At 47.2% G+C, this 144,179-nt stretch overlaps 1 long non-coding RNA gene across 1 annotated transcript; it reads right to left on the bottom strand.

Moving 5' to 3' along the window:
- Nucleotides 1–27,177: 27,177 nt before the first annotated feature.
- On the bottom strand, nucleotides 27,178–135,953 carry LOC138249163 (uncharacterized). The gene is made up of 3 exons (XR_011194754.1): nucleotides 135,884–135,953; nucleotides 50,869–50,929; nucleotides 27,178–27,750 (listed from the first exon to the last, which is right to left on the bottom strand). It is a non-coding gene; the product is annotated as an uncharacterized lncRNA (long non-coding RNA).
- Nucleotides 135,954–144,179: the final 8,226 nt, after the last annotated feature.

Below are 144,179 nucleotides of genomic sequence, written 5' to 3'. Positions count from 1 at the left end.
AATATTTCCAATGACACACAGGTAAGACAGTGTAACTTCACATTTCATTGTCATTACTTTGAATTTCTTTGGCACTGGCATGCTGTTATTTCCCACTTCTATGCCCACTTACTGTACCCTTTGGCAATTCATTTTACAGATGTTGGTACCTCACAATAGCTCCTGGTGTGATCACTGCATCCAAGCCAACTACAGGTCTTTCATATGTGCTCATTTCTTGTACAGTTGAATTGCAATGTTTGTACCTGGTTAAACGTAGACATACTTAAAAAATGTGACATACTCCATACTTTTATTTTTTCCAAGGGTGTTTTTTGAAGTGCTAATATATTGAGGGGCAAGTGCAATGGGATGAGGTGATGATGGTGGAAAGTCCAGGGCATAGTCCCAGTCTGTAGCACAGGTGCATTGTCCATGGGGACATAAGAAGGGAGCAATAGCAGTTCAAGGTGGACAGGGTGAAAGAGTGGGACACAAGGGTGACAATAAGGAGAGTCTTATTTCCTGGCGGGGGTCTTGGCAATAGTCTCTGGCTTCTCCGGGATCGCAGGGAACGTTTGTGGGTGGTTTTCCTGCTGCAGGGGGAGGGGTGCCAGGGCCTCCTGGCCACTAGCGGCAGCGGAGGTGGAAGGCAGTTCAGATGTCTGGCTAGTGGCAGGGGCCTGCTGTTGTGTGACTGCCTCCCTCATAATATTGGCCATGTCTGCCAGCACCCATGCCATGGAGACCAGGGTGGTGTTGATGGCCTGCAAGTCCTCCCTGGTCCCCTGGTATTGTCCCTCCTACAGCCGCCTGTTCTCCTGCACATTGTCCAGGATCTGGCCCATCGTGTCCTGGGAACATTGGTATGCTCCCAGGAACTCTGCAAGTGCCTCCTGGAGAGTCAGTTCCTTGGCCTGTCCTCACCCTGGCACACAGTAGCCCTCCCAGTTTCCCTGTCGTCCTGTGCCTCTGTCCCCTGAACCGTGTGCCCAATGCCACTGGCCCCAGGTCCCTGGTTGTTTTGGGTATGAGGTGTGCCCTGGGGTCCCTGTAGAGGTAGACACACTGCTGAGTGAGGTGTCTTGGGGACAGAGGTGTGGGTACGCTGGGTGGGTGCTGTGGTGGTGTTTCCAGATGGGGTAGGCTCTGTGGTGGTGTGTGACTGGGCCTGGATAACCGACTGTCCAGAGGTCCCTGATGAGCCAGGTTGATCATGCAGATCCAGGCAATCAGAGTTGCTGTCATCACTGTGGGGCTCTTCAGTTGAGGGACTGGATATTGCTGGCACCTCCACTACTGTGACATTGGCTGGGAGACCTGTGGGGATGCAAATGATGTGTTATTGTTTCTGTGTCTCCGTGGCTTGCCCTCTTTGGTTGTATTTGCCCTGGCAGCTTTCACTTGTGTAAGTTGGTTTTTTTGTGAGCTAGCTGATTCTCTCTAGTGTGCATGCTTTAGTGATAGGTGTCCATGCAGGGCTGTGAGTGGTGTCAATGCATTGCTAGAGCATGCAGGGCTTGGCATTGGGTTGAGTGAGATGTGATGGTGGGGTGTGTGGGAAGTGGTGGAGTCATGGGAGTGAGGGTGGGGCTATGTGATGGCATGTAGGTTGGGGGGTAGTAGTAGTAGATAGTTGACTTACCAGAGTCCAGTCCTCCTCCTACTCCGGCCAGGCCCTCAGGATGCATGATTGCCAAGACTTGCTCCTCCCATGCTGTTAGTTGTGGGGGAGGTGGTAGAGGTCCACCGCCAGTCCTCTGTACAGCGAGTTGGGGGTCTTGCTGCAATGGAACGTACCTTACCCCGTAGGTCATTCCACCTCTTCCGGATGTCATCCCTAGTTCTTGGGTGCTGTACCAACGCATTGACCCTGTCCACGATTCTCCGCCATGGATCCATCTTCCTAGCTATCGATATCTGCTGCGCCTGTGCTCCAAATAGCTGAGGCTCCACCCTGATGATTTCCTCCACCATGACCCTTAATTCCTCCTCTGAGAATCGGGGGTGTCTTTGTGGTGCCATGGGTGTTGTGTGAGGTTTGTAGGTGAGGGTGTGTAGGGTAATGTGTTGGGGTGTGTGATGTGGGGTACATGAGTGGTGTATTGGTGTGAGTAGTGTGTGGCTCTGGTTGTGTCAGTGGTCTTGCTGTCTCTCTCTGGTGGCAATTGTTTGTAGTCGTAAAGGGTTGTGGGTAATGTGGGTGGGTGTTTTATAGTGATGTGAGTGGGTGGGTGGGTGCGGTGTGTATGGGTGTCAGGTATGTGTTGTTTGAATTGTCCAATGTGGTGTTGTTTTGTTTGTGTGTGTGTATTTTGAGCGCGGCGGTATGTACCGCCAATGGTTTACTGCCACTGAATGTCTGCCATAGTGATTCGTGGGTCATAATGTGATGGGCGTTGTTCTGTTGGCGTAACGGTGTGGGTTTTGATACCACCAGTTTATCACTGACCTTGGGTGTGGCGGAATTGTGCATGTGGCTGAATAGTGACGGATTGGTGTGTGTGTCATATTATGGTGAAAGGATATCCGCCGTGGCGGCTGTATGTTGGCAGCAGTCAGTGTGGCGTTAAGTAGGATTTACCGCCAATGTCATAATGAGGGCCTTTGTCTATGCTGTTTAATTTCAGTCACCTGCAGAGAATATATACAGTTTTAAATACGCTGCTCTTTCAGTGTGACAAAGACTTAAACACCTGATTCGAGTCCAGTGCTGATCGTTTCCTGTACCAATAAAACAGGAATCAACTCTTGTTTCCGACTGCGCGATTAGGATAGGAACAATATATATATATATATATATATATATATACATATATGATGCTGAGCCAACGCCTGCAACTTTTACGCCTCACCGCTTTCAAATATCACACCAGCCACTACTGTCCCTATTACTAAGTAAGCAAGTAAACACGTTTAGAAAGTGTACTCGTTGTCTGGAAAGTTATTAACTCCTAACAGTTGGAGTGTGGAACAAAACTACTTGCAATAGCCATTTTCTTTACATGTCAGTTTAAAACTACTTCAAAATTGCTTTTCATTTTTCTTTTCAAAAATCTATCTCGACCATGGATTAAATCAGATTCCTACAAAAGTTGCAGGATATGCAATTATCGCGTGAATTCAACATTGCATATCCTTTGAACTTCTCCATACTTAGGGGCATATTTACACTCTGCTTGCGCTGGATTTGCTTCATTTTTTTTTACGCAAGTTCGGTGAAACCCTAACACTATATTTATACTTTGATGCCCGACTCAGCGAACGTCAAAAGTTCTTAGTGTGCATCATTTTCTGGATGCGTGAACCCGCCTTGCATTAATGACATGCAAGGTAGGCGTTCCAGTCCAAAAAATGACTTAAACACCTGTGCGCCATATTTATCCAACTGTGCAAAAATGGCGCACGGCTCGGAGGCGTAAAATGACGTAAATCCTGCTGTGCATCAAAAATTAACGCTTGGGTCAGGCATTAAGGGACCTGTGGGCTCTTTTCCTAGATGGAAGACCATAGATGCAGTCCACAGGTGCCCTTCTCTGCATCCAGGGACACCCCCTGCCACCCTAGCCCACCCCTGGAGGATACCCATGGATGGGGGACACATCTATGGTGAGTGCAGGTAAGTACTTTTTTTTATTTATTTTAAGTGGCATGGGGGGCCTAACTTGGGCCCCTTTACATGCCACTGTGCCCAATTGCCAAGCCCAGGGGAGAGAGGTCCCCTGGGCATGGCCATTGGGCAGGGGGGCATGACTCCTGTCTTTGCTAAGACAGGAGTCATTCCCATGGGGTTTGTGCGTCAAAAAATTACGCTTGTCTGTTTAGAGTCATTTTTTTTTTTACTCTAACCTGACTTGCACCATTCTTTGACGCACAATCCCCATTCTTCCCTACGCCTCCGCTGCCCGGTTTGAGTCATTTATTTTTACGCAAACCAGGCCGCAGTGCCGGCTAACGTCATTCCATATATAAGGCGCCCGGCTGGCGCGTTGGAATGGCGTTAGCCGGCGGTAATCTTTTTGCCGCAAATCTGCCCCAGTGCTGATTTGCGTCTAAAAGTATAAATATGGGCCTTAGACCAGCAACAAAGGTCTCAGTGAAACAGCTATTTCTTGCTGCAAACATCTGCATAAGTCAACAAGTTTTCATCGTTTCCGGGAAAGAATCTTCTATTGCAATACATATTTCATGACGAAAGCGGAGGAACTTTTTAACTTACATTCGTAACCTAGAGCCTTAAAAGCTTCTTTAACATGTTATATATATGCATAACTTGTCTTTGCGTATTCACCCAATGTCTTGCTTTTTGTAAATATTTTAATTAATCAAACAATATATTTCTTACTTTCGAACTGGGCAGCCTCTAATGGTTCCATCGAGCAGAAAGTAAAAATAAACATGCAATATTTTAACTTTATTCTTATTGAGAGGCCTCTTCCAGTGAAAAGGCACTTCAGTGCCTTTCTCTAGTACTGAGCTAATCTGGAAATTCTGACGAAGTTAGAGAGAGCGAGGCAAAGCAAAAGGCAATGGGAGGGAGATGGTCAGGAGTGAGGAAGAGGACCGCATGAAAGGCAGATTCATGGAGAAGGGGGGGGGGAGAAGAGGTGCGGGAGAGTGGAAAATACAAGAGAGAAACAGATAAGGGACCAAGCAAGGAGAAAGTCAGGAGAGAGAAAGATGATGGTGTGACAGGTAGTCTGAGAGGAGAAAGAGAAACATTTGAACTGAGGGAGATAGAAAGAGAGAAGAGATAGAGAGAGAGGATAGACTGAGGAAAGAGACAAGACAGAGAAGAGGAAGAGAAGATGCCTGAAAGGTGTGATAAAGGAAAGAGAGAGTGGGGAATAGAGAAAGCAGGAGATAGGGAAAGAGGGAGAGAAGCAAAAGATGAAGAGAAAGATATAGAGAGAGCAAGGAACTGAAAGTGAATGACTAAAAGACAAAGATGAAAAGAGAAGGATAAAAAAGGTGATAGCAAAATTGTTATATAGGTCCATGCATCTTCTGCAATGTAGAGGGGCCCCATGCTCCTGGTCAGTGTGGAGGTATCTTCCACGTGCTATCAGTGTGCACTCTGAATATTGACCCCAGAACATCGATGGGACACAATCTTGAGAACAAACTGTTGAAACAAAATATTGACAGGAAAGTAAGTCTAGATTTTCTGTACCTACTTCTATACATATATTCTTATGTGGTACACATATCTTCAAAACACGTATATGTGGAGCTAGGAATAGTAAATCTATACTTCCCTATATGCACTTGCCTTTTGATATTTTGTCACGCTATGTTCTGTCCTCAATATTCTTGTACCATGATATTCTGGGGGTCGATATTCACTACTACAGTCCCTGTCATCTTTATCCTGCACCTGCTGCATTTATTTGAAAATGCTGTCCAGTGCCATCTCTATATTTATGAAAGTATGCCTGTTTGAGGGAAGCCTCCTCCACTTACTTTGCAGAGGGCCCCTGTGGTTTTGTTATGCATTCACATTGGGGGTTTTGTATTTTGGTTCAATTTGGGGGCATGCAATAGTGTATGTTACTGTAATGACTGTGACGAGGAATGCAGAAGATAATGGACCGTTTACCAGTAATCTTTATTACCCTTAGCTCAACTCCATATTCACAGTCCTGGAACTCGTTCACCCATTTCCCTTGGATTTCCTGTTCCATGTGTTGTGTGGGGTGGTACAAAACAGAAAGTAGAAGGGGGCTGGTGTACCTTACTAGTTGATGATGGGCAGACCGTGAAAAACGAAAGATTCTTGATATTCTAATGAAGCAGTTTTATTTTTGGGAAGGGAAAGTATAGTGAGACAAACATTAATATAATAAGATCCGTGACGAGGAATATTTAGGCTCAGAGTAATGAAAAGTATTGATAAGCACAAATTGCACAGTGGAGATGGTACTCTTTAGCTGCATAGGTGCAGTATGTGTTGCATATGGAGTTGCCACAAGACGAGTATTTTATCAATCTGGAAAAGAAAAGTAACATATCAGGAAAATCAGTTATACCTTCATCATGGATTCTCCTTTGAAGTATATACTGAAAACAACAAGGAGGCAAATATGACAAAATAATTATAATGCTGTTTAGACTATTTATAAGTGCTTTCTCAAGCAGGGGCACAAGTGCTGTGTTTAAAATGACCAGTGTGGATTCTGCACAGTTATAGGTCCTTCCAGGAAGGAGCGGCTCCTCCGCTAAGGCGGAGTAGCGTCGCCCCACTCGTTTTTCCAAAAGGAAAAAATAAAAATGCTAATAACGTACATTACATTATTATCATATTTTTTTCCTTGTAGGGCAGGGCTGGGCTGGAGGGAGGGGGCCTGTGGAGGGCTATGTGCACACAAAGTGCGCATGTCTTTTTGACCGGCCGTTCGGTCAGCCAAGAAGACATGCGCACTTTGCATGTTCTCTAAACGGCTGTATAGCACAGCCAGGTAGAGAACATGCACAGGCTCCAATTCCCAGTTGAGCGGCAAAGCAGCAGCGTCGTGATTGGCTGGGAGCCTGTGCAGCCGGGAAGAGAAAGAGGATGAAGGGGAGATGAACGCACCTCCCCTCAAAGGTAAGTTTTTTACATTGATTTTTTTTTTTAAAGCTCCCCCCTGTCTCATTGCACCCTGTCTCACCCCCCACCCCTGTTCAGTGGCTGCCGCAACCGCTTCCAGGACCTTAAAACTCACGAAATCCATGTACCCTTCTAGGCCCTTGAAACTGACACAATTTTCACGCTTTTCTCCTGGAAGGGTAGCATTCCTGGTGATACTGTCAGGCATCACAATTGTATCTCAACCACTATCTATATAAACAAACATTATTTTCTTTAGAGTGAAGAAAGGCCTGCATCAGGGCATCTCATCCATTTTAACTGAAAGGTGTTTCATCTACATATAGGTGTCCATACTAGAGTGTGCTTCATGATTGCAGACATAGCTCCAGGTCACTATCAACATTCAGACAACTGCCACTCCCTAAGACTACTTTGTGCTGTAATATAGAATATTTTTAAATGTATATTGCTGTTTTTATTTGCTTTAATATGTCATATCGTATATTGATACTTGGAAGGTCTGACACTGGAATGTTCGTACGTCTATGAGCTTGAGTGTTGGGGGACATAGATCCATATGAAATGGAACTCTCTTTTATCTTCAGCCTTCCCTAGAGTTTGTCGTCTGTAAAAGGACTTTTATTGTTGCTTTCTCTGATATAAAAACAAACATTACCTGATGCTAAAACAAATTCATGCAGTCTCCCATACCTTGCAAAATACTCCTGCAGCTTATTCACAAGTTCAAAAGTGGCCAAATTTGCAAACATGGGACACTATTTAGGTTCGCAATTCACTAATGGGACCGCTTTTATTTTGGTGCACAGGACTATTGGATGTCCAAATCCGACTCTGATTACAGATTGTATATGAGCTGCAACCAAATAATACTGTACTGTACAATTGAAAATAAATATTCCCTAAATTCAATAACACAACCACGCTCCTCCTGCTAACTATTACCACTCCATCCATAATTCGCGCAGTAGGTGTTTGCGCACATCTGCACTGGTGTGAGAATGACTTTCGGTAATATTTCTACATTAGAGGGTGTTTTTTAATGTATTTTATCTAGCATTAAATTGGAATGAGTAACACAGCACTGAATGTCACTTGCAGCTCAATACCCCCATCTAGAGTTCAAAAGCGTGCACTAGTCACATTTGATTAACGAATTAACATCAGACGTACGGCATTTCTGGTGGTACGCAGTCTGACGTTTAGCGGTTCTGCCTCCACAAACGAGCACAAGAACATTTTTATAAATAAAAGCGGCGTAAAGTACATTTTAACGCAATATATCGCGTTGCTTACAAATGATGAAATGACGAGACTCGTTTGTTGTATGTTGATGCTTCCATGCATAGGAATGTCAAAATACCATTTAAATGTAATTTCCATTTATTGTAAGTCACATCTGTCTTTTTTTGTATAAAAGTAAAATCGAGCTTAAAAGGAACTACGTTAACAACATTTTAAAACGACTAGGGTTGTACTATACACATAAACATCTCTCATCGGTGACAGAGGCTGAATGTTATGTTTTTAAAAGAGCTAATTACTCTGGCACATAACATTATTCCAAGATTGGTCCATCTACCTATGCAGATGGTGACCTGCCTGCCAACTTTCTCTCTTTCACCCTATTTACTACTGCTGTAAAACTAAAACAATAAGATATCCAGAATGGGCTCAGAATTTAGGTTAAAATCTTGAACTGCAATTTTGCTGTGCAAACAGTTCCGGAAAAGTGGGGGGGTCCAGGATCCAGCAGCTATTTCCGGGATCTGTTAATTAAATTGTCCTAGTGTCATTTTCCGACACCAAACACAATTCAGCAGTGCCTGCAAGTTGTCTGCTTTCTGTTCAGAGCAGCAGCCTGCAGGCGGCCACGGAACCTTCTTAGTTACGCCCCCATGATGCCAGCCAAACCAACAAAGCCTCAAGTCAAGCCAGCTGCTATCCTCCTGAACTCAGTACCATCAAGTACTACTGTAAACGACTCCAGAAGAAATGGCGCACCACCAAACGCTGACCGAACTGCCTACAAAGCAGCCCTCAACAAATACCTCCAACGCATCAAAGAAACCAAAAGAGCAGCCTTCATGAACCGCATAGAATCAAATGCCAACCACATGAAGGAACTCTTCAAAATAGCCAGGGAATACTCCGGTCCATCAGCCACTGACAACACCATTCACCCTTCTGCGACACCTTGTCGAACTATTTCCACAACAGGATAGCGACCATATACAACTACTTTGACCCTCAACCCTCTGGCTTCAACATCAACACCCCAGACCCACCCATGCACACCACACACACCATCACCACATGGACACCATGCAGACCACTGCAGAGCAACCCCTGACCCTGGCCCCTAACATGTCTTCAACCTTGGATCCAAGGAAACCAGTGCAGAACGCACCAACATCTTGAACACCTCCATCACCATGGCGGCCTTCCCTGACAGATTGAAACAAGCTGAGGTCAGACCCCCCCTTGAAGAAACCCTCAGCCAGCCCCAGCTAACCCAAAACTTACCATTTCATCTCACTGCTCCCATACCCCGTAAAAGTCCTTGCGAAGGCCATCAATCACCAGCTGACCGAACACCTGGAGAAAAACAACCTGCTCGACGCCTCACAACCCGGCTTCTGCACCAACCACAGCATGGAGATGGCCTTGATCACAGCCATCAATGACATCAGATCCCTCCTCCACCACGGTGAGACCGCAGCCCTGATTTTTCTTGATTTCTCAGTTGCGTTCGACACAGTATCTCACCACACCCTCATCAACAAACTCAACAGCATCTCCATCCAGAGTAACGCCCTCAAGTGGATCGCATCCTTCCTCATGGCATGAAAATACAGGTCTGTGGAGGACCAAGAGTCTAGGCTTAATAAGGTGATTCATTGGTTGCATCATCGACAGGGATGCCTTTCAGTCATACGCTCGGACATACTAAAAACTGAAAGATGGAGCACTTTTGGGTCAAACTTCGATGTAATTGTAATTGTTTTTTTGGCAAAATTATGGCAGACCAACTTATCGACTTTGTTGCACGCATGTGCCAGCTCAATGGGTTAAAAGGAGAAGGCATTATGTTAGTTCCCAAATTGGTGGATTTAAAACAGGCACTTGTGACTGGTCAGAATACCTATACTAATAGGAGAGTCTCCCGGGAGGATGGTGAACTTATGCTTTATGGCTCTGTATGACTGTCTTCTGCCCAGGAAGCCATAAATAGGGACACTTCAGAGGAACTACAAACAATTAGATTGGATAAGTCCATTGATGAATTGAACCACAAGGATGTTTTTCCTACAATCGTCAACACTAAAATAGACACTACTGGTTTATCCATAATGACTTGGAATCTTGCTGGCCTTCCCAGGAAACTGGATGATATCGATTGGGTTACTTATATAAAGTCCCAAGATGTGTGTCTTTTTCAAGAAACATGGGTTGAGGATCGAACTAGTATAGATGGGTTTCTTTCTTTTAATGTCCCTGCACAACCATCAGAGACAGCAACAGGTCGTGCAAAAGGGGAACTCTTAATTCTTTTAAATTTAAAATTGCAATGTGTTTACAAGGTTTTAAAATTTGATTGTTCTGATCTGATGGGCTTACAAATTTCTTTCCAGCAAACTTTTAATATAATTCTTATTAATGTATACGCACAATCAGTCTCACGTAGATCAGAATCACATATTTTAACTCTACTTGCAGATTTTTTAGACACTATACAAACTATTTCTTATTTAATTATTGCTGGGGATGTAAATTGTACCTTTGAACCCTCTGAGGTTTTTAGTGATGTAACCATGGAGGAGGATGAATTATGGGGAATTGCACAATTGAATGGTGATAGCTCTTGCCCACGTTCTCGTGTTGCAACCCAGCTAGCCTCTCTATGTTTAAAATTTGGCCTTAGGGCTTGTAATGGGTGTACTCCTGATTTAAACCTTGCTCCTACATTCCAACGAGGGTCTTTGACCAGCGTTATCGATTATTTTTTAGTGGATGTGCGACTCTGGCCGCTATTACGGGACATGAAGGTGGATTCCAGGTGTGAGAGTGATCATAATCCCCTGTTACTCACCCTCACTGGGAATATTTTCGGTAGAACCTCGAATATGCAACTTACAATGGTCCCCCCTCCTATTTTTAATAATGCTTATTCAAAGGTTGGGTGGCCAAAAGTAATGTCAAACCCTTATTCGTTACGCGAGATCTACCGAATGTTTCTTGATAATTTGGCAGTCTATGAAGATTCTGACCCTGAGGCTATTCCACTTCTTGATATTCATGCAGACATGACGGTCCAACTTCAAAGTATTTTTTACAAAAAGGTTAAGGCAAGCCCGAGAGGCAGGGCTTTGAACAACAGTAGATGGTTCAACGACACATGTATGAGGGCTAAACTTGATCTAAAAAAGGCCATTAAGGTTGGGATTCCGGGGGTGATCAAACAAGCAAGATGTATTTACAAAAAGACAATGCTACACTCAAAGAAATCTTGGGAAGACTTAATTTGGCAGGAGCTGTTGGTCGCTTCAAAAACAAATAACAACCAACTTTTTTGGGAACTGTTAACTAAACATGAGAGAGGGAGTAGATCTAATGTAAGGAATCATATTCAACCCGAATGCTGGGTGGAACATTTCACTAATCTCTATGAGGAAACTACCTCCTCTGTGGTCTCTGATTGTGACAATGTGGGCCTACACCCCCTCACTTTTTAAAATGACCCTGAGACTTATATTTGTTTCTCGCTAGAAGAAACTGCTGATGCTATTAATTCCTTGAAATCGGGCAAAGCTCCAGGACCAGATAAAATTCCAGGCGATCTATATAAATCTGAGCCACGTATATGGACTTGGTATATCAACTTATTGTCTAATACAATCATTAAAGGAGAGCAGGTCCCTGAGACATGGAAGGGTGCCGAAATCATCCCCATTTACAAAAAGGGCAACCCAAATCTCCCATCCAACTATAGACCGGTTAGTTTAATTGACAACTTGCAAAAAATCTTCGCCAAGCAGCTTTTAGGAAGACTATCGAGCTGGGTTACGGAACAACAGATCCTCTCTCCGTTACAGGCGGGGTTCCGGCCTAAACTGAGTACGATAGATCAGGCCTTTAGGCTGGCTGTGCTTCATTGGAAATATGTAGCCCTGGCAAAGCAACCCTTATATGTCGCCTTCGTTGACTTGCGTTCTGCCTTTGATTTGGTCTCAAGGGAAAAGCTTTGGGAAGTGTTATATAAAATAGGGATACTAGTTCAGACTATTTTCCTATTGAAACGTATGCATGAAGATACATATGCTCAAGTGAGGTGGGGCAAACAAGGAGAGTTGACTAACAAATTCCCTATCAAAAGAGGCATCAGACAGGGTTGTGTGTTGGCACCACTCTTGTTCTCCCTATATATCAATGGGGTAGTGCAAGAATTGAGGGCATGTCAGAATGATGCTCCCATTTTAGTCAATCAGAAAATCCCTATTCTTCTTTTTGCGGATGACTCTTTACTTATTTCAAAAACCCCTATGGGTTTACAAATCCTTGTGGACAAATTTAATTCATTTTGTCGGAATTCTGGCCTTGAGCTGAACCTAAAGAAAACTAAATTGATGGTCCTTCGTTCTGGACCTCGGAAGAAATGCACCATAAGGCTAAATGGTGTTATCTTAGACCAGGTTAGTTCCATCGATTACCTGGGTGTGAGGCTCACAGATTCATTTCATTGGGAGGAACAGATTAGCAAGAGTGCCAGGCTCTTGCAACATCGGGCAGCATCCATATTGCGCCTTTATAGGAGCACTATTGCCAAAGCTGTATCCCCAGCATTAAAGATTTACGTGGCTAAGGCGCAGGGTGCTGCTGTCTATGGAGCAGAGATTTGGGGCATGTCAGATAATAGTAGATTGACTAAAATTGAGAATAACTTTGCTCGGGCTCTATGTTCATGTCCCACTAGCACCCCATTAATTCCTTTATTTTTAGACTTAGGGTTAAAACGAATGGCTGATTTAATTATTTTACGACCTTTGCTGTATTGGGTGAGGCTATGGATAGTCCCCGAATTGGTCGTATATAAGTCCTTACTTTTAGAATTGCTAAAATGTACTAATTCTACCTCTATCCCATGGATAAAACATGTATCGAGCTGGCTCTGTTTATTGGGATTGAGAGATTTATGGGAGAACCCTTATCAACTTGAGAAATCCCACGTCATAGTATTGAAGGGAGCCTACTGGTCCTATGTATGGAACAATTATATTGTTTCCAAATCTAGTGGTCGCCTAACTAACCTTTTTATTGACTTCAAATGGTACCTGGAATTCGAATCATATCTAGATATAATACCTGACCTATTAGGCAAAGGACTGTATGCCAGACTCTGTTTCGGAACATTACCATTAATGGCCCTGACGAGCAGATGGGGATCCAACTTAACGTCTGATATATGTCCTGTGTGTGGTAATTCCCCGGAAACAGTACAGCACTTTATGTTTTTCTGTCCTGCTTACTTTACCCCTAGGTCTAAATGGATTTGTGGCATTTGTCGGGAATTGAAGTTAAGAAAATGTGCTTTAGCTTTGAGAATTTTAAAAAGCCATAATTCAAGTGTGTCAATTTATGCTGTAAGTAAGTTTTTAGTGGAGGCATGGAGTATACGTAATTTTTATTTATGATTTTAACTGATTTTAGCTTGGACAGAATGAACTTTAATCTCTTTGTAAACTCGGGATGGTTCACTTGTATTGCTTATTTATGATGCTTTTTATTTATTTGTATTGTATTGCTTTGATGGTCTGCTGGCCGAATAAAGCTTGTGTGTACTACAGGAACGTCTCTCAGCCCCACCCTATTCAACATCTACATGACTCACCTCGCAGACATCGTCAGATCCAGCGGATTCAGCATTATATCCTACGCAGGCGACACACAACTCATCTTCTCGCTCACCAAAGACACCTCCACCACCAGAACAAACTTCCACAACGCCACAACCAATGTCGCCGACTGGGTGCGAACCAACTGCCTCAAGCTGAACTCAGGCAAGACTGAAGTACTGTTCTTCAGGAAGGACACCTCCCCTTAGGGCAACATTACATGGCCCTCAGAGTTTGGACCGACACCTACAGACCATGCCCGTAACCTCAGCATTATCCTCAAGGACAGACTCACTATGATGAGCCAAATCAATGCAGTTTCCTCCTCTTGCTTCCACACCCCCGCATGCTCTGTTGAATCTTCAGATGGATCTGTCTGGCTCACCGCATGATTATCGGTGGGCGGCATCTTTAAGGGTGGAGCTCGTAGCCATTAAGGCATATGCCCTGCACCATGATTGCTCGTCATCAGTTTCCCTCCCTCTTCCATGCTCACCTGTGTTCTTCCTGAGCGCTCTGCATCCTCTTGCAGCAGTTCTCTCTTTCCAGTTGGGTCACCAGTTTCCCTGTTGCAGTTCTCCATATAAGCTGACTGTTAGAAATGGGGTCTTTGGCTTTCAGTCAGGTTACCCCCTGTCCAAGCAAGGACCCTCACTCTAGTCAGGGCAAAGGAGAAACACACCTGGTTAACCCCCACTGACCCCCTTGGTAGCTTGGCACAAGCAGAAAGGCTTAACTCAGAAGCAATGTGTAAAGTATTTGTACCAACACACACAGTAATATAGTGAAAATGCTACAAAATGGACACCACACCAGTTTAGAAAAGTAGTATTTATTTAAATCAGACAAGACCAAAATGACAAAAATCCAACATGCACAAGTCAAGAAATGAATTTTCAGAAGAATAAGAGTCTTACTCCAAAGAAAACAATGGAAACGTTGATGTAACACAAAGTAACTGGTTTGGGTCAAAAATAAAGCGTGCGGGTGAGCGTGTGCTGGAAAAGTCAGCGTTGCGTCGATTCTTTACTCGCAAGTGAGGCTGTGCGTCATTTTTTCTCTGGTCGGATAGATGATGTGTCATTTTTCTCCCATGCAAGAGAGTGATCCGTCGATTTCCGGACAGAGCACCTCGGATCCGCACAGGTTCACGATGAGTTTGATACCTAGTGACGATGCATGTGAAATACGGTTGCACGGTGTTGGAAAACCACGCTGCATGGGGTTTGTGTCTTTATCAGCAGCCGCAAGCAGGTGTTGCGTCATTTCTATAGCTGCGATACGTCGATCTCCCAGCCGTGATGCAGGGGAGAGTGTTGGTTACAGCCGCGAAGCAGGTGACGCGTTGTTTATCAGGCGCATTGCAGATGGTGTGTCGAACATTTCCGCGCACAGTGTTCTGTGCGTGGGTTTCAGCTCTTGTTCTGCCAACTTCACCTTTCAAAGGTGCAGGGACTGGATAGGGCACCACTTGGCAGGGCAGGAATCTCAGCAGAGAGACCTGGTGTTGGCAGAGGAAGTCTTTGAAGCCCCTGAGACTTAAAAACAGGAGGCAAGCTCAGTTCAAGCCATTGGAGATTCTTCTCAAGCAGGAACGCACAACAAAGTCCAGTCTTTTCCCCCTTTCACAGGCAGAAGCAGCAACTGCAGGATAGCCCAACAAAGCACAGTCACAGGCAGGGACAGGACTTCTCCTCAGCTCTTCAGCTCTTCTCCTTGGCAGAGGTTCCTCTTGGTTCCAGAAGTGATCTAAAGTCTGGGGTTTGGGTCCACTACTTGTACCACTCTCTGCCTTTCAAGAAGGCAAACTTAAAAGGAAAGTCTCTGTTGTTCACAAAATCCTGCCTTGGCCAGGCCCCAGACACACACCAGGGAGTTGGAGACTGCATTGTGTGAGGGTAGGCACAGCCTATTCAGGTGTAAGTGACCACTCATCCCTCAGATGTTGCTCAGATGGCTCAACAGGATATGCAGGCTATACCCCAGCTCCCTTTATGTCACTCTCTAGAGAAGATTCACAAACAGCCCAACTGTCATCCTGGCCCAGATAAGGAATCCACAAACAAGCAGAGTCACAGAATGGTTAATGCAAGAAAATGCCTACTTTCTAAAAGTGGCATTTTCAAACTAACAATCTAAAAACCAACTTCACTAAAAGAGGTAATTTAAAATTGTGAGTTCAGAGACCCCAAACTCCATGGGCTAGATGTATCAAGATTTTGTTTAGCGATTTTCAAATTGCGATTATTAAGAAATTGCAATTTAAAAAATGCAAAAACCGATGTATCAAATTTGAAAATAGCAAATAGCGATTTCTTAAAATTCAATCAAACGCAAATTCAAACGCAATTTAGAGATGCAAATACCGAATCGAAAAAAATGTGCTATTCGGTAAATGAAATTTGCAAATAGCAAAAACGGCAAACTGGAACAACCTGATGACATCACAACCAGGAATTGAGTCATCCCAGGCTGTTTCCAGGAGCCACACCCAAAGGAGCAGTGACAGAGACACAGCCCAGCACCAGCGAGTCAGCATTGTGATGAATCCAGGATCAAACTGCAACATGGCCTATGCTGGCAAAGGGAAGGAGAAGGGAGACAGGAAGAGGAAGCTGAAATTCAGTGAGAAAGAATTGGAGGTGCTCATTGAGGAGGTTGTTGGGAACCATGACAGACTCTTTGGCAAGACCTCACTCCAAGTACCTGAGTGTGAGAAGCGGAAACTCTGGTCTGACATACAGACAAAAATATGCACAGTAGGTGTTGCGCAGCGCTCTGTGGAGGAGATACGCAAGCGATGGTACGACTTGCAGTCCCGTGCCAAGGAGAGGGTGGCCAGCAGGCTTAGGGAGGCAAGGAGCACCGGAGGCGAACCATCCACCCACCCACACCCCTATGGAACACCTGGTGGAGTCCACCTTGCTGCCAGAAGCTGTCAGTGGTGTAACTGACATCGACACCTCAGGGACACCCAGCACCAGCAAAGGTAAGGCCAGTGATTATGTGTATCCCCACATCTGCATGTACACATACCCCTTAGGAAATAGAACCTAGCTTGATGCACAATGAAAGGTAGTCCATGTCACATCTTACCTGCAACAAAACAGTGCCTTCTGGGAGTGGTAGTACACAACCCTAAGGTGAATACACAAAATAAATAGCAGGATAGTGGGCAGCCACATAGAGAAACCCCACAAATGACTCAGGGTGACACAATTTATTTGTACATATAAAGCAACACTGTGGAAATCTGTCGCAAATGCTGGAACTGACATGCTGCACATTATCCTTGCAGATGACTCGGCCCCTGCTGCTGCAGGATCAGAAAAAGTGGGGAAGCATAAACACAGCCACATTCCGACTCAAATACAAGTGAGTCCTAAAATATTGTTCCGACTAGACGCAGGGCAAGGGTGTTACCACTGCCAGAGTACAACCTAGACTCAGATGAGATGCCAGAACATGATCCCACACCACCACCAGAGCCGAGTCACACAGGAAGACAGCAGTCCATGCACCAGCGCCAGCGCCAGTCTAATCTCCTCAGGAGGTGTCACGATGCAGGCAGATAGGGCACAGAAGAAGGAGTGGGCCCATCAATCTTTGGCGGCCTGGAAGCTTCCATGCTGAAGGTGCAGCGCCTGCAATGCACAGGCAGTTTGTGTCTCACAATAACAATATGGGGTTTCAAAACAAGCACTTGGAGACCCTGATTGAGGGACAGCAAAGAGTTGCTGAGAACACCAAGGAGTTGACACAGGCCATTGGGGAAATATGCACAGAGATACGGTAGGAGCGTGTCAACCAGCGAAGGCGCCATCACCAATATTTGGCTAAGTTTGACAGCTTCTGTAGATTAGTCAATCGGCTTGCAAGTTCAACAGCCCTGATATCACGGTGTGTCGTTGCCACACAGGTGGAGATGCCACATTGCAGTAGGGACATTGCAAAGGGACTGGTGCAAATTACCAACGTACTGGATGCCATGCAAATAGCACGCAGTGCCACAACCAGCAAACTGGGTGCTGGTGACAGTGAGGAGTCCTCTAGCCTCAACAGTCTGACAGTCCCTGTGATTGATCCGAGGTGTCACAGTGCCAGACACAGTACTGCAGGTGAACCTGCTACTAGAGGTGCCAGCGAGGGCACTGAGCACTCAAGTGGAGTGTGTGGACGAAAGAAGTGATGTTGAGGGCTACAAGGGACCACCTCAACATGTGTAATTAATTCATGCTATGATGCTAATAGTGTGACACTGTTAATAGATCATGTCTGCCCATTGTGAATAGCTATGTCCTACTGACACAATGTTTACCTGAAGTCAAGGTAATAAAGATGCTAACTACTGAAACACATATTATTGAAGTGGATTTGTCATTACTTACGTCAAAAATGGTTGCATGTGATGTCAGCATGTCTTTGCCTGCCATCTGCTGCACTGGTCCTGTCGGATGGTAGAAGGAGTGGTAAGGGATCCTCATCCTCATCTTAGTCTGGCTCCGTGAGTTCCACTGGCATGCCCCTGGTGGTTGCTATGTTGTGCAGGATAGCACATGTGGCCACAATTTTGCATGTCGTCTCAGGGCAGTACTGTAGTGCACCTCCACTCCTATGGATGCACCTGAAACGGCTCTTCAGCAGCCCAAAAGTGCACTCCACCACGTTGCGGGTAGCCCTATGTGCAGCATTGTACCTCCTCTCTGCTGGGGTGGCAGGGCTCAGATAGGGCGTTAGCATATAGGTGCGCACTGCATAGACACTGTCTCCTGAATGCACAGAGTACAAGGAGTACATTTGCTTTCTGATGTTATGCTTACATCAATGCATTATTGTGAACTATCAAATTACCTAGTAGATATCCTTTCCCAAACTCCCCAGCTAGCAGTCTTGTGTGTATCCCGCTGTGGCAAAAGATGTAGGAGTCATGTGTGCTCCCTGGGTATCTGGCCACGAGATCGGTAATGATGAAGGAAGCATTGCATATCATGTGTATGTTCATCGAATGATGGTTTTTACGGTTGCGATACACATACTCGCTGGCCGATGGTGGACAGATTGCTGCATGTGTCCCATCAATGGCACCTAGCACATGTGGGAACCGTGCTATCTTGTAAAAATTAACTTTGGTTTGTTGTACTGCCTGTGGGGTGTTGGGGAATCTGATGTACAGTTGTATTCTGCTCAGCATGGCATTGAGAAATGCATTGAAAAATCTAGAGAGGGCACTCTGTGATACCCCTCCAGCTGCTACTATGACCCCTTGATAGCTCCCTGAGGCTAGTAGGTGCAGGGAGCATAATACCTGCAGATGGGTGGGCATGCTATTAGTCCTGTGTCTTGTGCGCTACAGCATAGGTTGTAGCTCAGCTATCAGGTCAAGTATCATGGCTGAGCTTAACCTGTACTTATCAAAAAATTTCTCCTCAGTCTGGTCAAAAAAGGTTATGCGCACTCTGAAAATGCGCTCCTGTCTCCTCCTCTCTCTCCTCAGACCTGCCAAGATTCTCATTCTCCTCGCCATGACGTAGAGTGCAGCCATTGTGGAAGAGGGGCTGAGGCATTCTGGGCCTTTTTATATAGGTTGCACCTGGTTACCACCTGGTTTCAGTTTGTGGTAATTTGCATGTGCAAACGGCCATTCTGCGAATAATCGCAAATTGCAATTTTTTGCTACATCGCATTGCGAATCCATTTTTGTGTGTTGCAATCTGCATCTCGCAAATAGCGGCACGATTTTGGAAATCGCTATCTGCGATTCGCTAATCTGTATCGCAATGAGCGCTTCACTAACAGTGATTCAGTAAATCATGTTTGTCTCTCATTCACAAAAATTCGCAGTTTTTGCGATTTCTAAAATTCACACTGAGAATGCGTTTCATACATCGTGAAACGCATTTTTGCATTCGCAAACAGACATTCGCACCGTTTGCGAATGCAAAATCCTTTGATACATTTTGCCCCATATTTCTATCTGCTCTCAAAGGTAATTTCATCCTTAAGGATATTTAAAGGCAGCCCCCATGTTAACCTATGAGAGGGATAGGCATTGCACAGTGAAAAACGAATTTGGCAGTATTTCACTGTTAAGACATGGTAAACACATCAGTACATGTCTCAACTTTAACATACACTGAACCTTGCCCAAGGGGCTACCTAGGGCCTACCTTAGGGGTACCTTACATGTAAAAAAAGGCACAGTCTACGCCTGGCAAGTGGGTACACTTGCCACGTCGAATTGGCAGTTTAAAACTGCACACACAGACACTGCAGTGACAGGTCTGAGCCAGGTTTGCAGGGCTACTAAGATAGGTGGCACAACCAGTGCTCCAGGCCAACTAGTAGCATTTGATTTACAGGCCCTGGGCACCTCTAGTGCACTTTACTAGGGACTTACTAGTAAATTGAATAGGCCAATCATGGAAAAGCCATTTACACATACTCTACACAGGAGCACTTGCACTTTAGCACTGGTTAGCAGTGGTAAAGTGCCCAGGGTACCAAAACTAGCATAAACAGAGTCCAGCACACAGTCAAAACAGAGGAAGAAGAGGCAAAAAAGACAGGGGAGACTACTCAAAGGATGCCAGGTCTTACACTGACAACCTGCAAAAAGCAATTGAAAGATATTTTTAAAGTGGCAATCTGTACATTCTAGTACGATTTACCAATTGTACTAAAGACAAGAAAGAAACACTTTTCTGAAGGAATCCTGTTGAAAGGACTGGTGAAGTCAACCATTTTTGTTGTTGTTCTCCTAAGAGGAAAGAAAATACATTTATTTGCTTTTCAGCATCGTTTTTGTTAACATTTGATCAAAGACTCATATTACGGTTGTTATATTAATACATGCATATTGGATTCATTATTGCAGAACAACTCAAAGCTAGAGCAATGATGTGCATTTATGATTTCAGGAGATGAAAGCTGATTAAGCCTAGGAATTATTATTTGAACCTTGATTCACTATTAAAAAGACTGATGTGTAGTTATCCAAATTCAGAAAGCCTATACACTTAGGTAGGTGTTAGAGCAAACTGTCATATTTCTACATGCATGTGTGACTATTATCTGTGGATTAATGGTCTTGAGTTTGTCTTCTAGAATTACTGCATAGCAAATTTCAGTCCACAGGATCCAGCACCTAAAAAAGGGACAATGGACATTAGGTAATCAAATGTGGGTTACATAAATTGGGAAGGAATCAATGTGTGGGGTTTAAATACTAAGGGTTGTTCTTATGTTTTCAGAAACTGAAAAGACAATCAACATCGCAAGGTGGAAATCTGGTTGGGTCTTGGTCAAGGTTTGTCCCTTCATCTTGGTGGGTCAGGTGTGACTTCGCAAGAGTCAGTTTGATTCATAGGGAAGTTGGGAACTACGTTGTGTCCGTTTCACTCCTGCTGGAAGGTACAAGCCTGACAGGATCCCCATCAACACTAGAGAGACTGTCACCCTGGCCCTCGTCACCAGCTGGCTAGACTACAGCAATGCTCTCTATTCCAGCATCTCTACCCAGGTCCTCAAGAGACTCCAGACCATGCAGAATGCTGCAGCCAGCCTCATACTCAATTCCACATCACCACCCACCTCAGGAACCTCCACTGGTTCCCCATCCAGAAGAGATGCCAGATTAAGCTTCTCAACACCTACAAATTCTTACATGACCAAGGACCGCCTTCCTCAACCACTGCTTAAAATTTCATCAACCAGCCAGACACCTGCACTCCTCCACCCTGAGCCTCCCACTCACCCCCAAATGCATCCCAGCCTCAATGGGGATCGGTCCTCGTCCTACATTGCCGTCAAGACCTGGAACAACTTGCTCCTCCACCTGCAAACAACTCCCTCACCTGGTGGACTTCAGATGCAGATTCAAGATCAGGCTCTTCGACTAAGACCTGCAAATTCACCAGCACCCGGATACCCTCAGGGGTAACTGAGCTGTTTTACACAAATACAGCTGATTGATTGACTTTGATTATCAGTCTTCCTTTTGTTCGAGTATCATCCTGACTGAGCAGCAAAAACCTAGACTCAATGCAATGGAAGAAAACAAGGGAGCACAGCTTGTTATCACTTCAAATCAATTTAAGAGAAACTTTGGGTTTGTAGGCAGGTTTCTTATATTGTTCAACCGCATTTTGATGTTGGTGCCCAGTGTCGTAATCTTTGTTTAACCCCCCCGCAGGAACGGGTGACACCCCTCTCCATGGATTCCTTCCATACTACCCTTCAATGGTGCCCTTTATCTCTCCTTAGCCCACTCACATTTATTTAATAGCATGCCTTATACCAATGTATGGTGCCAGAGAGATTTGCATCATACACATATTATACAGGTACAATTAACAAATGTGTAAATCAAAGTATTAAAAATGTTGCATGAGATAATGAGGGCCATAAGGTCTAGGAGTCATGTGTTGCTCAAACTGGTGGGCATTATGTGTTAAGAGTGCTTTATCTGGAGAAACAAAGGAGTAGATTTATTAAGATGTCATGCAATACAGTGCAGTAACCAAAGTGGTTGAACCCTGCAGTGTGAAAAGGAGAGAGCACAACAGTGCCATTTCTACCAGCTGTTGTTCTTTGCCCAAGTGCTGCCTAACCTAAGACTGCTTTGTGCCAATGCACACACGCAAGGGTGTGTACTTCATACCACAAATATGCTTTGTACTGGAAGCGCACCCTTCTAGTACAAGATTCTATGTTCAGACAAGATTTCACACTTTAGCACTTTGTATGTGTGCTGAACAGTTATTTATGATTTAAGTAAATACCTTTCTACCAATGACAATAGATAGGGATTAGCATCAAAACCCATGGGTAGTTTCATGGAACATTCATGTAGCACCCATATTATGTATCCTTGACACAAAGAAGCATATAGTGGAGTATAGTGCTTCTTCACATTACTCTAGGGCTACTTCATGATTTGCACTGGAATTCAAGGCCATATGTTTGAAGAATCCAGTTTGAAATTTCCTATATGCGCATCTTTGCAATTCCTAATTAGTAAATCGCAAACTGCAATGTACTAATGTGTCTCAGACACCTTTAGCTATTCTCCGTGTGTCACAAATGGACCTGCCTCATCAATATCAACAGAGCACCATGTCTTTGATTGTTTTTTCAATAAAGCAGTTTTTTTATGTAATGCAGCCCGTTTTCCTTTAGGAAAAGGGATGCATTACAAAAAGAGAAATGAAAAGGTTTTTTTCAAGTTTTTTAAGACCGCTGCCTGCTCTTAAAAAAATGTTTGCAAATGGCTTTCCACCAAGTTAAAGCTGGTGGTAACTGCAAATGTTTTGCAACTGCTTTCCCAGTCCCAAAGCATTCACTATTATGAATGGGTGCCGGTTGCAAGCCCCTTCCTAATACTGAATCGCTACCCATTTTGCATTTCAGTCATAGATTACCGATTTGCAAAATAAGGTTTTGTACATTCAAAATTGCTTTTGCCTGGTCTCAAATGGCCTGATTTTGAGAATCGGGCCGTTTGCTAACAGAAAAAAGCTTTGTACATCTGGCCCCAAATCCCAAAACAATAATTTGTGCTAGGCTGATGTCACCTTTGTGTTGTAAATGCAGTGCAAGGTGCTAGAAAACCTGTCCAACAACGTTAGGATATAAAATGTAACACAGAGGTTGGGGTTGTCTATACTAATAGAATTGTATTACTACCCAAAGCAATCCTTTTTTGACAACCTAAAAATAAGAAAGATTGAAAAAAATGCAAAAACGTTTTAAATCTATGCCTTGCAGTTTGCATGCAGCACTGTGATGAAAGTTCATAGTTCACTGTGTAATATTAGAAGGATGGTAACCTATGAAGTGCAAACAGCAGAATAACATCAGTGACAAAAGCAATAATTAAAAATAAAAATCTGTGATATGCATGCTACACATTCTGCTTTGCAGTAGGAACATTAGCCCTCCATGCTACTTTAGCATGAGTCAGAACTATCATTAGACAAATAACAGATCTCTCCATCATATGGGCCTGTGTTTTCAAGACCTGAAATTACTGTATCGGTTAAAACAAGACCCAGTGATTTTGTCCTGATTTTGTCCAGAGACACTGAACCCCGACTTATCAAGTCTCATCTGCATCTATTAAAAGCAGGCTAGTGTAACAAAAAAAAAATCTTAATTTCACCTCTTTATTTCCTCATTGTATGTGTACTGCATTCTGCAGCACACATACAAAGATGAATTAGCCTCTAATAATAGTGTGTGTGTGTATCCTTCCTACAAAATGCTTATTCTGACCATAACAGAGGCACCCTTGCGTAGTGACGCAAGGGTGCCTGTGTTGCAGCTAGGCAGCTAGAAATGTGCTAACGCTACAAGAGAGAGCACAACTGCATCATAGCATTCTAGATATGGCACATTTCTGCTCTCTCCCGTTAACGCAATGCAGCACAACAGCTTCCCTTAATTGCAATGCATCAAAGTTTAGCAAATCTGGGCCCAGGTGTAGAAAATCTTGACTCACTCACTATTTGACCCCAATAATATTGAACAGTTGACCCCTTCCCACATTTTCCCACCAAAAGCCTCCTGTCTGCAACTGAAATGGTCGTGGAAAAGGTTTTAAGTAGAATCTACTGACAGTTAAATGGCTCCTGTTTATTTTTTCTTAATGCAGCTGCCATTATAACTTCCAAAGACCAAGAATAGCAAGGGCAATGGAAGGCTAGCAGAGTAAGCCAGAGGTAGCAGCCCCATCCATTGTGAAAAACAATTTACATGCATACAAATGTTTTACTTTATAAAGTTGGATTGCTCACTCTGACCCCAGTCATTGATTAATTAGGTATCCAGTTAACATCCAAACATGCACATTTTGGTGGTGCAGGGACAAATCCTTTGGACAGTTGTTCATTTAGTCCAAAACACCATTACAGTTAGCATTCATTTGGTTGTTTTCCTGAATTTGATATGATCTTATATGTGTTGCTGTTATGTGGAGCAGAATTGTACCCCTTTGCCTTCCATTCGAAAAGCTGTCCACTTCCAAGAATGGTGGTATGGAAACCAATGACTATGACCTGACAGTGAAATGCTGATTTTAAATGGCATCAGGGGAGATGTGAACTAATGAAGCTGACTGAAAGTTGACACCTACTTTCACTGAGAACTGAAGGTAGGAGACATAGAAAGAAGTATATTTTCTTATTTGGGTCATGGTTTAATTCACATGAATATTTTCAGACAAACATGCATGAAAAATAAAGGTGTGTAGTAAATGGGTTGTACCCATTTAATTTCCTTGGATATTTTGGATTTGACTACCCAGTTTGTGGACTTTTATTGTATGCGAGTCTCACCAACTGAGTCATACTTATGGTAAATGCATGGTAAATGGATTGAGAGTGCTAACATTCAGTGTCTGCTTTTTAAGAAAAGGTAATTGCTACGCTGAACAAGCAAGAGGTTCTGGGCTGGTTACTCATGAACACCTGAACCCACATATGTGAGGGCTGTCCGTGTGACGCTACCATTTTGAAAAGCCTGGTAACTGCACACAGGTGGCCTGTCACCGAAGGGACTCTCCCTGGCTTGGTACAGGTGAGGTAGGACCTATAATGTGAGTGGGAATTCATAGTGTAGGTCTTTAGTGCTTCCTGAATGTCTGTGTTGCTTAAACAGTGTTACACAATATTTGCAAAATATGCACTAAAGTACAGTTTTGCCCCACTTAGGCCTACTGGGTCTAGCGAGGTTTCAATATAGGGATAAACATGCAATCTTAGTGTAGATTTACAGTACCTAACATCCCATGCACACCCCTTATAAGACTGTCATATTTCCCTGACTCAGCTCATAATCAGGTTCCAGGCTTTTGTCCCCCTCCACTGGGTCAATAGGATCAAAAGCCTCCTCTCACAATAGAACCATTAACTGTGTTTGACCTGGTTCCTGGGAAAAGACGAGATGGGAAAGGTATCTGTATCTGCTTCTCACACTGCACCTGGGTTAGAACATCTGAGGCCTGCAGAAACAAAGGGGGAAGGTGAGACCTTTGGAGCCAACACAGGAGGGGCTCACCTTTGAAGTTTTGATGGGAAGGGCTCAGGCAGTTGTGTCAGCTAGTGACAGAGGTGAGGCTCTCAGGGAAGCTTTTTCCACTGATAACTTGAAGTCACCCTATTGGAGTGTCCCAGAATGGTGTGAAGAAGGGTTGGAACAGGGCTGGAATGATAATGTGGCACCCTAGGAATGGCAAGGGGACTTGGTTTCTAGGACTTTATCCCCACACTTAAAAATTCCTGCAAAAGGAAGAGAATGATGAGAAGACTGGACTTTGGGACATTGACTCCAGATGGTCCCCAGGACTAAGATGGATCTCTCACTGGCCAGTGGCACTGCTCCCCTCCTGGAGAACAGTTAGGTGAATGGGCTTGTTGGGGAATCCTGGATGGTTCCCCTGAAACGACTGTGGGCTGACCCATGACTCCACTGTTAAACAGATGCCCTGCAAAAAGCCACAAGGCTGTGGAGCCTGCAGAATGTGGCAGTGAGGATGAATTGCTTTGTGGCTGTGGAGCAGCTGTGCAAGAAGCCTCCAGAAGCAGGAGAAAAGCACAAGGAGCCAGACACAGGATAGCTCTGGTGCTGGGAACATGAAAACCCAGATCTCTAAAATAAGCCCTTCAAAGGTCAATAGGTCTGGCAAAAAGGGCCAGATGGCTAGGGCTGACCACCAGGAGCAAAATGAGTCCAAAAACGAGTGCCCTGGATATGGCCTGGTCCTCTGGGGAGTGAAGGCAGAGAATGAAGAGTGTGGCACTTCATGGAAAGTTCTTTATTTTCCCCCGGGGGGGCAAGCCCCTGGGGGTTGGCAGAAACACAAATTGTTAATACTGATGGAGAGGGAGTGTGTGTGTGAGGCCCCCTCCTTAACGAACCTTTGGTCTCTGGGAGACATTCCTCATGGCCTGACATATAGGAAACTGTCCTATTGGACTCCATCCTCTCGGGATCCATGATGAGGTGCTCAGAGGCACTGAGGCAGACTAGAGGCCACAGAGCGTGACTGGTGCCTGTTTCTGGGTAGGGACTGGAGCAACAGTAAGCTGTTCCGAACTGCACTCCATGAAAGCAGGAAAGGAACAAAGCTGGTTCCTGCGCTGGCTCCCTCAGAGCTATGCAGTGCGGGAGCTAATTAGGGAGTGCAAGAGTGGGCTCCCAGGGCTGCCCCATTTAAAAGAAAGAAAAGAAAAGACATATGGGTTTCCCAAGTGGTATTGGGGCACCAGTGAAAAAGTGATAATGCGGTGTGAGGTCATTTTACAAAAGTAAAACGTATCCCTGCCCATGGGGGAAGTGGCTACTTCAATTTTCATCCCTTTGAAATTTAAAGCACCGCATAAGCCCTTACAAAGGGCTCAACATCTCCATATTGTTGGTCTATGGTGCATCACAATGGCAGTGACAACACTAATGTCTGTTTAAATGTACTTGGGGGCTACAGGGATTCTAGCAACTCTCATAAAGTTCCTCAAGAAAAGTGACATTGTTTCTCCTAGGTCATGGGATAAAAGACTTGTAGAGGCTGTTCTCAGTTTCTAAGCTCTCGCTAAGCCTGTAATTTTGTACGTGTGCTTGGGAGTGTAAGGACTCCTATTGGTTGGTCCTACACCTGCAACAGCAGATTAATAAAAGTACAAGAAACCCTCTGGGACACATGCCATTCAATTCAATGCTTTATTCACAGTAGTAATGGTAATAGTAATTCAAGCTTTAAAATAATAATGAATGCTGCTGACTGTTGGTACTACCCCCTTTGACTTCAATGGTGGGTCATAACATGCATTAAATTCTGGTACTGTCTCCATTGATTTCAGTGGTATGACATTGGTGAATTATATTATGTGGATAGTTTTACTGATATGGAGACATCCTGTCAAAGGCAGAAGGCCTGCCTTAGTGATAGTGACTCCTCCTTATTCTGTGGTGTAACATCAAGTATTATTGGGAAGTATAGTGATTATAAGGTTATGGTCCTACTAGCGGTCTAATGTGATATGACGGTATCACTACAGCTATTTCCCTCTACCTGATTGTATAAATTTGTGGTTTAATGTGTTGTATTTAGTCGTGAGTGTAAGAAAAATATGTTCCTTTTTGTAAGAAAAGGCACAGATTGGACAATAATATGTTGAGAGTTGTAGCCAACTGGCTAGCTGGGTTTACTATCCCACCGGCTCCCATGAGTAGGCGTTGGACTGCTCTGCTTTGCTGCCTTGAGTGAGTCAAGTGCTTCAATCAGGTATCTGGTTCCTAGTAAAAAGACAATTGTGGACATATTACTTGTGATGGTCTCACAACCTTCACTGCTAACAACCTAATTTCTTACAATGAGGTTTTCAATACCTAAATCATTACTTTAATCCTTATTTGTATTCTTATCCGATTAATACAAAATGCAGACAAATTTTGCAATATGAAACATATTTACTTTTCCCTTACTAAAGAAACCCTTCAAACACCTGGTAGCCCAACAATTTTTTAAGCACACAGAGTGTGACTGCCAGCCTTGACCCCTTAAAAGTCACAATGAGAATTATAAACACTATTTTGGCAACTACATTCATGTGAATAGGTGACTGGGAAAAGAGAAAAAGAGAAACATAATTAAATTTTTTATTTGCACATTTGTTCATTTTATATGAATATATCCTGAAAGCATGCAAAACAAAGTAAATTGATTCACAGTTGAAAAAAAAGTTTTTTCTTAATTGTACTCATCTCCCATTAACAGAAATGTGTCACATTGTTTGCAATAGTTTGTAATTGCACAGTTTTCCATTATCAAAAGCATTGATACGTTTCCTTTTTCACTCTATGAGCACTACTTTATAATTTAATTGCTAAAGAAATGTTTGACAGAACAGACAGGCAGCTACATACTAAAGGGAAGAGTATAGGGACTAAAGAAATGAGAAAGAGAGAGAGAGAGGGATGGATGAACAGATGGATGGATACTCTTAATTGGGCCATGACATATTTAATATGAATATTTCCTAAAGGTAATGAATAGAAAAAGCTTTCCAAGTTCAGCAAATAAGATTTCTGAACTGAATTGTACTCTTCTACCATTATCAAAAAATATGGATACATTGTTGCACTAAGAAGATAAGAAGACTATTGACTTTAAACTAGATAGGTCTTTGAAACAACCTTGTGATCTTAACACCTTTAACAACACAAGTGCAACTTCAAGACTTGAACTGTTTTCTTTCAAACTGAGTGTCACAGACATTAATGAGAAGGCCACAAAGACTATCCATCTGATCTGAAAAAAGTAATGGCACACAATCTGATCAGTTCCTGTTTGGAGATGGTTTGCGGACAGAAAATGCACAAGATTCTTCTCAGCTTGCTGTGTGGATGGCTGACAGTTTGGTGATGTCGCTTTTTGTCATCCACAATATTTTGGTCCATGGAAGAGTGTGCGCTGAATGCAGCTCTCTGAAAACCTCTGCTTGGTTTTGGACAGCCATGACCTCCACATATTCTTTAGCATCCTTAAGGCATCATTGGCCTTGTTCAGTCTGTTCTTGATGTCACTGCCTGCCCCACAATCATGTCTGATCATACTGATTAGGTAGGTGAACTCCTCAATCATAACTAGGTCCTTTCCATCCAGCTTGATTGGTGAAGGATTTGGGATGTTGATTGGGATGACTTCTGATTTCTTTGTGTTGATCTTCAGGCCTACTTGCTGTGCATAGGTGTTGAGGTGAAATGTATTTTCCTGCAAATTTGGGTGTGTGCGTGTAAGGAAATGCCTCCTTGGCATGGTTACCCCCTGACGTTTTGCCTTTGCTGATGCCAAGTTATGATTTGAAAGTGTGCTGAGGCCTGCTAACCAGGCCTCAGCACCAGTGTTCTTTCCCTAACCTGTACCTTTGTTTCCACAATTGGCACACCCTGGCATCCAGGTAAGTCCCTTGTAACTGGTACCCCTGGGGCTAAGGGCCCTGATGCCAGGGAAGGTCTCTAAGGGCTGCATCATGTCTTATGCCACCCTGGAGACCCCTCACTCAGCACAGACACACTGCTTGCCAGCTTGTGTGTGCTGGTGGGGAGAAAATTACTAAGTCGACATGGCACTCCCCTCAGGGTGCCATGCCAACCTCACACTGCCTATAGGTATAGAGAAGTCACCCCTCCAACAGGCCTTACAGCCCTAAGGCAGGGTGCACTATACCGTAGGTGAGGGCATAAGTGCATGAGCACTATGCCCCTACAGTGTCTAAGCAAAACCTTAGACATTGTAAGTGCAGGGTAGCCATAAGAGTATGTGGTCTGGGAGTCTGTCATGCACGAACTCCACAGCTCCATAATGGCTACACTGGAAACTGGGAAGTTTGGTCTCAAACTTCTCAGCACAATAAATGCACACTGATGCCAGTGTACATTTTATTGTGAAATACACCCCAGAGGGCATCTTAGAGATGCTCCCTGAAACCATACCTGACTTCCAGTGTGGGCTGACTAGTTTTAGCAGCCTGCCACACACCAGACATGTTGCTGGCTACATGGGGAGAGTGCCTTTGTCACTCTGTGGCTAGTAACAAAGCCTGTACTGGGTGGAGGTGCTTCTCGCCTCCCCCTGCAGGCACTGTAACACTTGGTTGTGAGCCTCAAAGGTTGCAGCACCCCAGGGCACTCCAGCTAGTGGAGTAGCCCGCCCCCTCCGGCCACGGCCCCACTTTTGGCGGCAAGGCCGGAGGAGATACTGAGAAAAACAAGGAGGAGTCACTGGCCAGTCAGGACAGCCCCTAAGGTGCCCTGAGCTGAGGTGACTCTGACTTTTAGAAATCCTCCATCTTGCAGATGGAGGATTCCCCCAATAGGATTCGGGATGTGCCCCCCTCCCCTCAGGGAGGAGGCACAAAGAGGGTGTAGCCACCCTCAGGGCTAGTAGCCATTGGCTACTAACCCCCCAGACCAAAACACACCCCTAAATCGAGTATTTAGGGGCTCCCAGAACCTAGGTAACTAGATTCCTGCAACCTAAAACGAAGAAGGACTGCTGACCTGAAAGCCTTGCAGAGAAGACGGAGACCCCAACTGCTTTGGCCCCAGCTCTACTGGCCTGTCTCCCCACTTCAAGAAAAACTGCAACAGTGACGCGTTCCACAGGGTCCAGCGACCTCTGAAGCCTCAGAGGACTACCCTGCATCTAAAAGGACCAAGAACTCCCTAGGACAGCGGCTCTGCTCCAAAGAAGAAGCATCTTTGCAACAAAGAAGCAACTTTTAAAGAACACAGGTTTCCCGTCGGAAGCGTGAGACTTTGCACTCTGCACCCGACGCCCCCGGCTCGACTTGTGGAGAAACAACACTACAGGGAGAACTCCCCGGTGACTGCGAGCCTGTGAGTAGCCAGAGTTGACCCCCCTAAGCCCCCACAGCGACGCCTGCAGAGGGAATCCAGAGGCTCCCCCTGACCGCGACTGCCTGCTTCAAAGAACCCGACGCCTGGTAAAGACTTTGCACCCGCAGCCCCCAGGACCTGAAGGATCCGACCTCCAGTGCAGAAGCGATCCCCAGGTGGCCCTCTCCCTTGCCCAGGTGGTGGCTTCCCCGAGAAGCCCCCCCCCTTGCCTGCCTGCTTCGCTGAAGAGACCCCTGGGTCTCCCATTGAATCCTATTGCAAACCCAACGCCTGTTTGCACTCTGCACCCGGCCCCCCCAGTGCCGCTGAGGGTGTACTTTTTGTGCTTACTTGTGTCACCCCTGTGCCCTACAAAACCCCCCTTGTCTGCCCTCCGAAGACACGGGTACTTACCTGCTGGCAGACTGGAACCGCGGCACCCCCTTCTCTATTGAAGCCTATGTGTTTTGGGCACCCCTTTGACCTCTGCACCTGACCGGCCCTGAGCTGCTGGTGTGGTAACTTTGGGGTTGCTCTGAACCCCCAACGGTGGGCTACCTTGGACCCAACTTTGAACCCTGTAGGTGGTTTACTTACCTGCAAAACTAACAAACACTTACCTCCCCCAGAAACTGTTGAAAATTGCAGTGTCCAGTTTTAAAATAGCTTATTGCCATTTGTGTGAAAACTGTATTTGCTATTTTGCTAATTCAAAGTTCCTAAAGTTCCTAAGTGAAATACCTTTCATTTAAAGTATTGTTTGTAAATCTTGAACCTGTGGGTCTTAAAATACACTAAGAAAAGATATTTTTCTATACAAAAACCCTATTTGCCTGGAATTGTCTTTGAGTGTGTGTTCCCCATTTATTGCCTGTGTGTGTACAACAAATGCTTAACACTACCCTCTGATAAGCCTTATGCTCGACCACACTACCACAAAATAGAGCATTCGAATTATCTCTTTTTGCCACTATCATACCTCTAAGGGGAACCCTTGGACTCTGTGCATGCTATTTCTTACTTTGAAATAGTACATACAGAGCCAACTTCCTACAGTGTGTGAGAGAAAGGCTAGGTCATCCATGTAGTCAAGGTCCTCGAGTGTACAGAAGAAGGTCCATCTGATGCCTCTGCCTTGATCTTATGTTGTGTGTCACCTCACCCAGTGGATGACTAGGTTGAAAAGCAACACTGATATCAAACACCCCTCTCACAGTAGTCTTGACTTCAAAGCTATACTCACTGTTTCCCACCCTGAAAGCAAAATTATCTTGTAAGCTCTTGACTAGGAAAACTATCTGCAGCTGTAATCCATAGGCTCTCAGGATACTCCAGAGGTTGTCATGGTAGATACTGTCAAGACTTTCTCAAAATCAATGTAGTTGGTGTATAGTTGTCTCTGCCACTATGTGCAGTGTGCTAGAATGTTACATAGAGCAAGGATCTGATCAACACATCCTCTGCCCTTGGGGAACCCAGCCTGTTCTTTTCTTAGTTGCTTGCCCATTACATCAGAAATGTGCTGTATTATGATTTTTACTAGGATTTTTCGCAGGATTGACAGAAGGGCGATTCTATACTAGTTGAACATTTGGTTGATGCTGGCTTCTGTGGAATATTGACAATTATGCCTTGGTTCCAGTCATCAGGTACTTTCTTTTCCTCCCAAATCAATTAAAACAGTGCTTGGATGATCCTAGCTGACATTTCAGGGTCTGCCTTGAACTTTTCTGCATTCAGGTTATCTTGGCCTGGAGCTTTTCTGTTTTTGAGAGATCAGTTGACATCGATGATTTTTTCTTTCTGTGGTGTGGTGGTGTTCACATCCAAGTCTGTCTCTGCATCTTTGATGTCCACTTCACTTGTTGGTACTGGTCTGTTCAAGACTTTATGAGGTGCATGGTTCAGAGTGCTTCCTGCTCTTTCTGTGCTGTGCGTAGACTGCCTTGCTTGCCCATGTTAGGGGTGTTGTATGTTGCACAAGATTTACCACTGACTATCCCAATGATCCTGAAGAGCTTCCCTCATTCTTCGCTACTCACTGCCTCCTCTGCTTTGATAGCAAGATTACTCATTTATGCCTATGGGTCTTTTCTTGTCATTGGTTTCCAACACACTTTCTACACTGTCGTTCATTATTCCACAGCCTTTCTTTCCTACAGCTCTGTCATGGTTCATGTTTTAATTTCCCAGTTTAGCATTCAAATTCCCAATCACAATTTTCAGGACACGGTCCGGCATGGCTTCAAGCTCAGCTTGTATCTGTTGTGTTAGACCTAGCAAGCTGAGGTAGTATTTCCCCAAACTTTTTTCCTTTTTCCTTTGGGTTTTTCTGATTCTCTTTTAGTGGCCTCAGGACCCTTGGCACTTTCACACTGTCAGTACAGAGTGAAAGTGGATGCGCCCTTCCTAGATGTGTTAGGAAGTGGAGCTACCAGTGTATGCTGAGCTTGCCATTGCAGGTCTACGTGTGCGCGCTTACACAATGGTGTTTCAACCTGTGTCCAGCCTGCCATTGCAGGCTCATGTGTGCAACCCTGCACAATGGTGTTTTAACATGTGTCCAGTCTGTCATTGTAGGCCAGTGTGTGCACACTTGCACCAAGGGTGTTTCTAAACGTAGTGAAGAATTCCCATGTGTGTTCACACAGATCATGGCCCTACTAAAGATCTGCATTCCAAAGCCCCCTGGCAGACAGGACTGAAATTTAGGGTAGACATCTCTGGTTCAAAGGGAGAACCTTTGATCCATCCCCAACTTCAAAGGCAAACTACAGTATACCTACTGGTGGCATATTGCAGCAGGGTAGAGATACACTTGCAGAGGGTTGGGACCGGAAAAACTGGTCTGCATGGTGCACACTGCCAGAGGACTCTGTTGTGCACAAGGAGGATTACTGCCCTTGAAAGGGACTGTGCACCCTTCCTGGATCATGGCTGGCCTTTGCAAACTGCTTGCTGCTCTGTGGCACCCTGAAGTGTGCTCTCCAAGGGCTTGTTGGCTTTCTTCCTGTTCTCTTGTGGAGGTCTCAGGAACATCAAAGACCTCCTGCAAGGAACCCATGCCATCTGCTCCTGAAACCCAAAAAGCACTCCCCTCATAAGTTCCTACATTGCCTGCTGAGTTCCAACTGACAGTATGGAATGAGCATGAAACTAAGCATTGTGCTTGGAAACTGGATTGCATGGAGCAGAGTCCCAAAAGCATTGTTTGCATCTAAGGAGTGTGGCCCCTGCATCGTGGGGCCTCAGCACACATAAGTGTCTTGTTGGTGGTGAGCAGATTCACCGGTTGCAGGACCCTGTGTGACCTGCTTCATTGATCGTGCGGAATCTCCCTCCTGAGTCACTCCGACTGCATGCTCATTACGTGCTGTGTCCAAATCACATGTTGTGAACCTCGGAGGTGGGGGCGTTACCATAGAAGTGCTTCATTCTACCTTGGGTGGCACTACTGAACATGTGCCGGTGTGTGGGACCAGAACTGTTTGGGCTAACCCGTATTAACAAGCACCAGGCATTTTGCCCCATTTCCAGGGAGGTACTGAATTTGCATCTTTTTGACCTTGTGTGATTGCAACTGTGTGGTGCGACTTGTACCAATGCACACCAGGCATTGTGCTTCATTTCTCGGGAGGCATGGGATTGGTAACTCTTTATTGTAAGTGACCGGAACTGTCTAGTGTGACTTGTATCGAGGCCCACTAGGAATTTGCAAAACATTGTTGTGTGTGAAGCCGGAATTGTCTGGTGTGACTCAGATCATTGTGTTCCCGACAATGTGCCCAGATGGCCTAGTTGCAACTCTGAACAACGTGTACCTGTAGAGGCACCTCTGCCTTCCAGGACGCTCCCCCGCTACATTCCCCTCTTCATCGATCATTCTTCTGGAGCCTCTGAGTGGCAAACTACCTGCCCTCATCTCACCTGGCCCCGACAACAGCGTGTGCCAGGTAGTATTGCCTGCACCGGGCATGGGTGGCAAGAGTAATTGACTGGGCTGGAGAAGCAGGCTCTTTTTTCCGTCTCCTGCGGGTGCTGTGCAGAACTAATGGTGCCAGAAGGTATGTTACGGAATCCTTTAATTGAACAAACTATTGCCCTCAACCACTTCTGTGCCACATCCTGTGGGTGAATTTCCTGAGTGGTGGCCAAACCCCTTTTGTTTTCCAACTGACTCCTAATCAGTCCTGCTACCTAACCCCCCCACCTTCTTCCCTGGGACCTTAACTAAGTGTGACTCTGGTCGAGAGCAGCCTAATCTCGGGGGGGGATGGATTTCTTTCTCATCTGTGTGTGTGGGGTAGTCAAGGTAAGACAAAGGGTGTGGATGGGTTTGGGCCACGGGTCTGCATTGTGCTACCAACTGACCTGCCGGATATCAGTTTCACTGCATTACGATGCTGCGTGTGTGCGTGAGTGAGTGCAAGTGTCCTCCATAGGGACTTGCCCGATATCCATTGTACCGTGCAGCGGTTCTGAGTTAATATGTGCATCTGGGAGTGCCTGCATGGAGACCGTCTCCTAGTGATTACATCCCCCAGCCAGTGCTGCTTTACACAGTGATTTCTTGCCAGCTGGATACTATTGTTTGACATTGGTTCTAATTGCACGGCCTTGACCCATAGGGCTGTTAAAAGTGTTGGAATTATCTGTGTGTACATATTCTTGATATCATTGTGACCTCGGGTGCATCTTATAACTCTGTGTGGTATTGCATTATATCAGTTGTCATGGTGGGCCTAGTTCTGACAACCACATAAAGGTGCTGGTGGTATGATGTAGGATTTCTTCCAAGTGTTCACGCTACTGTTGTAATTTTAACGCATTTGGGCTAAATACTGCAAGTAATATTTCCAAGTGTGATTTATGCCCAGAAGTTCATGATTTTTATATTGTGCTAATTAATGTGTATATTGAAATACAAACTGTGTTTACCTATCACACGTGTGAAGTCTCTTTTGTGACGCTCAGTATATTTATTGCGTGAGAGTGCTGTACCAATGCTTTACACATTGTCTCTGTGATAACCTTGACTGCTCAGTGCCAAGCAACCCAAGTTTGAGCACAAATTACATAGTGAGTGTAACCCCCCCGATGGAAGTGGTAGGTTCTGCCTGGTTGGGGCCCGCTATAGCTAACCAGATTGGGCCACCTCCAACATGTTGGTAGAATATGTAATAGACTGTTTTCTCTGCATCATTTGTTGGAGCATATCACTAGATAATGGTTGTGTTGATGTGTTTGCCTTTTAACCTGGCTGCCATGAGTCTGTTATTAACTGGCTTCCGCTCAGTTAGCCATTTGTCTGTCCCCTTGCACAGGATGATGGCTACTCCTTCATGATGTTATTCATTGTCCCTTTTCGAGTACAGTAAAATCGCCCCTGTGGTGGTATTCCTTCTGCACAATCTGGTCCTCATGCTTTCGTCGTAAGCAGGGAGTTGGAAAGTGTGCTGCCATAGGTCGTTGTTACTGATGGTGTTTGACCAGTTGATTTAAAGGATTATCCACAGACTGGTGTTGCTGAATGTCTGGACTTTGTTGGTTATAGTAACTGTTGTCCTCCAAGTTTGTGCTCCATACAGAAGGATTGATTTTACATTGGGTTTAAAAAGTCTGATCTAGGTTTGCAGCGTTAGGTCTTTGGAGCTCCAGATCTTCTTTAGCTGAATGAAGGCAGCCCTTGCTTTTCTGATTCTTGCCTTGACGTTGAGGTCTGTACCACCCTGCTTGTAAATGATACTGCCCAAGTAGGTGAAAGCCTCAATCTCCTCCAGTGCATTGCCTGCAAGAGTGACTGCTGTTGTGCCGGCCATGTTAGACATAAGGGTCTCGATTTTTCCCCTATGGATTTTGTTGGACTTTTTTGCTTATGCAGGGTCATCCTCAATCTTTTTGCCTCCTGCTTCCTGCCTCCTATTTTTTTTGACCTGTTGCTGTTGGCTTTTGAACTCTGAGCACTTTACCACTGCTAACCAGTGCTAAAGTGCATATGCTCTCTGTGTAAATTGTATGTAATTGGTTTATCCATGATTGGCATATTTGATTTATTAGTAAGTCCCTAGTAAAGTGCACTAGAGGTGCAAGGGCCTGTAAATCAATTGCTACTAGTGGGACTGCAGCACTGATTGTGCCACCCACATAAGTAGCTCTGTAATCATGTCGCAGACTTGTCACTGCAGTGTGTCTGTGTGTGCAGTTTTAACTGTAAATTCGACTTGGCAAGTCTACCCACTTGCCAGGCCTAAACCTTCCCTTTTCTTACATGTAAGGCACCCCCTAAGGTAGACCCCAGGTAGCCCCAGGGCAGGGTGCAGTGTATGGTTAAGGTAGGACATATAGGGGGTTATTCCGACCCTGGCGGTCGGTGTTAAAGCGGCGGCCAACCCACCAACAGGCAGGCGGTCAAAAAAATGGAATTCCGACCCTGGCGGGAACCGCCAACACAGCCCGCCACTTTAACACTCCGACCGCCACGGCGGGGCAAACAAACAGCGCGGTGGTCACCGCCAACAGACAGGCGGCAGACAATGTACCGCCCACCCTATCACGACCCACCAATCCGCCACCTTTTCCGGGGCGGGAGTCCCGCCGATAAAAACACGGCGGAAACAGATCACGAACGGGAAAACGCTCACCTCTATACACTCCACGAGGAATCTGGACAGCATGGAACCCGAATTAAACATCCTACCAGCGATTGTCTACCTGCTCCTCTACCAGGAGCACGAACGCTGCCGCAGGAGACAACGGTGAGTACTGCACCTACGACACAGGGGAGGGGGGAGGAGAAAAGATTACGGGCACACACATACGCGACCCCCCCCCCCCCCCCCAAATCCCCACACACCAATGCAGAGCAACAAGTCAGATTTACACCCCCCAAACCCCCTGGAATAATTCAAAGACAAAGTAAAATGATCATTAAAATAGAAGTATATTAAAGCATATTTGAACTTAAGTGAAATATTAGATTATTTAAACAAATAAATCACAACATGAAGAATATGAACATAGTCCAAAAGTCCGGCACATATTGGCTACATTCCATTGTTCATGGGCCAATGTGCATAAACACATGGGCAAAGCCCACACACAAAACCCGATTCCATTGGAGAGAACACTGCTGGGGCATCAGATAATAAAACCACAGGCACCTCAGGGGGAAGGGAAGGGGGGCCACCTCAGCCACATGAGTCCACTACGCCAGATCCACGAGGGGCCTCCATGCCCACTGTCCCATCCTGGGGAGTGCAAAGCCACAGTCTCACAAGTCTCTACAGTGGGTGGATTGCCCACTGTACCATCCTGGGGAGTGCAAAGCCACAGTCCATCTGGTGGATTACAGACTCCACTGGTTATGGAGGAGGCATGGTGCCAAGAGTGCTTCGTAAAGCCCTGCCCGACACAGATCCGGCCCTGCCAATGGGCCAGCGGTGCTTGAGATGAACGGTGCTTGAGAGGAAGGGCCCAGCAGAGCGGTGCTTGACAGGAAGGGCCCAGCGGAGCGGTGCTTGAGAGGAAGGGCCCAGCGGAGCAGTGCTTGAGAGGAAGGGCCCAGCGGAGCAGTGCTTGAGAGGAAGGGCCCAGCGGAGCGGTGCTTGAGAGGAAGGGCCCAGCGGAGCGGTGCTTGAGAGGAAGGGCCCAGCGGAGCGGTGCTTGACAGGAAGGGCCCAGCGGAGCGGTGCTTGACAGGAAGGGCCCAGCGGAGCGGTGCTTGACAGGAAGGGCCCAGCGGAGAGGTGCTTGACAGGAAGGGCCCAGCGGAGCGGTGCTTGAGAGGAAGGGCCCAGCGGAGCGGTGCTTGAGAGGAAGGGCCCAGCGGAGCGGTGCTTGAGATGAAGGGCCAAGCGGAGCGGTGCTTGAGATGAAGGGCCCAGCGCAGCGGTGCTTGAGAGGAAGGGCCCAGCGGAGCGGTGCTTGACAGGAGACGGCGGGGCCCAGCGGAGCGGTGCTTGAGATGAAGGGCCCAGCGGAGCGGTGCTTGAGAGGAAGGGCCCAGCGGAGCGGTGCTTGAGATGAAGGGCCCAGCGGAGCGGTGCATGAGAGGAAGGGCCCAGCGGAGCGGTGCATGAGAGGAAGGGCCCAGCGGAGCAGTGCTTAAGAGGAAGGGCCCAGCGGAGCGGTGCTTGAGATGAAGGGCCCAGCGGAGCGGTTCTTCTCACAGCGGGGCCCTGTTCAGCGGTTCTTCTCACGGCGGGGCCCAGCGGAGTGGTGCTTCTCACGGCGGGGCCCTGTTCAGCGGTTCTTCTCACGGCGGGGCCCAGCGGAGCGGTGCTTCTCACGGCGGGGCCCTGTTCAGCGGTTCTTCTCACGGCGGGGCCCTGTTCAGCGGTTCTTCTCACGGCGGGGCCCAGCGGAGCGGTGCTTCTCACGGCGGGGCCCTGTTCAGCGGTTCTTCTCACGGCGGGGCCTGTTCAGCGGTTCTTCTCACGGCGGGGCCCAGCGGAGCGGTGCTTCTCACGGCGGGCCCTGTTCAGCGGTTCTTCTCACGGCGGGGCCCTGTTCAGCGGTTCTTCTCACGGCGGGGCCCTGTTCAGAGGTGCTTGTCTTGTGTTCCTAGGGAACCAGATCTGGGCAATCATTCCCACTCAGTCGCCATCCGACCTATCGCTTGCGGGGCCCTCCTGTGTTGGGCTCCTGGGCCCATGGGTGTCCTCCGTCACACCCCAAATGGCGCTGGTGGGGCCCTCCTGGGCAGCTCGCCTGCTGCCGGACTTCTTCGCCCTGCTGTCCTTGCCCTCCTTGGACGAGTCTCTGGGGCCCTTGCCTCCCTTGGAAGTATCTCTGGGGCCCTTGCCCTCCTTGGACGAATCTCTGGGGCCCTTGCCTCCCTTGGAAGTATCTCTGGGGCCCTTGCCCTCCTTGGAAGAAACTCTGGGGTGCTTGCCTCCCTTGGTGGATGGGCCAGGTGACGGTGCAAGGCTGGTGTCCTTGGGGGCAGCCGTCTCAGGCCTGTGGCACCGGCCCTTCACTTTTTTGCTTCTTTTCCCAGGGGGTGGGCTGGCTGTCCCCTTGCTGCTGGCCGATGTTCCTGCCCTAGGAGCTGGTGGACTCCAATAGCCCTGAACGATGGTCCTAGTAGGTGCAGGGCTTGTGGTGGCTGAGGTGCTGGTTGGACTCTTACGAGATGGAGGGGGTGGGTCAGTTGTTGGAAAGAGGTCAAGGTTGGAAAAGAAAATCAATTTCGAAAGACAGGGACGGGTAGTTGTAGTGGGTATGGGAGTGGAGGAAGAGGATGTGGTTGTAGGAGAGTCAAGTGTGCTGTCTTTGGGTGCAGGTGCTTGTGACGGAGGCTGTCGTGAGGTGGATGGCTGTTGGGTGGGTGGCTGCCTGCGTTTGTGTGGTTTGGAAGAGGGGGTGACAGACACACTGGGAAAGGACACAGGAGACGTGTAAATGGTAGTGGGGGTGGTGACTGCACGTGTGCGGACTGTTCTGGTGGATGTGGTGGTGATGGACGTACTGGCTGATGGTGGTGTGCATGCAGGTGTGAGTGGAGACGTCACAGGGAGGGAGGAGGGAGACGAGGAGGAGGGGGACACAGTGGAGGCAGTGGGTGTTGCTGTGTCTGCATGTGGATGTTGCTTGGGTGAATGCTTGTGTGATCTGTGGTACTTATGTCTGGATGAGCTGCCCTTGGGTGTTGATGTGTGTGCAGGCTGGTCTGTAAGTGTGTCTGGGATAGGCAGAGGAACAGGGGAGTGGGACTGGGTTGAGGAAGTTGGAGGGGGGAGGCTAGACACAGGGACAATTGCTGCCGTCAGTGCTGAGGCCAGAGCGTTGAACGATCGCTGATGGGCAGCCTGACCCGAATGAATGCCCTCCAGGTATGCATTGCTCCGATGCACCTCCCTTTCCACCCCCTGGATGGCATTCAAAAGGGTAGACTGCCCAACAATGAGCGTCCGGAGGAGGTCAATGACCTCCTCACTGAGGGCAGCAGGGGTAACTGGGGCAGGACCTGAGGTGCCAGGGGCGAGGAGATGGCCGGCTTCCTGGCCGAGCGGGCACGGGGCGAAAGCTGAGGGGCTGCTGGGAGGGCGGAGCTGGTGCGCTGGGTGTACCTGTTTTTGCGGTGGGCACGGATGGTGCCGCCACCACAAGGGAGCTCCCTTCCGAGGACGTGTTGGTGTCGCTGACGTCTCCACGGGTCCCCGTTGTGGAGCCCCCCTCGCCCTCCGTCTCACCGGTTAAGTCCAAGTCGGTTGCAGGGCCCTCCGGGCCCATGTGAGATGCAGCTCCCTTGTGCGCCGATGCCACTTCTCCTCCGCCTGATGATGCTAATGCACACATGATCAGGAAAACCAAAAAATAAGGGGGGAGAGAAGAAAGAAAGACATGTTGAGTGCATGCATTGGCGGCACCGTTGGCGGAGAGGACAGACACAGAAGCCCCCTGCACTACGCCGCGCACTCGGGGTACACTACTCAATTATTGCGACTTGGCCTACAAGTCTATGGACGACAAATGCACACATAGGTGAGCCCGGGCCATGGATAGCTGTACTTAGCACCCTACAGAGGTGGGGGGCGGGGGCACAGGGCCATGTCTAACGGAGGGGCCTAGCCTACAGAAACCGCCCTGGCCTAGAGATACCCACAGCCCTCCTCCCCCACCCAGACGCCTCCACTGTGCCCTAATATAGCAGAATGTGCTGATACTCACCCCCTTGTGTCTGCTGTGATGTCCTCACGCGCCCATCCAAATCGGGATAGGCCACCGCCAGGATCCGGGACATCAGGGGGATCAATTGACGACTGGCACCCCTCCTACGTTGGGAGGTCATCCCCAGCAGAGCCTCGGCGGTCTTTCTGCTCCCGCGGCGGATGTCCTCCCACCTCTTGCGGCAGTGGGTGCCCCGTCTGTTGTGGACCCCCAGGGCCCGGACGTCCTTGGCGATGGCACGCCAAATGTCGATCTTCTGATGGGCGCTGTGACATGGACAGGGTGGAAAAAGAAATATAATCACTTTTCTGCATGGTCGATGTGAGTGGCCCCCCCTCCCCAACCTCGCCATGTGGCACATGCTCTCATCTGTCGTGCGTTGCTATCCTCATACGCTCCCCTCCCCACCATCTTACATCCACCCCACTCAACACAGGCATAGCCCATACTACGTGCTCCCAGTGTACTTACCTGTTGGTCTGGAGGACCGTAGAGTAGCGCATACTGGGGGAGGACCCCATCAACGAGTTTATCCAATTCCTCAGATGTGAAGGCAGGGGCCCTTTCCCCAGTCGCAGCAGCCATTGTCTCTTCCAGACCGAGTTCACAGCAGCACTTGCAGTATAGGTCCTCTCCTGTGGATGATCAGGTCTCGAGTGATTAAGCAGTTAGAAAATGGCGGTCACTCCCGCGGCGGTGCGTACCTCGGCGGTGCGTACCGCGACCACAGGCGCACATCGTCATTGGCTCCTGAGACCCATAGGGTTCTATGTTAACCAATGCTGCTTTGCGCCGCGGTCTTCGACCGCCTACCGCCACGGTGTGCCACGCCAGTGCATTGACCTCACATCCCATTGTCACACTTCACAGGTCAGGCAGCCGCCATTTCAAGGGCCCACACGGCTGAATTTCTACGGCATCACACAGGCCTAGGGCTTGCATTGCCACTCATACAAGCCATTCAATGCATAGCGAATCGTGTACTGTGCAAGCTGTGGTTACGTACCTGTGGGTTGCTTGACTCTGTGCTCCATGTTGTCCTTCCTAGGCACCGTCCGCTGGGACTTGCGAGGAGATGGAGGAATCCTCCCGTGTACAGACCGCTGGTGGACCTGTCGACAATGGAAGAACGACATGTCATACTGACATACAGACTTGACCGAGCCACTATACATGAACTGTGTGCCCAGCTGGAGCCAGACCTGAAGTCCCCCATTCGCCAACCCACAGGGATTCCCCCTCTGGTGCAGGTTCTGTCAGTACTCCATTTTTTGGCAAGTGGATCATTCCAAACAACAGTGGCCATATCATCAGGGATGTCTCAGCCTATGTTTTCAAAGGTTTTGTCCAGAGTGTTGTCTGCCCTGATGAAACACATGCGGAGCTACATTGTTTTCCCTGAGGTGGGCGATTTGGCTACAGTGAAGGGTGATTTCTATGCCCTTGGACATATCCCCAACATTATTGGGGCCATTGATGGGACACATGTGGCCTTGGTTCCCCCCAGTGGCAGTGAGCAGGTGTACAGGAACAGAAAAAGTTATCATTCTATGAATGTCCAGGTGGTCTGTTTGGCTGACCAGTACATCTCCCATGTAAATGCCAAGTTCCGTGGGTCAGTGCATGACGCGTACATCATGCGAAATAGCAGCGTCCCTTATGTGATGGAACAGCTACAGAGACACCGTGTGTGGCTAATAGGTGACTCTGGTTACCCCAACCTGTCGTGGCTACTTACCCCAGTAAGGAATCCCAGGACAAGGGCAGAGGAACGCTACAATGAGGCCCATGGGCGAACTAGGAGGATTATAGAAAGAACCTTCGGCCTCCTGAAGGCCAGGTTTAGGTGCCTGCATATGACAGGGGGATCCCTAATGTACTCACCAAAGAAGGTGTGCCATATCATCGTGGCCTGGTGTATGCTTCACTACCTGGCTTTGCGACGCCAGGTGCCTTTCCTGCAGGAGGATGGTCCAGATGGTGGTGTTGTAGCAGCTGTGGAGCCTGTGGAGAGTGAAGAGGAGGACGACGGGGACGACACAGACAACAGGGACACAGTGATACAACAGTATTTTCAGTAGCACACAGGTACGAATCAACCACGCCATTTTACATTTACTTAAAGTCTCCTGCCTCTCTACTGTCTGAGTTCCCCCCCAGTTCCTGTTAACTGAGTTGTGACTTTCCCTTCCGTTTTCAGAGCTGTGGGCCCCACTGCGTGACCTCTGCTTTGTTTGCCCATGTACTACAGCTGTGTGACAGTGGTATGTTGTCATCACAATGTAACTGAACATTTTGGCACCGTTCTGTCTAATACATTTGTTCAAATTACAAGCAGACTCAAGATTTTTTTAGTGCAAAAAGTGATTTAATTCAAGTGCTAAATTTATGGAACATGATTGTAAAACGGGGATGGGTGATGGTGGAGTAATGTCCATGGCAGAGTCCAGTTCTCAGTTGCACAGGTGCATTATCCATATGCCTGTGGAAGGATGGAGCAGGGGCAGTTCAAGGTTGGACAGGGTGACAATGTGGGACAGTGGGATGACATCAGGGGGTATTGTTTGCTGGCGGGGGTCTTGCAATCCTACTCTGTCTTCTTGTGAGATCTCAGGTTCCGCTTGCGGGGTGGTTCTTCTTCTGCAGGAGGTGGGGTTCTGGTGGCCCGTCGTTGTGTGGGGGCCTCCTGTCCACTAGCGCCGGCGGAGGTGGTAGGCTGTTCCTGGTCCAGGCTAGTGACAGGGGCCCTTTGTGGTGCCACATGGTCCCGCAATGTGGTGACTATCTGGGTTAGGGCCATGACGATGGGCCCCATTGTGGAACTAATGTTCCTCAGTTCCTCTCTGAACCCCATGTACTGTTGCTCCTGCATGACCTGGATCTCCTGGAACCTGGCCAGTACCGTAGCCATCGTCTCCTGGAAGCGGTGGTATGCTCCCATGATGGAGGAGAGGGCCTCTTGGAGAGTCGGTTCCCTGGGCCTGTCCCCCCCTGTCGCACAGCAGTCCTCCCAGTTCCCCTGGGCCTCTGTCCCCTGGACGGTGTGCCCACTACCACTGCCCCCAGGTCCCTGTTGTTGTTGGGGTGGTGGGTCAACCTGGGTGCCCTGTAGTGGTGGACACACCGCTGATTGACGTGTCCTGGAGACAGAGGCATGGGCCCGCTGGGTGGGAGCTGTGCTGGTGTTCCCAGAGGGGGTTAGGTCTGGTGTAGCCTGTGGCTGTCTGTGGGGAACCGACTGTCCCGAGGTCCCCGACGGTCCGGGCTGGTCATCAGGGTCCAGGGAGACAGAGCTGCTATCGTCACTGGGGGCCTCTTCTGGGGGTGGGATGGACATCTCTTGACCCTCCGTGGCGGTGTGGTGGCGTTCGGGTCCTGCAGGGGTATAAGAGTATGGTTATTGCTTCTGTGTGTGGCATTTCGTGTAATGGGTGGGTGGCCGTGTCCCCCAGTGCTGGCATTCTCTTGTGGGGGCTTTTGTGACGGTGGCTTGTGGGGGTGATGGGTGTGTGCAGTGGGCATGCTTTGGGGATGGGTGTCCATGCTTTGGGGAGGCATGCAGGGCTGGGTTTTGGGATGGGTGGGTTGTGATGGTGAGCCATTAGCAAGGAGTTGGTGTGATGGGGGTGGGGGTATGATTTGGCATGCAGGTGGGGTGGGGGGAATGAAGTAGTGAAGATTTGCCTTACCAGAGTCAATTCCTCCGCCTACTCCTGCGAGGCCCTCAGGATGCAGGATGTGCAAGACTTCCTCCTCCCATGCTGTGAATTCTGGGGGAGTAGGTGGGGGTCCGCCGCCAGTCCTCTGTACCGCGATGTTGTGCCTTGATACCATGGAACGCACCTTCCCCCCGTAGGTCGTTCCACCGCTTCCTGATGTCGTCCCGATTGCGTGGATGCTGTCCCACAGCGTTGACCCTGTCCACTATTCTGCTCCATAGCTCCATCTTCCTGGCAATGGTGGTGTGCTGCACCTGTGCCCCGAAGAGCTGGGGCTCTACACGTACTATTTCCTCCACCATGACCCTGAGTTCTGCGTCAGAGAACCTGGGGTGTCTTTGGGGTGCCATGGGGTGGTGTGGATGAGGTGAGGGGTGGTGTATGTGTTGTAGATTGTGGTGAGTGTGGTGGTGTATGGTGTTTTGTGCGTGGAAAGTGTGTGGGTGATGTTGTGATTTGCCTCTGTGTGATGGTGTACTCTATGCTGTGCTCTCTCTCTCTGTCCTTCACTCGCAATTGTGGTCGTAGGGGTTTGTGGGTGATGTGGTGTGTGTTTTATACTGGATTGGGTGTGTGGGAGTGGTGTGTGTATGTGTCTCAGGTGTGTGTATTTTGAGCGCGGCGGTGTGTACCGCCAATGGAATACCGCGGTTGAAAGACCGCTGCGGGGATTTGTGGGTCGGAATGGCATGGGCGTATTTCTGTTGGCGTGACGGTGGAGGTTTGCTCATCGCCAGTTTCCCGCTGACCTTTGGTGTGGCGGAATATTGAGGATGTCGGGTTTTTGGCGGTTTGCCAGTTGCAGGTCAGAATGACCGTGGCGGTTTACCGCGGCCGCGGTGGTGTTATGGCGGCCTTCTGGCCGGCGGTAAGCGACTTTTACCGCCGAGGTCAGAATGACCCCCATAGTAATGTGTTTTACGTGTCCTAACAGTGAAATATTGCTAAATTTGTTTTTCACTGTTGCAAGGCCTGTCCCTCTCATAGGTTAATATGGGGGCTACCTTTAAATTTGATTAAAGTGTAGATTTTCTTTGGGAGCGGCTGGACCTGTGGAGTTTAGGGTCTCTGAGCTCACAATTTAAAAATACATCTTTTAGTAAAGTTGATTTTAAGATTTTGTGTTTGAAAATGCCACTTTTAGAAAGTGATCATTTTCTTGCTTATACCATTTCTGTGACTCTGCCTGTTTGAGGATTCCCTGTCTGGGTCCGTTTGACAGTTGGGCTCGTTGCACCTCACACTAGACAGAGACACAAAGGGAGCTTGGGTGTAGTCTGTATTTCCTGATGAGCCATCTGTGCTAGGAGGGAGGGGAGGAGTGGTCACTTACACCTGAAAGGGCTGTACCTGTCCTCACACAATGCAGTATCCGACCCCCTGGTGAGTGCCTGGGGCCTGACCTGGGCAAGGCAGGATTTCACATTCAAAAGAGATATTACTTTGAAGTTGGCCTACTTCAAAGGAGAAATTGGGTATAAGAAGGGCACCCAAAACCACAGACTTTAGAAACCCTTCTGGAAACAAAAGGAACCTCTGCCTGGAGAAGAGCTGAAGAGCTGAGAAAGAAGAGCTGCCCTGCCTGTGACTGTGCTTTGAGGAGCTATCCTGCAGTTGCTGCTTCTGCCAGAGTAAGAGGCAAAGACTAGACTTTGTGTGCCTTCCAACTTGGGAAAAAATCTCCAAGGGCTTGGTTTAGATCTTGCCTCCTGTTGTTTGAAGTCTCAGGGACAGCAAAGACTTCTCTCTGCCAGCACCTGGAGTCTCTGGAGAGACTCCTACTCTGCCCTGTGGTGTCCATCCAGTTCCTGGGACCCTGAAAGGAGAAGCTGGCAGCCTAAAGAAAAGGAAATCCACTCGCAGAGCGCCGTGCGGGGAAAAGATCGACGCAACTCAGATCTGAGCTGAAGAAACGACACGCCGCCAGCTCTGCAGCTGAGAATCGACGCTCGCAGGAAACGCGACCAAAGAATCAACGCACGGAGCAGGAAAAACGACGCACAGCATCCCATAATTGGCATACTGATCCCCCCATGTAAGTCCCTAGTATATGGTACCTAGGTACCCAGGACATTGGGGTTCCAGGGGATCCCTATGCTGTAGCATATATTTTGCTACCCATAGAGAGCCCAAGCAAACGGTTCTGCAGGACTGCCATTGCAGCCTGCGTGAAAAGGTGCAAGCACCCTTTCACTGCCACTTTTCACTGCACCAGGTCACGTACAAGTCACCCCTATGGCAGGCCTTCTAGCCCAAGAGAGCAGGGTGCAAAGTACCTGTGTGTGAGGGCACCCCCGCACTAGCAGAGGTGCCCCCATGAACTCCAGGCCCATTTTCCCAGACTTGTTGAGTGCGGGATGCCTTTTTACACGTGTACTGGACATAGGTCAATACCTATGTCCAACTACATAATGGTAACTCAGAACATAGGTATGCTTGATATCAAACATGTTGGAATCATACCCCAATGCTTTTGCAAAGCATTGGTTGTATGATTTCATGCACTCTGGGGGCTCCTTAGATGACCCTCAGTATTGCCATTATAGCCTTCTGTGGTTTTCCAGGCATCCCAAGCTGCTGCCACCTCACAGATAGGTTTCTGCCCTACTGTTTCATGAGAAGCTCAAGCCCAGGAAGGTAGAACAAACGATTTCCTTTGGGAGAGAGGTGTTACACCCTGTCCCTTTGGAAATAGGTATTACAGGCTTGGGAGGGGTGGACTCCCCATGCCACTGGTAAGGCTTTGGAGGGCGCAGTTGGTGCCCTCCTTGCATAAACTAGTCTACACCGGTCCAGGGACCCCCAGTCCTCGCTCTGGCACGAAACTGGAAAAAGGAAAGGGGAGTGACCATTCCACTGTCCATCACCACCCCAGGGTGGTACTCAGAGCTCTTCCAGAGGGTCCCTGGGTTTTGCCATCTTGGGTTTAAGGTTGGCAGGGAACTCTGGCAGCATCTGACCGGCCAGTGCAGACAGGTGACGTCAGAGCCCCTTCCAGATAGGTGGTCACCCAGCTAAGTGACCAATCCGCTTTGCAGGGATATTTAGGGTCTCTTTCTTGGGTGGTTCCTCAGATTCGGTTTGCAAGACTCCTGTTAGACTCCTGTGCAACCTCCACTTTGACTTCTGACTGAAGAAACTGTATCTGGATGCTCCAGGACCCGACAAGCTGCAACAAAGAAGCAAGACGCCTCCTGCAACATTATATCCACAGCTCCTTCCAGCAACTGCAACATATCCCCAGTCGTGCATCCTCTGAGGACAGCCCATCTTTAGCCTGCACCAGAAAGTAGTAGGAATCTCCCTTGGGGTGAAGGAGTCACTCCCTTGCATCTTCAGGCACCAAATGCAATGTCGACGGGCTGCATGGATCCCTTCTTTGACTTTTGTGTCCCCATCCTGTGGGACTCCTTGGGGTGTTGCATGTGCTTCTGTGGGCTCTCTGTGTTGCTGAGGGCCCCTTCATAGCCCCCTTCCTCGGTAGAGCCCACCTGGTCCTTCCTGGTTCCTGGCAGCTCAACTTTCTGCCAACTGTGAATTTTGCATGTGCCAAGGCTTGTTGGTGGAATCCAAAGACACAAACCAGACTGCAATCCTCCTTCCAGCGTGGGACATCACCTGCACCCTCCAGGAACTCGACTTTGTCTTCTTGGGTGCAGTGCTGACCCTCCTTCCTCACTATCGGCTCATTTCTTGGTGGGTAAGGGCTCCTGCCCTTCCTGTCTTGGCTGTGATAGTTGGACTTGGTACCCTTCTTTCACACGTCCTCTTGTCCAGGAATCCACTGTTGGTGTCTTGCAGTCTCTTCTGAACTTTGCATTCTTCTTCTTTCCTAAGTGGGTGTTCTGGGTAATTTAAAGCGATTTACTCCTGCTTTCCTGGTCACTGAGGGGGAGGGGGTTGTGGTACTTACCTTTGGGGTTTCCTAGTATTCTCAGCTCCCCTCTACAAACTCCACTTACCTAGGTGGGGCACCAACTTACTCATTCCACTTTTTTAGTAAACGGTTTGTGCTCCCCCTAGGCCCATTTCTCACTATTGTGATTTTCACTAATTGCACTGTGTTCTAACTGTTTGTATGCCTATTTCTGCATACTAGTGTATATTATGTGTCTATTACTTACCTCCTAAGGGAGTATAGCCTCTATGGTATTTTTGGTATTTGTGTCACCAACATAAAATACCTTTATTTTTGTAACACTGAGTGTTTCTTTCATGTGTGTAAGTACTATGTGTGACTACAGTGGTATTGCTTGAGCTTTGCATGTCTCCTAGGCAAGCCTTGGATGATGATCCACAGCTACCTCTAGAGAGCCTGGCTTCTAGACACTGACTACACTACACTAATAAGGGATATGTGGACCTGGTATAAGGTGTAAGTACCATGGGTACCCACCACACACCAGGCCAGCCTCCAACACCTGGCACCATGGACTTGAGACTGACTTCAAAGAGATGGGTTAAACTTGGAGTCAGATTGAAAGAAAGTGCAGGACACAGATGGCTGGAGAGTCCCGGTTGATGGCCTATACCCCAGGTTTGGAAGTAGGCATAAGAAATTAAGTAAGAGCTGGCCCTCCTACTTTTGCTCACCTACTGGATGCTTAGGTTGTAGCACCCTACCTCAGATCTTACTGGAGCCAGCTTTCCTGTGTCATACAAAGTCCACACATGCCAGAATCAGATTATGGTCTTGCACTTGGCACACTGAACTTCTGTAATCCTGTCAGTTGTTTCCTTGCGGTTTTGACTACTGTCAGTCATGCATGTCTCATGCAGACACTCTGGAAGGCTCTAATAGCCAGAAGGTTTACTGGTTCTTGCTGCTATTTTCATAACAAATGCATTTATGGGACAAGGTTTTTAGCCTTGTGCCCAATTCCTAAACTGGAGGGCCAGCCTCTCCTCGCTGGATCACCACCTTGAAGTGGCTGAGGGTTTGCGTATCTCAGTGACCTAGAGAGCTATGCTGGCAGGAGCTTAGTCTCCTGAAAGTGTCGCCCCAGCCAGGTAGGACAAAGGGTAGTGACCAGACAAAGTGCAACCCACTGTTCCACTGGTTTTAATTGTACTTCTCTATTAACAATACAATGTGATTTTTTATTGCAGTAAGGAAACTGTTGACAGTTCATTTAAAGGAGGGATCTTAAAACCTGCTTGTGCTTGAACAATTCCTCATACCCACACAGGAATATGAGAAAGCAGCACTTAACTTCTTTATACACAGACTGACATTAGAAAACCTATACCACTAGTCCACAAGAGACCTTCGATTGACGCCAATAAAAACTTGGTAATGGGATTTTGAAAATGTAATACAGTGAGCGTTCATTGGTGACGGAAATCTGATACCTAGAAATATTGAGAATTTGAGAAAGAGGAGAAATAAAAAGGGATGAGAAGAAAAAGAGAATTTAATTTTCATATTCGGGGTTAGATTATTTAATACAAGTATTTATTGAAAGTATGCAAAGTTAACAATTTGCTACCCAACCAACAAAAACAATATATTGTTCTTAATTGTGCTGTGCTCCTGTCTTCTTCCAAGTTCAAGTGTGTTTTCTAACGCAACATATTCTTGGGCACATACAAGACAATGTAACTGAGGGACTTGACTGCTTACCTTCAGGCTGAAAGTCAGAGACCACAGCAAATAGGCCAACTGGGGCTCTCTTATTAGCTGCCTGAAAACAAAATAATGGCATACATTCAAAAACTCAGATTCAATAAGGCTTTGTAAGCGATTGCGAGCTGACATCTACATACCTTGGGACTAGGAAGTAAAGAGGAGAGAGAGAATTAATTTTCCTATTCCTGGCATGTTTTTGTATGTGATATTTTTCGGGCTGACTATATAGAAAAATGTATTTCTTGAAAAACAATATTTTTGATCATGGGTGTTATTTCAAAACTGTAAACTTTATGCTTAAGAGATATGTTTTACAACACGTGTTATTTAACAAATATTTAAATAAACTCAATCCCACAGAACTGCAGCACTTGAAATCTTAACCTTAAAAAGACAATTAGGGACCATGGGCCAGATGTATTAAGCGTTTTTGCATTCACAAACGGTGCGAATGTCCGTTTGCGAATACAAAAATGCGTTTTCTGATGTATGAAAGGCATTCGCAGTGCGAAAATAAGGAATTGAAAAAAGAGCAAATTTTTGCGAATGAGACATGAATTTACGTGTCGCAAACAGCGTATCGCAAATAGCGATATGATTTACTGAATCGCAATTTTTGAAATGCTAATTGCAATACAGATTAGTGAATCGCAGATAGCGATTCGCTAAAACGTGGCGCTATTTGCGATACGCAGATTGCGACACGCAAAAATGGATTCGCAATACGATGCATAAAAAAAAAATCACAATTCGCGATTATTTGCAGAATGGCCGTTTGCACATGCAATTTACCACAAACTGAAACCAGGTGGTAACCAGGTGCAACCTATATAAAGAGGCCCAGAATGCCTCAGCTCCTCTTCCACAATGGCTGCACTCTACGTCATGGCGATGAGAATGAGGGTCTTGGCAGGTTTGAGGAGAGAGAGGAGGAGACAGGAGCGCATTCTCAGAGTGCGCATAACCCTTTTTGACCAAGCTGAGGAGATTATTTATGAGAAGTATAGGTTAAGCTCAGCTGTGATACTTGACTGGATAGCTGAGCTACAACCCATGCTGCAGCGCACAACACACAGTACCAATAGCATACCCACCCATGTGCAGGTATTTGCTTCTTGCACCTACTAGCCTCAGGGAGCTATCAAGGGGTCATAGCAGCAGCTGGAGGGGTATCACAGATTGCCCTCTCTAGATCTTTCAACGCATTTCTCAATGTCATGCAGAGCAGAATACAACTGTACATAAGATTCCCCAACACCCCACAGGCATTACAACAAACTAAAGTTAATTTCTACCAGACGGCACAGTTCCCACATGTCCTAGGTGCCATTGATGGGACACATGTAGCAATCTGTCCACCATCGGCCAACCGTAAAAACCATAATTCAATGAACATACAGGTGATATGCAATGCCTCCGATATCATTACAGATCTCGTGGCCAGATACCCAGGGAGCACACATGACTCCTACATCTTTTGCCATAGCGGGACACACACAAGACTGCTAGCTGGGGAGTTTGGTGGAGGATATCTATTAGGTAATTTGATAGTTCGGAATAATGCATTGATATAAGCGTGACGTCAGACAGCACATGTACTAATTTTACTCTCTGTGCATTCAGGAGACAGTGCCTACGCTGTGCGCACCTATATGCTAACGCCCTACCTGAACCCTGCAACTCCAGCAGAGAGGAGGTATCATGCTGCACATAGGGCAACCCGCAATGTGGTGGAGCGCACTTTTGGGCTGCTGAAGAGCCACTTCAGGTGCAACCATAAGAGTGGAGGTGCTCTACTGTATAGCCCAAAATTTGAAAATTGTGGCCACGTGTGCTATCTTGCAGAACATAGCAACCACCAGTGGCATACCAGTGGAACTCACAGAGCCAGACTCAGATGAGGATGGTGATCCCTTACCACCCCTTCTACCAGCAGAAAGGACCAGTGCAGCAGACGGTAGGCAAAGACGTGCTGACATCACGTGCAACCATTTTTGATGGCAGTAGTGACAAATCCACTTAAATGAAATGTATTTCTGTAGTTAGCATCTTTATTACCTTGACTTTAGGAAAACAATGTGTCATTAGGACATAGCTATTCACAATAGGCAGACATGAACAATAAACAGCGTCACACTATTAGCATCATAACATGACTGTATTTCTAGATGTTTAGGTGGTCCCCTGTAGCCCTCAACATCACTTCTTACGTCCACGCGCTCCACTTGAGTGCTCAGTGCCCTTGCTGGCAACTCTAGTAGGAGGTTCACATGCAGTACTGTGTCTGGCACTGCAACGCCTCGGATCAATCACAGGGACTGTCAGACTGCTTAGGCTAAAGGACTCCTCACTGTCTCCAACACCCGGTTCGCTGGTTGTGGCACTGCATGCTGTTTGCATGGCATCCAGTACGTTGGTAATTTGCACCAATCCCTGTGCAATGTCCCGCCTACAATGTGCCATCTCCACCTGTGTGGCAACGGCGCCCCGTGATATCAGGGCTGTTGAACTTGCAAGCTGATTGACGGATCTACAGAAGCTATCAAACCTTCCCAAATATTGGTGATGGCGCCAGCGCTGGCTGACGCGCTCCTGCCGTATCTCAGTGCAGAGTTCCCCAATGGCCTGTGTCAACTCCCTGGTGTTTTCAGCAGCTGTTTGCTGTCCCCCAATAAGAGTCTCCAACTGCTTGTGTAGTAACCCCATTTTGCTATTGTGAGACACAAACTGTGCAGTGACTTCAATTGTTTGCATTGCAGGCACTGCACCTTCAGCATGGAAGCTTCAAGGCTGCCAAAGATTGATGGGCCCACTCCTTCTTCTGTGCACTGTCTGCCTGCATTGTGGTGCTTCCTGAGGGGAGTTGACTGGTGCTGGCGCTGGCGATGGTGCAGGGACTGCTGTCATCCTGTGGGACTCGCCTCTGGTGGTGGTGTGGGTTTGTGTTCTGGCATCTCATCTGAGTCCAGGTTATACTCTGGGAGAGGTAACACCCTTGCCCTGCGTTTAATTCAAACAATACTGTAGGACTCACTGGTATTTGAGTCAGACTGTGGCTGTGTTTCTGCTTCCCCCACTTTTTCAGATCCTGCAGCAGAAGGGACCGAGTCATCTGCAAGGACAATGTGCAGCATATCAGTTCTAGCATTTTTCACAGATTTCCACAGTGTTGCTTTAAATGTACAATTAAATTGTGTCACCCTGAGTCGTTTGTGGTGTTTCTCTATGTGGCTGACCACTATCTTGCTATTTATGTTGTGTATTCACCTTAGGGTTGTGTACTACCACTCCCATAAGGCACTGTTGTGTTGTATGTAAGATGTTACATGGACTACTTTTCACTGTGCATCAAGCTTTGTTCTATTTCCTAAGGGGCATTTGTACACGCACATGTGGGGATACACATAATAACTGGCCTTACCTTTGCTGGTGCTGGGTGTCCCTGAGGTGTCAATGTCAGTAAACACTAGTGACAGCTTCTGGAAGCAATATGGACTCCACCAGGTCTTCCATAGAGGTGGACGGTGTCTGGGTGGATGGTCCGCCTCCAGTCCTTCTTGCCTCCATGAGCCTGCTGGCCACCCCCTCCTTACCATCGCTTGCGTATCTCCTCCACAGAGCGCTACGCAACACCCACTGTGCATATTTTTGACTGGATGTCAGACCAGAGTTTCCGCTTCTCACTCTCAGGTACTTGGAGTGAGTTTTTTTCAAATAGTCTATCATGGTTCCCAACAACTCCCTCAATGAGCACCTCCAATTCTGCCTCACTGAATTTGAGCTTCCTCTTCCTGTCTCCCTTTTCCTTCCCATTTCCAGCATTGGCCATGTTGCTGTTTGGTCCTGGCTTACTCACAATGCTGACTCCCTGGTGCTGGGCTGTGTCTCTCTCCAGGCTCCTGTGGGTGTGGCTCCTGGAAACAGCATGGGCTGACGCACTTCCTGGTTGTGATGTCATCAGGTTGTTCTGGTTTGCCGTTTTTGTATTTTGGCGATTTTCAATTACCGAATCGCAAATTTATTTGTGATTCGGTATTTGCATCTACGAAATTGCATTTGGGAATTTAAAAAAATCGCTATTAGTGATTTTCAAATTTGATACATCACTTTTTGCATTTCTTATCTTGCCATTTCTTAAAAATCGCAATTTGGGAATCGCTCAGTGGAATCTTGATACATCTGGCCCCATATCTACTATGCTTTGAGAAACACTATTCTATGTGCAGAAAACATAGTAATGACATTGTAAAAAACTCCATACTTCACAGTGCTGTTAGCTACAAAGCCGGTTTAGATGAACATGTCATGCTTGGGAACTAATGGTACTCATTTTATTAACGGTCATATGGTGAAAAGCAAAATTGGACATCCCTATCTGAAAATAGAGCAAGTCACACACGAATCTCACGAGTGAGACCTTATCCTCAACAAACATTATTAAATATCTGGTGGCTCTCAACAGTAAAATATAAATTACATTTTAAAGAAAACACATTCTGTGGAAGTTATCAACATATGCCTGTCTATTTGACTGTGCACTGGGATTCTTAGGTAAATACATGGAACACTCGATTGTCATTCACTAGAAAATGAACCCAGTTTCATTAAAGCCTGGCACATGGCGGATGAGGCATCACTTTTGGTGATGCTGCAATGCATTGCTTCGGCTAATTAGTCCACACAAACATAAGTGTGCTGTTTGAAATGGGGTCTTTGGTTGGAAGTCAGGTTACCCCGTCCAAGCAAGGACCCTCACTCTAGTCAGGGTAAAGGAGAATCACCCTCAGTTAACCCCCGCTCACCTCCTTGGTAGCTTGGCACAAGCAGATAGGCTTAACTTCAGAAGCAATCTGTAAAGTAGTTGTGCCAACACACACAGTAACTCAGTGAATACACTGAGTTAGAACACAGTTTAGAAAGATAGATAATATTTGTCTAAACAAAACAAGACCAAAATGACAAATATCCAACATACACAAGTCAAGATATAAATATTTAAAATAATTAGGGCCACATGGAGCAAGCTTTTTGCATGTTGCAAACAGCGAATATCGCTGTTTGCCACGTACAAAAAGCACATGGCAATGCACAAACCCTGTATTGCGATTCGGTAACCTGGTTACCGAATCGCAAAATGGGTTTTCGAGTCGCAATTAGGAAGGGGTGTTCCCTTCCTAATTGCGAGTCGCAGTGCAATGTAGGATTAGTTTGTGACCGCGAACGGGGACGCAAACCAATCACATTTGCACCCTTTTTAAATGGATGGTAACCCATTCGCAAAAGGGAAGCGGTCCCTATGGGACCCCTTCCCCGTTGTGAATGGCACTGTCAAATTTTTTTTCAGAGCAGGCAGTAGTCCTATGGACCACTGTCTGCTCTGAAAAAATGAAATGAAAACGTTTCATTTTTTGTTTTTGTAATGCATCTCGTTTTCCTTGAAGGAAAACGGGCTGCATTACAAAAAAAAAAACTGCTTTATTAAAAAGCAGTCACAGACATGGTGGTCTGGTGTCCACAGCAGGCCACCATCCCTGTGAGGGCTGCCATTCGCAAAGGGGTCGCAAATTGCGACCCACCTCATGATTATTCTTGAAGTGGGCATTTGCGACCCCCTTGCGAATCGCAGATGATGTCAGGGACATCATCCAACATTCAGAATTGCGACTCGGAAATTGCGAGTCGCTCTGACTCGCAATTTGCGGGTCGCAATTCTGAATGTTGCTACATGTGGCCCTAAGAGTCTTAGGCCCTCATTATGAAAACAGCGGTAAACACTGCACCGCTGGCGGTGGCGGTAACAACCGCCAACAGACGTGCGGTCTGTCCCACCAAATAATGAACCAACTGAAACACAGGCATCCTGAAAACCACTCACTGCCAGCAGAGAAGTGGCAACAACGATGGCAGAGCCCGCCCACAGGACGATGGAAAGGCCCTACCCGCCCATCAAATAATGAGGCACTAGACCGCTGTCAGTTCCAGGGTGGGAACCACCACCACCCAAATCCAGGCAGATACAAACCAAATATAAGAAAACACTCGCCGGAGGCTTACACAACACGCCAAAGCAGACATGGATAGAGAGCTGCAGATCATGCCAGCCCTGCTCCTTGCCATATACCTCCACAACTAAGATCGCCGATGAAGACGATGACGGTAAGTACCGCAACCTACTAAACAAGGGAAGAAAGGGCACAGTTACATACCCACCCACTCCACCCACCCTGCAACGCTCCCCCAACCCTTCACAGCAGCACAAGCCATACGCCCCACAGCAAAAGGTACTTAACCGACACAAGGCAACATAATGCCCCGCACCCACAAACAATGAAACAAGACCACAGCTCCTGAGTGTGCCTCCATAAACACAGGCCACACATTAATCTTTATTATGCTCACAGAGCAACCAAAGTGCATATAAGGCCAGAGGCCAGTCCTTCAGAAAACAAGTCCGATGGGCCACAATGGCCCCAACCTGACTCCCACAAGTGCTATGGTACTCCATCACGTAGGGGCAACAATGGGGCATCCAGGCACCTCAGGAAACAGGGGCAGGTGGTGGTGGGGTTGGGATTTCCATCGGGTGGGGCTTAGATTTCCGTTCGGGAAGGTGTAGGGGGTTTGGGTTTGGTCTTGGAAGGTGGGGGAGTGTTCTTGGACCAGGTGGTGGCAGATGGAACAGTTTCAGCACGGGGCTTCTTCCTCTCTGGGGAAGGGGCACGGGATTGTGAAGGGCGGACAGGGGCGGGCTCCGACGTGGAAGGAGTGGACAGGGCAAGGAGGTGAGCACGTTTATGGACAAGACGGGGTGGGCCAGTGGATTGGAAGAGGTCAACACGGGAGAGAAAACGTTTCTTCAGTGCAATTGGGGTGGACCTGGAGGAAGGCATAGGAGTGGAGGTAGAGGGAGTGGCCATAAGTGGTGTAGGTGTGCCTGATGTGGGTGCAGGTGACTGCACAGTATGATGAGGTGTGGTGGATGTTTGATGGGTGGGTGTTTTGGTGCGTTTGAGTGTTTTGGGAGAGGGGGGGTGGACACAGTGGGACAAGACAGGCTGCCAGTGTGAATGCATGTTGTCTGGGAGTCTGCAAGTCTGGTGAGTGTGCTGCATCTGTCAAATAAAGTAGTTGTGGTGAGTGCAGGTGTGGTGTCTGGTGTGCATGAATGGATGTGTGCTATTGTGGTGACTGCAGGAATAGGGTCAGCAACAGTGAATGAAGGTACAGTGCCTGGGGGTGTGCATGCACTGGGGACAGACAGGGAGGCGGAAGAGGTGGACACACTGTGGGAAGTGGATGTTGTTGTGTGTGCATGTGTATGTTGGCTGTGTGTATGCTTCTGGTGAGAGGTGTGGTGCTTGTGTTTTGAAGTGTGGTTCTTGTGTGTTGAGGTGTGTGCCTGCATGTCAGAATGTGTGCTTTTATTGGGTGAAGGGAGTGGGGTGCTTGAAGGGGTAGAGGAGGTTGGACGGGGGGATGGATGACCAGGGACACTGGCTGCCGTCCAAGAGGAGGCCAGAGCCTGAAAAGATCTCTGTATGCCAGACAAGGCACAGTGAATGCCATCCAGATAGGCATTGGTCTGCTGCATCTCTGATGCTAGCCCCTGGATGGCATTGACGATGGTTGTCTGCCCTACAGAGATGGTTCTCAGGAGGTCAGTAGCCTCTTCCATGAGGGCAGCAGGGCTGACTGCGGCAGGGGAGGAGGTGCCTGGGGAGAAGGAGACGTCCACCCTTCTGGGTGAGGCCCTTTCCCCTGAAAAACACGTGCCACTTCCATGACCAGAGGCAGGGCACGGCAGTACACTCAGTGGAGTACCTGCTTGCACGAGATTAGGGAGACAAGTGAAGTTGGGGTGACGAGTTCACGTACGTACTGCGGCGGTGTGCACCGTCACTGCCGGCGGTGATCATGATATGCTAGGATTCCCCATTGACATCCATGTTAACCAATGTCTTTGCGCACAGCCGTAAACACCGCCTTACGCTGTCAGCCTCTGGTGGTATGAGGTCATTACTACAATGACAGTTCTGGATTACAGGGGCAGACATTAAGGCCAAAACTACGCACTTGTAAAACTCTCATCTGCACAATGCAGGCCTTATCGTTCTCCAAACACCCCAAGGCATGTGCCAATTAACATTATCTCACCTGACCAGCCCTGATCTATCATTGTGGTCATGTTGCTGTAATGTCACACACACTATGCATTAGTGTTGACGACAATCATGCCAGTAGTGCTGAATGAATAACAATGCGTGCAGATGTATGTGTGTTCCTCACACATGTTTTCAACTCCTCTTAGGCACAGACCCTTGTGGCAAGGAAGGGCCCCATCGGTGTACAGACCACTTGTTGATTTGCGGACCATTGTGGAGTGTCACATCATTATCAATTACAGACTCACTCGTTTAACTGTTCTTGAATACTGGATCCTGCGCTGACACCGGCAAATCATTATCAGCATGCCATCCCTACTGAAGTGCAGGTGCTCTCTGCACTCCATTTCCTGGCTACTGGCTCATTTCAAGGGACAGTGGGCATGGGTGCAGGTTTTTTACAGTCAATGTTTAGCATTATACTGTCAAGATTCCTGAATGAATTTGTACGACACCTGCAGTCCTATGTGAGGTTTCCCCAAAAGTCGGACTTCTATGCCATTGCCAACATACCCCATGTGATAGGTGCCATTGATGGCACCCACATAGCTATCATTCCCCCAAGAGTCAGTGAACAGGTGTACAGAAACAGAAAGAACTTTCATTCCATGAACATTCAATTGGTGTTTACTGCAGACCAATACATCATGCATGTGAATACCATGTTCCCTGGTTCAGTCCATGATTCATTTGTGCTGAGGAACAGTAGTGTGCCACACAAGATGGAACAACTACAAGAGGACAGAGGGTGGATCATAGGTAGGCGTTTCTGTCACTTATTGCCACATAGCAGACAGCCAGCTGTCTGCCTCCGAGGCTTGTCAATGAAAGTTCTGTTTTGCACCTTTTTCTAGGTGATTCTGGCTATCCCAACTTGCGTTGGCTTCTGGCACCAGTGAGGAATCCTGGAACAGATGCAGACAGGAATTACAATGAGGCCCATGGATGTACTAGGAGGGTGATGGAGCGAACAATAGGTCTCCTGAAGGCTAGATTTCATTTTCTACATATCTCTGGTGGTTCCCTGGCCTATGGGCCTGAAAAGGTGTGTAGAATTCTGGTGGCCTGCTGCATGCTGCACAACGTGGCTGTGAGAAATTCTATCCCCCCCTTGGAGGAGGAGGGTGCTGTATATGCAGAGCAGCTTCCTCAGAGAGGGGATGAGAGTGATGGTGATGATGAGGAAGGGGGAGATGTAAATTCCAGGGCCCAACTGATACAACTCTACTTCCAGTAACTATGTGGGACAATTGGATGAGATTGGTGTCTGTTCATCATACTGTCAGTGTGCCTTGTCATCTAGGGGGTGACCAGGTCTGCATAGGACAGAATACAATTTAATCTAATATTTCAACACATATGTCGGCACAACAACATGTAAGGCATGTGGTGCTTTTCATGCTACTCAGATACCAATAAAGGAGTTATCAACCAGCTGCATCCATACTTCACTTTGTTCAAACTTAACGACAGGGGACATTGTAACAGTTGAAAAAGTGTTTTATTTGGTGCAGGGATTAAATTGTGCAGATTACAGTGATGGGAGAGGGCTAATGGTGGTTGTCCAATACGGTAACATGATTGCAGCATTGTTGGCAGTAGTGGTAGGTCCATCCAGGCTTACATGAGCTTGTAGTATTTGTAGCACTGTTTGGTAGTGTATTAAGTGGGACACTTGGAGGACATCCTGTGCTGTAGTAGGGGCTTCCTTTTCTGTGTGGGCTATGCTGGCCATTGTGGCATTGTCACAAACAGTTTGGAGCACACCTGCCTAACATCCCAGCAAATAATCAGCCCCATTGCATCATGGTAAATGTAGTTTCCTCAAAAAACGAACTCTGTTACTTTTAAATATTTCACCTCTAAATAGATGCAGCCTTTGCTGTGCATCTCTGGACACATGTGTTTCTGGGTTAATCCCTTCTTCAGCAGAGAACAAATAAAGGACATTTGCGGGGTGCTGGAAATGCTGCCATTAATCATCTGGTTTCAATACCTCTTCACTGGCATGCTGGTGCCTGCTCCAGAGCTCGTCAGCCCAGTGGCTCAAGGGAGCCTTTTTAAAGTCACAAACAGTTTGGAGCACACCTGCCTAACATCCCAGCAAATAATCAGTCCCATTGCATCATGGTAAATGTAGTTTCCTCAAAAAACGAACTCTGTTACTTTTAAATATTTCACCTCTAAATAGGTGCAGCCTTTGCTGTGCATCTCTGGACACATGTGTTTCTGGGTTAATCCCTTCTTCAGCAGAGAACAAATAAAGCACATTTGCGGGGTGCTGGAAATGCTGCCATTAATCTTCTGGTTTCAATACCTCTTCACTGGCATGCTGGTGCCTGCTCCAGAGCTCGTCAGCCCAGTGGCTCAAGGGAGCCTTTTTAAAGTCGCAAACAGTTTGGAGCACACCTGCCTAACATCCCAGCAAATAATCAGCCCCATTGCATCATGGTAAATGTAGTTTCCTCAAAAAACGAACTCTGTTACTTTTAAATATTTCACCTCTAAATAGGTGCAGCCTTTGCTGTGCATCTCTGGACACATGTGTTTCTGGGTTAATCCCTTCTTCAGCAGAGAACAAATAAAGCACATTTGCGGGGTGCTGGAAATGCTGCCATTAATCATCTGGTTTCAATACCTCTTCACTGGCATGCTGGTGCCTGCTCCAGAGCTCGTCAGCCCAGTGGCTCAAGGGAGCCTTTTTAAAGTCACAAACAGTTTGGAGCACACCTGCCTAACATCCCAGCAAATAATCAGCCCCATTGCATCATGGTAAATGTAGTTTCCTCAAAAAACAAACTCTGTTACTTTTAAATATGTCACCTCTAAATAGGTGCAGCCTTTGCTGTGCATCTCTGGACACATGTGTTTCTGGGTTAATCCCTTCTTCAGCAGAGAACAAATAAAGCACATTTGCGGGGTGCTGGAAATGCTGCCATTAATCATCTGGTTTCAATACCTCTTCACTGGCATGCTGGTGCCTGCTCCAGAGCTCGTCAGCCCAGTGGCTCAAGGGAGCCTTTTTAAAGTCACAAACAGTTTGGAGCACACCTGCCTAACATCCCAGCAAATAATCAGCCCCATTGCATCATGGTAAATGTAGTTTCCTCAAAAAACGAACTCTGTTACTTTTAAATATTTCACCTCTAAATAGGTGCAGCCTTTTCTGTGCATCTCTGGACACATGTGTTTCTGGGTTAATCCCTTCTTCAGCAGAGAACAAATAAAGCACATTTGCGGGGTGCTGGAAATGCTGCCATTAATCCCCCGGTTTCAGTACCTCTTCCCTGGCATGCTGGTGCCTGCTCCAGAGCTCGTCAGCCCAGTAGCTCAAGGGAGCCTTTAAAGTCACAAACAGTTAGGAGCGCACCTGCCTGACATCCCAGCAATTAATCTGCCCCATTGCATCATGGTAGATGTAGTATCTTCAAAAAACGAACTCCATTAATTTTTAAATATTTCACCTTTAAGTAGGTACAGCCTTTACTGTGCATCTCTGGACACATGTGTTTCTGGGTTAATCCCTTCTTCAGCAGAGAACATATTTGCGGGGTGCTGGGAATGCTGCCATAAATCCCCCGGTTTCAGTACCTCTTCCCTGGCATGCTGGTGCCTGCTCCAGAGCTCGTCAGCCCAGTAGCTCAAGGGAGCCTTTAAAGTCACAAACAGTTAGGAGCGCACCTGCCTGACATCCCAGCAATTAATCTGCCCCATTGCATCATGGTAGATGTAGTATCTTCAAAAAACGAACTCCATTAATTTTTAAATATTTCACCTTTAAGTAGGTACAGCCTTTACTGTGCATCTCTGGACACATGTGTTTCTGGGTTAATCCCTTCTTCAGCAGAGAACATATTTGCGGGGTGCTGGGAATGCTGCCATAAATCCCCCGGTTTCAGTACCTCTTCCCTGGCATGCTGCTGCCTGCTCCAGAGCTCGTCAGCCCAGTAGCTCAAGGGAGCCTTTAAAGTCACAAACAGTTAGGAGCGCACCTGCCTGACATCCCAGCAATTAATCTGCCCCATTGCATCATGGTAGATGTAGTATCTTCAAAAAACGAACTCTATTAATTTTTTAATATTTCACCTTTAAGTAGGTACAGCCTTTACTGTGCATCTCTGGACACATGTGTTTCTGGGTTAATCCCTTCTTCAGCAGAGAACATATTTGCGGGGTGCTGGGAATGCTGCCATAAATCCCCCGGTTTCAGTACCTCTTCCCTGGCATGCTGGTGCCTGCTCCAGAGCTCGTCAGCCCAGTAGCTCAAGGGAGCCTTTAAAGTCACAAACAGTTAGGAGCGCACCTGCCTGACATCCCAGCAATTAATCTGCCCCATTGCATCATGGTAGATGTAGTATCTTCAAAAAACGAACTCCATTAATTTTTAAATATTTCACCTTTAAGTAGGTACAGCCTTTACTGTGCATCTCTGGACACATGTGTTTCTGGGTTAATCCCTTCTTCAGCAGAGAACATATTTGCGGGGTGCTGGGAATGCTGCCATAAATCCCCCGGTTTCAGTACCTCTTCCCTGGCATGCTGGTGCCTGCTCCAGAGCTCGTCAGCCCAGTAGCTCAAGGGAGCCTTTAAAGTCACAAACAGTTAGGAGCGCACCTGCCTGACATCCCAGCAATTAATCTGCCCCATTGCATCATGGTAGATGTAGTATCTTCAAAAAACGAACTCCATTAATTTTTAAATATTTCACCTTTAAGTAGGTACAGCCTTTACTGTGCATCTCTGGACACATGTGTTTCTGGGTTAATCCCTTCTTCAGCAGAGAACATATTTGCGGGGTGCTGGGAATGCTGCCATAAATCCCCCGGTTTCAGTACCTCTTCCCTGGCATGCTGGTGCCTGCTCCAGAGCTCGTCAGCCCAGTAGCTCAAGGGAGCCTTTAAAGTCACAAACAGTTAGGAGCGCACCTGCCTGACATCCCAGCAATTAATCTGCCCCATTGCATCATGGTAGATGTAGTATCTTCAAAAAACGAACTCCATTAATTTTTAAATATTTCACCTTTAAGTAGGTACAGCCTTTACTGTGCATCTCTGGACACATGTGTTTCTGGGTTAATCCCTTCTTCAGCAGAGAACATATTTGCGGGGTGCTGGGAATGCTGCCATAAATCCCCCGGTTTCAGTACCTCTTCCCTGGCATGCTGGTGCCTGCTCCAGAGCTCGTCAGCCCAGTAGCTCAAGGGAGCCTTTAAAGTCACAAACAGTTAGGAGCACACCTGCCTGACATCCCAGCAATTAATCTGCCCCATTGCATCATGGTAGATGTAGTATCTTCAAAAAACGAACTCCATTAATTTTTAAATATTTCACCTTTAAGTAGGTACAGCCTTTACTGTGCATCTCTGGACACATGTGTTTCTGGGTTAATCCCTTCTTCAGCAGAGAACATATTTGCGGGGTGCTGGGAATGCTGCCATAAATCCCCCGGTTTCAGTACCTCTTCCCTGGCATGCTGGTGCCTGCTCCAGAGCTCGTCAGCCCAGTAGCTCAAGGGAGCCTTTAAAGTCACAAACAGTTAGGAGCGCACCTGCCTGACATCCCAGCAATTAATCTGCCCCATTGCATCATGGTAGATGTAGTATCTTCAAAAAACGAACTCCATTAATTTTTAAATATTTCACCTTTAAGTAGGTACAGCCTTTACTGTGCATCTCTGGACACATGTGTTTCTGGGTTAATCCCTTCTTCAGCAGAGAACATATTTGCGGGGTGCTGGGAATACTGCCATAAATCCCCCGGTTTCAGTACCTCTTCCCTGGCATGCTGGTGCCTGCTCCAGAGCTCGTCAGCCCAGTAGCTCAAGGGAGCCTTTAAAGTCACAAACAGTTAGGAGCGCACCTGCCTGACATCCCAGCAATTAATCTGCCCCATTGCATCATGGTAGATGTAGTATCTTCAAAAAACGAACTCCATTAATTTTTAAATATTTCACCTTTAAGTAGGTACAGCCTTTACTGTGCATCTCTGGACACATGTGTTTCTGGGTTAATCCCTTCTTCAGCAGAGAACATATTTGCGGGGTGCTGGGAATGCTGCCATAAATCCCCCGGTTTCAGTACCTCTTCCCTGGCATGCTGGTGCCTGCTCCAGAGCTCGTCAGCCCAGTAGCTCAAGGGAGCCTTTAAAGTCACAAACAGTTAGGAGCGCACCTGCCTGACATCCCAGCAATTAATCTGCCCCATTGCATCATGGTAGATGTAGTATCTTCAAAAAACGAACTCCATTAATTTTTAAATATTTCACCTTTAAGTAGGTACAGCCTTTACTGTGCATCTCTGGACACATGTGTTTCTGGGTTAATCCCTTCTTCAGCAGAGAACATATTTGCGGGGTGCTGGGAATGCTGCCATAAATCCCCCGGTTTCAGTACCTCTTCCCTGGCATGCTGGTGCCTGCTCCAGAGCTCGTCAGCCCAGTAGCTCAAGGGAGCCTTTAAAGTCACAAACAGTTAGGAGCGCACCTGCCTGACATCCCAGCAATTAATCTGCCCCATTGCATCATGGTAGATGTAGTATCTTCAAAAAACGAACTCCATTAATTTTTAAATATTTCACCTTTAAGTAGGTACAGCCTTTACTGTGCATCTCTGGACACATGTGTTTCTGGGTTAATCCCTTCTTCAGCAGAGAACATATTTGCGGGGTGCTGGGAATGCTGCCATAAATCCCCCGGTTTCAGTACCTCTTCCCTGGCATGCTGGTGCCTGCTCCAGAGCTCGTCAGCCCAGTAGCTCAAGGGAGCCTTTAAAGTCACAAACAGTTAGGAGCGCACCTGCCTGACATCCCAGCAATTAATCTGCCCCATTGCATCATGGTAGATGTAGTATCTTCAAAAAACGAACTCCATTAATTTTTAAATATTTCACCTTTAAGTAGGTACAGCCTTTACTGTGCATCTCTGGACACATGTGTTTCTGGGTTAATCCCTTCTTCAGCAGAGAACATATTTGCGGGGTGCTGGGAATGCTGCCATAAATCCCCCGGTTTCAGTACCTCTTCCCTGGCATGCTGGTGCCTGCTCCAGAGCTCGTCAGCCCAGTAGCTCAAGGGAGCCTTTAAAGTCACAAACAGTTAGGAGCGCACCTGCCTGACATCCCAGCAATTAATCTGCCCCATTGCATCATGGTAGATGTAGTATCTTCAAAAAACGAACTCCATTAATTTTTAAATATTTCACCTTTAAGTAGGTACAGCCTTTACTGTGCATCTCTGGACACATGTGTTTCTGGGTTAATCCCTTCTTCAGCAGAGAACATATTTGCGGGGTGCTGGGAATGCTGCCATAAATCCCCCGGTTTCAGTACCTCTTCCCTGGCATGCTGGTGCCTGCTCCAGAGCTCGTCAGCCCAGTAGCTCAAGGGAGCCTTTAAAGTCACAAACAGTTAGGAGCGCACCTGCCTGACATCCCAGCAATTAATCTGCCCCATTGCATCATGGTAGATGTAGTATCTTCAAAAAACGAACTCCATTAATTTTTAAATATTTCACCTTTAAGTAGGTACAGCCTTTACTGTGCATCTCTGGACACATGTGTTTCTGGGTTAATCCCTTCTTCAGCAGAGAACATATTTGCGGGGTGCTGGGAATGCTGCCATAAATCCCCCGGTTTCAGTACCTCTTCCCTGGCATGCTGGTGCCTGCTCCAGAGCTCGTCAGCCCAGTAGCTCAAGGGAGCCTTTAAAGTCACAAACAGTTAGGAGCGCACCTGCCTGACATCCCAGCAATTAATCTGCCCCATTGCATCATGGTAGATGTAGTATCTTCAAAAAACGAACTCCATTAATTTTTAAATATTTCACCTTTAAGTAGGTACAGCCTTTACTGTGCATCTCTGGACACATGTGTTTCTGGGTTAATCCCTTCTTCAGCAGAGAACATATTTGCGGGGTGCTGGGAATGCTGCCATAAATCCCCTGGTTTCAGTACCTCTTCCCTGGCATGCTGGTGCCTGCTCCAGAGCTCGTCAGCCCAGTAGCTCAAGGGAGCCTTTAAAGTCACAAACAGTTAGGAGCGCACCTGCCTGACATCCCAGCAATTAATCTGCCCCATTGCATCATGGTAGATGTAGTATCTTCAAAAAACGAACTCCATTAATTTTTAAATATTTCACCTTTAAGTAGGTACAGCCTTTACTGTGCATCTCTGGACACATGTGTTTCTGTGTTAATCCCTTCTTCAGCAGAGAACATATTTGCGGGGTGCTGGGAATGCTGCCATAAATCCCCCGGTTTCAGTACCTCTTCCCTGGCATGCTGGTGCCTGCTCCAGAGCTCGTCAGCCCAGTAGCTCAAGGGAGCCTTTAAAGTCACAAACAGTTAGGAGCGCACCTGCCTGACATCCCAGCAATTAATCTGCCCCATTGCATCATGGTAGATGTAGTATCTTCAAAAAACGAACTCCATTAATTTTTAAATATTTCACCTTTAAGTAGGTACAGCCTTTACTGTGCATCTCTGGACACATGTGTTTCTGGGTTAATCCCTTCTTCAGCAGAGAACATATTTGCTGGGTGCTGGGAATGCTGCCATAAATCCCCCGGTTTCAGTACCTCTTCCCTGGCATGCTGGTGCCTGCTCCAGAGCTCGTCAGCCCAGTAGCTCAAGGGAGTCTTTAAAGTCACAAACAGTTAGGAGCGCACCTGCCTGACATCCCAGCAATTAATCTGCCCCATTGCATCATGGTAGATGTAGTATCTTCAAAAAACGAACTCCATTAATTTTTAAATATTTCACCTTTAAGTAGGTACAGCCTTTACTGTGTATCTCTGGACACATGTGTTTCTGGGTTAATCCCTTCTTCAGCAGAGAACATATTTGCGGGGTGCTGGGAATGCTGCCATAAATCCCCCGGTTTCAGTACCTCTTCCCTGGCATGCTGGTGCCTGCTCCAGAGCTCGTCAGCCCAGTAGCTCAAGGGAGCCTTTAAAGTCACAAACAGTTAGGAGCGCACCTGCCTGACATCCCAGCAAATAATCTGCCCCATTGCATCATGGTAGATGTAGTATCTTCAAAAAACGAACTCCATTAATTTTTAAATATTTCACCTTTAAGTAGGTACAGCCTTTACTGTGCATCTCTGGACACATGTGTTTCTGGGTTAATCCCTTCTTCAGCAGAGAACATATTTGCGGGGTGCTGGGAATGCTGCCATAAATCCCCCGGTTTCAGTACCTCTTCCCTGGCATGCTGGTGCCTGCTCCAGAGCTCGTCAGCCCAGTAGCTCAAGGGAGCCTTTAAAGTCACAAACAGTTAGGAGCGCACCTGCCTGACATCCCAGCAATTAATCTGCCCCATTGCATCATGGTAGATGTAGTATCTTCAAAAAACGAACTCCATTAATTTTTAAATATTTCACCTTTAAGTAGGTACAGCCTTTACTGTGCATCTCTGGACACATGTGTTTCTGGGTTAATCCCTTCTTCAGCAGAGAACATATTTGCGGGGTGCTGGGAATGCTGCCATAAATCCCCCGGTTTCAGTACCTCTTCCCTGGCATGCTGGTGCCTGCTCCAGAGCTCGTCAGCCCAGTAGCTCAAGGGAGCCTTTAAAGTCACAAACAGTTAGGAGCGCACCTGCCTGACATCCCAGCAATTAATCTGCTCCATTGCATCATGGTAGATGTAGTATCTTCAAAAAACGAACTCCATTAATTTTTAAATATTTCACCTTTAAGTAGGTACAGCCTTTACTGTGCATCTCTGGACACATGTGTTTCTGGGTTAATCCCTTCTTCAGCAGAGAACATATTTGCGGGGTGCTGGGAATGCTGCCATAAATCCCCCGGTTTCAGTACCTCTTCCCTGGCATGCTGGTGCCTGCTCCAGAGCTCGTCAGCCCAGTAGCTCAAGGGAGCCTTTAAAGTCACAAACAGTTAGGAGCGCACCTGCCTGACATCCCAGCAATTAATCTGCCCCATTGCATCATGGTAGATGTAGTATCTTCAAAAAACGAACTCCATTAATTTTTAAATATTTCACCTTTAAGTAGGTACAGCCTTTACTGTGCATCTCTGGACACATGTGTTTCTGGGTTAATCCCTTCTTCAGCAGAGAACATATTTGCGGGGTGCTGGGAATGCTGCCATAAATCCCCCGGTTTCAGTACCTCTTCCCTGGCATGCTGGTGCCTGCTCCAGAGCTCGTCAGCCCAGTAGCTCAAGGGAGCCTTTAAAGTCACAAACAGTTAGGAGCGCACCTGCCTGACATCCCAGCAATTAATCTGCCCCATTGCATCATGGTAGATGTAGTATCTTCAAAAAACGAACTCCATTAATTTTTAAATATTTCACCTTTAAGTAGGTACAGCCTTTACTGTGCATCTCTGGACACATGTGTTTCTGGGTTAATCCCTTCTTCAGCAGAGAACATATTTGCGGGGTGCTGGGAATGCTGCCATAAATCCCCCGGTTTCAGTACCTCTTCCCTGGCATGCTGGTGCCTGCTCCAGAGCTCGTCAGCCCAGTAGCTCAAGGGAGCCTTTAAAGTCACAAACAGTTAGGAGCGCACCTGCCTGACATCCCAGCAATTAATCTGCCCCATTGCATCATGGTAGATGTAGTATCTTCAAAAAACGAACTCCATTAATTTTTAAATATTTCACCTTTAAGTAGGTACAGCCTTTACTGTGCATCTCTGGACACATGTGTTTCTGGGTTAATCCCTTCTTCAGCAGAGAACATATTTGCGGGGTGCTGGGAATGCTGCCATAAATCCCCCGGTTTCAGTACCTCTTCCCTGGCATGCTGGTGCCTGCTCCAGAGCTCGTCAGCCCAGTAGCTCAAGGGAGCCTTTAAAGTCACAAACAGTTAGGAGCGCACCTGCCTGACATCCCAGCAATTAATCTGCCCCATTGCATCATGGTAGATGTAGTATCTTCAAAAAACGAACTCCATTAATTTTTAAATATTTCACCTTTAAGTAGGTACAGCCTTTACTGTGCATCTCTGGACACATGTGTTTCTGGGTTAATCCCTTCTTCAGCAGAGAACATATTTGCGGGGTGCTGGGAATGCTGCCATAAATCCCCCGGTTTCAGTACCTCTTCCCTGGCATGCTGGTGCCTGCTCCAGAGCTCGTCAGCCCAGTAGCTCAAGGGAGCCTTTAAAGTCACAAACAGTTAGGAGCGCACCTGCCTGACATCCCAGCAATTAATCTGCCCCATTGCATCATGGTAGATGTAGTATCTTCAAAAAAACGAACTCCATTAATTTTTAAATATTTCACCTTTAAGTAGGTACAGCCTTTACTGTGCATCTCTGGACACATGTGTTTCTGGGTTAATCCCTTCTTCAGCAGAGAACATATTTGCGGGGTGCTGGGAATGCTGCCATAAATCCCCCGGTTTCAGTACCTCTTCCCTGGCATGCTGGTGCCTGCTCCAGAGCTCGTCAGCCCAGTAGCTCAAGGGAGCCTTTAAAGTCACAAACAGTTAGGAGCGCACCTGCCTGACATCCCAGCAATTAATCTGCCCCATTGCATCATGGTAGATGTAGTATCTTCAAAAAACGAACTCCATTAATTTTTAAATATTTCACCTTTAAGTAGGTACAGCCTTTACTGTGCATCTCTGGACACATGTGTTTCTGGGTTAATCCCTTCTTCAGCAGAGAACATATTTGCGGGGTGCTGGGAATGCTGCCATAAATCCCCCGGTTTCAGTACCTCTTCCCTGGCATGCTGGTGCCTGCTCCAGAGCTCGTCAGCCCAGTAGCTCAAGGGAGCCTTTAAAGTCACAAACAGTTAGGAGCGCACCTGCCTGACATCCCAGCAATTAATCTGCCCCATTGCATCATGGTAGATGTAGTATCTTCAAAAAACGAACTCCATTAATTTTTAAATATTTCACCTTTAAGTAGGTACAGCCTTTACTGTGCATCTCTGGACACATGTGTTTCTGGGTTAATCCCTTCTTCAGCAGAGAACATATTTGCGGGGTGCTGGGAATGCTGCCATAAATCCCCCGGTTTCAGTACCTCTTCCCTGGCATGCTGGTGCCTGCTCCAGAGCTCGTCAGCCCAGTAGCTCAAGGGAGCCTTTAAAGTCACAAACAGTTAGGAGCGCACCTGCCTGACATCCCAGCAATTAATCTGCCCCATTGCATCATGGTAGATGTAGTATCTTCAAAAAACGAACTCCATTAATTTTTAAATATTTCACCTTTAAGTAGGTACAGCCTTTACTGTGCATCTCTGGACACATGTGTTTCTGGGTTAATCCCTTCTTCAGCAGAGAACATATTTGCGGGGTGCTGGGAATGCTGCCATAAATCCCCCGGTTTCAGTACCTCTTCCCTGGCATGCTGGTGCCTGCTCCAGAGCTCGTCAGCCCAGTAGCTCAAGGGAGCCTTTAAAGTCACAAACAGTTAGGAGCGCACCTGCCTGACATCCCAGCAATTAATCTGCCCCATTGCATCATGGTAGATGTAGTATCTTCAAAAAACGAACTCCATTAATTTTTAAATATTTCACCTTTAAGTAGGTACAGCCTTTACTGTGCATCTCTGGACACATGTGTTTCTGGGTTAATCCCTTCTTCAGCAGAGAACATATTTGCGGGGTGCTGGGAATGCTGCCATAAATCCCCCGGTTTCAGTACCTCTTCCCTGGCATGCTGGTGCCTGCTCCAGAGCTCGTCAGCCCAGTAGCTCAAGGGAGCCTTTAAAGTCACAAACAGTTAGGAGCGCACCTGCCTGACATCCCAGCAATTAATCTGCCCCATTGTATCATGGTAGATGTAGTATCTTCAAAAAACGAACTCCATTAATTTTTAAATATTTCACCTTTAAGTAGGTACAGCCTTTACTGTGCATCTCTGGACACATGTGTTTCTGGGTTAATCCCTTCTTCAGCAGAGAACATATTTGCGGGGTGCTGGGAATGCTGCCATAAATCCCCCGGTTTCAGTACCTCTTCCCTGGCATGCTGGTGCCTGCTCCAGAGCTCGTCAGCCCAGTAGCTCAAGGGAGCCTTTAAAGTCACAAACAGTTAGGAGCGCACCTGCCTGACATCCCAGCAATTAATCTGCCCCATTGCATCATGGTAGATGTAGTATCTTCAAAAAACGAACTCCATTAATTTTTAAATATTTCACCTTTAAGTAGGTACAGCCTTTACTGTGCATCTCTGGACACATGTGTTTCTGGGTTAATCCCTTCTTCAGCAGAGAACATATTTGCGGGGTGCTGGGAATGCTGCCATAAATCCCCCAGTTTCAGTACCTCTTCCCTGGCATGCTGGTGCCTGCTCCAGAGCTCGTCAGCCCAGTAGCTCAAGGGAGCCTTTAAAGTCACAAACAGTTAGGAGCGCACCTGCCTGACATCCCAGCAATTAATCTGCCCCATTGCATCATGGTAGATGTAGTATCTTCAAAAAAAGAACTCCATTAATTTTTAAATATTTCACCTTTAAGTAGGTACAGCCTTTACTGTGCATCTCTGGACACATGTGTTTCTGGGTTAATCCCTTCTTCAGCAGAGAACATATTTGCGGGGTGCTGGGAATGCTGCCATAAATCCCCCGGTTTCAGTACCTCTTCCCTGGCATGCTGGTGCCTGCTCCAGAGCTCGTCAGCCCAGTAGCTCAAGGGAGCCTTTAAAGTCACAAACAGTTAGGAGCGCACCTGCCTGACATCCCAGCAATTAATCTGCCCCATTGCATCATGGTAGATGTAGTATCTTCAAAAAACGAACTCCATTAATTTTTAAATATTTCACCTTTAAGTAGGTACAGCCTTTACTGTGCATCTCTGGACACATGTGTTTCTGGGTTAATCCCTTCTTCAGCAGAGAACATATTTGCGGGGTGCTGGGAATGCTGCCATAAATCCCCCGGTTTCAGTACCTCTTCCCTGGCATGCTGGTGCCTGCTCCAGAGCTCGTCAGCCCAGTAGCTCAAGGGAGCCTTTAAAGTCACAAACAGTTAGGAGCGCACCTGCCTGACATCCCAGCAATTAATCTGCCCCATTGCATCATGGTAGATGTAGTATCTTCAAAAAACGAACTCCATTAATTTTTAAATATTTCACCTTTAAGTAGGTACAGCCTTTACTGTGCATCTCTGGACACATGTGTTTCTGGGTTAATCCCTTCTTCAGCAGAGAACATATTTGTGGGGTGCTGGGAATGCTGCCATAAATCCCCCGGTTTCAGTACCTCTTCCCTGGCATGCTGGTGCCTGCTCCAGAGCTCGTCAGCCCAGTAGCTCAAGGGAGCCTTTAAAGTCACAAACAGTTAGGAGCGCACCTGCCTGACATCCCAGCAATTAATCTGCCCCATTGCATCATGGTAGATGTAGTATCTTCAAAAAACGAACTCCATTAATTTTTAAATATTTCACCTTTAAGTAGGTACAGCCTTTACTGTGCATCTCTGGACACATGTGTTTCTGGGTTAATCCCTTCTTCAGCAGAGAACATATTTGCGGGGTGCTGGGAATGCTGCCATAAATCCCCCGGTTTCAGTACCTCTTCCCTGGCATGCTGGTGCTCCAGAGCCCAACCTAGTGCTGTGGATGACTGAGGGCTACACAACCATGAGAAAAGTGGTTTAGCAACTGTTTCTGGCGCTCTGCCCCAGAAGCCAACCTGTCTACCAGAACAAAAGAGCAGCAATTCTAATGCCTGTTCAACATTTTCCCTTTAAAGGCATCTTCCCCTTTGAAGCTTCGCCTTTTGGGCTCACATCTTGCATGGCTTTCCTGCCAGCGAGAGGTAATTCCGCCTCCAAAAGCAGGCCCCTTGTGTTCTTTCCTGAGAGTCGATCACACCTCCCCCAGCAGGGCAGAAGACTGCCAACAAAGGCAACAAAGTGCCATCTAAAGTTGCCATTTACCTAAATGTTACATTGAATTCAACTGGGGCGTCAAGTCAGGTTTAATGTAATGATTCTTTTAATACCTTGAAGTACCACTTTTAGTGGTCCCATTCAGAAGTTAGCACAGCTGAGTTGTCAGCTGGTAACCCTGTAATCGGCAATGGGGCTACTATCTATTCTACAGCAAAAATGGCAATTTGGAGATTTTTACTGTAAGGATACATAGAAACACATGTCCTATGCTTTAATATGCAGCACCTTCTCTTAGGGCTCTATAGGCCTGCCTTAGGGGTGACTCAAATATATTGAAAAGGGAAGGAATACATTTTGTCATTAGTTTAAATGGCAAAGTCAAGTTAGCAGTTCTAAAACTGCTCTAAAAACCAGAAATGGCTGGCTGGGAGGATCGCTTTGCTGTGTCACAATACGTCCTGCAGTGCACTGGGGATACTTTAACTTAGAGGCCCTAGGTACACACAGTACCATATACTAGTGATTTATAACTGGTTAACTTATGCCAATTGTGGGTGACTGGATCAGACATACACCTTTTAAGGGTCAGATCACTGGCATTGAGGTCTGGGTAGTATTTTTAAACTTAAATTGCATCACTTTAAACTGGAAGTGGCCTTTAGGAGTTGAAAAGGGAGACCTCTCCTTTGCTCCTTGGGTGAGGACTATCTGCCAGTAACGTGAAGTCAGTCTAAATGTTCTTTGGTACTTAGCAGCCCTCAACTTGCTAATGAGCTCATCAGCTCTGGGTATGGGGTGAATATCAGTCGTAGTGACTCTGTAGTCCACACAGAACCTCATCTCAGGTTTACGCCCTTTTGTCTTTGGTTTGGATACCAGCACTGCTGGGCTGATCCATGGACTATTAATCATCCCAAGCTCCAGCATCTTGGCAATTTCAGCTTTGATGCTAGCTTTGACCTGATCTGCCAACCTACAAAGCTTGCTTTTGACAGGCAAGCCATCACTTGTGTCCACATTATGGGTACACAAAGTTGTCAGGCCTGAGGTCAAGGAAAACAGACTAGCAAACTGTTTCAACAAGTTACGACAGTCCTTTTGCTGTAGGACTGTCAAAGTGGTGGACAGGACTATTCCATCCCATATGCCATATTTGACATTGCTTGACAGTAGGTCAGGGAGAGGCTCATTTTCCTCTTTTTTCTTGCCATCTGTCACCACAAGTATAACCATGTCTGCTCTGTCATCATGGAGATATAGGCGGTCATTACAACATTGGCGGTAAAAGCCGCTTACCGCCATGCAGAAGACCGCCAACACACCGCTGCGGCGCGGAATTCCGCCACAGCTATTATGACCCACATTTCGGAATCTGCCAAAATTCAGACACCCACACAAGTCTGCCACACCAAAGGTCAGTGATAAACTGGCGAAAACAAAACCGACACCGTCACGCCATCAGAAATACGCCCACACTATCACAACACACGAATCCATGCGGCGGTCTTTCAACCGCGGTATTCCATTGGTGGTACACACCGCTGCGCTCAAAATACACACACATTTCCAAATAACAGCCACATTGGACAATTCAAAATACACACACCTGATACACATACACACACCACTCCCACACACCCATTACAATATAAAACACACACCCACATTACCCACAAACCCCCATGACCAGAATCACTGAGAGAAGGCCAGAGAGAGACACCACCATCAACAAACTAGCATCCACAGGCACACAACACCATCACCCACACAACTTCCACGCACCTTACACAACACACCACTACATATCACCACACTTATCACCACACACTCCACCCCACACATCACCTACACCACCCCATGGCACGGCAAAGACACCCCAGCTTCTCGGAGGAGGAGCTCAGGGTCATGGTGGAGGAAATCGGCCGGGTAGAGCCACAGCTATTCGGAGCACAGGTGCAGCACACCTCAATTGCAAGGAAGATGGAGATATGGCGAAGAATAGTGGACAGGGTCAATGCAGTGGGACAGCACCCAAGAAATCGGGAGGACATCAGGAAGAGGTGGAACGACCTACGGGGGAAGGTGCGTTCCATGGTCTCAAGACACCACCTGGCGGTTCAGCGGACTGGCGGCGGACCCCCACCTGCTCCCCCACAACTAACAACATGGGAGGAGCAGGTCTTGGCGATTCTGCATCCTGAGGGCCTCGCAGGAGTAGGTGGAGGAATGGACTCTGTTAAGTCAAAGCTTTACTATTACATCCCCCATCCTACCTGCATGCTATCACATACCCCCACCCTCACCCCCAGCACCCCAACTCCTCACATATGTCCCAACATCACAAACCACCCATCCCAACACCAAGCCCTGCATGCAACAACAAAGCATGGACACCCATCACCAAAGCATGCCCACTGCACGTACCCATAAACCCCCCTAAACTATCATCACACAAGGTCCCACACAGGAATGCTATCACTGGGGTACACGGTCACCCACCCATTGCACACCATTACACACACTGATTTAATAAACATCCTTTTATACCCCTGCAGGACCCCTACCCAACGTCACCGGATAGGAGGGTCCACACATGTCACACCACCAACAGAAGAGGCCCACAGTGATGACAGCACCTCTGTCCAACTGGATCTAGATGACCAGCCCAGACCATAGGGGACCTCGGGACAGTCGGTTCCCCTCACACAGGCACAGGCCACCACAGACCTTCCCCCCTCTGGAAACACCAGCACAGCACCCACCCAGCGGGCCCATACCTCCGTCCCCAGAACACGTCAATCAGCAGTGTGTCCACCACTACAAGAAACCCAGGGTAACCCGCCACCCCAACAACAATAGGGACCTGGGGGCAGTGGTAGTGGGCACACAGTCCAGGGGACAGAGGCCCAGGAACACAGGGGAACTGGGAGGGCTGCTGAGCGACAGGGGGCCGACAGGCCAAGGGAACCCAGTCTCCACGAGGCCCTCTCCTCCATCATGGGAGCCTACCACCACTCCCAGGAGACGATGGCAACGGTACTGGCCAAGTTTCAGGAGACCCAGCGCATGCAGGAGGAACAGTATTTGGGCTTCAGGGAGGAACTCAGAACCATCAGCTCCACCCTGAGTACCATCGTAGGGGTGCTGAAGGAAGTACTCAACACCAGGAGGGACACTGTGGCACTACAAGGGGCCCCTGACACTAGCATGGATGATGAACTACCCACCACCTCCACCGGCGCTAGTGGACAGGACGCCCCACCGCAGGACCACCACACCAGCACCCCACCCCCTGCAAAGGGAGAACCACCCCGCAAACGGTCCCTGAGATCCAGGACAAAGACAGAGCATGATGCCAAGACCCCCGCCAAGAAATGAGACCACCCTGATTGTCATCCTACTGTTCCATTTTGTCACCCTGCCCATACTTAAACTGCCCCAGCTCCACTTCCTATGCCCATATGGGCAATGCACCTATGAGACTAATAGACTGGACTCTGCCATGGACACTCCTCCACCATCACCCCTCACCATTTCACTACCCCCTCCAATATTGAGCACTTAAATAAACACAACTAAAGCACAAAACGATCTGGAGTCTGTATGTGATTTCGAAATAGCGTATTAGCAATTACAGTGACAAAATGCTTTTTAAATAGTAATGTCAACATACCTATGTCACACAGCTCTAGTCCATGAGGAATCTAATCAGATCTCACACAGTGGGACCCACATCTGTGAAATAGTAAGGGAAAGTGACAACTCAGTGACCATACACTGGGTGAAAATGACAGACAGTAGACAGGTAGTAGTGTTAAAGTACATGTAGTAGGCAGGTTTGTATTCTTGCCTCTGTCTCACTGGAAATATTGCAGGATCACTGAGTCCCTGTTGTGCATGTCTTCTTCCTCTGCTTCCTCCTCTTCACTGTCCACAGCTGCCACAACACCGCCATCTGGACCATCCTCCTGCAGAAAAGGCACCTGTTGTCGCAAAGCCAAGTTGTGAAGCATACAGCAGGCCACGTTGATCTGGCACACCTTCTTTGGTGAGTAGAATAGGGATCCACCTGTCATATGGAGGCACCTGAACCTGGCCTTCAGGAGCCCGAAGGTCTGCTCGATCACCCTCCTAGTTCGCCCATGGGCCTCATTGTAGCGTTCCTCTGCCCTTTTCCTGGGATTCCTCACTGGGGTCAGTAGCCATGACAGGTTGGGGTAACCAGAGTCACCTTCAAATGGCGAGGGACAACTGTTAGACACACACTAACCTGTAGGGATAACCCCAGACCCAGACAACCATTCCCAATGACTTGCTTCCAGGTGCTCACCTAATAGCCACACACGGTGCCTCTGGAGTTGACCCATCACATAAGGGATGCTGCTATTCCGCAGGATGTAGGCGTCATGCACTGAGCCAGGGAACATGGCATTCACATGGGAGATGTACTGGTCTGCCAAACATACCATCTGTACATTCATCGAATGATAACTCTTCCGGTTTCTGTACACCTGTTCACTCCTGTGTGGGGGGACCAAAGCCACATGTGTCCCATCAATGGCACCTATGATGTTGGGGATATGTCCCAGGGCATAGAAGTCACCTTGCACTGTAGGCAAATCCTCCACCTGAGGGAAAACGATGTAGCTCCGCATGTGTTTCAGAAGGGCAGACAACACTCTGGACAATACGTTGGAAAACATAGGCTGGGACATCCTTGATGCCATGGCCACAGTTGTTTGAAATGAGCCACTTGCAAGGAAATGGAGCACTGACAGCACCTGCACTTGAGGGGGGATTCCTGTGGGATGGCGGATAGATGACATCAGGTCTGGCTCCAACTGGGTACACAGTTCCTGGATTGTGGCACGGTCAAGCCTGTAGGTGATAATCAAATGTTGCTCCTCCATTGTCGACAGGTCCACCAACGGTCGGTACACCGGAGGATGCCACCATCTCCTCACATGTCCCAGCGGACGGTGCCTATGAAGGACAACAGCGAGCACAGAGTCAACCAACTCAGAGGTACGTACCCACAGTTCACACAGAACACCATTCATACACAAAAGGTGGCCTCTATGTGTGTTGAGGCAAGGCCTAGGTATGTGTGACGCAGTTGAAAATGAAGCCATGTGGGCCCCTGAAATGGCAGCTGCCTGACCTCTAAAGTGGGACGATGGGATGTGAGGTAACTGCCCTGGCGTTCTACACCGTCGCGGTAGGCGGTCGAAGACCGTGGCGTAATGCTGCATTGGTTAACATTGGACCCTATGGGTCTCAGGAGCCAATGATGATGTACACTGGCGGTGACCGTACGCACCGCCGCGGGTGTGACCGCCATTTTCTATCTTTTCAATCACTCGATACCTGATCTTTGACAGGAGAGGACCTACACTGCAAGTGCTGCTGTGACCTCGGTCTGGAAGAGACAATGGCTCGAGTGTCTGGGGAAAGGGCCCCTGCCTTCACATTGGAGGAGTTGGAGAAACTCGTTGTTGGGGTCCTCCCCCAGTACAAGCTACTCTACGGTCCTCCAGACAAACAGGTAAGTACACAGGGAGCATGTTGTATGGGCTATGCCTATGTGGAGAGGGCTGGATGTAAGAAGGAAGGGGGCAGAGTGCTGCATGCATGAAAGACGGTGAATGCATGTACCACATGGCAAGGGTAGGGATGGGGGCCAATCACTTTGATGGTGCAGTTGGTAATGACTTCTCTTTTTCCCCTGTACATTTCATGTAGGTCAGAGCCCACCAGAAGAAAGATATTTGGCGTGCCATCGCCAAGGACGTCCGGACCCTGGGGGTCTACCACAGACGGAGCACCCATATCCGTAAAAGATGGGAGAATATTCGCCGCTGGAGCAGGAAGACGGCGGAGGCTCAGCTGGGGATGGCCTCCCAATGTGGGAGGGGTGCCCGTCGCACCATGACCTTCCTGATGTTCAGGATCCTGGCGGTGGCCTACCCGGAGTTGGATGGGCGCTCGAGGGCATCACAGCAGACACAAGGGGGTGAGTACACTCTCATTCAGCTGACTTTGTGCGCATTGCGAGGTGTCTGGGTGGGGGATGTGGGCTGTGGTTTTCCCTAGGCCAGGGCGAGTTCCGTAGTCAAGGCCCCTCCGTAAGGCAGGCAATGTGGCACCCCACCCCACCTCTGTTGAGTGCCAAGTACACCTAGTCATGCCCCTGTGTCATCTATATGTGCAGATGTCGTCCATAGCCTTGTAGGCCATTTCCCAGGAATTGAACAGTGGAGCCCAAGAGCGCGGCGTAGTGCAGGGGGCTTCTGTGTCTGTCGTATCCGCCAACGGCAGCGGTAATGCATGTCTTTCTTCTGTTTGCCCCCCCCCCCTTTTTGTGGTCTCCCTGTTCTTGTGTGCATTAGCATCATCAGGCGGAGGAGCAGTGGCACCGGAGCACGAGGGATCTGCATCCCACATGGCCCTGAAGGGCGACACTACGGAGTCTGAATTCCCCAGTGGGACAGAGGGTGAGGGGAGCTCCACGGTGGGGACAGGAGCTGAGACCAGCGACACAGACTTGTCCTCTGATGGGAGCTCCTTTGTGGTGGCAGCAACATCTGTGCCCCCCGCATCTACAGGTACAGCTGCCACCCCCCCTACCAGCACTGCCCTCCCAGCAGCCCCTCAGCCTTTGCCCCGTGCCCGCCCACCCAGGAGGGTGGGCATCACCTTCGCCCCAGGCACCTCAGGCCCTGCCCCAGTCACCCCTGCTGCCCTCAGGTCCCTCACTGTTGGGCAGTCTACCATTTTGAATGCCATCCAGGGTGTAGAGAGGCAGTTGCAACAAACCAATGCATTCCTGGAGGGCATTCATTCTGGTCAGATGGCCCTTCACCGAGTTTTTCAGACACTGGCCTCAGCACTGATGGCAGCCATTGTCCCCGTCTCTAGCCTCCCCCCTCCAACTTCCTCCACCCGACCCAATCCCCTGTACCTCTGCCTATCCCAAGCACACCATCAGACCAGCCTGCACACACGTCAACACACAAGGGAAGCTCAGGCAAACATAAGCACCACACATCCCACAGACACTCACGCAAGCAACACACACATGCAGACACACCAACATCCACTGCCTCTACTGTGTCCCCCTCCTCCTCGTCTCCCTCCTCCCTCCCAGTCTCGTCTACACTCACACCTGCATGCACTACCTCTACAGCCACTACGTCCCTCTCCAGCACACCCACCACCACACCCCGCTCACGTGCAGTCACCACCCCCACTACCATTCACACATCCCCTGTGTCCTCTCCCAGTGTGTCTGAGACGCCCCCTCCCAAGATACACAAACGCATGCACACACCCACCCAACAGCCATCCACCTCACGACAGCCTCCAGCGCATGAACCTTCACCCAAAGTCACCAAACGCACACCTCCTACAACCACCACCTCTTCCTCCACTCCCAAAACCCCTCCAGCTACCCGTCCCAGTGTGTCCAAAAACTTTTCCTGTCCACCCTTGACCTCTTTCCCACACCTCCCCCACCCCGTCCATCTCATAGGTCCCGAAGTAGCACCTCAGCCACAACATCTCTGGGACCAGTGGTGCCTGTAGTCACCGGAATGTGGAGTGCACTGGCCACCAGGGCAGCCAGTGTGGCACGGAGCCACAGCACAGACAGTCCCCCACCTGTGAAGCATCAGAAGTTGGCCAGTGCCCGGTGGGAGAGGGGGAAGACTCCAGCCACCAAAGCCGCTCCCAGGGGTCCCGTTGGGAGTGTGGAGTCAGCTGTGACACCTTCCAAGGTGGGGAAGGGCCACAAGAAACCCGGTAAGTCTGGGAAGAGCAGCACCGGGTAGAAGACCGCCATCATCCCTGCTGCCCAGGAGGCCACCACCAGCCCAAGCCCAGCTGCCCAGGAGGCCACCGCCAGCCCCAGCCCAGCTGCCCAGGAGGCCACCGCCAGCCCCAGCCCAGCTGCCCAGGAGGCCACCGCCAGCCCCAGCCCAGCTGCCCCAGAGGCCACCGTCAGCCCCAGCCCAGCTGCCCAGGAGGCCACCGCCAGCACCAGCCCAGCTGCCCAGGAGGCCACCGCCAGCACCAGCCCAGCTGGGCCATGAAGGACCGCCAGCAAAAGGCCAGTTGGGCCATGAAGGACCGCCAGCAGCTGAGACCCTGCAATGTAGACCACCATCTGAAGAACCGCTGAACAGGGCAGCGCCATCTGAAGCACCGCTGAACAGGGCAGCGCCATCTGAAGCACCGCTGAACAGGGCACCACCATCTGAAGCACTGCTGAACAGGGCACTGCCATCTCAAGCACCGCTGCACAGGGCACTGCCATCTCAAGCACCACTAGCCCATGAGCGGCAGGGGCACTGACGCAACTGGGTCCGTCACGGGGTGAATGATGCACTCTGGGCACCAGTCCCCCTTCAGAACCAGTGGAGAAATCCATCCACTACCTCTGTCCTTAACAGGATGAAGCACTCTGGGCACCAGTCCCCCTCCAGAACCAGTGGAGAGATCCATCCACTACCTCTGTCCTTAACAGGATGAAGCACTCTGGGCACCAGTCCCCCTCCAGAACCAGTGGAGAGATCCATCCACTACCTCTATCCTTAACAGGATGAAGCACTCTGGGCACCAGACCCCCCGAGAAGAACCAGTGGAGACTGTCATTCACTTGAGAGACTGTGGCTTTGCACTCCCCAGGATTGAACAGTGGGCAACCCACCCACTGTAGAGTCTTGAGACTGTGGCTTTGCACTCCCCAGGATTGAACAGTGCGCAACCCACCCACTGTAGACACTTGAGAGACTGTGGCTTTGCACTCCCCAGGATTGAACAGTGGGCAACCCACCCACTGTTGAGACTTGAGAGACTGTGGCTTTGCACTCCCCAGGATGCAGCAGTGGGCAACCCACCCACTGTAGAGACTTGTGAGACTGTGGCTTTGCACTCCCCAGGATGCAGCAGTGGGCAACCCACCCACTGTATAGACTTGAGAGACTGTGGCTTTGCACTCCCCAGGATGGAACAGTGGGCAACCCACCCACTGTAGAGACTTGAGAGACTGTGGCTTTGCACTCCCAGGATTGAACAGTGGGCAACCCACCCACTGTAGAGACTTGAGAGACTGTGGCTTTGCACTCCCCAGGATTGAACAGTGGGCATGTGGCCCCCTCGTGGATTTGGCGTTGTGCACTCAACTGGCTGAGGTGCCCCCCCTTCCCTCTCCCTGAGGTGCCTGTTTTCTTGCTCTCTGATGCCCCTGCAGTGTTCTCTCCGTCATGGTCGGGGATCTTGTGTGGGCCTCGCCCATACCGTGTGGTCCCAGTGTTCCACGGACTTTCTTTGTGCAGTACCTGGACTACTATGCCTGGTATTTATTTTGTACATTGTGTATATATATATATTTCTGCCTACTTGTTTTTAATATATTCCAATGGTTACACTCATTTTCTTTGGTCTTTGCATTCTTCCGGCGGGGTTTGGGGGGTGTAACTGTGATGTATCGATATGCATTAGTGTGTGTGGGTGAGGGTGGGGGTGTTGCGTGTGTGTGTCCCTGTTTTTTGGCTCCCCTGTGTCGAAGGTGCTGTACTCACCGTGGTCTTTGCCGCCGGCGTTCGTGCTCCTGGTAGAGGAGCAGGAAGACTATCGCAGGGAGAATTTGGAGTTCTGGTTCCATGGTGTCCTCATTCCTCGTGGAGTGTGTAGAGGTGAGCGTTTTCCCTTCGAAATTCCTGTTTCCGCCATGTTTTTATCCACGGTGAATCCACCCCGGAAAAGGTGGCGGATTGGTAGGTTGTGCTACTGTGGGTGGTACATTGTCTCCTGCCTGTCTGTTGGCGGTGACCGCCGCGCTGTTTGTTTGTACCGCCGTGGCGGTCTGAGTGTTAAAGTGGTTGTCTTTGTCGTAATTGCAATTTTTTTACCGACGCTTTAACACCGCCCGCCAGGGTTGTAATGACCACCATAGTCTGTTAACATGGATAACCCAATGAGGGCTTCTTGGGGTGCCTAAGTCCTCCAGTGGCTCCCCCTGCTTTTGAAAAAATTGGATAGGGCCCCATCCACTTGTCCTAGAAGTCCCCAGGATCTACAGGCTCAAAAACCCATGCCAACTGTCCTGGTTGGTAATCTACCAGTGAAGACATCAGATCATACCAGTGCTTTACAAGCGCCTGACTGGCCTTCAAATTTTGGTTTGCCTTCATGCAATCTGCCTTCTTGGAGTGAAGGGCTAGTTCACAATCCACAGTATCTTGTTTAGGTTCTTGGATGGGCTTCTCCTGTTCCTCTCTCACTAAACTGGGTGGACCTTTTACAGGGTAACCAAAGAAGAGTTCAAAGGGGCATTAGGCAAAAAAAAAAGGCATGGTAATATTTCATCACATCTCCTTCTGAGTGTTTCTGGAAAACCCATCATCATGCCTTTCATCGCCTTGTTAAATCTCTCTACCAGACTGACTGATTGACTGAAAGTCAAAGACTGTAGCAAATAGGATAAGTGGGGCTCTCTTTTGAGCTGCCTGAAAACAAAATAATGACACACATTCTAGAAATCAGATTCAATAAGGCTCTGTATGCGATTGTAATCTAACATATACATACTATGGCTGTAGACAATAAATGGAAGAAAGGCAAGAGAGAAGTCATTTTCTTACTTCTGGCATGGTTTATTTCTAGGACTTTTTCTTGAATGACTAAATGCAAAAAATGTGTTTCTAAAAATGTTTTTTTGATCTTAAGTGCAATATGAAAACTGTTGCCTTTTCACTCAAGTGAGATATTGAAAAAACATGTTCATTAATTAACAGACTTTTGAATAAACTCAAGACCACACAACTGCAGCACTTGAAATTTTAACCTTAAAGAAGGCATTCGGAGGCCAATCTGCTATTCCTTGGTAGACATACCACTAAGTATAGGAAGGCATAGGAATGAGATACTAAAAACCCCAGCCTTCACTATAAAACCAAGTTACCATGAACTTGTCATGTTTGGCAAGGATTAATTTGGTAGCTATGGGTACTCATTTAATTATCCGTGGAATGGTGAAAAACAAAGTTGACCGTCATGGAATCTGAAAAAAGAACCACCTGCAAGTTCAATACAGGTCGCACTAGTGAGTGCTTAGCACTAACAGAAATGAATAAATCTCTGCTGGCTCTTAACGTTAAAATATAAACAATGAGAAAGAAAAAAGTACATGAGCGGTATGAACTTGTGTCTGTCTAGATGGCTACACACTGGGGGGCTTATTTACAAGCCCCTTGCACTGCTGGTTTGTCATTTTTCATGATGCACTGGCGGCACAGAGTGCAGACCCATATCTACGAGACCGACTTTTCGTGGCTTTTCATGGCCTTTTAGATATGGTGCAAGGCAATGCAGTGCAAGTGATTGCGTTGCCTTACACCTCATTGGCGGGGTAGGGGGTCCGTGGGAATTGCACTGGGTTTTCCCATTGTGCAGCACACATAGAAAGAGGAAACATCCTCCATGGATTGTTTTTGTGCAGGAAGGTGCTCCTTCCTGCACAAAACAATCCTGCCAACAACGCAGACACTCTTGCACCATGGTGCAAGGGTGCCTGTGCTGGTGCTAGGTAGCAAATTATGCGCTGAATGAAAGGACAGGAATGCACCATATCTCGTAAATATGGTGCATTCCTGCCCTTTCAAATTGGTGTAGGGCAGCGCAGCAAATATACTTGTGGCACTGCTCTACGCTAATTCATTTTAAATGTGCCCGTTGGCTTCCTAGGTAAATACATATAGACTTGATTGTCATTCACTGGACAATAAACCCAATTCCATTAAAATATGGCACATAATGGATAAGGCATCACTTTTGGTGATGTTGCAATGCTCATGCTAATTAGTCCACACATTTACATTTTTTAGAATGTGAGGCCATCCTACAGTGCACCAGATGTAACATAAAACTTCACAGGTCCCATCTTAGTCCTACAAAGGCCTTTAACAAGTAATTTGAATCCAGAGCCAAAGCTAGAGCCTCTGGAATTATGCAACAGGAAAGGGCCAAAAAATGCATCAGGAATGAGTAAATTATGCAGCAAGAAAAGACAAATTTTATGCCGCAATGCAGCACAATTTTTGATAGTATTACTTCATTATTTTGTCATTTTCAGAGTTATTAACACTGTTTGGGCATTGGCTGCACCGCATTTGTACCAGTTTAGCAAAGAAAAGTTAGCAATAAGCAACAGAAAGGTGACCAGTCAAACTCGGCAGAGGGCCTTCCACTGCAAAGCATCATGTGTTGCTGCGTATTTAGTAACTTTTGAACCATTTGAGTTACAAACAAATTTTGCTTTGGTTAAAATCTGAAAAGTATGCAGCAGATAGTAGACTGTGTGGCAATTGCATCAAATCTATAACTATATGAAAAAACAGTGCAGCCGCACAATTGCATACATCTAGTAGCCCTTGTCAAAGCTCAGTACAATCTGAGGGTAAACGTATTCTCACTTGCATACACCTTTTTTCATTTTCACATCACATCCTGGCAAAAAAAACTAGGAATTATGTCATAATAGGCATTAACACTTTAAAAAAGAAACTTAATCAACCTGTGGTTCTAAAAATTCTGGACCCATGTAATTTACTTTGCCACAGCAGTACGATTTTAGTATCAAAAGACCGATAATGACTAGTACACTAAGCATGAGCATTTTCGCTCAATTCCAGCAGCGTTTTCACCTCGAAATCGCCATTTTCGTCCTGCACTCGTTGCTCCCATTTTATACACGGCAGCCATTTTTAAAAGTTGCCCTCACATAGGCTTATAATACAGTCAGATTTGATTCCAAGGACACGTACACCTTGATTGACTTTTCTCTGACCTGGGCAAGCTGGAACCATTGCCTCAGGCCAAACCTGTTTGGTCAGTCCCTCTCCCAGTGGCCGAATCAAATAGCATCAAGGCACACCATGCCATAAAACCCTTATTATCGCTCACACACCCTGCCTAATCTTGCTCACACCTGCACTTGCTCTTTTCTTCTTCTTACTTTACGAGGGGGAGGTGCCCGTTTTTATTGGGGGTCCACACTTATCTGATGTAAAATACTAGGCCTTGCCGGGTAATTTATTATGGGTTGGATGACATGAAATATGAGGTTTCATCATGACACTGTTTTTTCCTTTGTAGTGAAAACATGTGAATGACCAACCAAAATGTCAAGAATGTTTGCCTGAAGCTTAAAAAACTGTATATAAGGAAACCTGACTTTGCATTTAAACACAGTCTCCTGAGAACATACAAACCGTGCTGTTGTACTTCTAGGACGCTTGTCACTTGGTTGCAGCCAATAAATTCGATCTTTGACTTCGCCTAGAAGACTCTGAGTTTCTGTGGTCTGAATCAGGAAAGTACCCGAGGTCTTTGGGTGTACCCTGGCACCACTGGGTTACCGGATCAGTACCGGTTCTGAAAAACCCAGTACCTCAGTTGGCACCCAACGTGGGGCGATACCAGTGGTACCGGTCCAAGCCTGAGGTCCGTGAGGAGCTTTGTGTGAAAATTCTGGAGGAAGGCCGCCACTTCATCGACCCCTGCATGTCGACGTGGTCCGAAAGTCTTTTCTGCGAGGTTCCCCGCTTCCCGACGGCTACGAAGGACTGCTGCCCTGGCTATCGCCCTGATTTGGACCCTTGATGTTTGGTAGAGCGAAGCGATAAGACGAGTCTTCTGGTGACGTCATCGATATTTTTAGTTAAGTATAAGTGGAGCGTCTCCCAGTCCTTAGTTGGACACTTGGTTTGGTCCTTAGTTGGACATTTGGTTTGGAATCCCTTCGGGATCACTTTGATTTGGAACTTGCAAGTACCAAAGCCGAAGGACTCGTGTATTCATGAGACTATCGTAAACGATAATCCTTTGAAGTTTGAAGCTAGACTAGTGAGCGAAGATGCCTGGTCTTAGCAGACTTGGAAATTTGTTTTGTCTTGGTTGTAAAAGGGACTCCCGGTTGGAGGACTCATGTCCGGTTCCTCCGATTGGAACTCCAGCCTATGAACTATATGTGAAGCACGGAGTGGGCCCCATCACGTTTAATAAAGTATGGGTCCGCTATTCTTGGAAATAAATGTCTGTGAGGCTGTTTTTGCAGTTTTTTGGAACACTATTGAGAAAAGTTTTCTTTTCTCTTGTAAATATGACTTACAACTAGGATCTGCAAACGGTTCTGTAAGTAAATTGCGACGGCGCTATTTATGAAAAATGGCTAAAGCGCGCTGTATTGTGTGTCCTGAGTGTTTTCTGTTTATATCTGAAATGAGCTCAATGTGTGTTTGTGGGTCTTCTTGAGGTTTTCAGTTTGTTAAGTAAAATGTTGGTTAATTAATATTAAGTAGAAACTTAGAAAAAATCCAGAAATGAACCATGTGATGTGCTAACATAGCTATATGTTGCTCTTTAATTTATAGAATGAGCAATTGTGCACATATACAAAACTGCCGTTAAATGCTTAATAAATTAGAAAACACATTCAATAGATATAAATAGGGCCCCAAAAAAAAAACGAAATTATCTATTTTTGCAAAAAAATAAATAAATTTACAGCATTTTTCTTAGATGCATTGTATTAGATGTTCACAGGCAAACTTTTCAGCTGCAGTATATTTGATAGGAATGTTCAATTCAGCCAGCACTTTCCCAGTTAAACACGGGTGGAATTTTGCATAACCTTCCTTTTAAATGAAAGTGGCGCAAAAATGTGACACATTTCAAGTTAGGCTTATGCGCTTAGGCTTGTGAGTTAATGTATCCCAAATAATAGGCAAGGGATGCAGCTTGCTTTTATATGTGGAATTATCACAAAAAAAAGAATAATTGTTTTTTTTTTTTTTTTTTAAGAAAATTATTAATTATGGAAAAATTATTTACAAAATAAGTGCCTTTCAAAATCGTTTTTTAATATTTATAAAGCTTAATACCTATACTATGACCTCCTAGCATTAAAATTAAATTTAAGTTATGTTGCACCGCTAAAATGACATTTGTATGTGCAATTTTCCCTTGGCGCAGGAGCAAACAAGGTCATTTCTATAAAGTATAAGTTAATATTTTCAATGGCTGACTCATGGATTGTGTAATAGACATTCTGGTAATGCATATTATGCAAGAAAATTGTAGGATATTGATTTTTAATGCCTAAAATATCAAAGTCGATTTTGGGCAAAAGCACTGTTTAAACTGCATTTTCTTTCATTCAGAGTACTTTTTAAAGTGTCTCAGGCTTCAGTAAATGCATACATTTAGGTTTGATATATATTTGCAGGTTGTGCCTTCTTATGATTCAATGAGTCAATGTGCCAGTACAAAGGCTTGTTTTAATATCGAGGTTGAAGGTTCTAACTTCAGCTGGGCCTCCTGAGACGTTCATTCATTTGAGGTTGATGAAATATGTACCATTGCATGGGATTGCAACAAGCATTTATTCTAACAACTGGTATGTGTGTTATTAAGGTTTGTGAATTATTCACAGTAAATGTAGTTTAATAATCTGGAAATAGAGATACATTTTTTTAGCGCCTAAAAAGGAAAAACATTGTTTTTCAAAATAGAGTGAATTATTGCAGGTTAGAAGGAAAACAGGAAGGCCTACTGTCTTTGACAGATTCAGAGTGGCAGAAGCTAGGAGAGCTACAGAGGCTGGCTCAAGTCACACTGCTGAGATGCTATCTTTAGTTTTCCCATAAACAATGGAGGAGGCTGTCATGTTGACACTTGTGACCTTTTAAATTAGGGCCTTGTCTCTGTGAAATGCAGAATGACCCTACGGGCCTCTAAAAGTGGGATTTCTGGTTTCTCAAGAAGAACATCAATACAATTAAAGAACTTAATTCCAAAGGGAAAATATAAAAAAAAGGGGTTTCTTCGAAAGTCCCAACATCATGTTAAATGCTCTGCAGAACTGATACATTTGTGTCTCCGCTCTAAAAAAATAAAATGATGCCTGCTAGTTGCTTTTATTTGACAGAAAACGAAGTGTTGCATTAAGTCTTAGACAGAAAATAAGATGCAGCCCTTTTCTAAAATTTTGAAGGCTACATGCCTTAATGAGAACGATTTACCAATTAAGACTTATTTTTCGCAGTGGAAATTGTAGGTGCCAAATTAATATGGAGTGTCAGTGTAACAATTTTTACTTTTAGAAAGGTAAAACTAAGGTGGCTTGATGTTGCGAAGTAACTGACAAGAGGGTAACAGTTAAGTAATGGAAATTTATTTTTGTGTATTTGGTCCTATCATGAATTGTTCTTGCTGGTCCTGTATCTTAGAAGAGAAACAGTAAAGTTAGATTTGACAGCAGATTTCCATTGCCTGGTGATCTACTGTCAAAAGGAGGGTAAGGATTTTAAACCTGACAAATTAAACAGGCCCAAATATTGGGTTTTGGGCTGCAGGTTTACAGTGCATAAAGTACATGACATGGTGTTGTGTGTCACCGCTTATTCACACATGCTATTGTTTTGTCTATGCTTTTTGTGCTTGATACACAGCAAGTATATCTGATAGCTTGACGTTTTGTGCGTTTTTATTATTTTTTATTTGTTTGTTTTTTGCATGTTTGTTGCTGCTTTTGATACTATTACAAGCTCCCCTGTGTTGTGAGTGGATGGTCATGACGATGCCCATCGCTACGCAACAGTTGGCTGAACTTGTTCTGGTTACTAAATTCCACAGATAATGATATTTCATGCTGTGAACATAAGAGACAACACTTCACCAGTGCATGTCTATTTGGCTATAATGGTATTGAAGGAAAATAAAAAGAGATATACAGGATCAAAGTGTGTCACCTGCAGTTAGTCACGTTACTGCCCCTTCCCTTAAAGGAACAGGCAGCCCTACATTTATGTAGCCTTGATTGGACCTAAGGATGAAATTATAGATCTGTGACTCAAGGTGGCCTAATTTCTATATTACATTAGTTAATGATGTTCTGTTTCCTAAGTAGCATATGGCTTTTGTTTCTTAAAAGAAAAACAGGTTTTCATTTTTTCCTGAAGAAGGAACTGAAACATTAGCTAGGAGTACCGTATATGGGGTAGTCACCAACGGTAGAGTTAAAATTTGTGTAACTTTGGCCTTTGTGTATCACCCGTACTCTCGGTGTTGTGTCACATGCCTGACTATCACCCAAATAATTTTTTTGTTCTTCCTATAGATTTTTTTCTTTTGTTACTTCCCCTGACCAATGTCGCATCATGCTTAGTTATTGAGATTTTAGCTATGTCCTAGTCCCATTTCTCTTTTTCAAATTCCTTTCACCAGTCAGACCTTTTATTATTATTGATGTATTGTTCAGGTTCACATTTCCAGACTGCAGTGATGTACCAGGGACCCCCATGTTATGTATAATTCCCTTTGGTATGACCAGAATGTTTTTCAAGAATTTGCCTTAGGCCTGCTTCAATGTTTTCCAGCCTGACTGTCAGGGTAGCGATAGACTGGTTAACTGACTCAATATTATAGTAAGACAAGTTTTCCATCTCAATAGGAGATATCTTATGTTTACCTTTTTGAACATGATGAATTTTCAATGTCTATTTTAATTTGGTTTTCGGTTCCCTTCTGTTCCTGCTACTTTTTTTTTTTGGTGGGATCAGATGTGTCCTAATCATGCAAATATCAGAACCCTCTAGTTCTTGTCTTTTTGTTTGCATATTTGACTATTAGCCTGTGTATTGCATAGTGCACCTGATGCACAGTTTTTAAAGGAAGGTTTCTACATGTCCCTGATAATCGGTATCATGTGATTTCTCTATTGAGATGTTCTAAGATAAGGAGGAACACCTAGACTTAATCATTGAGGAAAATATGTGTTTACCCCATTAGACAATGCCACTGTGTGAGGAAATCCATTCAGATAGAATTCTCTTGTAGCTATAGATGGCAGAGAATAATAGAGAGAACCCAATTAAAGATGCTAGAGACCCTGTTTTGCCCTTCTGCCTTTGTCTTTGTATTTTATGCCCATGGTGTATGGCTACTCCTTTGAAGATTGCAGACCACCTGCTTGCAGTCCCCTTGTTAAAAACCATGAACTGTTTTTGTACTAAATTGAAGGGAACTAACAACTGTGGCACATTTCCTACGTCACTAGATTCTGCGGGTATCAAGTCATAATAACCTGCAGGACATTGATTTAAGCCTAATTCCCATCAGTGACAGCTACAGATGAAAGACGGACGTTTTGGCCCTACAGTCTCATCACCCAGAAAGTAGCAAAGCTGGACAGCGATCGCCAGCGCATGGTATCGTACTTGCTCCATCAGACGGCGTTGGACATCACAAAACCAAAGTTTCAGTGTAAAAGAGCTAAAGAGAAGGATTCCTGTTGTTGATGGCAGAGCTGTTTTGAGGTTTCATTTCTCTACCTGTCATGTGCTGGTAACCTCTGACAGTGTGCAATCCCTTGAGCCCCTTGGCCTGAGTTTTGGCCACACACCCCCTTTTCTTTCCTCCAACGGAAGAAGGGCAGTGCACCGGAGATTTCAAGTTTGGAAAAAGGCACTATATTGTGGTGCCCATGAAAGAGCAGCTTGAGCGTCCTCTGACACTAAACAATGAGTGTTGGAGTCCGAAAGTGCTGCTGAGCTTGAGCTATTTCCCAATTAATGGTGCTTGGGTCTGCACGAGATGATTTGTGCCCTTGATCAATGAAGAGCACATTGTTTGTAGTGTCTGCCACAGAGGAGAGACACTGGTGCATTGCTTTAAGACATTGAGACTTTCGAGTGAGCTGTGGGTGTTTGCCAGGAGGGCACTCCAACTAATCAGTACTTTTCTCACGAAGAGGCCTGAATTGAGAGGCCCATGCGAAAGAAAACAACAAAAGAAAATTTGATTTACAATAGAAGCATGCCAGAGAGGCTTTTTGAACGGACTCTGGGCATAGTTGGTTTCACAAGAGGTTTCCGTGTGATTGTATAGACTAGGTGTTAGGAGACTGATTGTTTTGCTGGCATTGTTTTAAAGTACTATTCTGTTTAGTAAAAGCAGAATGAAGTCCATTTTCTGTGGAAAGAGTACCCCCTTTTCACCTTAGAGCATTGATGAGAGTCACCACTGTTCCACCTGAACATACCAAAATTACTGAAATGCAGAGGAGCCCTAAAAATGTTACTAGATAATTTTAGGATTTGCTTTTTGGTTAGGGTTGTGAAAAATTATTATTTAATTTGTAATAGTGGTCACTACTTTCTCCCGTTGTCTATATGTTCTTAATAACGTGTACAGCTTCTGCATCAACACTAGTTAGTAGTGAACATCACTAATTGTTGGGTGTGTGATCTTATGCCACCTACTGCAGATAGAGGTATTCCTTACTTTGTCCTGCCATATGTGGCCTCTGTGTTACATCATGCATAAGGAAACCTGCACCAAGAGACGAGCTAAATACTAGGATGATGTTACAGCAACATCTCAACGACTTTAGAAACATAGACCTGGACTCAGATTAGCATGAGATTAGGTTTATTGCCTATGTAAGGGCAAAAGGAGGGTTTGTGGTTCTAAAAATTCTGGACCCATGTAATTTACTTTGCCACAGCAGTACGATTTTAGTATCAAAAGACCGATAATGACTAGTACACTAAGCATGAGCATTTTCGCTCAATTCCAGCAGCGTTTTCACCTCGAAATCGCCATTTTCGTCCTGCACTCGTGGCTCCCATTTTATACACGGCAGCCATTTTTAAAAGTTGCCCTCACATAGGCTTATAATACAGTCAGATTTGATTCCAAGGACACGTACACCTTGATTGACTTTTCTCTGACCTGGGCAAGCTGGAACCATTGCCTCAGGCCAAACCTGTTTGGTCAGTCCCTCTCCCAGTGGCCGAATCAGATAGCATCAAGGCACACCATGCCATAAAACCCTTATTATCGCTCACACACCCTGCCTAATCTTGCTCACACCTGCACCTGCTCTTTTCTTCTTCTTACTTTACGAGGGGGAGGTGCCCGTTTTTATTGGGGGTCCACACTTATCTGATGTAAAATACTAGGCCTTGCCGGGTAATTTATTATGGGTTGGATGACATGAAATATGAGGTTTCATCATGACACTGTTTTTTCCTTTGTAGTGAAAACATGTGAATGACCAACCAAAATGTCAAGAATGTTTGCCTGAAGCTTAAAAAACTGTATATAAGGAAACCTGACTTTGCATTTAAACACAGTCTCCTGAGAACATACAAACCGTGCTGTTGTACTTCTAGGACGCTTGTCACTTGGTTGCAGCCAATAAATTCGATCTTTGACTTCACCTAGAAGACTCTGAGTTTCTGTGGTCTGAATCAGGAAAGTACCCGAGGTCTTTGGGTGTACCCTGGCACCACTGGGTTACCGGATCAGTACCGATTCTGAAAAACCCAGTACCTCAAACCAAAGAGGACCGCTCAACATGCTCAGCAAACACTGATGCATTTATTCTCTTTAGGGTTAACGAACGTGATGTAATTGACATGGCTTAAGAAAGATAAGGCCATGGCCAAGCTCAGGTCCTGGCATTTTCTCAGGGAACTGCAGGTTAGGGGTCTGCTTTTGGAACAGGATGGCCTTTCATAAACCAGCATAGAGATGTCACATGGTCTCATTCTAATTGATGCCTCATGCAGTGTGGAGGATGGTTTAATTTTTTTTTACCAGGGATGATATTGGTTTACATTCCAGCTTTGATTGTAGCTGGAAGTAGGCACAAGTCAGACTAGTTATTAATGTGGCAAGTTAAAAAAACGGAGAAATGCTCAGTCACTTTACAATGCAGGAAAAATATGTTTTCCACTACACCCACCCACCTATTATCATTTTAACCTTTGGCAACATCTTATTGAGGGTTTCGCTCCTAAACCAAAGTGTACGCTCTCAACCTTCGACGAAGAAATGTTTATCAAACGTTCAAAACAATGCAAACAATATCATTTAGCAAATTAGAAATAAAACATAAAGGCCCAGATTAACTATGATTTTGTTCAGTTGCTTTTTTTTTTAGAATAAAAAGCGCTTTACTTAACACCAAGCAGGTGTTACTGGGTGTTTACTTGACTAGGTCACCGGAAATACCTGCAATGTCGCCCCAGTGATGCAACTGCATAGTAGCAGGCACAATTGTTAATGTTAGCCTGAGATGTGTTCCAAGAATACCCCCCACACACTATCACATGTGGTACCGTCCTATCTTCAAGTGGGACGTACTCAATAGAAGGTGGGCGACGGCAGCCGTGGTCAGGAATTGACCCAGTGCCCTAGCCAAGAACATAACTAAGTATCTGTTTTCTTATTTATGATCTTGTGACGTGGTTGCTGTAGCAGGCCTGGTACCAGGCATAGTGATGATGATATAACTTGTGTCATGCAGAGCTACCCCTAAGAGTGTCACAGCATGTAGCAACAGGTCTGACAAAGAAAACTAAAAGGATAACAAGAAACCCTCCTGACCTAGCGGGAGCCAAACACAACACTGATGAGGAGGGGGTGGTCCACCCCAGCACACACTTATTCCCAGAGCGCAACCCAACAAAGTAGTGGCCACACCCTCCCCCGGCAAAGGCGGGGTGCTCATGCTACTCAGGGCCCAGAGGCACTGGGCTCAGGCAGTGCGCCGACGCAAGAGTACAGACCCATTCTTCATCATTTCCACCTGTGCAATACCCTACCTGCCCACTCAGATGGTGTGCCGCCAGAGAGAACGCCCTGCTGCTCGTCTCAGCTGCTGAGCAACGCTGCATACACATTTCAATCAGCAGCTATGTGGGCACACCCGCCCTGCTACCAGTGCACAGCATGCTTTGAAAGTTTTCTGCAGGCCTTTGCATGACACTTAACTTCAAAGGACAAAAAATACCAATACTATCTGACCTACAGTGGGGGACTACACATGCACCAGCCCACACCTAAAGAGAATCCCAGTCAAGTTGTGGGTGCCCAACATTCAGAGACTACTGTGCACAATAAGGGGACCTCCTGCCCATCAAGATATCCCAACACAGAGGAAACAGTGGGAAGCAGCTGGACTTCTCACTCGAACTGCCTACCATATACAGTCAGAGTTGTACGACACCAGCATTCAAGTAAGGCAGCTGCAATGCAGTCACGCCCTACACACCACCCCCATGTACCACTGTCACGGGGTGTATCACCTACCCAACCTTCACAAGCAGCACAGAAGTGTAAAGCACAATGATGGCAGACTGTCAAGTACCCCCAGATCCCCAAGCTAGCCCTCAAGAACAGCCACAGGGCGAATATACCACAAATATACCACCAATAGAACCATTTGTGGTGGGGTGCGCCCCATCTGCGCATGAACCCAGGTTGAGAGACTGGTTAGGACGGGTGGAGCTATACTTCAAAGCAATCAAGGTTGAAGACATTAGGAAGACGGCCATGAGCTTACATTTAAGTGGCAAAACAATTCATGGAATTTAAAAAACCATCACAGAAGCCACTCCAAAGACACATGCAATACTCATAGCCACACTGAATGCATAATTTGAAACAATGGCCAATCAAGATTACAAGAGGTTGATATTCCATCAAGCCAGGCAACATGCTGAGGAATCCATTGACGCCTTCTACATGCGGCTCGCAAAATTGACAAGCACATATGGGTTTGCAGATGAATGGGAAGAAATAAGAGGACAAATAATACAAGGCTGTGCTTCAGCGAAGCTCAGAGAACAACTTCTACAGGAAGTGGGACAAATGCTACCAGACATCCTTACCATGGGGGGGTACCAAAGAACTGTCCGAAGCCTGCGCTTCACACATGGAGGGGGCCCTGCAAAAGACAGTGAAGACAGAGCTGGTCAATGCAGTCGCACCACAGCCATGACCAGCGAAACCAAGAAGATCCGGCCCACCAACAAAAACGTGAATACTGCGGAGGCCCCTCACACCACCCCACAGACTGGTCAGCAAAGGGCTGCAAATACACAGGATGGGGCAAATTCAACCATTTTGCGAAGGTCTGCCATTCGACAAAAGGAAAGATCCCCACACCTCAGTGAATACAGTAGCTGAAACACTGAGTCACCAAACTGGAATGGATGACGATGATGCAGCAGAGTACATGGTGCTCACTGTGTGAATGGCAGCAGCACTGCAACGTCACCTACCCCAGTGCCAGATAAGCGGCGGTCCACACCCAGTGACTGCTACAGTGGACAAAGGAGTATCAATAAACTTGATGCCCGTAGAAATATACAAAACCCTACAACCAGCACCACCGCAAAAAAAGACATCAATCACGGTATTTGCATATGGACAAGAAAAACTCCTAAATATGCGATGGAAGTTTCAAACAACAATCTCCAAAGGGCCCCAAACAGTTGTATCCCCAGTGTACATTACATAGGAGGGGCATGGCATGCTGCTAGGATGTCATACTACAGAAGCCCTGGAGATGGTCACCTTTGCATTAGGGGTGCATCAAGAAGGGGTAACCTACATCCTCGCATTTCAAGACATATTCTAAGGCATAGGATGTCTAAAGCGAAAGGAATATCAAACTACACATAGGCCCAACAGTGCAACCAGTAGTGTTATGGCATCACAGGATTGACTTCAACTCGAGGCCCCAAGTGGAGAAAGAACTGGAGAAACTAGAAGCAGAGGGCATAGTTAAAAAAGTATCTGGAGTGACCACATGCCCTGCCCCCATCACTGAGACACGCAAACCAAAACAACCCAGTGAGGTCCAAATTTGTGTTGACATGCGAATGCCAAACTCTGCGATCAAAAGAGAATGTCACTCAACACAGACGATGGATGAGTAGATTGGAGAACTAAGTGGGTCCCGCTGGTTCTCAAAAGTTGACTTAATATCTCTCCATTAACAAACCATGATTGTGGAAGAGTATTAACACATAATGCAATGTAATGTCATGTAATGTAGCATCCATTTATAAAGCGCACTGTTACTCCTGGGAGTGTCCTGGCACCATGCATCACAAGTGAGGCCATCACAGGTGAGGGCTATCAGAAGGGGACTCACAATTATTAATAAACTAAAAAGCCAGGTGTTTTATTTCTTCCAGAACTGAGCAGTGGCAGAAATGTTTGCTTCCATGCTGATGGACCTAAGAATGAAAAGGACCTGCTTCCTGACCTGGACTGCCAAATCCTAGGTACTTTAGCCAAAACAGGTTGGCAGAGTGGAGGCTTGTAGCTGGTACATGATAGCAAATTATTGCTCTAAGATAGCCAGAGCCAGACAGACGGAGAGCCTTGTGTACAAGCAGCAAGGTTTTAAAAGGATCCTCTTCCTTATGGGATGCCAGTGTAGTTCCCTTAGATATGGAGAAACATGTGTTCTCAAAGGCAAGCCAAGGAGAGTCCGGGCTGCTGCGTTTTGGACCATCTGCAATTTGCTAATCAGGCAGTCAAGAGGGTTAGGTATAGAGTGTTATCATAATCTAGTTTAGATTTTATTAGAGCCTAGACTACCTGTTTCCTTGCTGAAAAAGAGAGAAAGTGCAGAAATGTTCTTAACATACGCAGATCAAAACAAGTTCCTACCACTACATGGATCTGAGGTAGAAAAGAGAGCTGGCCATCAACCTTAATGCCTAAATTCTTGACCAGGCTAGCATGGTGTAGTGGAGGGGAGGCATACACTGGCCAAAAGGATTGCCAGTGTTCTTGTGCCCTTATACCACATAAGTGTATCTCTGTCTTTGTAGCATTACATTTAAGCTGTGGTGTGTCAGCCATTAAAAGACAGCTGTTAGACAGGCTCTAATTATTTCACCTGAAAACAGTTTGGCTCTGCCCTATGAGAATAGTAACTGGGTGTCATCAGCATAGGAAAACATTTTTGCTCCCAGGGCCTCTGCCAAGAGAGCAAGGGAGTGAGGCTCAGCACTGAGCCTTGTGACACACCCACTTGCAACACACAAGGTCCTGAGGAGCTTGGGGGACACCAGACCGTCTTACTTCTTCCCTCTAGAAATGAAGCTAACCAGTCCCACGCAAGCCTTCTGATTCCAGTAGCTTGAAGATGGGCCAGCACAATGGAGTAGGGTAACGGTTCGAAGACCACTGATAAATCCAGCATAACCAGCACAGCCCTTCCTCCGACATCCAAGGTACCCTTAATGTAGTCTACCACTTCCACTGGCACCGTCTCCGTGCTGAAACTGTGGCATAAGTCAGGTTGGCTTGATGCAAAAGCTTGCTATTCTCCAAGAAATGGGAAAGCTGATAGTTAACATGCTTCTCCAGAATTTTCAACGTTGCAGGAAGTAGAGAGATCGATCTATACTTAGGTGGTTCACCCAGGTCCGTCTGGGGTTTTCTTAGAAGAGGCAAAATGTTTGCCTGCTTCCAGGCCAGTACTATAGCTGATGACAATGAGGTATTCAAAAGATTATTAGCCGGAGGACTGATAACATCTTTCCCTAAGGCCAACAAGCCAGGGGACATGGGTCCGATAGGGAGCTGGATTTAAGACTACAAATTGCTGCAAGAGAATCTTCCTAGAGATCGGGTTAAACCTGTCAAGGTTCCTAGAAGTAACCTGTTGTGGGGTAGGGTGTGATAGACTCGTCATAGTCTCTTCCAGCTGCTTGTAAGGTAGTAAACTGGCTTGAACATTTGCAATCTTGGATTGAAATCAATAAGCCAGTTGTTCACACCAATCCACTGTGGGTACCTGGCACCCTACACTAGCCTCTGGAGACATATAGTATTTCACTATTTCCCTTGACTTGTTACTGGCATTAGCGATTCTAGCCTCAAAATAGGCTTTTCCCATCTTGATCTCATTATACTACTTTTTTAAGGCTGCTTTATACCTGCCTTTAGCCGTCAGATACAAGATCCAATTATAAGATTGTCTCCACTGTCTTTTCAGGTGCTTACAGTCATTCCTGACTTCTTTAAGGGAGCTTGTGAACCAAGGACAGGAGGGCTTAGTTCTGTGCAAGAGCAGCCACAGTTCAGGTGACATCTTGTAGCTAATACAGTTGCCTAAAAGACTGACATCTGTAACCACATCACCTGAAATGGAAGGCTTTCTCTCCTCTATTGCCTTGCATCACAACAATCTCCACTCATGTGGGACTTCGGAGATGCAGCCAACTAAATTTTGGCAACTCAAGCACTGCAGAGGTGTTTCAGAATGTGATCCAAGAACTCTTGGCTGGCCTCTAAGGAGTACTAAATGTCAGTGATGACATTTTAGTATACGCCGGATCCGAACAGGAACAGAACACCCGCCTGTGACGTGTCATACAGTGAATAAGAGAATTTGGACTCACCCTCCACCGCAATAAGAGCCACTCCCTAAAGCAAAAGTCAAGCTTGTTTGAGGACATGTTCTCGGCTGAAGGCGTGGCCCCTGAACCAAATAAAGTATGTGCAGTCAATGGAGCATCACCGCCCTCAACTGTTTCAGAGGTGCAGAGCTTTCTGGGAATGGTCAACTACTGTGGCCGGTTTATCAGAAAATTAACCACATGGACTCAACCCCTCAGAGCCTCAACAAAAATCAGCAAACCGTGGAACTGTGGCCCTGATCAAGAAGTCACCATTCAAGCCATCAAAGATGCTTTGTCGTCCAGCACAACATTATTGTATTTTGACCCAAACAATGAAACTTCAATAGCAGTAGACCCCGGCCCTCGAGGCCTAGGTGCAGTGCTGCTTCCATGGTCTAAAGGTTGGTGAATGGGTACCAATGGCTTTCGCAAGTCGATCCCTCACAGAGACAGATTAGCAGTACTCCCAAATAGAGAAAGAGGCCATAGGCATACACTGGGGGTGCCGGCATATCCATCTATATGGGTATGGGCGACCACCTGTAGTTATGACTGACTACAACCCATTCCACTGTTTCAAGGGACCAAGTTGCCACCTCGATTAAAGAAATGGATGCTGAAGCTCCAACACTACAACTGCCAAGTGGAGTACCATCATGAAACAGTCAACCCAGCCGACTACCTGTCCAGGCACCCCAGATGTACAACGTCTAACAACGAAGCTGAGGCAGATGAAAATGAACAGTATGTGAGGTTCATAGCTGACCAGTCACGACCACTTCCCATCTCAGTGGGAACTATTCATCAAGCTAATACACATGACATGTGCCTGCAAAGAGCATTAGAAGCTGTGGCACAGGCTCAAGGCCAGTGGAGCACAGCTAACACCATAGACCCAATGTATCAATCATTGAGAGACTATACAATGCGCGACATGAGCTGGTAGCAGACCCGGATGGGTGTTTTCTGCAAGGTCAGCGCTTAGTGATTCCCACATTAATCCAAGATCAAGTGATACAGCTCGCCCACGCTGAACATCAAGTAATGGTGAAAAACAAAAACAGCCTCCGAGCAAAAGTATGATTCCCATTGATTGATAAGCAAGTAGAAACCATGGTCCAGTGTGATGCCAGGCAACTAGTGGGCCTCACCACCCATCACCAATAGTCACTGAACAACGGGTCGTCAACCTTGGGTGTCTACCATCTTGATTTTGGAAGCCTCCCAGACGGGCGGTATGCCATGGTAATCATCAACGACTACTCAAACTACCCAGAAGTAGAGATTATACAGTCTCAAAGGGGCTCAAGGAGGTAAGGACTGACAATGGCTTCCCATTCGGTCGCTGAACATCAAACATAAAAAAGTCACCCGCGCTAGCCTCAAGCCAACAGGGCAATACGAATTGCTCATGCCAACCAACAACTGTATGAACGGGCCATCTACTCTTTTCTGCAAGAGCACTGCCATACACCACACTCCATGACCAGACAGGATCCGGGACACCTGATGATGGGCAGAGTGACCCAAGACCCAATTCCGCATCACTCCAAGTGGATACTCAACCCCATTGATGACCGCCATGTACTCACCCGAAGGCACATAGTAAATGCCCGTGCCAGCAAACGCCGGAATGCAAGACCATCTCGTCTTTAGGTTGAGGACCTGGTACTGGCCGATTCCCAGGCAGTAAATTTCGAATGGCATTTGAGGATCACCCATGGGTAATCACTCACCTAGAAGGCACAAAAGTAACAGCTCAATGAGGGAGTGAAGAAGTAACTCAGCACATCTCTCACTTTAAGCATTTCCATAGATCAGCCTCTACCCTAGGGGACACTGGGGATCACGGAGATGATGACGTCCCAGAGTTGGGAGTTAGCTCTGGGGGCATTGGACAATGTCCCAAGTTAGCGTGGCAGGGCTTTTCGTCAAAAACTAGCCCCTCCTTGAAGTAGGCATTACCGAGAGGAAATGGCTTCATTTCTTGTAAAACCTACGATTACATCTGTGCTGAAGTGCCTGGGACACATACAGTACCTGTTATCCTTCTGAAATGTGTATAGGCATAGGAGTTTGTACAGAAAAGGTATGCTACCAGTACAAATCCTATGCTAGACAGTGTATCATTATGCAAGGCTGTGTGTGGCATGAGGTAGCCAAAGTAGAGAGCCAACGCAGGGGATGGCAACAGCTGCAGTCCAGTCTTAGCAGATAACACTCTGCTCTGTTTCCCCCGTTCTGTCATGTAGCGTAGTAAATTTGGTTGCTGCGCTGAATGAAAAAGTAGTTACTGCTCTCCAAAGACTTTAAATGTATGTCGCCATCTTCCTGTGGTATTATAGGTACTGTTTCATGCTATGTTAGCGTTGAGTGTTAAAAAAGTCTACTTTTATAGCACAGTTTTATAGATGTTTACAGCATTTTAGTAATAGTTCTATTCAGCTTTAAACCTTCGCTAATTGGTAGTAAATTAGACTGAACAGGCATTTGTTTATTGCATTAGTTTGTGGCACATTCCAGTTAGATAAAAGCTGACGCATAGGCACAGCTACAGTCTTATCAAATCCCATCTCTAGCGCAACATTACCCCGAATGTCCTTTCATAGCAACACCTCTAGCGAGTGTACTAGAATGAAGTGCTTTGTCTTCTTTCGATGGTTAGTTATTAAATGTTACAGCAACACAAGTTTCTCAGATATTTTAAGGGAGAGTTAAATAACTGAGTGGTACGGGGCATTTGATAGTAAGAGCATATATCACCTACATTACTCCTGATCCTGTTGGCCTCATTCCATTCATTACAAATTGAGATATAGCTATCTAACAGATAGAAAAAGAACCAAAGGAATACTGGAAACCCTGCCTACCCCTTACCACCAGGAGTATTTAAGACAAACCTACCCAGCATTTAGTATGTTCTTTAGGTCGGGCACTCAAGTGCTTTGATCTGTTGTAAGTATTGTGCATTTTTAACCACTCCCTCCTCAGGCCCATAGCTTTCACTTGTTCGTGGGCTTGCCTGTCAAAAAGCCCTTGACGTCATTGGTAATTGCTTTACGTTTGACCCACCGTGGGGCGGTTTTGTTCCCACCTTGCAGACTAATACTTTTACATGGATAATTGCACGATTGCTGATATACTTCAACTTGGGTGAACTATTTTTTTCTTTTGTCGCTCCCCTTCATGCTCCATGGCACCAATGGCCCTCGCAGTGTGAACAGCGCAAACCCCATCAGCGGTATTGGAGTGCTGGTCACATTGTTCACACTGTTGCCTAATCAGAGTAATTTCTTTTGGCTCTCCTCTTCACGCTCCATAGCTTTCCCAAAACCCCTTTTAATTGATAAATGCTTTACAAAAAAACCACAGAAGTCCACAAAGTGGGTCTCCCAGCACAGCAGGAGAGCCGATACTACAATATTCATTACACTCGGGAAAAGTCGCCCCATAATGCTTTGAAAGCATTCTTTATCAAAACATTTTTGCCCATAACTGAGACTGTGGTGGTCCTTGGACAATGGGACCACCACCAAAATGTTCAGTGTGACACATTCTTTCTCTGGGTAGGTCATTTCTGGGTCCCCACACTAGGTTAGTGGGGACCCCAAAATAGTAACCACTCCCACCATTCAGTGTCTTTTTAATCTCTCTTGAGGCTAGAACTTTTGTTTTACAGGTGGAGGTAATTTGGGTTTTAAGTTTTTTTTAGTTTTTTTATATATCATTGTAATAGGCTTGTTAGCCTTGAAAATGTGTAATGCACCTTGCTCCTTAGGGGCTCTATATATATGATTGCACTACTGTATAGTACTTTCAGGTATTTTCTTTTTATGTCATTTTGCTTTTTAAAGGCTAATTATATGGTAACATGACCAAGTTTCTTACAACTGCTATCTTTATTGTGGTGTTCTCTAGGGGCTTTTCTGCGCATTACAGTCTAATGCAAACATTTATTTCTGATAAAGGTTGTATTCGGTTTATATGATAATTATATAAGTTTTATTGATCTCTCCTTGTTGTTGTTAGGACCATGATTCAGGCCAACTTAGCATCCGTATTACATTATGGCCCTCATTACAACCTTGGCGGTTAATGCTGCCTACCGCTGTGCTGACGGCCGCCAACATACCGTGACCACAGCGGTATACCGCTCCGGGTATTATGACCCACACAGAGAAATCCGCCACTATACAGACACACACACAAGTCCACCACACCAAAGGTCAGTGATAAAATGGCGGTACCAAAACCCACACCATTACGCCAACAGGAATTCGCCCACAGTATCAGGACCCGCGAATCATCGTGGCGGTCTTTCAACCGCAGTAAACCATTGGCGTTACACACCGCTGCGCTCAAAATACACGCACACTTACAAAACTGCACCACATTGGACAATTCAAACTACACACACCTGACACACATACACCCACCACATCCACACACTCAGACCACTATAAAACACGCACCCACATTACCCACAACCCTTTCAACAAAAAAAAGATTGCGAACTGAGAGAGAGAGACAAGCCAAGAGCACCCACTCAATTGGAGCCGCAGAACACCATCATCCATACACCATCCAAGCACCTCACAGCACACACCACAACACATCACTCCTCACATCCTCACACATACCAATCACACCAATTCCATGGCACCCCAAAGACACCCCAGGTTTTCAGAGGAGGAGCTAAGGGTCATGGTGGAGGAAATCATCCGGGTAAAGCCACAGCTATTCGGATCACAGGTGCAGCAGACGTCCATTGCGAGGAAGATGGAGCTATGGCGGAGAATAGTGGACAGGGTCAATGCCATGGGACAGCACCCAAGAACAAGGGATGACATCAGGAAGAGGTGGAACTACCTACGGGGGAAGGTGCGTTTCGTGGTTGCAAGACACCAGGTAGCCGTACAGAGGACTGGCGGTGGACCCCCACCTCCTCCCCCACAACTAAGAACATGGGAGGAGCAAGTCTTGACAATAATGCATCCTGAGGGCCTAGCTAGACTGCAACACCTATGTATGGACACCCATCATAGACCTGCATGGACACCCATCACTAAAGCATGCCCATTAGAGAGAATCACTTAGCCCACAAAATCACCACGCACACAAGGCAAAGCTGACAGGGCAATCACAATCATACAGGGAAACACACCCATGCACAAGATGACAGTCGCAGATACAATAACACTGCATTTTTATCCCCACAGGACCCCCACTCAACGTCACCGGAGAGGAGGTGCCACCAACATCCAGTCCCCCAACAGAAGAGGCCCACAGTGATGACAGCAGCTCTGCACTCCTGGATCACGATGACCACCCTGGCCCATCAGGGACCTCTTGACAGTCGGTTACCCTGCCACAGTCCCATTCCACCACAGAGCCTCCCCCCTCAGGAAACACCACCACAGCACCAACCCAGTGGGCCAATACCACTGTAGCCAGGACACGTCAATCAGCAGTGTGTCCTCCACTACAGGGACCCCAGGCAACCCCGCAAACCCAAGAAATCAGGGACCTGGGGTCAGTGGGCACACGGTTCAGGGGACCGGGGCACAGGACAACAGGGAAGCTGAGAGGACTGATGTGAGATAGAGGGAGGACAGGCCCAGGGGAACCCACTCTCCATGAGGCACCTGCAGGGATCCTGGGAGCATACCAACATTCCCAGGAGACCTTGGGCCAGATACTGGCCAAGTTGCAGGAGACCCAGTGGCTGCAGGAGGGACAGTACCTGAGGATCAGGGAGGACCTAAAAGACATGCACACCATCCTGGTCACCATTGCAGGGGTGCTGGCTGACATGGCCAATACCACAAGGGAGGCAGTCACACAACAACAGGCCTCTGACACTAGCCACACCGATGAACAGCCCTCCACCTCCGCCAGCACTAGTGGACAGGAGGCCCCGCCACTGGAACAACAGGCCACCAGCACCCCACCCCCTGCAGTAGGAGAACCACCCCAAAAACAGTTGCTGCGTTCCAGGCAGAAGCCATAAAACATTGCCAAGACCCCTGCCAGGAAATAAGACTCTCCTGATTGTCACCCTTGTGTCCCACTCTGTCACCCTGTCCACCTTGAACTGCCATTGCTCCCCTTCCTATGCCCCATTGGACAATGCATCTGTGATACCAAGAGACTGGACTCTAAATGGACATTCCTCCACCATCACCCCAGCCCATTGCACATCCTCCTCTACTTATTAGCACTTCACTAAACACCCTTGGAACAAATACAATTCTGGAGTCTGTCAATTGATTGAAATATGTATTGGTACAACATTCTGAAAGCATTGCAAATCTTATGTACAGTAATTTATACATTGGTGTGACCTGTAGTGGACAGCAGTAAACATGCCAGGAGCCAGAGTGGGGCACAGAGATCTGAAAATAGAGATGCCAAAAAGTACGGTAAGTGCCTATAGACAAAGGGAAATCATGCTGCCATGTACAATGTCCAACAGAAAACTGAAAAGAAAAGTGAAGTCACAGTGTCTTACCTGTTTGTCACTGGAATTACTGCTGTATGATATTACTTCTGTTGTCCACATCTTCTTCCTCTGCCTCCTCTTCCTCACTGTCCACAGGCTCCACCGCTGCCACAAGACCATCTTCAGGCTTATCCTCCTGCAGAAAAGGCACCTGGCGTCTAAAGGCCAGGTTGTGCAACTTGCAACATGCAACGATGATCTGGCACACCTTCTTGGGTGAGTAGTACAGGGATCCACCTGTCAGATGGAAACACCGGAACCTGGCCTTCAGGAGGCCAAAGGTTCTCTCAATAATCCACCTTGTTCGCCCATGTGCCTCATTGTAACGTTCCTCTGCCCTTGTCCTGGGATTCCTCACTGGGTCAGTAGCCATGAGAGGTTGGGGTAACCAGAGTCACCTGCAAATATTGAGGAACAACTGTTAGACACACACTAACCCTTAGGGACAACTCCATACGCAGACACCAACATATACTGGGTAGGGACCTTTGGCTCACCTATTAGCCACACCCGGTGCCTCTGGAGTTGAGCCATATATGGGATGCTGCTGTTCCTCAAGATAAAGGCATCATTCACAGAGCCAGGATACTTGGCATTCACATGGGAGATGTACTGGTCAGCCAAACACACCATCTGCACATTTATCGAGTGATAGCTTTTTCTATTCCGGAACACCTGTTCATTTCTCCGGGGAGGATGGCAAATGCTACATGTCTACCATCAATGGCACCAATGATGTTGGGGATATGTCACAGGGCATAAAAGTCAGCTTTCACTGTGGCCAAATCCTCCACCTGGGGGAATACGATGTGTTTCAGCAGGGCAGACAACACTCTGGTCAACACATTGGAGAACATTGGCTGAGACATCCTTGATGCCATGACCACTGTTGTTTGGAAGGAAGCACTTACCAGGAAATGGAGCACTGACAGGACCTGCACTAGAGGGGGGATACCTGTGGGGTGGCGGATAGCTGACATCAGGTCTGCCTCCAATTGGGCACACATTTCTTGGATTGTGGCCCGATCAAGTCTGTTTATTAGGATAATGTGTCTGTCCTCCATTGTTGCAATGTCCACCAGGGGTCTGTACACTGGAGGATGTCTCCAACTCATATTCATCCTCAGCGGTTGAAGCCTAGGGAGGGAAACGGTGAGCAGAGGGTCATATTCACACATCAATTGCAATAATGATGCAGCTCTTCCTTTACAAAAACAGTATGTGAATCCGAGAGTCAGTTGATGTGCCAATGTCTGCTGTGACGCAGTTAGGTGCCATCACCTGTGCCCCCATGAAATGGCAGCTGCCTGACCTGTGAGGAGGGACAAGTGGAAATGATGTAATTCCACTGGCGTAGTTCGGCGTTGCGGTAGGCGGACGACGACCGCCGCACAACTTTGCATTGGTTATCATTGGGCCCTATGGGTTCCAGGAGCCAATGACGATGTACACAGACGGTGACGGTACGCACCGCCGCGGACGTGACCACCATTTTCTATGAGTTGACTCACTTGCTACTTGTGCTTCAATGGGAGAGGACCTACACTGCAAGTGCTGCTGTGACCCGTGTCTGGAAGCGACAATGGCTCATGTGTCTGGGGAAAGGGCCCTTGCCTTCACTGCAGAGGAGTTGGAGAGGCTGGTGGATGGGTCCTACCCTAGTACACTTTACTCTATAGCTGTAAATCCCACAAAGTATTGTATTGTATTGTAATCGTATTTATATAGCGCTTACTACCCCTGACGAGGCGTCAAAGTGCTTTTCGAAGAGAAGCACGCTACTCTGGAACCCAACAAGAATTAGTGATGGATTAGTATTGGGAAATAATGAGTACAGTTTTATTATTATCATGAGTTAATTTGAGCCGCGGATATGAGAGTTTGTTAGTTAGATTGACTGGAGTAATGGAGGGGTGGAGGAGGAAAGAAATCCAAAAGTGTTAATTGGGAGTATATCCTTCATTTACTCAACCCAAAGGCTTGGGAAGAGTAAAGGGGGGTGGAGGAGGGAAGAGTAGGTGGAAGGGTTAGGGAGAGCATAGTAGCAGGGCGAGATAAATGCAGGAGAATTTAGTAGGGTTGTGTGGGAGGTCACAGTAGTAGAGTGAGGTTTGGTGAGTTATATGTGGAAGTGGAGGGAAGAGCTTAGGCAGAGTTATTTAGGAGATGAAAGTAGTAGAAGGGATTTGGGATGAGTCAGAGTGAGAATGGAGGATAGTTTGATAGAGACATGACATATGATGATGAGTAGATAAGTGTGATAAGATGAGAGCAGGAATTCATAGATATCTAGTATAACAACCCACCCAGGAGCCATGCAATGATCCACGAACATACCAAGCACAGAAACAACATATACACATACATACATATATATATATACACACATACATACACACACACGAATACACACACATATGCACATACAATACATAATTAGACCCATGGGTAAAAATACTTAGTCAAACAGGTTTAAAGAGTGTGTGTGTATTTTATTGTTATGACATAGTAGCAATACATATTTTCTAAATAAACTATAAATAAATAGAAATATACACATAATCTGAAAAAATATTTATCAACATAGGCATATACAGTTCATAGTTGTTTGAATATGGTGGTTATGAAGGAAAGAGCCAACTCTTGAGTAGTTTTCTGAAGACAAGAAACTTATCTGTGGCTCTTATTGTTGGGGGTAATGAATTCCATAGTTTGGCTGCTTGGACGGAGAAGGATGTACCACCTATAGTCTTTTTCTTGTATGGTGGTGTTCTAAGGCGGGGTGCCAATCTTGAGCGGAGGTTTCTTTGTTGGATGTATTTGGTAATTTTCTTTCTGATAAAAAGCTGTCCTGTTCCATGTATAGCTTTGTGGGTGATACAAAGCAGCTTGAAAGTGCATCTTCTGGTAACGGGTGACCAGTGTAGTGCTCGCAAGGCAGGGGAGATGTGGGCTTGCGGCTTTACATGTAATAGTAGCCTGGCTGCGGAATTCTCGATACGTTGTAGTTTTTTCATAACAGATAGAGATGATCCATGGTAGAGGCCATTGGCATAATCCAGTTTAGATATTACAAGCAAGATGGTAGCTTGCACCTTGTGTGGAAATCCGAGGTGGGGGAAGATGCGTCGTAAAGTCTTCAAGGTGATGAAACTTGTTTGTGCTAATTTGTCCACTTGGGCATTCATAGTTAACTTGGAATCCGTGGTAATTCCTAGGTTTTTAACTTCCTTGGATAATTGAGGAGGTGGTCCGAGATCGTCAGGCCAGACGCGCGGAGGGTCATAATTTTTCCAGTCACCACATATGAGTATTTCTGTTTTGGAGGTATTTAGTTTGAAATGGCTCCAGGTCATCCACTGATCAACGGCTCTGAAGCAACTGAAGATTTGTGAGTTTTCAATGTTTTTGGGGCATTCTAATTTAAGTAGTATTTGTGTGTCATCTGCATAGTTGTAGCATGTGAGATGGAAATCATTGATCAGTTCTGGTAAAGATATCATATAGATGTTGAAAAGCAAAGGTGAGATGATTGACCCTTGGGGGACCACTGCTTTTGTGAGGTAGGGTTCAGACGAGAAGTGGGGCAAGTGGATGATATTAGATCTTTTTTGAAGATAGGAAGTTATCCAGTCGAGAGCAATCCCTTGTATGCCGGCTTCGTGGAGTCTTTGAGTTAAGGTGCCATGGTCAACCGTATCAAAGGCAGCTGAGAGGTCCAAGAGAAGTAGTGCAGCAACTCCATTTCGGTCGACTGTGTTTTTAAGATCATCCCAGATTGCTATGAGTGCCGATTCAGTGCTTCTTCCTGGGCGGAATCCAGTTTGGAAGTCTGAAAGTATAGAATTGTCTTCAATGAATTGTGACATCTGGGCGAATGCTGCTCTTTCTATCAATTTGCCCAGGAAAGGTCCATTTGTGATTGATCTGTAGTTGTTGGGGTCTTGCGGGTCTAGGTTTGTTTTCTTTAATAAAGATTGTATGTATGCCTTTTTCAGGTCTGCAGGAAAAGTTCCTGAAGTTAAAGAGTTGTTGATGATTCTTCTTACAGGTAGTGGTTATGGGGATGGTTCGCACTTCCTTATGTGTACATATCAAAGTATTGTTCATATAGTAAGCTTATTCCAGCCAAGGGTGCCCATCAGTGCTACACCCAACCACTACAGGTGCAATTAAGTTGGTGAAAACGTCAGCTTGCCACAACAAGAGAAAATGCACCTGGTACACTGAAAAGTCCAAGAAGTCCAAACTTTACTGTGCTTGAGAATCAGCGCGTAACCCAAGTATGTAGGGCATCATGAGAATTTTATTCATTCAGTGGCAAGTGATTCAAACCAAAGCGACGTTAAGTCCAATGGAAAAGACACATGTTTCGTCTAAAAGACTTTTTCAAGGCATTGACGAGAAAGCATGAACCAAAATTAAACAGGATGTGGCAAATATCCCATGCCCTGGATATACCATAGGTCCAATGTATCTCATGTATACAGAAAGTGTAAAATATGCGCAGTATCACGTGCAATGCTACAACCTTGATAAGTCGTAAAGTCATGTCCCTTCCGAAATTAAAGAAACGCGGGCAATACAAAAAAAAATGTTACTCTAGGTTCCTTCAGACAAACAGGTGAGTACACTGTGTTCATGATGCGTGGGCCATCAATGTATGGAATGCTGTGTGTGTAAGCCACATGTAGGGGGGGCTGAGGTGTCCCGGGCAGAGTGCTGCATGTATGGTGGTCAATGTACGTGCCTTAGTGGATGAGAGGGATATGGTGGGCCATGAGTGTGACGGTCCGGACGGTATTACTAATCCCTTTTCTGCTGTATTTTTCCTGCAGGTCAGCACCCATCAGAAAAAGGGTATTTGGCCTGCCATTGCCAAGGAGGTGCGGACCCTGGGGGTCTTTGACAGGCGGAGCACCCACTGCCGCAAATGGTGAGAAGACCTGCGCCGCTGGGCAAGGAAGACGGCGGAGGACCAGCTGGGGCTGGCCTCCCAATGAGGAAGGGGTGCCCGTCGTACCCTGAACCCCCTGATGTTCCACATCCTGGAGGTGGTTGAGGGCATCACAGCAGCCACAAGGGGGTGAGTACAAATTCAGATTCATGAGTTGGCGCGCGTTAAGGTTTTACCTGGGTGGGGGATGTGGATGGTGGGTGCCGTTAGGCCAGGGCGAACATGGCAGGGTAGGTCCCTTGTTGGGCAGGCTCTGAAGCACTCCAAACCCAATGGTGTTAGTGGGCATCTACTACTGGGCAGGGTCCTGTTGGTTTCAGGTGTGCAGCTGATGACATTATGCCATGTCCCCCATGGGCTGGTGACTAGCATTGTAACTGGTAGTGCATGGCCTAGTGCATAGGGCTGCTCCCTGTGTGTTGTGTACACCAACAGTAGTGTTGTTGCTGGCATTGACCAAGTGTATCCTCTGTCTCCCCCCTTTTTTGCTTTGTCACCCTCTCCTTGTGTGCACTAGCATCATCTGGCAGAGGTGCAGAGGCACCGGCGACAGAGGGAGCTGCATCCCACATGGGCCTGGAGGCCGAATCCACCGATGGTGAAGGCACCAGTGGGACGGAGGGTGAGGGGAGCACCAATACGGAGATAGGAGGGGACACTACAGACAGTGACTCCTCCTCCGATGGAAGCTCCCTGGCAGTAGTGGACACCTATGTGCCCACCCCAACAACAGGTAGAGCCGCTACCCCCCTACCAGCACCGCCCTCCCTCTGCGTCTTTCCCGTGCCCACTCACCTAGGAGGGTGGGCAACTCCTTCGCCCCAGGCACCTCAGCCCCTTCCCCAGTCAGCCCTGCTGCTCTCAGGGAGGAGGCTATTGACCACATGAGATCCCTCACTGTTGGGCAGTCAACCATTCTGAATGCCATCCAGGGTGTCGAGAGGCATTTGCAACAAAAAATACATACCTGGAGGGTGTTCACTCTGGCGTGGCGGCCCAACAGAGAGCATTTCAGGCTCTGGCCTCCACACTAATGGCAGCCATTGTCCCTGTCACTAGCCTCCCTTCCCCAACTTCCTCTACCCAGTCCCATTCCCCTCAACCCCAGCCTATCCCAAGCACACCTTCAGATCAGGATTCACCCAAATCAACACACTAAAGTGGGTCAGGCAAACACAAGCACCACACTTCATCTCACAGGCACTCACAAAAGCACCATCCCCATGCAGACACACCAACAGCCACTGCCTCAACTGTGTCCCCCTCCTCCTCGTCTTCCACCTCCCTCCCAGTAGCGTCTCCACTCACACCTGCATGCACTACATCCTCATCCACTACATCCATCACCAGCACGCCCATCACTACACACCCCTCACTGGCAGTCACCACCCCCACATCCATGCACACGTCCCCTGTGTCCTCTCCCACTGTGTCTGTGACCCCTCCTCCCAAAGTACACAAACGCAAGCACACACCCACCAAACAGCCATCCACATCACAACACCATCCAGCTCATGCACCTGCACCCAAACACAGCAGACTGATACCTCCTACAACCACTCCCTTTGACTCCACTCCCAAACCTTCACCCTCTTCCTGCCCCAATGTCCCTAAGAAGCTTTTCATAGCCAACATTGACCTGTTCCCTACTCCTCCCCCAGTCCTTCCCCATTGGGCAAGGGTGGCCAAAACCCAGCGTCTCAGCCACCAAGTCCACGTCCGCTTTGGTTCCTGCAGCTGTCAGAGGCTCAAAGGGGGCACCCGTCAGGCCAGCCAATGTGCCACCAACCCCTGCCAAGGCAAAGAACATTCTGCCACCTGGCAAGGTGAAGAAGGGGACAGCATCCAGCAAGGGGAAGGAGCCGCAAGCACCGCCACCTGCACCGCTGAAAGTGGCATCACTGCCAGCAGCAGCAGCTCCAGTGGGCAGCCGTCCGAGGATGCAGGGGAAGTGCTGGAGCCTCTCTCCACCACTGGACGCACCCCACCAGCACCACCACTACCACCACTGTGCCGTAGCTGTCAGCAGATGGACTGTAGCCCTGCCTCTATGGACTATCATGCATCCTGACCACTGCAAATCTCGTGGGTCTGACACCCAGGTGAGGGACTGTGACCCGGCACCCCCCACGTGCTGCATCACTGGGCACAAAGTCCGCTCCTGAACCAGTGGAGAAATGCATCCACTCACCCTATCCTTGGCAGGAGGAAGCACACTGGCCACAATTCCCCCTCTAGAATCAGTGGAAGAAGCCATCCACTTGAGAGTCTGGGCCTTGCACTCCCCTGGACCAGGCAGTGGGCAAACCACCCACTTGAGAGACTGTGGCCTTGCACTCCCCAAGACCAAGCAGTGGGCAAACCATCCACTTTAGAGAATGTGGCCTTGCACTCCCCAGGACCAGGCAGTGGGCAAACCACCCACTTGAGAGACTGTGGCCTTGCACTCTCCAGGACCAAGCAGTGGGCAAACCACCCACTTGAGAGACTGTGGCCTTGCACTCTCCAGGACCAGGCAGTGGGCAAACCACCCACTTGAGAGACTGTGGCTTTGCACTCCCCAGGACCAGGCAGTGGGCAAACCACCCACTAGAGAGACTGTGGCCTTGCACTCCCCAGGACTAAGCAGTGGGCAAACCACCCACTTGAGAGACTTGAGAGACTGTGGCTTTGCACTCCCAGGATCAAGCAGTGGGCTAATCACCCACTGGAGAGACTTGAGAGACTGTGGCCTTGCACTCCCCAGGATATCGCTGTGGGCATGGAGCCCCCTCCAGGAGCAGTGGTGTTGTACCATCTCCTGGCTGAGGCACTCCCCCTCCCCATCCCCCTGAGGTGCCTGTGTGTTTTCGACCTGATGCCCCTGCAGTGTTCTTTCCGATTTGAGGCAGGATTCAAGTGTGGGCTTGGCCTATGTGTTATGGCCCAGTGGGCCACGGACTATTTTTGTGAGGACATTGTCTCTCATTTTGTATATATTGTATATATTATACATACTGTTTATTTATTTATGAACGTACTTCTCTAGAATTCTAATATTACACTAATTTGACTCAATTACTTTTGTCCTTGTGTTCTTCCAGAGCATGGGTACTCACAAACATTTTCCCAGGGGCCGCACTCTTTGGTCTGTGTTGTGACTGAGGGCCGCATTGATGCTCGCAGGGCGGCAGTCGGAGGGCTGGTGATGGGGAGGGGTAATGGTAAAGTGGTGCTAGGGTAAGTAAAGTGTATATATCTAGTGTCTGAATTGCACAATGTGAAACTAGAATCTTGGGTATAAATCCCGGCTTCTCCACTTAAGCAAATTGTGTGATCCTAGGCAAATGTTTGACTTCACTTGTCCTCCCTTTTCTTCATCATCACATATAAGAACCTTGAAATACGTCTTCAGGATGTATGCAGCATAATACCTTCTGTGTCTGATTTAATCAAATATAATGTTGTTCGTGTACAACAGAAACCCAGCCCTCCCAAAGAGTTCACATAACAGCTGACTTGCCTCTTAGTTCACAGTTCACATTGTTGTCAGGGTGTGGGGGAAAGCGGGATGAAAGTTTTTTAATTTATGTTTGAAAATTATCACTCTAAAAATACTTCTCAGTGCAGTGATATAATTGTGTGTACTAAGGTGAAACGGTTCTGCAGGCTAATGACTGCACCTTTTGAATTTCAAACAGATCATACTTTTATATTTCTGCTGCACGATGTCTCTAATAATGAAGGTGTATCTAAAGTTGAGTTTCAAGACACCCTGGTTACTCCCTTTTCAATTAGCCTCCAACTAAATACTTGCCCGTTTAGTTAACAGTGTTTAGTGCTGGTGCCACGTCGAATAAAAAGCAGCACAGTGCTGCTGTTGACCTGGGGGCCGCATGTAAATGTCAGGAGAGCCGCATGCGGCCCCCGGGCCGTACTTTGAGTATCACTGTTCCAGAGGGTTACGGGGTGTATATGTAATGCTGTTGCATGTGTTTGTGTGTATGGTGTTGGGGGTGAGGGTGGGGATGTTCTGTGTTGCGTGTGTGTGTCACTACCCCTCCCCTGTCTACTAGGTGCTGTACTTACCGTGATCACCGTCATTGGTGATCCTGGTATATTAGAAGATACACCAGCATGGGCAGAACATGCAGCTCAGGCTTCATGGCGTCCTGGTTCTTCGTTGAATGTCGAGAGGTGAGTGGTTTCACTTCCAAGTACTGTTTCTGCCGTGCTTTTGATGGCGTTGGTACCGCCCCAGAAAAGCTGGCGGATGGGTGTGTTGTAATGGGGTGGGCGGTACATTGTCTTCCGTCTGTCTGTTGGCGGTTACCGCCGTGGTGTTTGTTGCTACCGCATGGCGATCGGAGTGTTAAAGTGGCTGTATGTGTTGGCGGTTTCCGCCATGGTCATGATCCCATTTTTTTTTACTGCTGGCCTGTTGGCGGTATTACCGCCGCTTTAACACTGACCGCCAGGGTTGTAATGAGGGCCTATGACTTTTTTGTACACTCTTGATATGTTTGGGTGACCCTTCTAGTTTATTTCTATCGTGGCTGTCTTGTTTTGGGAATTGTGTTAGTCAGCCAGCAACTCTGATGGTGGGATGGTGAAAGTGGTATTCTATTGAAATTAGCATGGCAGATTTAAATTAGGATGCTAAATTGCAACATTTTCAACTTGGGCTGCAGATAGAGGAAGAAGACAAATGGAAGTGCTTGAGTTATATGCAGGACCACTGGAATTATGTGGCAGGAAAGGACCAAATTATGAGGCAGGGTTGAGGAATTTATGTTGCAAGAAAAGTTCAGTTATGAATTTACAATGCCAATTGCTCTAACTGAAGCAAATGCAAGACCCACTGCATTGCAAATGCTTGTGTCTGCAGACAGAATGGAAGGGACAAGGATATGGGAACTGCTACTGCAGGGCTAGAGTGCCGATATGTGATGCTGGGTTTGGCCATCACGGCAGCACGGCGGCGGTGACGACCAGCAGGATTGCCCATCTCCCGTCTCAGGGCTTGCAGGGGGACATGTGTGACGATGACAGTATGTTTTGATCAGGATACCACGAGAGGAGTTAAGTGCTTCCTGTATTGCCTGACTTCTTAGTTGGGACAGTTCAGTCTCTGCGCAGGTTCTCTGCATAGGGAGCAAACGCTTGTGCGAGCATGTGTGGAGTTTTGGCGATTTTAGGATTAAGGGCATCTACATATGCCAGCCCTGGGGGGTGTACCGTGTAACGGTTTGTTTTGCCAATTTTGCATACATTGCTGCATCAAGCTTGTTCTGGGGCCTGTTGTTTTCTGACTAAACCATGGAAAGCATACGAGGAAGAGGAAACATGTGAGGGAGTTGTCCTCTTCTTGTTCTTCAGCCTCATCGCTTTCGCCTCCTCTGCCAAATCACTGCAAGGAAAATGAGGACTCCAGGCTGAAGAGGTTGATAAGGACACTTTATTGGAAATCAGGGCAATATTAAGCCTAAGGAGTCTCTTCCTGTGGGATCATCTCAGTCCTCAGGATCAGAGGAGGAGGGCCCTGGCCCTGAGGATCATAAGGGCAAGTATATTGCTCGGGACATGCTGCCGGATTTAACTAAACATGTGAAGGCTAACATGGGTTTTCCACATGAGGCGATTCATGGTTCATGGCCAAAAACATCCTTTACAAGTCATGCAGAAGGAGTTACTGGACTCTATTCCAATTGATCCTTTTGATGGCAGTTTGGTGGGGAGAACTTCCTTGGCTGAGGATGCTGTGATAAAGCATGTAGTTGACAAGAAAGTTGATGCTTCCCTCTTAGTGTAAAGATGTGTGAAGAGTCTATTCACAATTATGACTCATCATAAAATTGCATATAAATTATTTGTGTTTTTTGGAGTTAGCACAGTGAGTTGCTGATTTTGTTACAGAGCCCTTGTGTTACCTACATGTCACAAGTTGCAGTCCATGTAGTTTGTCTTATTGTGTTAAGAATCATCATCAAGGAGCTGCATACAGAGAGCAAGGCATAGATTTAAAATCTTATTGTTATTATTGTCTATCTTTCTTTATGGAAATCTTGGTAAAATGGCTTATTTGGATGTTAATAAAATACTTATTAATTAGCAGTATATAATAGTTATTAATTAGTAAGTGCTATAAATTAGTTATTAGTTCAATTATCCATATTGACAGCTACGCTGACATCCTTACAGTGCATACCTCCTTCAAATACAGCATGGCAACGTCAAACACCTGCCTCCTAGTTCCAAATAATAGTGCCTGTTAATTACTTGTAAAGGGACACACCCCATTTTGATTCCCTTGATTGCACTGGAATCAAGGTGTTTGATTCCACTTAGCTCCCAGACAGTGTACGCCTTGAAGAAAAGGAGTGCTGATGGCTAATTAAGAAGGCATTTTTTAGCTCTTCTAAAAACTGAAATTAGGAGACCTCCTTCACCCTCCGCAGGATGCTGCTCTGAACACAAAGCAAAGAAAGTGGGGGTGCTGCTGAATGCGTCCCAGGGTCAACAAATTATAGTAGTACACAGTCGGCACATGTCAATGGGACCAGACAGTGCTCCGGATCCAGCTCAATACTAGCTGCAAGATACAGGATCCAGTTGGATCCCTCTGGATTCCAGCACTTGCAACACATGGGGTGGTTGCCAGATCCCATGCTTGTTTACTGAAGCAATAGATCTAATCTATGAAAAAAAGGGAATTTGTTTCAACCTTTGGAGTTTGTGCAGGGGCATGTCCTATGAAACACGTTATATTAATGCAGCAGTCAGAATGTATGAGCACTGCTTGCAGAGATCAGATGCATACATAATTCTTTGAATTACTCCTCACCTAAGAGTAGCAGCTCTATAGTGCTCAGTGTCCTAATACCAGTAAAAGTAGTCCATTAAACAGTGAGAAATCCGGGGAGACCCCATGGAAAAGTGAATTCGCCTATCATAAAAACACTCCATATGGAAGAAGTATAAATACAATTCTCACATCAGACTTAGTCACTCAGCACTGAAAAATTACCATAAATGCTGAACCGCCAGCCCCCAGCTCTGGAAGATTGGAAGCAGGTGAAAACCTTTACACCTTTGACAGAATGATCAGGCATGTTTTTATCTCCGGCCAGGACTTTCTAAACAAAGTCAAGTTCTTTTTTTTGTAATCATTCTTTTGTAGGGAAAAGTGGTAGCACTTGAGCGAGTTTCAGAATTGTTACAAGGGGGCCAAACGCCGATATTGCCTGTTTTAGAGCAGCAACGTAGGTAAGCATCCATGTATGTGATTATTCTACCCCTCAAACCTAGCAAAATGCAGCGGAGCACTGCAGATGTTATTGTTAGTATAACTGCGCATGCTGAGTGTAGTTTGAGTAATTCAAATCCCAAACTAAAATAAAGCGCTTCTTTTTAAGTGAATGGGAATTTTGCCTCATTGTAGAAGGTCTGGTATAGTGTGTATTTCTAGCCAACGCATATCGGAGACAAGTAGCGTGCCTCAACTCATAGTTGCCTGCTAATGCAGTTTCATGTGTTTTTAAAGCCATCTGGCATCTAACTAAAAAAGTGTTGATTTCGACTTAGAAATCCTTTCCCAAGTATCTTCATTGATGATGGTAAAAAACAAGGATAAGTATGTTTGAGCAGTCTGAGTGATTGATGACAAGTGTCCCGGGTGTGTCAGCTTGAGAAACTGGCCTGGAAGTCTTCTTGATATCTTCAGTGCTCTGGTAGGAGCATCTATTTTGTATGCTTAGCCATTTTGTGAATCTTAAGATGGTTGCCAGCATGCATGGGCAAAGCACAGGGTCCATACTTTAGTACAAATGCTCTGTCTCCGCCCATGAACCAAAGTATTAGTCAGACATATCAGGCATAGACCGTTACCAGTTTGTATGGTGCCTAGGCCTATTATTTAGCTGTGTAAGAAGACACTCATCTAAACACGATGTATTCAATTCAGAATTCCCTTGGCAGTATGGACATGGTCTCAAATTACCTGTTCATGAACGGATGTTCTCTGTGGTACCAATCCACAGTACTATAGTGTCTTCATACTCTAAAATGACTCTAGACACAGGAGAGTTCAGTGACTTGCTCTGGTATCTGAAGACATCTTCGGTGTACTTGGCTGAAATGATCCTCTGTCATAATCAAATGTTTATTAATCATATTAGAAGGAAGTGGTTGAGGAAGAAATGTCACTACTTAAGCTCAAAGTACAATTTCTCTTGCTATACATGACTGGGAAGGTCTTCAAAGCAGTAAAACCTGCTTAAGCACAGTCTTAGCTAGCATGTTCAAATGGAGATGACGACGCACAAAAAGACACTACAACAACACAGAAGCTGGTTCACTTTCCAGTGACTCGACATGCTTCTTCATATGGTGGTTTTACACAAAAAAAGCACATAAACACAGGCATACAGACACACAAACATTATTTGCTTGTGCATCATCAACACTTTATGAAGTGTAATGATTTTGAGTTCAGAATGCTAAAGAAAGTAAAGAAAAACAAAGGTTAGAGGGACATTATAGTTAGGTTCAGATTTTACATGCACAAAAAACCATAGATGTTCAACATTTATAGTTATACTTCTTGCAAGCCACTATAACTTGTACTCTAAGATAACTATAACTCATGCCCCTGCCATGTATAGTTTTCTCATCAATACTTTTATTACAAATGTTGGAGTTATATTCTAAATAATGTTAAAAAAGATGTCATTACTGATGTAATATGTGGGGTAAGTAGCAGTGCATGGCGAGGGAGCCATACAGCATTAAAGCAGGAGTCCCTTGGGGCTCAAACATCTCATTCATGCTTTTCAACATCCACATGAAATCATTACCAGATATATAATAGGAGGATGACATGCAGTAAATTCTAAAATTGGAAAGCCCAAAGGATATTGGATCACTCAAAATATCTAGTATATTCCTGGCTGTTGACCAATGGATGACATGGAGCCATCCCAAATTGTGTCCAAAACTGAAATAGTCTGCGCATGGCGTGAGCATCTTGAACCACATCCAAAAATATCTAAGGAGGTAAGAAACCTCTCAATTACCAGGGACACCAAGCTGTCAATAAATGCCTGAGTTAGTAAAGTAGCTAAATCAAGCTTTCTTTCTTTGAAAATGGAGTGATGCATGTTCCCACACCTTGGGTTCCCCACAAGGTCCAGGTGACAATCTTTCTTGTCCTCTCAAAACTGGATTACGCTAACGGGCTACATCTAGGCTCACCTTTATCAACTATGAGAAGATAACTGAGATATCACAACTCGGCTGATAGACTACTCCTACAGGTGAAGCCACAAGCATACATGTCCCCTTCCTTGAGGGCCTTACTCTGGCTTCCAGTTGCCAGATGATCCACCTTGAAGCTCATGTATAACCCACTTCGCAATACATGACACAGGACCACTTTTGATCACAAACAAAGTTACCAAATACATACAACAAAGGAATCTAGGCTCTAGAATGGCACCCACCTCAAAATTCCAACACACAAGAAAAAAACATGGGTGGAAAGTTTTTCTCTGTTCAAGAAGCCAAATTATGGAATTCATTACTCACAAACATAAGATTCACTGCAACCATCTCAGCTTCAGAAGATTAGTGAAGAGCTGGCTCTTCCCTACAACAATGTATCAGAATAGAATGTACAAGAAATTAAGGTCTCTGCTGCATGCGTCTGTATATATATATATATATATATATATATATATATATATATATATATATATAAACACATACAAAATATATATATATTCACTTTAAAAACCAAAGGTTACAGAGACAGTATAGTTAGGCTCACATGCTCACATTTTACACGTACAAAACCACAGAAATTCACCAGTTATAGTTAAAGTTCTCTCAAGTAACTATAACTCATGCCTTAAGGTAACTATAACAAGCGCCCCAACCATGCACAGTTTTTTGTCAAAAATGGTACTGCAAATATTACAGTGACATTATCAATTATGCTATCAAACATGTCATGAGTGCGTAATTTCTGGGGTCATTAGCAGTGCATGGCGAGGGCTCAAGACACAGTTACCTTAGGGCACGAGTTACAGTTGCTTGAGGGAACTCTAACTATAACTGGTGAATTTCTATAGTTTCATACATTTAAAACATGAGCCTAACTATAACGTCCTTGCAACCTTTAGTTTTATAAGTGAATTTCTCAGTTTTTTTAATTTCTGGTTCCTAACTATAACGTCCCTGTAACCTTAGTCTTTTTCAGTGAATTTCTATGTTTTTTTAATGTATAGTAATTTTTATTTCTACACACTAATCCATCAACCGCCACACCTTTGGCCGTGTGCACCAGCGGTTGGCACAGGGCCTGCGGCCAACTCCCTGTCAGCACCCAACCTTGCATTGTGCATAGCCTTCACCAGTATGCAGGGGAGGTTGCCCGCAAGACCTGGCCTGCAGCCAGACCCAGCAGCCAACTCCCCACTAACCACCCAACCCCATGCTGTGCAATGTCCTTTGGCTGTGCATGGCGGGAGTTGGCCATGGACTCTCAGGGTGTGAGAATAGGTGTGAGAGGGTGTATCTGGGGGTGAGAGTGGCTGTCATATTGTCTGTCTGGGTTTGAGAGTGCATACATCAGTGTTTTAGTGGATGCATCAGTGTGTGCGCAGGTCTGTGAGTGGGTGTGTGACAGTCTCAGTGGATCTGAGAGTGGGTGCGTAACTGTTTGAGTAGGTCTGTGAATGGGTATGTGAGGGTCTGACTGGGGTTCTGAGTAGGTGCATGAGGATTTCAGTGGGTCTGTGAGATGGTGTGTGAGTGCCTGAGTGGCTTTGTGAGTTGGTGCATAAGTGTCTGAGTAGGTGTTTCAGTGGGAGAAATAGATTGAAAGAGAGAGAGAGAGAAAGAGAGCTAGAGACAGAGAGATAGATACTTTTTTAGGCTTTTATGTATGATATAGTTAGAATCAAATATTTCAGCACAATTAAAAAAGAAAAATATATTTGTTATTTTTTTTAAAGTAAAATCACCTGTCATATTACCCTTAAACATTTTTATTTTAAAAAAAGAGGAACGACTCCTGCTGGACTCAAACCTAAAACCTCAAACCTAAAAGTAACCTTCACACAAAGTTATTCGTTTTTACATGGGCTATCTGGGACTGCGAAGGAGCCCTCAAGGGCTCCCCCACGGTCCCTCCTTTTTTTTTATTTGTATTTATTTTTTTAATTTAAGACAATTTCCTTTATGGACTATCTAGCACTGCGGAGGAAGCTTCAAGGCCTCCCTAGTGGTGCCATTGTTTCAGCAAGTAAGGAGCCACTTTAAGTAGCAGCTCCATTCTTGATGAAGCAAACCTTTAATCTCTGTTCTCTGCACACATATCTGTGTGCAGGAAAAACATGAAAGGCTCACTTTCATACAGTGGGACTTTCTTGACAGGTCCCACCGTCTAAAACTTGAATGTTTGCTGTGGCTTGGCTGCAGCTTCAAAGCTGCAGCCAAGCACAGCAAACAGCTATGTCTCGGGGTGGGCACCCCGGGACCTACAGGAGCCGGTCCTATTTGGCCTGTGGCACCTTGAGGGGTGTCACAAAGCCCCCCTCCAGTGTGCATAGCCCAGGGTAGTTGTTGATCCTCAGGGCTGCATGGGGGCCGGAGCACACACCTGCACCCAATTTCTAAAATTTCCCAGGGAGGTGGTGATCCTGCCACGGTCCCAACCCACCACAGAGCCTCCCCCCTCAGGAAACACCAGCACAGCTCCCACCCAGCGGGCCCATACCACTGTCCCCAAGACACGTCAATCAGCAGTGTGTCCACCACTACAGGGACCTCAGGCAACCCCACAAACGCAGGATGATCAGGGACCTGGGGTCAGTGGCAGTTGGCACACGGTTCAGGGGACAAAGGCACAGGACAACAGGGAAGCTGGGAGGACTGCTGTGCGACAGGGAGAGGAGAGTCCCAGGGAACCCACTCTCCATGAGGCCCTCACCAACATCCTGGGAGCATACCAACATTCCCAGGAGACCATGGGCCAGATACTTGCCAAGTTGCAGGAGACCCAGCGGCTGCAGGAGGGACAGTACTTGGGGATCAGGGAGGGCCTCAAACACATCTACACCATTCTGGTCACCATTGCAGGGGTACTGGCTGACATGGCCAACACCTTGAGGGAGGCAGTGGCACACCAACAGGCCCCTGACACTAGCCACACCGATGAACAGCCGTCCACCTCCGCCGACGCTAGTGGACAGGAGGCCCGCCAGAGGAACAACAGGCCACCAGCACCCCCCCGCAGAAGGAGAACCACCCGCAAAAGGTCCCCTGTGATCCAGGCAGAAACCAGAGAATATTGCCAAGACCCCCGTCAGGAAATAAGGGGCATATTTATACTCCGTTTGCGCCGAATTTGCGTCGTTTTTTCCGATGCAAATTCGACGCAAAACTAACTCCATATTTATACTTTGGCGTTAGACGCGTCTAGCGCCAAAGTTCATGGAGTTAGCGTCATTTTTTTGCGTGAACACCTTCCTTGCGTTAATGATATGCAAGGTAGGCGTTCCCATCTTAAAAAATGACTGCGATGCATATGCGTCGTATTTATACTCCCGGGCAAAAATGACGCCCGGGAGTGGGCGGGTCTAAAAAACCTGCATTTGCGCCGGATTTTAGCGCCTGGGTCAGGGCAGGCGTTAAGGGACCTGTGGGCTCAGAATGAGCCCAGAGGTGACCTCCCCTGCCCCCAGGGACACCCCCTGCCACCCTTGCCCACCCCAGGAGGACACCCAAGGATGGAGGGACCCACCCCAGGGACATTAAGGTAAGTCCAGGTAAGTATTTTTTTATATTTTTTTTTGTGGCATAGGGGGGCCTGATTTGTGCCCCCCTACATGGCACTATGCCCAATGACCATGCCCAGGGGACATAAGTCCCCTGGGCATGGCCATTGGGCAAGGGGGCATGACTCCTGTCTTTGCTAAGACAGGAGTCATTTCAATGGGGGATGGGCGTCGTAAAAAAATGGCGCAAATCGGGTTGTGGCGATTTTTTTGTCTCAGCCTGACTTGCACCATTTGTGGACGCCCATATGCCATTTTCCCCCTACGCCGGCGCTGCCTGGTGTACGTCGTTTTTTTTAACGCACACCAGACAGCGCCGGCGGATAACGCCGGCTAACATCATTGAATAAATACGGCGCCCGCATGGCGCTTCAGAATGGCGTTAGCCGGCGCTAATTTTTTTGACGCAAAACTGCGCTGGCGCAGTTTTGCGTCAAAAACTATAAATATGGGCCTAAGACTCTCCGGATTGTCATGCTTCAGTCCCACTTTGTCACCCTGTCCACCTTGAAGAGACTGGACTCTAACTGGACATTCCTCCACCATCACCCCAGCCCACTGCACATCCCCCTCTACTTATGAGCACTTAAATAAACACTCTTGGAACCAATACAGATCTGGAGTCTGTCAAATGCTTCAAATATGTACAGGCTGCTATATACAATGTCCAACAGAAAAATGAAAAGTTTCGTGAACTTACAGTCTCTTACCTGTTTGTCACTGGAAGTACTGCTGAATTATATTGCTTCTGTTGTCAACATCCTCTTCCTCTGCCTCCTATTCCTCACCATCCACAAGCTCCACTGCTGTCACAAGACCATCTGGAGGCACATCCTCCTGCAGAAAAGGCACCTGGCGTCTCAAGGCCAGGTTGTGCAACATGCAACAAGCGGCGATGATCAGGCATACCTTCTTGGGTGAGTAGTACAGCGAGCCACCTGTCAGATGGAGGCACCGGAACCTGGCCTTCAGGAGGCCGAAGGTCCTTTCAATAATCCTCCTTGTACGCCCATGTGCCTCATTGTAACCTTCCTCTGCCCTTGTCCTGGCATTCCTCACTGGGGTCAGTGGCCATGAGAGGCTGGGGTAACCAGAGTCACATGCAAATATCAAGGTATACCTGTAAGACACACACTAACCTTTAGGGACAACCCCATACCCAGACACCTACTCATACTGTGTGGGGACCTTGGGCTAACCTATTAGCCACACCCGGTATCTCTGGATTTGGCCCATCACATATGGGATGCTGCTATTCCTCAAGATAAAGGTGTCATGCACAGAGCCAGGATATTTGGCATTCACATGGGAGATGTACTGGTCCGCCAAACACACCATCTGCACATTCATAGAGTGATAGCTTTTTCTATTCCTGAAAACTTGTTCATTTCTCCAGAGGGGTACAAATGCCACATGTGTACAATCAATGGCACCATTCATGTTGGGGATATGTCCCAGGGCATAAAAGTCAGCTTTCACTGTGGCCAAATCCTCCACCTGGGGGAACATGATGTAGCTGCGCATGTGTTTCAGCAGGGCTGACAACACTCTGTTCAACACGTCGGAGAACATTGACTGGGACATCCCTGATGCCATGGCCACTGTCGTTTGGAAGGAACCACTTGCCAGGAAATGGAGCACTGACAGAACTTGCACTAGAGGGGGATACCTGTGGGCTGGCTGATAGCTGACATCAGGTCTGGCTCCAATTGGGCACACAGTTCTAGGATTGTGGCACGATCAACTCTGTAGGTTATGATAATGTGTCTGTTCTCCATTGTCGCAAGGTCCACCAGGGGTCTGTACAACAGAGGATGCCACCATCTCATATTCAGCCTCATCGGTTGAAGCCTGTGGAAGAAAACTGTGAGCAGAGGGTCATATTCACACATCTCTTGCACAAATAATGATTTGTTTACTTTACAGAAACAAGATGTGAATCTGAAAATCAGTTGCTGTGCCGATGTCTGCTGTGACGCAGTTAGGTGCAATGGCCTGTGCCCCCCTGAAATGGTGGCTGTCTGACCTGTGAGGAGGGACAAGTGAAAATGAGGTACTTCCGCTGGCTTTATGCGCCGTCGCGGTAGGCGGTCGAAGACCGCCGCACAACTTCGCATTGGTTATCATTGGGCCCTATGGGTTCCAGGAGCCAATGGCGATGTACGCCGGCGGTGACGGTATGCACCGTCGTGGACGTCCCCGCCATTTTCTATCTGTTCACTCACTTGCTAGCTGACCTTCAACAGGGGCGGACCTACACTGCAAGTGCTGCTGTGACCTGTGTCTGGAAGCGACAATGGCTCATGTGTCTGGGGAAAGGGCCCCTGCCTTCTGTGTGGAGGAGTTGGAGAAACTGGTGGATGGGGTCCTACCCCAGTACACATTACTCTACGGTCCTCCAGACAAACAGGTGAGTACACTGGGAGCATGATGCGTGGGCCATGGATGTATGGATTGCTGTGTGTGTAAGCCACATATGGGGGGGGCAGAGGCGTCCTGGCCAGAGTGCTGCATGTAAGGTGGTCAATGTATGTGCGTCATGGGATGGGAGGGATATGGTGGGCCATGAGTGTGACAGTCCGGATGGTTGACTAATACACTTCTCTGCTGTCTTTCTCATGCAGGTCAGTGCCCACCAGAAAAAGGGTATTTGGCATGCCGTCGCCAAGGAGGTGCAGACCCTGGGGGTCTTTGACAGGCGGAGCACCCACTGCCGCAAAAGCTGGGAGGACCTGTGCAGCTGGGCAAAGAAGACAGCGGAGGCCCAGCTGGGACTGGCCTCCCAACGAGGAGCGGGTGCCCGTCGCACCATGACCCCCCTGATGTTCCGCATCCTGGCGGTGACTTATTCGGAGTTGGATAGGCGCTTGAAGGCATCACAGCAGCCACAAGGGGATGAGTACAGATTCTAAATCATGACGCACGCGTTAAGAGGTACCTGGGTGGGGTATGTGGGCTATGGGTGCCACTAGGCCAAGGAGAAGATGGCAGGGTAGGTCCCTTGTTAGGCAGGCTCTGAAGCACTCCAAACCTAATGGTGTTAGTGGGCATCTATTACTGGGCAGGGTCCTGTGGGATTCAGGTGTGCAACTAATGGCGGTAGGCATCGTACCCCATGGGCTGGTGACTACCTTAGTAACTGGTAGTGCATGGCCTATATTATAGGGCTGCTCCCTGTGTGTTGCGTACGCCAACGGAAGTGGTGTTGCTGGCATTGACCATGTGTGTCCTCTGTCTCTCCCCCCTTTTTGTTTTGTCACCCTGTCCTTGTGTGCATTAGCATCATCGGGCGGAGGAGCAGAGGCACCGGCGACGGAGGGAGCCGCTTCCCACATGGACTTGGAGGCCGAATCCACTGATGGTGAGGGCTCCAGTGGGACGGAGGGCGAGGGGAGCACCACAACAGGGACAGGAGGGGAGACCACAGACAGCGACTACTCCTCTGATGGAAGCTCCCTGGCAGTGGTGGACACCTCTGTGCCCACCCCAACAACAGGTACAGCCGTCTCCCCCCAACCAGCGCCGCTCTCCCAGCAGCCCCTCAGCATGTTTCCCATGCCCGCTCACCCATGAGGGTGGGCATCTCCTTCGCCCCAGGCCCCTCAGGCCCTGCCCCAGTCAGCCCTGATGCCCTCATTTAGGAGGCTATTGACCTCTTGAGATCCCTCACTGTTGGGCAGTCAACCATTCCGAATGTCATCCAGGGTGTTGAGAGGCATTTGCAACAAACAAATGCATACCTGGAGGGCATTCACTCTGGCGTGGCAGCCCAACAGAGAACATTTCAGGCTCTGACCTCCACACTGATGGCAGCCATTGTCCCTGTCTCTAGCCTCCCCCCTCCAACTTCCTCTACCCAGTCCCAATCCCCTCAACCCCAACCTTTCCCAAGCACACCTTCAGATCAGCATTCACCCAAATCAACACACAAAAGTGGCCCAGGCAAACACAAGCACCACACTTCATCTTACAAGCACTCACACAAGCACCATCCCCATGCAGACACATCAACATCCACTGCCTCCAGTGTGTCCCCCTCCTCCTCCTCATCCACCTCCCGCCCAGTAGCGCCTCCACTCACACCTGCATGTACTACATCCTCATCCACTACCTCCATCACCACTCACCCCTCACTGGCAGTCACCAACCCCACATCCATGCACACGTCCCCTGTGTCCTCTCCCAGTGTGTCTGTAACCCCTCCTCCCAAAGTGCACAAACAAAAGCACCCATCCACCCAACAGCCATCCATCTCACAACAGCATCCAGCCCATGCACCTCCACCCAAACTCAGCAGACAGACACCTCCTACAACCACTCCCTCTTCCTCCACTCCCAAACCCTCTCCCTCTCCCCCCCCAGTGTGTCTAAAAAGCTTTTCCTGGCAGATATTGACCTCTTCCCTAACCCTCCTCCTCCCTGTCCTTCCCCTCGGGCCAGAGTGTACAGAACCCAGGCCAGCATCTCAGCCACCAAGTCAGCATCCGCTGTGGTACCTGCAACTCACAGAGGCTCAAAGGGGGCAACCATCAGCCCAGCCAGTGTGCCACCAACCCCTGCAAAGGACAAAACCATTCCACCACCTGCTAAGGTGAAGAAGGGGACAGCATGCAGCAAGGGCAAGGAGCACGAACCAACCAGCAAGGCCTCCTCCAAAACTCCAGCTGCCAGAGCCAAAGTCACAACAGCATCTGCCAAGGTGAAAAAGGGGCACAAAACACCAGGCAAGGCACTCAAGCCATCGGAGCCGGCAGGTGAAGGGTTGGTGCTCACCAGCACAACCGCCAGCCCTGCCACCTGCACCGCAGCCAGCACCGCCAGCAGCCCCGCCGCAAGCACCGCCGCACGCACCGCCACCTGCACCGCCACCCGCACGGCTGCTTGCACCACTACTGTCAGCAGCAGCATCCCTAGTGGGAAGCCGTCCGAGGCTGCAGGAGAAGGGCTGGAGCCTCCCTCCACTACTGGCAGCACCGGCACGTGCACCACGACCAGCACCACCAGCAGCCCCGCCGCAAGCACCGCCACAAGCACTGCCACCTGCACCGCTGACAGTAGGACCACTACCAGCAGCCCTAGTGGACAGCCGTCCGAGGCTGCAGGAGACGAGCTGGAGCCTCCCACCACCACTGGTAGCACCCCCACCAGCACCAGCACTACCACCAATTTGCAGCCTTAGCCGCTGCTGGATGGAGTCTAGCCCTGCCTCCATGGACTATCATGCAACCTGGTCCCTGTAAATCTCGTGCCTGAGACACCCAGGTGAGGGAATGTGAACTGCCACATCACAAGTGCTGCATCACTGGGCACAAAGACCCTCCAGAACCAGTGGAGCTATGCATCCACTCCCCCCCTCCTTGGCAGGATGAAGCACACTGGGCAGAAGGCCCCCTCCAGAACCAGTGGAGATATGCATCCACTCACCCCATCCTTGGCAGGATGAAGCACACTGGGCACAAGGCCCCCTCCTGAACCAGTGGAGATATGCACCCACTCACCCTCTCCTTGGCAGGATGAACCACACTGGGCACAAGGCCCCCTCCAGAACCAGTAGAGATATGCATCCACTCACCCCCTCTTTGGCAGGATGGAGCACACTAGGCACAAGGCTGCCTCCAGAATCAATCCAGAAGCCATCCACTAGAGAGACTGTGGCTTTGCACTCCCCAGGACCAAGCAGTGGGCAAACAACCCACTAGAGAGACTGTGGCTTTGCACTCCCCAGGACCAAGCAGTGGGCAAACCACCTACTTGAGAGACTGTGGCCTTGCACTCCCCAGGACTTTTCTGTGGGCATGGAGCCCCCTCGAGGAGCAGTGGTGTTATTCCATCTTTGGGCTGAGGTGCCCCCCCTTCCCCATCCTCCTGAGGTGCCTGTGTGTTTTCGACCTGATGCCCCTGCAGTGTTCTCTCCGTATTGCGGCAGGATTAAAGTGTGGGCTTGGCCCGTGATTTTTGGCCCAGTGGCCCATGGACATTTTGAATGGACAATGTAAGGCCTTCTGTACATATTGCATATTATTGTTAATACTGTTTTGCTATTTATTACGTTTATCTGCCTATTTCTAATAGATCACTGATTTAACTCAATTCCTTTTGTCCTTGCGTTCTTCCAGGGGGTTACGGGGTGTAAATGTAATGTTGCTGCATGTGTTTGTGTGTATGGTGTTGTGGGTGAGGTTGGGGGTGGGGGTGTTGCGTGTGTGTGTCACTCTCTTTTCCCCCTCCCCTGTGTACTAGGTGCAGTACTCACTGTGGTCGTCGCCGCCGCCTTTCGTGTTCCTGGTAGATAAGGTGGTAGACCAGCATGGGCAGGACCTGTAGCTTGGGCTCCATGGTGTCCTGGTCCTCCGTTGAGTGTCGAGAGGGAGTGGTTTCCCTTCTGTGTTCTGTTTCTGCCGTGCTTTTGATGGCGTTGGAACTTCCCTGGAAAAGCTGCCAGATGGGTGGGTTGTAATTCTGTGGGCGGTACATTGACTTCTGCCTGTCTGTTGGCAGTGACCGCCGCAGTGTTTGTTGCTACGGCCGTGGTGGTCAGAGTGTTAAAGTGGTTGGCTGTGTTGGCGGTTTCCGCCGCGTCATGATCCCATTTTTCTACCGCCATCCTGTTGGCAGTATTACCACCACTTTAACACCGACCGCCAGGGTTGTAATGAGGGCCTGAGTGCCCCTGCCTGAAGTTTAAAAAATAAATAATACAGGAGGCAGGATAGGAATACCCTGGTCCCCTGAGCCTTGTAGGGTAGACCCAGAGGGATGTCCCAGGTCAAAATATTTGACCCCATCCTTGTGCACAAAATGTTAAAAAGAGGGAAGGAGGGAAGCGCATACCCCCCAAGATTTACAAAGGCCATGGCGATCCCTATCCACCGGGGCCGTAACATTAATTAAAAGGGAGGGGGCCATGTGGTTCACCTCCTGCAGCCTTTAAAGGCCCCAGGGACCCCATCCTCCAGGCCAGCTCTTTTGCTGTGTCCCTCGGAGTCCATCCCTGGTACACAGTGGTTTCCCTACCTGCACTACCATGGGGCAGAGTAACATACGTTTGCTCCCATCTGGTGGGAGCATTTCTAAATTTCCTGCCGAATGGGGGCAAACACATAAGCAGATTTATAACAGATTTAAAAATGCTCCCACCTGCTGGGAGCAGAGGAAACAAAACACATACTAAACCCCACAGAGGGAGCATGCAAAAAGCAGCAGCTCCCTCTGGGCACCCTCCTATTCATAATGTATGCCCCAGGGGCTGTGGTCCCTGGGGCCAAAATAGGCTTGGGGGGTCCCCTTTTTAAAAAAACAGATGGAACCGAGCAGTGGGGTGCCTTGACCTGAGAAGGCTCAGGGAGGGGGGTCACACTGCCTTCTCCCATTTAAAAAAATGGATGGCCTGGGGGAATGAGGTTCCAGAAACCAACAAAGGGTTGGGGAGGGCCCTCTTCCCCTTAGAAATGTGGCCCAGAGGATGGGGTCCTGTTGGCCCAGGAAAGGCTCGGGAAGGTGGTCGAAGAGGCGTCCTCTCCTTTTTTATTATTTTTGGCCCTGGACAGTGGGTTCCCCAGGGCCTAAGAAAGCTGTGGGTCGGAAGCTGCATGGCCCCTCCCCTTTATTATTGTGTTTGGCCCCAGGTATGGGATCCCTGGGGCCTATTAAGGCTCAGGGAGGGAGAATGCATGCTGCCCCCTTCCTTAGATTTTGGCCAGGGGATTGCGTCCCTTTAAGGCTTGGGGAGGGAGGCCATGTGATGCCCTCCTCTTTTTATTGAAGCTGGCCATGGGGTGGGGTCCCTGGGGCCAATTAAGACTTGGGGAGTGGGACTGTATGGCCTCCTCTCCTTAATATATATGTTTTGGCATGGGGGATGGGATCCCCGGGACCTGAAGGCCAATCTTATGTCACACATCAAAGATTTGGAGTGGTATGGGGTTGGCAGCCTCCTGGGGGTTTGGCCAAGTCCTGTGGCCAACCCCCTGCATAGCATGGGGTTGGCTGCCTGTGGGGGTTCACTCTAGTACCAGGCGGCAGTCCTAGCCCTGCAGCTAGCCCTCCGCCACACGCAGCTGAAGGCCGTGCACAGTGGGAGGTTGGCTTCACGTCTGGTAATAAAATATTACTTTACATTTAAAAAAACAGCATTTCAACAGTTATAGTTAGCTGATTTAACTATAAATTGCACCCTCGCCATGCACTCCTTATAACCTAACATATTACAAAACTAATGACAGGTTCTATGACATAATTTGTGATATCACTGATGACATTTCAAATGAGATTCTGCCCCTGCCATGCACAGTTTTCTAATCAATAATTTTAAAATCTTACAGTGATATTATCAATTATGTCATAGAAAATGTCATGAGTGATATAACATCTGGGGTAATTAGCGATGCATGGTGAAGGCACGAGTTATAGTTACCTTAGTGCACAAGTTACAGTTACTTGAAATAACTCTAACTATAAGAACTGAATTTCTATGGTTTTGTGTATGTGAAATCTGAACCAAAATATAATGTCCCTGTAACCTTTGGTTTTTCAGGGAAATTCTAAGGTTTTTTAAATTCTATTTCCTAACTATAACGTCCCTGTACCATTTGTTTTTTTCAGTGAATTTCTAGTTTTTTGTTTTTACTTTAAGAAAGATGTCCATTGCAATGCACCATTGAGGGGGTTGGAGGCAGGGCCCGGCCTAGCATTGTGCTACCCCCACCAAAGAATGCTGCTCCTGCTCATGCTCCTCCATTGTCCAAGTTCATGCTTCTGCTCCCTCGTTACAGCCTTGTGTGGCTGTTGTTCTGCCACTACCCTTCTCACCTCCCATGAACAGTTAGCGTGCTCCTCTATCCACCTCCTCCCTAGCCTCTGTTGTCCAAGTCCATGAACCAGCCTCCTTCGTTCTGCCCTGCGTAGTCCGCTGTTGCGCTACTGCCCTCCATTTATCTTGATGTCCTGCTCACTTCTCCTGCCCTTCATTGCCCAATTCTATGCCCTCTCATTGCCCTCCTGCTTAGCCTCTGTGCATAACTTGCTGCTCCTACCCTCCTCTCCTTGCCCTCCGATTTCTGTGTGCATGCTGCTGCTCCCTCCTTTTTGCCCACCAAGTTCCATAGACCTGCCACTGACCCTCATATATACTATGAGTGTTCTTTTGATCTGCCACTGACCCTCCCACCTTCCTAGCATGGTCAGATGGCTGCCGCCTGTCCCTGTCACCTCTACCCTACCTTTCCAAGTTCCATGCACCTATTCCCTCCCTCTGTCCTCCATAATCCATTTTGCTGCAACTCCCTTCTGCCCTCCATGCTCTGTTGTGCTGTAACTGCTCCTCCTTCTTGCCCTGCACGATCCGTTGTGAAGCCCCTTCCCCTGCCCACTCTAGTCTGTGTTCAACACCTACCCCTCCCTTCTGTCCTCCATGGTCCTTTGAACATGCACCTGTCTCCTCCCTCTTGCCCACCATGGCCGCTGTATTGCAACTAACCCTCTGCTTGCCATGCATGGTCTTCTGTGCTGCCACAGCCCCTGCCAGCTGCCCTGTGTGGCCATCTTGTCTGCCTCAGACCCTCTTCCACCTTCCCTCTGTTCTCTGTGTGTATGCCATTATAGTCTCACTGTTAACCTTCATGGTATGTTGTGCCTCCAGTGCCCAACCCGCCTACTCTCCATGGTCAACTTGCTGCTCCTACCCTGCCCCCTTGCACTACGCCCTCTGTTTTCCATTTGCAGGCCACTATCCCCGCCCTCCTGCCTTGTCAGGTCCACTGTGGTGTTCCTGCACCCTCCCTCCTGCTCTTCATGGCCCATTATGCTACAATTCTCCCTCCTGTCTGTCTGGTATGGTCAGTTTGCTACCTCTGCCTCTTTTACCTCTGTTCTCTATTGTCCATGTGCATATCCCTTTCTCCTCCCTATTGCTTTCCATGGTCCGGTGTGCTGCATTACTGTCCCGCTTGCTCTGTGTGGTGTATTGTGCTGCTGCAACCTCTGGCGTCTGCCCTGTAAGGACAGCTTGGTGCCCCTGTCTATCTCCCTCCTACCCTCTGTTATCTGAGTCCATGCCCCTACCCCATTCCTTCTGGCCTCCATGATCCAATGTACCATACTTATCAACATTCTGAACTTGGGAAGAGGAAGATCTTGAAAAAAACAAACGTGGGGAATGGATTTTCCCAATTGATTTCCATTGAAAAAGAGGAGATTTTAGGCAGAAGACAGATAAAATAAAGTATTTTAGAACTTTAAAACATCAGGAGTCTCCTACCTGAATCAGGTCTGTTGGCATGTATGTTTGTACTGCCACTGCCTCTTTATTCTGCCCTCAGTGGTCTGTTATATTGCCACAGCCTGTCATGCCTGTCCTGCATGGTTGGTTTGTTACCCCTGCCCCCCTTTCCCCAGCTCTCCATGATCCATTGTGCTGCCACTGCCCCTCCTGCCTGCTCAACTTGTTACCTCAGTACCCTCCTCCGTGCCCTCAATTATTCAAGTTTGTGCCCTTGACCTCTGCCTCCCTACAGTATTCCAATGAACAACTAGATTGCTAATATTCCTTGTTACAAAAGTGTGGCATGGCTGACTGCACCCTATAAACTGCAAAAAAAACAAAAAATTTAAGGTGGTCATTACGAATCTGATGGTCTCATGACTGCCAGGTTCTTGGATGTGGGTCGAACCGCCGACAATGCGGCAGTCCGAGCAGCATTGTAGCCGGGTGTCGGAACCCCCGGCTACATACTAGGACAAACCCCAGTCCGGCGAGTGCCCCAGGGGTCCTGCGTACGAGGAGGAAACTACGGAGGAAGGAAACCCGGATATCCGGGTTTCTAAAACAATGAAAAGAGAGGTAGGACAACGCGTGTGCAGCGCGAGAGGAAAGGAAGACGAGGAGGAGAAGGACGCCGGGAAAGAGGAAGAAGCCGCGACGGGAGACGACGCCAACACAGAGAGATGAGAAGACGCCGGAAAAAGCATTCTAGATGTTGTAGAAGGAGAACCCAACAGCGAAGGATTCTTGGGCTCCAGAGGTGATACCACAGAAGGGGAAGGAGGTCCCGAAAAGCAACAGCTCCGCCACGTCCCTGGAGGAGCGTGGCTCCAGCAGGTACGGTCCTGCCTGAAAAATAGAATAAGTGCTATAGTGGGAAGGGAGGAGGGTGGAGAGTGGGAGCAGAGGGAAGTTGGGAAGGGATATTTGGGAAAGAAAATACCAGAAAGGGGGGGGGGAGCACTAATCACTGAACACGGAGTGGAGGTAGTGATATTAGTGGCAGAAAGAAGTTTTGGTTTCCACTGAGGTGCAAACGGGACAGGACCCTATCCACTATACCCATCCTTTTCTTTTCCCCTTGAGTCTGGAGTCCTACACCAGACCATCACCATTCACACCACATCTCTCTCTCTCTCTCTCTCTCTCTCTCTCTCTCTCTCTCTCTCTCTCTACACCCTCCCCCCTCACTCGAATCATCCAAACAAACCACCCAGACGTACGACTTACCTACCTTTCGTTCTTTTTTTGGTCGACCTGACGACGCCACCACCGGGAGAAACATCACCAACCACCGGGAACCCAGAGAAAAGAAGAGAGCGAAGGTCAACAACACATAGGGATAAAAGACAGAGACTATTACAAAGACACCTATACTTTAAAATAAAACTACTTCTGTTCAATCATCAACCTGAGTGTCTCATTAATCCCTATCGCTATCCTCACTGCCACAACCATATTACGACCAAGGTTGAAATGCCGCTGTCAGACCGCCAGCACCACCACGAATAGTCCTCCCAGTGGTATGGTAGTCCTGGTGGTCCTAATCCACCAGGGCAACACTGCAGGCAGCACCGCCCTGAGGATTACAACTTCCTTCTCCGCCATCAATTTCATGGCAGTTTCACTGCCATGAAAAGGCTGGTGGAGAACGGGTGCAGGGGACCCCAGGGGAGCCCCTGTACTGCCCATGCACTTAACATAGACAGTGCAGGGGCCCCCATGGCCAGCACCCATGTAATTTCCACTCTCTGCTTAACAGACAGTGAACATTGCAAGGGTGCTGGTGCATCCTACAGCATTGCCATCAGCTCGATTATGAGCCGGCAGCAATGCTGCAGGGTGTTTCCCGCTAGGACAGTGGGTGGAAACTCTGTGGCATAAATTCAGGATGTTAGCATTCCTGTTGATCATTAGAACACTCTAGTAAAACTGCTGTTCACCAGGAACTAAAGTGGCAGATTGCTGCTGGTGTTGTAAGTGCGGATTTCAATCTGCATGTCAGAATGTTCTAATTTAATGGAAGAGGAAGAAATATGAGAACTCACTTAAAAAGTCCTAATTTTTCTTTCTATTATACTAACCATAATTTCTATGCCAAAGTGAACCCCCTCAATATTTTCCTTTCTAAATTAAATGTTTTAAGTTTAAGTTTTACCAGTTTGATTCAATCAAGATGGCTTCAGGTGTGCCACACTTTTGTCATAAGTAAGACTGTTAGCGCTCTGCTAGAACACAAGGGAATCTGAGAAAGTCAGACTTCATTCTCATATGGCTGAGAACAATAGTGAGTATTTACAGAAAATATGCTCTCATTTTAGCTTCTGGGGTACCTTCTATAACCTCTAAGGGAAAATCATGAGTAAATAGTTTACTCCTAAACGTGATTCATAAAATCCCAGCAGAAGGTTGTTTCACAGGTTAAAATCAACTTAGAACACACCACAATTCCTAAAATCAGTATGGTACTATTAATAAATAATTTGTATTGTAATTAAAATCTGTTATTATTACCCTTTATACATTCTCCTTTTTGTAATCCTCAAAACCTGCCATTCACTACAATACATTTCAATGGGTGCTATCATGTATATTGGTCCCAAGATGGCTGCCAGGACTTTCTGATTGAAGTGCTGACAGCCAATCAGATCTCACCATGAGATCTGTGCCTAGGCTCCGCCCAGATATACTTGAAAACTACTGAGTGAATTTACACCAAATAACAAATAGGGCAATCTGCCGACCACAACCTACCTTTTTGCTGAATTTGGTGTAATTCCATCCAGCAGTTCAAGCTGCAGGCGTGTCTAAAGAGCCTATTGGAATTAACATGGGAAATGCACTTTTTTTGACCCCGTCACCTTTTTCTTGGCTGCCACTTGATGGGTCATCCTAAAACTTTTAATGCACAACAGGACCCTAGAAGGCACTTTTTTTTAAAAACTTTGGTGAAGATTCAGTCCTGGGAGAACATCATCCCTCATACTTGAAGAAGAGGCCTGAGGTCTAAGAAGACACCGTCCCCATCGGGATCAGTGCTCGGTCGCCTAAGCAGGTAGCTGTGGTAAAGCTTGACGCAATCACCATACAGTCGTGATCATGTGGCCGGAATCTCTCTCTAAAGTGTCTGAGACTAAGGGTGTTTTATAATAACACAGCTGACATTCTAAGAAATGGTCCCTACGTATGAGTGTTTGTGTTTCTGTGAATGCAGGAGACACAGCATACCAGGGTTGTCGGCAACCCTACCTGACTGTAGCCTTGGAAAAGTACAAAGTGAACTATATGTCCTACTGAGAACGCAATGCTTTCCTAGATAAGGAGAAATAAAACAGCACCGCAAATGAAGCTATTCGCTAGAAAATAAAGCAATGCTGAATAAAACGTAAAGGGGAGAAAGTGCACAGCTGCAGGCCTAATTAGCTAAAAACAATGTGCCCAAAACATGGCTAAAATAGCTACACAACAATTCGTCAAAAGGTGCCAAAGATATAGGCAAGTCAAAAAACGTTTTTTCTATTAAAAATAGGTCCTAACTATAACTACCTACTGACGACCGCCAGAAGGGAATATATATACACACATATATAAATATATATATATATATAAATATTACCTAGTGGCAGTTGCCACTAGTTAGTTATAGTTAGGACCTAGTTTCTAAACTTTAAGCATTTTTTACTTCTGTATATCTTTGGCGCTGCTTGACGAATCTTCAAAAACTTTTCCAGTTCTGTCTCCTGCCCGGGGAGCGGGGGGGGGGCAGAGAAAAAGGGGGGGTCCCAAAACACATTTTCCCCATTTACTTTTCTATAGTGATTTTGAACAGCGATAGCACAAAAACTACTGGACAGAATTACACCAAATGTGGCAGGAAGGTATGTCCTGGTCCAGAAAGCAACCTTTTTTGTTTTGGTGTAGTTCCGTTCAGTAGTTTTAGAGAAAACAAAGAAAATCCAAATTTGTGGATCTCGGGACGTGAAGGATTTGCGACCCCTCCCGATCTTGTGCAGAGATCTGATTGGCTGATAAACTTCAACAACAGAAGTTGTTGAAGTGTTGTCAGCCATTTTGGGACTTGGCTGAAGCCGAGTCCCAAAAAAACCTAAAAAAATAAAGAAAAGGGGCCAGGGTACGAACATCTTGGGGCCATAGCTCTGGTGGTGGGGAAACCCTCCCACCCACCCCAAGAGCTAAAAAGCATTATTTTTATTTTACAGATGAAGTCAGGGTGGATCCTTACAATGAAAACATAAACAAAGCGCAGGCTACTGTGCTTTGTTACTATAACGGCCCAGAATGGGCCAAGTTCCAGGAACTTTTGTATAAAAAAAGTGGGGGGCCCCTCATGCTACTACTGTGACTGCCTCCTCCCCTGGGGTTATGAGTAATGTGTGGGGGCCCGCGTGCCCCCTGGCTGCCCTGGGGATCACAACCTCCCCAGGGCAAATCTTAGCTATGCGGGGGCCGTGTGCCCCCCTGCTGCCCCAGGGACCACCCCCCTGGGGCTACACTGAATTTTGAATGGGCCATGTGGCACCCTCACGCCTGGGGACCATCACCCCCATGGCCATACTGTATTTTGAGTGGGAGCCGCGCATGCCCCCCACACCCCAGGGACCACCACCACCCAGATCAAATATTCTTAAAAAGAAAGGGGGTCTCTTTGGGACCCCCAAACCTCAAGGACCACCACCTTCCTGATGTCATCAGTGATGTCACTGAACATGTCATGAGTGATGTAATATGGGAGGTCATAAGCAGTGCATTACAGGAGCGCAAGTTATAGTCAGCTCAGTTAACTATAACTGCTGAATTTCTACAGTTTTGTACGAGTAAATTCAGAACGAAACTATAACGTCCATGTGAGCTTTATTTTTTTCAGTGAATTTCTACATTTATTTTAATTCTAATTCCAAAACTATAACGTCCTGTAACCTTTGCTTTTTTTCAGTGAATTTCTAAGGTCTTTTTATTCTATTTCCTAACTATAAAGTCCCTGTAACCTTTGTTTTTTTTTCAGTGAATTGCTATGGTTTTTTAATGTATAGTAATTTTAATTACTGTACGTTAATCCAACCACCGCTGTGCACGGCCTTTGGCTGTGTGCAGCGGAGGTTGCATGCACGTCCTTCACCTATGCGCATGGGAGGTTGCCCTCAAGACCTAGCCTGCAGCCAAACCCTCTTGCCAAGACCCCCCAACCACCCAAACCCACACTGTGCACAGCCCTTTCTCTGTGTGTTTCGGGAGTTAGCCTCAGCTTCTCCGGATGTGGGAATAGGTGTGAGAGGGTGTATCTGGGGGTAGGAGTGGCTGTCAGATTGTCTGTGTGGGTGTGAGAGTGCGTACATCAATGTTTTATTGAGTGTATCAGTCCGTGCACAGGTCTGTGAGTGTCTGCATGAGAGTGTCAGTGGGTCTGTGAGTGGGTGCGTGAATGTCTGAGTGGGTCTGTGAGTGGGCGCGTAAGTGTCTAAGTGGGTGTGTGTGAGTGGGAGAAATTGATTGAAAGAGAGACAGAAAGAGATAAAGAAAGTGAGAGAGAAAGAGAGAGTTTTTTTAGGCTTTAATATTTCATATACTCATTTACTTAGAGTGAGATATTTTTGCTGGATTTAATAAAAAATATGTATTTTATATTTTAAAAAGTATAATTTTGTTATTTGTAAAAAAAAAAGGGAAATGAGTCCAGCTGGACTCGAACCCCCATAGCGCAGCGTGATGGTCTGTGACCTTCACACTGAGCTATGTTTTTTTTTTTTAGGTTTTTTTTTTTTTTTAGCCTTTTGTGGGCTTTGTAGTAAAAAAAAATATATAAAAAAAGTAGGAACTGCCCTCAGAGAAACAATTATACATTTGCTTATGTCATTCTTAATGCGGAGGAGGAAGCAGGCAGCTATAATGGCTGTGCTGTAGGGCACCATGTAATGACGTCTGTGCATACAGCCAGAGACAATTTTTGCTTTTTTGCAGCCAAAAAGATAAATATTGTGGTCATCGAGCTACTCAGCTGATTTTGCTATTATGTTACAAGTCACAAAATGCTGGATGGTCTGGTTGATATATATATATGAATATATATATATATATATATATATATATATATATATATATATATATATACAGTATATATACATATAGAGGGAGGGAGAGTGAGAGATATCAAAACAAACAACGTCCAAAGTATGCCAAAGCGCCAGTCTGTGGTGATTATATTGTGAAGTTTATTGTGGCAGTTTCATAACACATTTCGGGGACTGCTACACTTGCTCATGGGTCAAGTTTCAGTAGACGCCAACAACAGTGATAAATAAGTGTAGGTGCCAAAAACCTAAATGATGGGCTAGAATGCTTTAAACATATTCAATGTACAATGAAACGGACGCCATTATGAACTAGTGTTGAATATATATTAAAATAAATAATCTCATGATCAATATGATTTGAACAACACACAGTCTGATTCCCAAATCACAATTTAATGTATAACCTAACTCACAGTTTACAATATCATGTACCCTACAACATGTTAGTGACACATAATGAAGCTGGAGTTCCTGAGATCTTCGCTGCTTGAATACCAAAGGCATGCCAACCAGTCTAAAAAAAAAGAACATCATGAAAAATACAGCCCGAGTGGGTGAAAAAGATTTTGTGGCTCCATGGTGTAACCTTTACCTTCCTCCTGCACTCATAAGGTGTCACCCATTCCACGTACAGCCCCAGTGGGTATATTTCCTAATAACAATGAAGGGAAGTATTCCAAAGAAAAAACTAGCATACCCGGTCTCTGACAATTAGTCATTGTAACACAGCACCTGTGTGAAAAAAATATAAAACATGATTAAAATGCTATTCATGTCTTATTACACAAAATCAAAATTTAAAATACAGAAAGACATGAAGATAGCTAGCTAATGGGCCTGACCTATTCTAGCCCAAATGGACTGACAATTCCTCATCTTCGTTCAGACCCACTGGGTTTCTAGTGTTGAATTGAATGATGTAACAGGACTCCAAGCATCTCAGGAGGAGGACTCTATCCCCTGTTCTTGTGTTGAGCAATATCCTATCAATTACTATCATTTGTAATACTGCCGTGTTCCTGGAATGAACCTTATTGAAATGACGTGCAAACGTGTATTGTGGGTCATTATGTGTGATGGTTCTAATGTGCTCGAGCACTCGTTTTTGGACTTACGTAATGTACTGTCACTGTAGTGTCTATTGCATGGACATTTTATACAGTAAAAACAATGGTCTGTGTTGCAATTCAAGTAATGTTGTGCTACAAATTTTTCTTTTACTGAATTGATTTCACTAAGTTTGGTACTATATCTCCAGACTTTGCATTTCATGCATTTAAAAAATTCCTTAGGTAGACTATCAGAAAATCTAACTTGTGCAGTGATGTAATTCTTACACAACATATCACAAAGAGATCTGTTTTTTCTGGAAATTATCTAAGGACGTTCTCCTATACATTTGGAGGTGGTATCATCTGATTGCAAAATATGCCAATTCCTTTAAAAAATCTTTCGTATCCCCTTGGATTGGGAGTTGTGAGTCCAGATAAACCAAATCTGGTTTTCATCATTGGTGGCTTTCCAACTCCTTCATTCCTTGTTAATTCTATCTACAGCTTTCTGGATTACATCCTGCATGTATCCTCTGTCCAGGAATCTATTGATCATGATTATTTTCTCTTTTTCAAAGGCTGCCTATGTGCTGCAGTTTCTTTTCACCCGTAGTAATTTCCCACAGGGGATGCTCTGGATCAATTTTTTTATTTTAGATGGTAACTTGTGGCGTGAAGGAGACTATTCCCTGCTGTTTCCTTTCTATAATTTTGGTGGCTAGTATTTCACCTTAAACCTCGATTAATAAATCTAGAAAGGCGATGCTACTTTTGCTAATCTGGCTGGTTAAAGACAGACTTAAATTATTGTTGTTCCTGTATTGTAGTTCCTGTACAAACATCCTTTCAACTGTTTCAGTACCTTTCCATATGATGAAAATATTGTCAATATATCTTTTCCAGAGTACAATGAGGTTTTCAGAGAGACTGATGTTCCGGACCACCTGCTCCTCCACCAACCTAGGAATAATCCTGCATAGCTAGGGGCAAAGCAGGTCCCCATTTCTGTGCCCTGGGTCTGACGATGCACCTTGCTGCCAAACAGAGACAAATTATTGTTAAAAAAAAAACAAATCATACCAAATTAACATGTTGCTTGATATGATCAACAGTCCCTGAAACGCGTTGGGTGTTATGAAACTGTAAACAATAAATTTCACCATGTAATCTCTGCAGACCAGCACTTTGGTGTACTTTGTTTTGACGGTGCTTGTCTTGAGGAGTATTGGGCTTCCCATGCCCGCCACCATGGGCCACCGCTGCTGCTCATTAATTATTTATTTTGGTGTCCCGGTGCCCACACGGAACATTATTTTTTTAAATATTGGGGAGGAGGGTGTGCAGCTCACCTCCTTGAGCCTTTATGGCCCAAAGGTCCCCGTTCCCCCAGGCCTTACTTTGGTATTAAGGAGAGGGGCATTCGTTGGTTCCCCTTACCAAGCCACTTTGGGCCCTGAGGATCCCATCCCATTGGCGTTCGTTTTTTAATAAGGGAAGGGGGTGTGCAGCCCCACTCCCCAAGCAACTTCGAACTCCAGGATCCCCATTCCATAGCCCTTTCTTTTTTTAAGGAGAGAAGAGCATTGTGCTCCCTTCCCGATCCACTTTGGGTCCCAGGGACTCCATCCCCAAGGGATTTGGGTTGGTGTCCTGGTGCCCACCTGGGGCAACCTCAAAGTAATCTGTTGGGGACCCAAGAACTCTTCTCCCCTCGCCGGCTCCCCAACTAGCAACATACTGGGTCCTGGCAGGATCTAGCACCTTTCTTTTCCTCCAGCCCAGGTGGGAGCATCATTTTTTTCCTGCTCCAGTCAGGTGGAGCAAAGTGGAGATTCCTGCCTGGGAGAGTTTGGGCAGGGAATTATAATGTCCCAGGGGTAGTTTCCTCAGGACACTGTGAAGTATCACGCCCCAGGGAATGGGGTCTCCAGCGTAGATATCAGGCAAGGAGGGTGTGTGTGGTACCTGCCTCTCCTTCTTCAAGGAATTTGGCCCCAGGGTAAGGGATCCCCGGGGCCCAGAAATTAGCTTAGGGGATGGGGCTGAGCACATCTTCCCATGTTTTTAATGTAATTGACCCCAGAGGATGGTGTCCCCAGGGCCCAATGGTTGTCTCTGGGAGAGGGGACACATGTTCCTCTTCCCATTATTTAATACCTGGGGGATGGGGTCTCTGGGGCCAAATAGAGGAATGGAGAGGGAAGAGCATGCCTTGCCTTCCCCTTAATGTAATTTCAGCACTATGAGATAGGGTATCCATGGCCAGGAGTGGTTTAGGGAGGGAGGCCCCACTCATCCCCCCCTCCCCAAATATTATATATTAAACCTCCCAAGGCCCTGGCCCACCCTGGGGGCCCAATAGATCAAATAAAAAAGAATGCTGGACAGT

This window comes from Pleurodeles waltl, chromosome 8 (assembly GCF_031143425.1).
Source record: "Pleurodeles waltl isolate 20211129_DDA chromosome 8, aPleWal1.hap1.20221129, whole genome shotgun sequence".
NCBI classification, from domain to species: Eukaryota; Metazoa; Chordata; class Amphibia; order Caudata; family Salamandridae; genus Pleurodeles; species Pleurodeles waltl.
Note: the sequence above shows the minus strand (reverse complement) of the source record. Positions and strands in the feature narration are given on the sequence as shown.